Source organism: Podarcis bocagei (genome assembly GCF_964188305.1).
Source record: "Podarcis bocagei genome assembly, chromosome: 6".
NCBI lineage: Eukaryota > Metazoa > Chordata > Lepidosauria > Squamata > Lacertidae > Podarcis > Podarcis bocagei.
In genome coordinates, this window is record NC_138130.1 from 83,415,846 (window position 1) to 83,537,422 (window position 121,577).

Below are 121,577 nucleotides of genomic sequence, written 5' to 3' on the forward strand. Positions count from 1 at the left end.
GCATTAAATATTTAAAACTTCCCTAAACAGGGCTGCCTTAAAAATAAGATAGCTGCTTATTTCCTTGTCATCTGATGGGAGGGCGCTCCACAGGGCGGGCGCCACTACCGAGAAGGCCCTCTGTCTGGTTCCCTGTAACCTCACTTCTCGCAATGTATACCCATATACATTATTAAGAATATTATTATTTTATTTTATTTTATTTCCATTAGTGGTCATATTAATAATTACAATGTATTGTTGTTATTGTTGTTTGTTCATCACGATACAGAGAAAAGTCTTTAGGTAATTTATGTGGGGGGGGGGGAGATATAACGCAAATACAAAAGAGAGTAAAAGCACAACAAAACATAAACACACTAAAAGCAATCCTACCCTTTTAAAGTGATTTTTTTTTTTAAAAAAAGAAGACACCAAAGCAGTAGCTGACACTCTCTGTTCATATTTTCAGTTTTAAATGAGTCCTTTTCAATGAAGGCTGCCTCTCTCTCATCTGCTGATTGATGGCTAAAGGCTGGTGAAACAAGGATAACAGGTTACACCTGCAGCTAATCCAAGAAAGAACCCAACTTCCTTTGGAGTTAGCTGCAGTTCTTAAGTGTGGCATGACGCACTTCCAATTGTGGAATTACTCACTTAAAAGGGTGGGAGCCAAGTTGGGCATTCTGGGGGCCTTGAGGGGGGGATGACCTTCCCATAAAGGTTTTATAATAGAGTTATGCCACATTTTGATCTCAAAGACTACACAAGTAAAGGGATTCTTCCTACTCTTCAGCAAGCTGTCCTGGAGGGGTGGAGAGGAGATCTTCTTGGACCTTTTCACCTGAACCCTGAAGTGTTTATCACTCCAGCAAGGGAAGAAAGAGAAGGCATTACTGCGCAAAAGCCACCACTAGCACCTGTCCTCCCACTCTCAATGCTCCTGAACAGGAGCAGTGGCGTAGCGTGGGTTGTCAGCACCCAGGGCAAGGCAAGTAATTTGCGCCCCCTAACCTGTGGATTTGCGCCCCCTAACCCTAACCCCCAGATGTTGCGCCTAGTGCAGCCGGCCCCCCCTGCACCCCCCACGCTACGCCACTGAACAGGAGTGAGCAAGCAAGTGATCTATGCCACTTGCTCCTTCGCCATTAATTTTGGTGGGAAAGGTATGCAGTGCAGTCGCTGCCCTTCTGCAATATGAGTGATCGGCATCCCTTGCCCAGGGGTGGCTGGGCACAAAGTCAACCAACATGCAATGTGTGTTACTGCATGTTGGGTAATTTTATGCTTCAACGTTGGAGACCAATTGCTCCTATTCAATGGCAGTGGTGGCTGCAGCAGCACAACAACATATGCCTTCCTGTGCATATATCTAGTCTGGGAGAAGGGCAGCGAGTAAGTAGCGAGGCAGGAAAATGCTGCTGCCCCAAATTTGGCACCATGGGCAACTTCTGTATTTGTGCTTCCATAAATATGTACAGTGGTACCTCGGGTTAAGAACTTAATTCGTTCCGGAGGTCTGTTCTTAACCTGAAACTGTTCTTAACCTGAAGCAGCACTTTAGCTAATGGGGCCTCCTGCCGCTGCCGCCGCACAATTTCTGTTCTCATCCTGAAGCTAAGTTCTTAACCCGAGGTACTATTTCTGGGTTAGCGGAGTCTGTAACCTGAAGTGTCTGTAACCCGAGGTACCACTGTATCTGTGTGCACTCATTGCAGAGGGTCTCTGTATGCCTGCAGAGAGCTTGGCAGGGGCAAACCTGCCCCTTGCGATATTTCCACAAGCAGTAAGTCCCAAAACAAGGCGTTCTAGCGCAGGTTGCCGGATGGTCATGCATCTGCTGGAGCCAAAGCTTCTGTCATTCACACAAGAAGCCCATCAACTATATTAAGGCTGGAGCTTACATAGCTAATTTGTGCCCATTGGTTTCAACAGGAGTGGATTTCAGAATGCAACGATCTGCTCCTGGGAAACAAGCCAGCGGGGATTTGGAGTGGCGGATCATCCATCACTTCACTCCCTCCTCACTTTATTATGGGTTCGCCCTATAGATAGTGCAACGAAAAGTGAAAAACGGATACTTAAACGTGCAAAGGGCAATATATCTCTCTCTCCTATGGGGAGATGTTGGGCTCCAGAGGCATGTGGAACATATGCAACTCTTGCAGAGCAGAATAATACTGTGGCCTGCCACCCCAATCGCTGAGCGGCTGAAGGAGCCAGGCAAGTTTCTTGGTGAGTAAATGGCCCTAAGTATGTTAGACTTTTGCAAAGAGGCAGGAGTCATGACTCTTTGCAAAGGCTTTACATTCTTCATTTGCCTTTTGGGGGCAAGGGAGAATTATTTAACATCCCCCAAGGGTGCCAACTTGAATAAAATATTGGAGGCTGGCAGGTAAGCCCTTCCCTGCATAATGGATCACAAGATGCCATCACTCACGGACGCTATTTGAGTGGCAATGCCCATGAACTTTGGGGACTTCCAGCCCCCTCAAATAATCTATGGGGCCTTGGCCCCTAGGAGGTGGCTCCTATGAAATCCACTCACATAATTGGGGTGTATGGGGCGTTAGGGGAGGGGTAGTGCCTCTGGTAGGGGATGTCATGTTCCTTCTAGGGTAGTTTTCCCACCATTGGCCACCACCCTGCACTGAGCTCTCACTGGTGGCTCCTAGAAGCTGTTAGCATGTGACTTCGACCACATTCTGGGAAACGGCTTTGACTGGCTGGCTGAACCAGGTGAGGGGAGCTGATGGGTCTCAAGCCATTAGTGAGTTAGGGACTTCTCCTATATGCAAAGACAGGCTCTAGCGGATTGAGTGGATGAGACCGCTAGTGGGTCCAACGGTCAAGAAGGTGGCTTCTGCACATGTTGTAGAGGGAAGTGAGAGGCAGATGGGGCTCGTCAACCTGGGAAGGTAGCCCATCCAGGACAAGGAAAACTCTGATCCTTAATCTTCGCTGCCTTGCGGGATATCTTTGGGAGAAGAAAAGGCTAAGGAATAAACCCTACACAAATCCAGAGTGGAGTCCCTAAGATGGTTGGATGGTGCCTTATACAACTTCTGGCGACTTCTTCACCAAGCTGGTGCCAAAGGTATTGCTCTGCTTTCCTTTGGACCACATCAGTGATGTGTCAACCAGCAGAACAAGGTGAACATGCTGCTGAGACATCCAGGTCTTTTGCTGCTTCTGGGCCCTGGGAATAACCTATGAAGGGGCCCTTTGTGTGGAAAGCACAAACTATTGGTAATATGCTTTGTCACTTTGAAAACTCCCAACTGTTTAGCCTGGCAAAGAGCCCCTCTTCCTACGCCAGTAATGGTGCATTAGCTTCTAAGAAAAGGGCCAAATGAGCAGCCAATTAAAGCTCTTAGCGCCAACAAAGGTTAAATCAACAACAGAGAGCAACACAGTTTGACTGAAGTGTTATGAAAGGCATAATGAAAGCTAGAAGGAGACTCCGAGCCCAGCTCTCTCCATTTCTAATATTCACCATCCAAAAGGGACATACGATCAAAACGGAATCTATTTTAATAGCATGAATAAACATTCTGTAACTGGCACAGGAACAGACAGGAAGTGGCATCAGACCCTATTTTCCAGGGACAATCTTGGATTTACAGAAGCCATCCTGGTTTCTGGTTTGATCCCGTAATGTCCCGCTTTTCCTTAGAATGTCCCTATTTTCATCAGAGAAATGTTGAAGGGTATTAATTCTGAGTCGGAGCATTGCTCCCTCAATATTGCTCAAACTGATTGGCAGCAGCTCCTACATTTGTGGTTTTTGCTTACTAGCAACGGAGGGGAGTGTGGGGACTTGCATTCTCCGCCCAGGGAAGCAAGAAGTTCGGTGACACATTACAGTGAGGGAAAAACAGCTAGGGAGCTTGCAAGGTGGGAGTGTGGTGTGGCAAAAGCCCCTAGGGCAGCGGTTCTCAACCTATGGGTCCCCAGATGTTGTTGGACTACAACTCCCATTATCCCTGACCACTGGTCATGCTGGCTAGGAATGTTGGGAGTTGTAGTCCAACCCACAGGTTGAGAAACACTGCCCTAGGGCAAGACAGAAGGGTTTGGAGAGCCAGCATTGGCCTCAATTCCATTACCCATGATACCTTCACTACCACCAATATTAAAAGTTTTATTTATTTATTATTTATTGCATTTATATACCACCTTTTTCTTCCAAGGAGCTCAAGGTGGTGGACATGGTTCCCTCCCCTCCCCATTTAATCCTCGTAACAACCCTGTGAGGTTAGGTTAGGCTAAAGGATGGTGACTGGCCCAAGGTCACCCAATGAAATTCATGGCTGAGTGGGGATTCAAACCCTAGTTTCCCATGTCCTGGTCCAACACTCTAACCATTACACCACACTGGCTTAATGCAACCAGCTGTGACAATAAGCAGCAAGAGGTCTCTTAAAAACCTGCCCAGGTCAGCCTGTAGCATTCTTGGCACACCAAGCTGAGCAGAAAATGTGCAGCAACTTTACAGAAAACGATAGAATAATCCGTATTGTAGCTTGCCCCAACAGGTAACACAGAGAAGGTGTTTATTAGAATACGGTACTGGTTTTCACACTGTGTTCCCGGTTCCTTCATCAGTGGAAAGATCAGTAATGGTAGAACGGCTTTACTGAAAGGCAGCTTGCCCAGCGACAACAAACTCCCTCAGAAATGCACAAGGCTGGGTGCCTTCTAAGGACACACTCAGTTCATGTTAAGGTGACAGCAAAAATCCAAGGACAGGAGGAGTGGGCAGATGTCAAGCTTGCAGCACCCCCATCTTGTCTTTTTACTTGACCCCCAAAATCTTCCAGCCAGAGTAAGGTGCAAAATACAGAAAGAGGAGGACATGCAATACGAAATTAACAAAAAGGGTGCCTTTTTGTATTCAATACCAGAACTAGGGCTAAAGGAGAAATTCAATTCAGTTGACATTTAAAGTTGAAGCTAGCAAACCTGCACGTTCCAAAAGCAACACATGAACATAGCCATCTTTCAAAATTTGTGCTTCTTTAAATTTTGCAATGCAGTTCCCCAGCCAAGCAGCGTGTAGGAAAAGTGTGTACACCGGGGTAAAGTATGCATTAAAAAATCACAGAGAACATGCAAAAAATGCATTATATTAGGGAAAATAATATTTGCTTATAGTTTGGTAATATTAGCATTAAGATGCTAATGGATTTTCATGTGGAATTTTAAAAAATATTGCAAAGTGATGTGGAAATGTGGAAAACTAAACATAAGATGGCAAAATGAGAGAAATCCAAATTCACCCACCCCTAAGCAGAACTGACTTCACAGCTTCTCATTTCTTCGTTTTAACAATCTAGTTTAGGATTAGATGGGAGCCTTACTATCATTTCTTTTGTTGTTGCTGTTTTTTCCTCACACAATCATGAATCAGAAACCCTTGCTGACTGCCCAGAATCTACCACTAGATCTCACCCTACCTCCTTTCCATCCTGTCTCAGAGCTCTTTGCAATATTCAAAGTTTCCTCAGCAGATTTCCACGGGGTTTCTTGGTACCAAAGTCATGGTAGTAAAAGGCTCTCTAGAGCTAGAAAAAGATGAAAGCCATGGAGTCAGTCTGCTACCTCAGTAATCTGCTGCTAGTAGCCAATGCAGAGCCCAAGAGAAGTTCACAATAAGGGCAAGCCAGTTATATTCACCAGCAGTTCCCAGCAGTTGCTAGTTAGAAGCAGATGTCTCCCATAAAGGATGCTGAACACATGGCTATCAGAGTCCAGTTCACAGATGGAAATGTACCCTATTTCAGATGTTTCCCTACCTTATTGTAACTGTGTGGAGAAGAACGACAGAGCCCCACCAGCCCCACAGCGCGCTCTCTCTCTCTCTCTCTCTCTCTCTCTCTCTCTCTCTCTCTCTCTCTCTCTCTCTCTCTCTCCACTCCCCACCTGCACCCACAATTTAGGGAAATGCTGGTAAAGGGAAGGCTGCAGTATATGTAGGTTTAGAACAACCTCATTTGTGCTTGACATGTTTTGAGCAGTGCTGTTCCCCAGGGGCAATAGTAAGTTTTTGGTTTTCAATCAAGGGAAAGTCCACCATCCTCAAGTCAACATTATCAAGAACTATTTTTCAACACACTGGAGATTTATCTTTTTTGTTTTGTTTTGTTAAACAGTGGTGCTTCTCTGCCTCTCCCCTGGTTAAGGAAAAAAAAAATTACTCCAGAACATTCTACAGTATTCTAGAAGGCAGGCCACAAAAGCAGTAAACTGAACCAACAGAACGAAACATCGAATCACATCTGTATGATATACTTAAGATGTATTATTTACCTTGGCAGCAGGCAGCTGAGACTTCTTTTCTCCAACTTTCCCCCTGTTGCCTCAAAATCCTCTACGCTCCTTCTTTATCAGGACCAGCCCTACTATTAGACAGCGTGAGGTAAGGGGGGGGGGTGGGCAGGGGAAACTGCATGTCCCGAGCCCCCTGACTCATATTCATCTGCTGGAGGACAGAGCTGTATGTGGCCTGTTGCCCTCAGGCACAATGGAGCACATTGCCAGTACTGAAGTAGGTTTTACTGCTGTTCCAAACGGCTTCTGTATGTGGAACAGTGGTGGCTGCCATCTTGTCCTTCACCTCAGGCAGCAAACTGCCTTGAGACAGCCCTAGTCTTTATTCAGGAATTATATGCACCCAAGAGGTTTGTGCAACAGCACTTTGGCCCCTCCTTTGCCTGTAACACCAGCCCAGGTCTCTGTGGAAGCTGTTGATCAGTTCCACCTGGACCTGAGGTGGAATGTACCAAGTGGTGGTTCAGCAAGGGGGGGGGGAGAGAGAAACTCATCCATGAGTCATTCTTCATCCATGACACAAATATATAGATGAGAATTGCACTCTAATACTGTCAAATGTCACGTCCCCCACTACACATTTAAAGCACATTTGTATCACTTTAACAGCCATTTCCCTGATTAATTTTTTAGGTCCATAGGGCCATTGTTTTTTATTTCCCTGATTAATTCTTTGGGTCCATAGGACCATTGTTGGCAACCCTTTCACGAGTGCAATCCTACATAGGTTACTCAGAAGTAAGTCCCACAAAATCAGTTGAGACTTGTCAGTACAGAATTGCATCCTAATTGCAGCTGCGGTCATATACTCTGGTACTTGGGAGTGATCCTGTATCTGGTTACTTAGAAGTAAACTTACTTCTGTGTGTGTGTGTGTGTGTATGAATGACAGTGCTGGCAAGGTGCAAATGCATGAGTCCTAATTGGCTTCCTTGGCTTAGCTAAAAGCAGTAACTTTTGGTTTTAGCTATTTCTTTTAGATTTCACGTACTGTATTACTGTATACAGCATTTACAGAGGCTGCCTAATAACAACAGTCCTTGGGTGGTAGTATGTTTCAGTCACTACAGTAGGAGCCTGGAGTCAGTTTCCAGGATCACAGGTACACGATGCACAAAAGTATATCAAAGCTGTTATTTCCAGGGAGAAATTAAATTGGGTGTTTCTGCAAAGAGCAAGTTCTTGTGTGCTTCAGCATTTTTCAGGATTTCCAGGCCTCAGGGGACAATTATATATAATTTTTCTGAAGCTGAGTAATCTGCGCTGTGCGCTTATGTCTATGCAGAAGGGAAAGGTAACATGTTGTAACTCATAGCTTGTGAGGAAAAAAACAACAACACTGCGTGTAATTTGGGTACTGATTGACCTGTTCATCCAATGTTTCTTTTTGAACCGGCACCTACTGTAAGGGAACGCGCTAGGCAGTGACGGCATGGCTGACAATAAGAAAAGGGGTGGAGAAGACACAGGGTGGTTAATGAAGACAATTGCCTATAAATAGAACAAGCTTTGTTCAACATACTTTGGAAACATCATCTGGCAGACAGATTTATTGTTGTTGATGGATTTCTTCTTTTCTGACTTATTTGGAATGGAGAGAAGTCTAACATTGCTCTACTTTCTCATCAATTTGCTGGCTTCTGGGCTTTCCCAGTGAGAAAATATGAGCATTTTAGTCTTCCTTTATCTGTTTTGCAATGTGGGGAAAAGGATGTAAGTTACTCCAGGCAGGTAGACCTGGAAGGCCTACGAGGACAGGCATGGTTTGCCCAGCATTCCCAGAGGGGAAATGGATGAGCAACGCCCTCAAGCTTCAGTTACAGGGAAGAGTCATAGCTCAGTGGTAGAGGCTTGGCTTTTCATGCAGAAGCTTCAGTCCCTGGCATCTCAAGTTAGGGCTGTGAGAGGCCCCTGCCTGAAATCCTGGAGAGCTGCTGCCAGTCAGTGTAGACAATATTCAGCTAAATGAACCAACGGTCTGACTCAATATCATGCAGCTTTCTATATACTGGTGTTTCTAAAGCTGCAATGCCTGTTTTAGGCTGTTTGGATCAGTCCTGCTGAATCAGATTAAAGGTCAACCTCCTGTTCTCACAATGACCAACCAGATGTCTAGGTGTTTTCACTGTTAACTTGATCATCAGGAAAAGGTCTTAGTATGTGGTCATGGGTAGGCTGCATTTGAGGACAGCTGCTTAGTATTTTTTTGGGGGGGGAACAAAGATATAAATTCTTATTCTTTATGCTGATCTGTAGATGCAGGTGGAAATGTGTATTCTCCTACTATTTGTCGCCACATCATTTGCATCATTTGCCCATCCACACCAACCCATGCACAGGTCTATTAAAGCATTGCATCTGCTGCATTCAGATACTTTGGGATCAGGGCCGTTATGAGATTAGCAAGAAGACTTTCCTGGAAGCGGGACCTAGTCCTTCTATGGAGCACCATTCGCTAAAAGGTTTCGTTGCTTTTCGTTTACTGAGTTTGCAAACTTTTCGTATTTTGTCTTTATTTTTTCGTGCACCGCTTTGGTAACTTTTGGTTGTGAAGCCCTTTTGAAAAACTGCAAATGAGTAGATAAATTTTGAAGAAGTGAAATGAAGTCAGTGAAGCAACAGCTTTTAGCGGGAGATTATTCTGAACCCTGTCTTATTCTGTTTGCCAGCAGGACTTTTTAAGGTTCAAAGGACAGCAAGGGCCTGTAATCCCCTTTTTATCTGCCGGATGGAAGCTGCGAGGATTCTTTCTTTGGCTTTTCAAAACCTCCCTTCAAAGTTTTATCGCAGGCCCTGGACAAATGATGCCTTTGAACTTTTGGGGGGAATGCCTTGACACTAATCAGCTCAGTCAAATTGAACGCTATCTCTGTTCTCATCCCTTTGAATTTGGTATGATTGTAATGAAGTGTTCTTGAAATGAGAGAGAATTTGTCTCAGAGCCTTCACATTCTGTTCACACATTCGCCAGGCGAGAAGGCTGCTCAGTTTTAAATGTGACTCTGTTTAACTGTTGCTCAGCTGCAGTCAGGAAAGGAGGGGTGATGCTTTTAAAAAGGCAATAGCCCAATATTGAGAAGGGTAAAAAAATGTTTCTGAACTTGTCATTAAGTCAAGTAATTGCATTCTGCACAGTCAAACCCCACCGCCCTCTGTTTCACATACTCATGGAAGTCTGCACTTTGTGGTGCAGCATAAGATGATGCAGCAGGATAGCTCAGTCAGTAGAGCATGAGACTCTTAATCTCAGGGTTGTGGGTTCGAGCCCCACATTGGGCAAAGAGATCCCTGAATGGCAGGGGGTTGGACGAGATGACCCTCATGGTCCCTCCCAACTCTACAATTCCATGTTTCTAAGATCAACCCTGCTGGATCAAGCCAAGGGCCCAACTCATCCAACATGCTGTTCTTCTGGGATTGTGCCCTTGAAGTCACTCAATTGGTTTTTAAAACAATTTTTAAACTTAGTTTATTTTTTAAAAAATCAAATTACAATTTTAAAAATTACAATTAAAAAACCCACAACCAGAAAAATAGAGTGGGGATTGTAAATATACATCTCAGGTGTGAAAGGCCAGGCTAAAGAGGAGCGTCTTCAACATTTGCCCAGAACTGTATATTGAAGTTGCCTGTGTGAAGTGAGTGCTACAACTTAGGGGCTGCCACAGAGAATGCCCTCTCCCAGGACGACTACCCAGCTTCTGAGGGCAGTGGAACCACCAAGAGCTGAAAAGGCCTGAGGAGAGGTAGTTTTTCCAGATAGTTGTGACCTGAGTCATTTAGGGCCCTAAAACAAGCACCTTGAACTGGGCCCAGCAGTGCACATTCCCTTTTGTTAGAATAACTTCCCTTCCCATCAACCCGCCCACCTTGTGTTATCAAAACCAAATTACAGGGAAATCTTAACATTACTCCTGCTGGAGAAATGATGTCACTTACCCTGATCCTTAGTATGCCCTCAATCAGCTCTCCCTGTCAGTACACTATTATGGAACATTTCCTCTAATCCCATCATTTACTGCTGATGTGAATCACAGCAGGACTGCTGGCAAATCCACCTGCAGCCCTTTTCATTCTATAGATGGGGCTGCCTTGCAGGACACAATCAAAGGAGCTCCTGTGTGCTGCAAGGGCCAAGGACGGTGTGCCAGCAACACTCATGCCTAAAGCAAGTATGGATTAAATTGCACCCTGCTAACACAGTGTGCACATTGTGCTCCTTTGTTATGCAAGTTATACCAGTCGCATTCTCTTGCAGAGGGCATGCACTAGCTCAAATAAGGGGTCTTTGTTTTTCTCCCCCCTTAAAAAACAAAAAAACCCTCAAACAGTGACTGAATTGGAATGTGCTTCAGGTTGTAATCTAAACCTCTAGTCATAAGGCTCAGAGAGGAGGCGAGAGGATTAATTTAATCTACATGAGATATTGCTTGTAAAGACTTTGGTGCATGCAAAGTTAAAGCCCTCAAAAGGTTCCACAACAAAGGAGAAATGTTAACTGTGCTTAACCCATCTCAGACACTGAAATATCCTTCTTCACACAGCTCATATAAAATTTGCCCCTACAAAAGGCACTGATGGCCATCGACTTGGATGCTTTAAAAGAGGAGACCAATTCATGGTGGATAAGCCCATGGATGGCTACTGGCCACAATAGTTGTGTTGTCCCTCCTTTTTCAAAGGCAGTATACTTTTGAATACAAGTTGCTTGGGAATTGTTTCAGACATGCAAGGCACCATTTGATGTTACTGTTATGTACAGGCAAGCATGAATTCATTATGGGATTGTACTTGTTTGCTCAGAGTTTCATAAGAGCCCCATAACTGTGTGCATCTATGAATGACATGCAAGCAGATCTGCTGCAATAGTCCTCAAATTATTGGCATCTTACAACCCTACTATTCTATTATTCTACATGCTACTGTAGAAAGGGTCTTCAGACACTTTGGGACTCCTATGTAGATCTTCTCACGGGATATACTTGTTTAAACAAAGGCGCCTGGGGCAAGACTTGTGAAGACTGCTGTCACGAGTTCCACAGAGATGGCTGAGTTGGTCACAGTGGGGAGGGAGGAATGGGCCAAGAGTTCAGAAATGGTACCTAGAAAGGGGCCTAGGAGCCACTGATCTATATGCTGGGGAGCAGGTGGTCAGAGGCGAGGCCCACCTCAGTGACAAGAAATACCCAGTTTCAGTTAGTACAACTAAAAGTTGTTAGGTGAGTGCACCTGCTCCCTGGCAGAGCCTTCCATTTAAAGTGATGTAATGTGTGCTCAAGGAGACCAGGCTGTGCATTACAGCAGTTCTGTTACTATTTAGTACAAAATTTTCTCATTAACTGCATTGCTTTCGTATGACAATGATTTATGCGCAGACACGGGTCCTCTTCTGTTTCTAGTTGAGAAAAGCAGTTAAAGGCCACAAGCTGAAGAAATGGGAACACAGGATTGTTTCAAATGTTCACCCAAAGTGGCAACACAGGAAACTAAGTGACTTACTTATCTATCGTCACTTCCAGTTTGTGGGTGCGCATATGCACAGATAGGTTGTTATATTTGAGGGAGAGTGTGCATCTTGACGCAGAAGATACAAGCATCTCCCTCTCCCCTCCTTGCTTAGCTCCAAATTTGGAAGCAGCAACAAAGGAAGCATGGATCAGTCTTATAGCCTAAAGAAATAAAAACGGACTAAAAGAAGGTAGAATCATACTGAGATGGTTTGACATGTTTCTAAAATATAACAATTATTTAGGTGAAGATCTATGTTTGAAACACACATATATACAAATAGTATTTAAATGACTATTTATTAACAAATAGAAAAATATATAAACATATACACAAAGTTGTAATTTACAGTCGTCGTCCACCCCTTTGAATTCCTGCATGTAAAAGAATATTGGGAAAGCATTTTTGTTTGAAAGCAAATAGTATAAAAAATTCAGTGTATGTTTTCTATTGGCATATACAAAATTGCTTGCCATAGGCAACATAATCAAGACCAATTTGGTTGAATCAAACATTTTGTAAACTGCATTTACACAATATGCACATTTTAAAATCCTGTTCTTGCTTCAAATTTTTGATCTTCATTACAATGGGGCACATACCACAGGCCTTTTGAAAGCAGTTTTTAGAGGTAAACAGTAGTCTCCACGCATAGTCTTAACCATTTTGCAGAATACTGAAATGCACATCGGATTATTTTATTTACAAAGTTTACACACATAAATGGTTCTTCATGCAAAAAGTATACGTATTATTTGCAGGTTTTCACTATCGTATTAAAAAACGTGAATTTTGTAACATTAGTTTTCTAACATTGTATAATTCCATTGGATGTTTGCTTGAAACTTGAAACAACACGTATTTTTTAAGCAGAGATTGAATGGCCTTCTGTCATGGATGCTTAGTTGGAAGGGATTTAACTAGACAATCCTCAAGGTCCCTTCCAACTCTGATTCTATGATTCAATGAGGCTTGCTTCCCACATTGGTGTGTATACAGAAATACAGCCTTTTTTTTTCAATGATACTAAAGGATTCTCCACTAAATATAACACAAAAGTCTCGGTTCTTTGTTTCAAAGTTTAAAAAATATACAGGATATAGTTTAGCCAAAAGCAAACACTTCAAGTCCTCCTGGTATTATTGTGAGAGTCAGCACTACTCAAAAGCATTCCAAATGAAATCAATAGGACTTAAAAGTATTTAGCTTTCCTGCCAAAGTACCCACAGTTTTAGCACACCATCATAGAAATGCAAAAAAATTATGGGAGAAATATCTGGCTGGGAGTTAACATCTTTTGGCAAGCAAAGTTGCTGCCACATTAGAACTGCACATGTATCTGGGATTAGTCATCACTGAATACAGTGGGACTTAGAATTCTAAGTAAACATGCATAGGACTGCACTGTAAATAGCTGTGAAAAAAAGCACTTTAGTATAGTCTTGCAGTTTTCACAGCATGTTTTCTCCACACAAGTATTTATGCATTCTGTACTGTAACAGGCAGATCCCAAAGTTCCCAAGTTCCCAAGGAAGTTTCATTTTATTATTTTTAGATTCTTTTTACTGTTGTATATTTGGCCTATTATGTATTGACTCAGTACAGCTTGATGAAAATCCTGTTAAATGCTTCCTTTTGCCAACAGAAAAATGGACAAACAAACACCTGCTATTAGTAGCCACACACACACACACACACACACACACACACACACACACAATTCTATTGCTCTTTATATTTACATAATCTGCTTAGCAGTAAGATCAGTCCACCAAACTTTCCTTGTGTCAATGAGACACAGAAGCTTGCTGTTCAGAAAAGAGACAGAGTAGCATGGATCAGCCTTTGGTCTTTTACCAAGCTGCTCCTTGAAGTTTTCTCATACAGCTGCTGTATTTCAAATGCAACTGCCTGAGAGAGCTTTGAAATGCTGCCAATTTAGTTCAGCGGTTTCTGAAACCTTGTAACATCGAGATCCAGGCCACATTCCATCCACAAGCATTCGAAGAGAAGCACGTTGGGAAGCATTCGGTTTAAAGGCTGCCAAAAAAGGTCGTTTAGATTCCTAAAAGAGAGCAAGATAGCAGGGGTTAGCCATATGCACAGAACCTAAAACTGGCCACATTCTAGTTGTCACTGTCGTAAGAAGATGCCTTTGTCATTTTTATTATTTACTGCTGAACACAAGCTTTTGTATACTAATTATATTCTAATTAATAGGAAAAGTACCGTATTTTTCGCTCTATAACACGCAGATTTTTGCTCCTAAAAAGGAAGGGGAAATGTCTGTGCGTGTTATGGAGCGAATGTGTGTCCCTGGAGCCGAAAAATGAGGCAAAAATCAAACCGCGCTTCAGGGAGAAGGGAAGCTGCTTTCCTTCATTCTGCCTCAGGGTCTTACTGCCCACCCTGCTCTGTTTCGTTGCTGTGTTTGCTCAAACGGAACAAAGAGCAGGGAAAGCCCCTCCCCTCCAGGCAAGTAGAGAGGAGAGCAGAGCGTCCAAACAAAGAGCAGGGAAAGCCCCTCCCCTCCAGGCAAGTAGAGAGGAGAGCAGAGCGTCGCTCTATCCTCTCCCTGCTCCGGAGGGAACAATGTTTGTGAAGGGAAGAGAGATTACAGGTTCGGCTTAAAATTCTGATTTGACTTCCTGCTTTTTGTTTTTGGAGACACACAGCATTCAAATATGCTTTCTTCCATTTAAAAGGATGAAATCCTTAAACAGTGTTTTGCCTGTAAATTCATGCGATCTGGAAGATTACAGTGTCTGTACCTCTTAAGGGATGGCAAAGCTTAGGTTTCGCTGCTAAATAGTTCTTAATGCAGTTAAAATGCTTTCTTCTGTCATGCTGGTGGGAGGGAGAGAGAGAGAGAGAGCGCACGCTGGCTGGCTTGGGTGGGTGGATGGGGGGAAACTTTTGCCTTCCTTTCCTCACGTTATAGCCCTCTCCTGCATTCTTAGCCTTCTGTGTTTTTCCTTCCCTCCCCACTTAAAATGTGGTTACAAAGCATGGATCCTCAGGATCTTTGCATTGGGTCACCCCAAATTCACCATCAGAGCACACAGCATGTCCATGGCTACAGCCTGCCCCCCCAAAATCACACACCCATTGTTGCCTGGGGCTGCAATGGTGCAAAAACGTGGTTACAAAGCATGGATCCACATGGATCCTCAGGATCTTTGCATTGGGTCAGCCAAAATTCACCATCAGAGCACATAGCATGTCCATGGCTACAGCCTGTCCCCCCCCCCAAAAAAAAATCACGCACCCACTGTTGCCTGGGGCTGCAATGGTGCAAAAACGTGGTTACAAAGCATGGATCCACAGGGATTCTCAGGATTTTTGCATTGGGTCACCCCAAATTCACCATCAGATCACATGTCTGTGGCCACAGCATGAAGCACAAAAATGATACGTCCACTGTTTCATTCAGAATATTTTTTCCCTTGTTTTCCTCCTCTAAAAACGATGTGCGTGTTATGGTCAGGTGCGTGTTATAGAGCGAAAAATACGGTACTTTCAGTCGGTCAATTCCAATCAGAAACATTGGGAAGAAAAATATTTTCAGCCCACAGAGCAAGTCTATACTACTTCCCCAGCTCCCTCTGGGGACATTCAAAGTGTCTTATGACAACCGCACCCCGTCTCTGTCCTGCTGTCCCCTGCTGGTGGGATTGTCCAGGAATCAGCCTAATCCCTGCAGCAGCCCTCCTAAGTCCGCCATCTTGTCACTATCTTATTTAAATTCAGGTCCTATACATTATAAGCCTGCAAATGTATTATACAGTCACATTCTTTTTAAAGTTATAATAAATATAATATTGATATAAAGGGCTTAAGTATTATTCAAAAATAATACAATATAACAATTCAAAACAGGAATATGGACCAGTGTTCATCCAGATGAGATGCGTTCAATTTCAGATGCACAGAAATGATCCATGCCTTCCTCGGGAGCTCTTAGTTGTGAACATGTGATTGGAGCTGGGGTCATAGACTTTAATAGGAATGGCTACGCAAATCTGAGTAAGATTTTAAAAGCGTTAGGAATTTGCATAAATCTGCTTTTATAAAGCATGCAAATTATATACAAGAGGAGGCAGAATTATTAGTGAAGGATCATTGAGACACCAATTTCAACCAGACAATTTACAAACTATCCTAGATAGTATTAGTAAAAGTTTAATTGATACTACATAGTACTTCACCTGGTAGACAACTAATGTTTTGTTCTTACCTGGCCATCAGTTTATAGAATCACTAACTGTTTTGTCAAGCTCTGTTGTTGACAGTGGTTCAGCAGTTAAGAACTGGTTTAATGAAGCAGTGATACTGGAAGGACTCTTACTGGAAAGTTCAGTTGATTCTGTCAAGCTTCCAAAATGAGATGTTGTAGACATGAATACCCTTAAATCCTGTTCGTTATCTGAATCCACAATGGCTGTTTTTTCGGTCTCTAGGCTGAAAGAATTTTCATCTTCTCCCGTTAGCTCAGGGTATGACTCACAGAAAGAAATACTATCACAGCAAGCTGGATTTTGGATAAGAGGCCAGGCATCTGAAAGATCTCCACAGGTTGAATGTGAAAGAGAACCGAGGAATGCTGGAATCATTTCCCCAACAGAATTAGAATTCCTGCAAGAAGTCATAGGAAATAAAGGACGACTTTAATAAGGTTCAAAAAGTAACACTGCAAATGAAGAACTAGAGTAAGAACTAGTGTTCTTATGTTACTCGTGATTCACAGGTGTCAACTCTATGGGATCTTGATCTCTTCAGCTCCCCCAAATTAGGGTGGGCAGCCCCCTCCAATATTTTATGCAAGTTAGCACCTCCCTCTCTCCCTTGGGCAGCCACCAAGTGTCACCCTCTTTTCCCAGCTTTCCTCCTGACTTTTGGCGCCATTTCCAAGTGCGTCTGAACCAGGGCAGCTGGGGAGAGACAGGTAGGCAAGACAGTAAGAGAGGCAAGCCTGGAGGAGAGGCAAGCAGGTGAGTAGGGGTATGGGGCAGGTGAGGCAGGCAGAAATGTATTGCGAACAGGTGGAGGGGAAGGGGAGGCCTGCACCCAGTTGCATGTAATGGAAGAAGGTGTGCTGCTCCACAGAAGTGTGGGTAGGGGGAAGAAGGGCAGGTGGGGCCCAGCAATATTTTGTTCAAAAATGGCAGAATCTGTGATATGCAACCATGTTTCATGCAGCACTCTCGGCTGCAAATGTCTGCAAACCAAGGTGAGCAAGAGATTTGTATTTTCTCACATGACAAAATCATGTAGCTTTAGTGGTGCAAATATGTAATAGACTTGCAACAGAAGTGCTACACTGAGCTAAGATGTCTGCAACAGTCAGCAAGCAATTCTGAAAATTATTGTTTGGAAACACTCTTAGAACTTCAGTTACCGGCAAAAACATTTTTTCAAGCAAGGTGCCTGTTAGAATGAGTATGCATAGTACTTTATAGATCAAGTACTAAGAAATCACCTCAGGGTCTTCAAAGGGGTCTATGGATACCAACCCAGAAACAGATAATTAACTTATTTTAACTTGCTAGCATTAACACCACAACCAGTTTTTATTTAGTGAGCAAAAGTAATATTGATATTGCCATGAATATGAATTTTCCATGAAGCTGGCAGCAAACGTGTCAATTCAAAGTTTTTCACTTCACTCTTTTAGTTCATTTAATATTTATTACAGGATATAAGAACAGAATAGTTAGCAGCAGACACAAAGAAAGGTCCTGAATTACCTTTCATGAAGTGTATTCCGAGAGTGAAAAGGGCAGCTATGGCAGCTGTGTTCCAGGCTACATGTCTCATCACAGCACAGGGATGGAATCAAATGCACTGGTCCTAAAAATAAATAAAACTTTTATCTTAACAGTTATAAGATCTTTTGGGAACATGTGTTGGAACACAATGTGCAACAATATTCATATGCACAAGCAGAGCCACTGCTTATAACAACTCTACACTTTTTGTGGGGGAGCAGGATACTGTTAGCATGAGTTACATAAAATTGGTCACCTATGACAAGCCAAAGCTCACAACTGCCCCTGACAATGTGTAGGTCTTTGATGCCAGTTACAGCCCTATGTGTGCTTAAAAGTAGTACCTTAACATTTTAAAATTTCATATTGGATTTTCTGTTTAAAAGGTCATTCAGTGTTATTCTATCTACAACCATGAAGGATGACACCTAGCCATTTCTAGATGAAAGACCACATGAGCCATGTACACAACTATTTAAAGGTTCTCTTTAGCCACACTTAGGGAATATGATTGTAAAGCATAACCATAGCCAGGTCATAGCTAAAGTGGCAGCACTCACCAGATACCCCTGAACAAAATGATGTAGTATATCCTATAAGTTTACAGAAGTACAAAAACTCCCTTGCCCTGCCACTGGCAAAGCAATAACAACAGTCCAATGAAGGCTAAGCATGTTTGATGGGCATGGAATGTTGGTGTGGGAGGACTGAAAATCAGGGGACAGGAGGAAATAATGGAGTAACTGGAAACCTGTGCAGGAGAACCACACGCTACAATATTTTGCTGCAGGTTCCACTTGTAGCATATAACGTAACAGCTGTCTCAACATGGCAAACTTTCAGTTTCATTTTAATCAGACACCAGAGACCCAATTTCTTCTTTAATTAAGAGAAGCTGAATTCCAATCCTTAACTGCTAGAAGAAAATCTAATGCACAGTCTCTTAAAGTGCTTGCCAGTAACTTACGTAGTACTATTATATGCTACAATTTTATTATGATTTCTGTGCCAGATACAGTTTGAAATTACAGCATTCTCCACTACCCTCAGAAGAAATGTGTTAATATTTTTCTTTTTTCCATTCCCTATATTCATATAGAATGTAACTGCTAGGAAAGTTTAAGATGTAAGGCAGGTAAAAATATGCTCCTGAGGATCTACACAGCGAACTGTACTCAGAAGTATAATGCCAATTGTTTTTGTTATGTTAGAATATTGAGATCCATGTAGCAATGTTTGGTTACAGAGATTCAAACTCCTATGAAGAGTATAATTTCAGAATTTGATCATTTAAGTTTTCTCTTTATCTCTTATGTCCCTGCTGCTTGCACTAGTCCTTTCCCCATAAACCTCACCCAAAATGAATGTACTTACGACATATCTGTGATGGGTCCCGCTGACATTGGCAGCATGTTCTGTGAGCATACACATTAAGTTGTGGTCTGTCAAAACATGAAAGCTCAGAGCCTTCATAGTGAATATCCTGTGATCGCACAGACCCTTAAGAATAGAAAAGACATTTGAAATGGTTAAACTGTCTCGGTTTTGTTTACAGTTTTTTCTAATCATAACCAGCATAATTTCACACTCATGTACAAAATTTATTCAGTGACGAAGCACTTCATTATGAATCATTTAGATCTCTCTGCTTTTCGAAAGCATTGTGAAGTAACTATCTAGGTTGAGTATGCACTATACCTTTAAAGCACATTCAAAGTGCATTTTGCTCCTCAAAGAATTCTGAGTATTGTACATTACCCCTCACAGAGTTACAATTCACAGCAACTCTTAACAGTCTTAAACCAGAATTCTTTAAATGTGCTTTAAGGTATAGCGTGTACCCAGCCCTAGTCTGGCAGAAGTGTAATAGAAACCATTTGCAGAGGAAGAAAGCTGAAGTTCTTTCCAACCAGAAGTACAGGGTAGACCCCAATTCTAGTGTAGAGCTGAAAGCAATCAAAAGTTGCTGAATAAGAAGTGTTCTTTGTCTGCTTTTTCCCCTATAAGAAAAATCCAGGCATGGATTACTTTTGGTTGTCTGATAGGAAATTATGGTCCACCTGCTGCTATTTGAAATTGCTAATTTAAAGAACATCTTTCACACATGATTTTGGTTTGGGTAATTTTTTGATGCATGTTTAGTCTTGTGAATGGGTTCACCATGTGCCAGGCAAGACTAACAAGCATCTAGACATGCGGTGGTTGGGCGTATGTTCATCAGATTCACACAACAACCTTTCAATCAATTATTGTCTATGATGTAATCACTCAAGGTGAAGGAAATGCTTTGAGAATCAGCTCCAAAGTGTAATAAGATGCTCATTATGAAAATTCAGGTGAAAAAGTTATTGGTTTTAAAGGCAAAGAAAACAAAGGCAACGTTATTAAACATATATTATGGAAAACTTACAGCTTGGCTTCTTTTCCATGAATTGCCTCTTACAATAGATAACACAAAGGATGAGGAGAGCTAACAGTACAGTTGCCAGTGCGCTGCATATCACAGCAGCTAAAGCAGTGTCTCGTGGACTGGAAGCAGTTGATGGGATTTTCACCAGATTCACTTTTGTAGTGCCTAAATAAAGATAAGTTCATATACTTTTTAGCTATATGAAATCAGATGCAAGGAACATCCAAGAAGCACTTGGTTGCTTAGAAGAACAACATCCTCAACAATAAATATAATATGAGCATATTTAATACAGCTTATTCATAAATGTAATGCCAGACATAAGTTGTTTTGACATAACTGTTTTCCATACAGCTTGGGGGTGCTCCTGGATTTAACCTTGTTACTTCAGAAATTCAAGTGGTCCAAAATATAGTGGTCCAATTACTGATTTGAGTTGTATTTAGAACTCATATGACCCCTGTTTTATAACAGCTGCACTGGCTGCCAGTTCAAAGCCCTAAATTGCTTAGGTCCCCAAATACCTGAAAGCCTACCTCTTTCCCTAAAGACCCTCTTAAGATTCACCAGAGTAGGACCCTCTTGGTAGTTCCACTGTTCTCAGAGGTCTGGGGTGTGGGGACCCAGGGGAAGGAATTTTTCTGGCAGATCCTAAGTTGTGGAATTCCCTTCTTAAAGAGGTGTACTTTCATTGTAGTTTTCGTCACATGCTTTAGACACACCTCTTTACTCTGGCCTTTGATACTTATTAGGACTCAAACTAGATGTGACTGTAATTTATTTTAAACTGTTTTTAATGCTGTATTTTATATATTGCTGTAACTCTTCCCTGGGACTTTCTGGTGAAGGATGGGTAATAATAATAAGAGACGGGTAATAACAACAACGTTATGAGAAATACAGTTCTATAGTGGTATACGAAATGCATGTTCTATTGTGGAATCAACTTATATGAAAATTCATGTCATAGAATCTATCCACTGATTAAGTAATATAAATGAAGAATCAGCCAAGCCACAAAGCAACTACTTAAATATCAAATACAATGGAAACAAACCTTTGAGCACAAATTCTATTGAGTGAGCAGAACTGAAAATATATATTTGCTTTCTTCTCTACTTTTCTGATGTAATAAGAATTTTTAAACATGTTTTCACAGCAACACTGTAGCAGACAAAGCCTCCTAGCAGCTTTGCCCAATTTACACCATCATAGAACTAAAGAGTATTTAGTGATGATTCAGATGTATCAAGTATGAACCCTGCTCTCCTTCCTCTCATGTGCTTAGCTTAAAAAAAAGGTAACTTCTTGGGTTGATCAAACCATAGCCTGCTGCTACATCCAAGACAACAAGCCTTATTGTTTGCACAGATTTTCCAGGATCAGGTTACTGATTGCATCACTGGTTTGGATTAAGTAATTAATGGTTATACATGAAAAATAAAATATTTCAGCAATTAGAACAGTATATCTGCTAAAGTTTTCTACATCTGGCATATTAAGTAGAGTCTGCCACAGTATGTTTCCACAGGTTTTCTTTATCACAAATCACCATTTATTAAAACTTAAAAGTTTCATTTTTAAAATGTTCAGATATTTTGCCACAAAGTTAACCCTGAAGAAGAAACAGCATAGAAAAGTTCAGAAAAAGAATCTAAGACAGAAAATGTATTTGCTTTGAAAGCCTGTATGCACAGATACTTAACAACTAGAAGGATTCATAAGCCACACAGCTGATGAGTGTAACATACATATTTTCCATGCTAAGGAAACTTATTAAAATACTTGGGATGTTCCAAGAGTCATTTTGTCTTAAGCTGCAAATAGAGATCAATGTCCTCAGAAGGAATTCATCCAAGGACCTTTTGCCAACTTTGAATACTAATGATCTGGGCCATTCAGGGAGTGGCCAGAAATAAAGGGGGTTATTATTTTCAACGTGCCACAAACAACAGGGGCTGAAAATGTTTAAAGCTGGGAACAGAGCTTAGATCTGAAGTTGTTCCTCAATTCATGTAAGGGAGGGGCAATAATCTGCCTGCATCCCATACCATTCCCAAAGACCTTTCAAGCCCCAGCATCAGATTTTCAGAGCATGCAAGGGTCTGCAAAGGGAAGGAGCTGGAAAGCTCCATTCTGCAAACGTGAACTCTTCTTGTTGTTGTCAATTAAAATGTTACAGTATTAAAACACAAAATAGTGTTTTTTAAGAGATCAGTGAAAGTACCGTATTTTTTGCACCATAACACTCACTTTGTTCCTCCTAGAAAGTAAGGGGAAATGTCTGTGCGTGTTATGGAGGGAATGCCTACAGGTGGCATACCTACGGATTTTCCTCCTCTAAAAACTATGTGCGTGTTATGGTCGGGTGCGTGTTATAGAGCGAAAAATACGGTAGTTTGAAAAGCATTCTCTCTCATAATAGATAAACTAGTATACTGGAGAGCTGCAGGCAATGAATCAGACCGAAAGATGGCTTGAATATAAATAGCAAAGGACTTGCTGCAAAGATGACTGAATGTGTGCTAGAGCACGCACACACACGCACACATACACAATCATTGCATGCTACTGCAGACTGAAAAGGTCTACTTTTTAGTTTCCTTTGCTTTGTTAAGTAGTCCAACAGAGCTTTTCCAGGTGTAAAGCAATGAACATTGATTTGGTACGTGAGGGTTTACAGACCTCAGAGGCATGAGTGACAAATCCGCAGAGGCACTTTCAAAGGCAAAATTGTTTGTCTCTGTAATGACTTCAATGCCACAGTTGTGACAGGCCATTGAGAGGTGTCCAATGCCCCATTTGCTCAGACACTGTAGAATTATTTTCATTGATTGAGGCTTGAGGCTGTGGATAAGGTGCTTGTATCTGTTCAGCCAACTTGATGTCTTGATCCTTCATTGCTTATTTGTACTTGCTGGGGGGTATTATCCAGGTAGGTCCAGGGAGTTATGAAGGTGTCATTTAATGAGGAAGCAGCCATCTTGAAAAGGTAGTGCAATGACGCCTGCTTAAAAACTCCAACTTTGGACCACTTGTGAGAGTGGTGACAGCTCAGCTCCAGGCACAGGCTTAGGCCTGCTTTTGGGACTGAATTGGCCTTGGTCACTTAGATGAGCTTTACCAGGAGAGGGACAGAGGGAGTTCAACCCCATAAACTCTTGCTGGCTGTCTCATCAGCTTTTGATATCATTGACCAAGGTATACTCCTTGACTGGTTGTGTGGCATGGGAGTTGGGCACACTGTTGTTACAGAGGTTTGACTCTTATCCACTAGACTGGTATCAAAGAACATTAAGTGACTGCAACTCAGTCCCCTGCCACTTGTATTATGGGGTGCCACAGGGGACTATACTGTCCCCCATGCTACTTAATGTTCATATGTAGTTGCTGGTAATGATCCCTATGGAAGTTTGAAGCATTATGCTGATGATACCCAGCTTTATTTGTCTGTTATACACTGTGTACTGGCTTTCAGTAATGGGTTGAGTGAGGGTCAATAAGTTGAAAATGAATCCTGGCTAGACTGAGTTCCTGTGGGTGGGTGGTTTCCAGGTTTGGGGGTTGGGTAATGTGCATGTTTTAGATTACACAGGTACACAGCTTGAGAGTTTTCAGTTCTTATTTGTTCCTGGAAGCCAAAGTGGCTTTAGTGGCTGGTATACCAACTATGTGAAGGAGCGTCTCCACCCCCAACGTTCCGCCCGGACACTGAGGTCCAGCGCTGAGGGACTTCTGGTGGTTCCCTCACTGCGAGAAGCCAAGTTACAGGGAACCAGGCAGAGGGTCTTCTCGGAAGTGGCACCAGCCCTGTGGAACGCCCTCCCACCAGATGTCAAAGAGAAAAACAACTACCAGACTTTTAGAAGGCATCTGAAGGCAGCCCTGTTTAGGGAAGCTTTTAGTGTTTGACGCACTACTGTATTTTAATATTTTGCTGGAAGCCGCCCAGAGTGGCTGGGGAAACCCAGCCAGATGGGCAGGGTATAAATATTATTATTATTATTATTATTATTATTATTATTATTATTATTATTATTAATTCTCAACCTTTAATAATCTTTAATAATCTAGCCATTGTGTCTGATGCGTTCGTAATCTCTAGAAAGGGCTACCTTAAAGTGCTCTATATGGGGCTTCCTCAGAGCTGGGTCCATAAACTGAAGTTGGTGCAGAATGCTGTAGCAAGGTTACTTGGAGGTGTTCTATCAAAAACACATTGAACTGCACCTAAAGGACCTGTACTGGTTGCCAATAAGTTACCAGATCAAGTTCACATTTTGGTTTAAACCTATAAAGTCTTGAACAACTTGGAACCAAATGGCCAGGGAAACCAAGCCAGATGGGTGGGATATAAATAATAATAATAATAATAATTATTATTATTATTATTATTATTAACCAGGATGCCTGCAGGAGTGCCTTGCTTCCTACTGTCCTGTCAGAGCATTGTGCGCTGCTGAAGAGACCCTCTTACTGGGCTAATCTTGATTGGCAGCAATTGGGGTGGGGGGCCTTCTCTCTGGTGGCCTCCTTTCTACTGAATCACTTGACTTTGGAGTGCTGAAATGTGCAAGGGAGGATATTTTGGCACTTGTTAAAAATGTACCTCTGAACGCAAGCCTTTCTGGCATTTCATATCAATAATTAATTAATTAAGCCTTTGGCTTAGGGCTGCAATTTATTATTATTGGGATATTAATGTATTGTTCATTTTCTGTTCATTTATGCATTCATTGTTATTTGTACAGTGTCTTGCTGGTATAAGGTGGTATATAAATACTTTGGGTAGATGTAGATCCACTGAAATTAACAAATGTGACTAGGTTAGGTCCATTAACTTCAGCTGCGTCTCCTCTGAGAACTTAGTTGGATACAACATTTTTGCGAATAGATAAAAATCATTTTTCTTTTGTTCATTAGCCTTCATCAGATATTTAACAGATTCTATAATGTGTGTAGAGGTGCAGTGTCTTGTCCAACCTACACATGTTTATATTTAGACGTACAGACCACTTCTTCACATGTACAGTTGGTCTCTATACATGTTATAATGAACATTGGTCAAGGGCAGATCCTATTGCCATAATGCCACCCTGTGAATGATGGATGATTGAAGTAGGCTAGCTATTATTACCGCTGTTCACAGAGGTTTCTATAAAAATATGCAAAACCTGTTCACCAGTGGCAAACTAGGATGACTGTGCACACAACAACCATTGGTTCCTCTTTCAGACTGCCTTCAGTTCTCTGGAAGCAAGCTATAATCTGTCTCCAGCCCAAATGGGTTCACTCATTGCAGTAAAAGACATGAGGAGGCTTATTTCTTGCAACTGAGATGAATTGCAGTGCTTACAGAAGCCCACATCAGTACAGCAACTTCACAGGCAAAAAACAACAAAGATTTCATGAGACAAAAGATCAGAAGAAAGCAACCCAAACGTATTAGCTTCTGAAAACATGTAAAATCTGCCTGTTCCCACAAGCATGCCTGGACAAGACTGAAAGTCTATAATTTCCTGAAAAATGATCTTTGTAGTCATAATGGCTAGTTAGAAGACCAAGCACTGCCAAAATATGGTAAAATAACTATAAAACTCTTACATGTAAAAAACAAGCTGCTATGCCAAGCCTACAAAATGTACTGAATTGAAGCGAGGAGTCATTTTCATGTGATGACCTCTATTATGAGCTCCTACATTCCCTGTGCAACCTGGCAGCAAGAGAAGAATAAAAATATATGTTTGGGGAAAATAAGGGTGAAGGAATGACCGGGGTACATGGAAAGGGCAGGCAAGAAAAGGAAGTAACCAGACAACTGCGGGATGTGAAAGGCGGCTCAGGTTAATAACAGAGCATGCCTGGTTCCATCCACACTTATATTGTACGGATATGTTAAAAGGGATGATTCATGAGTCCTCATTCATCTTGCTCTGTTCATACTTTTAAAATGTTTTAACACATACTTCCCAATTCCTTATTTCTTCATAAACTTCTAGCTGTAACTACAAAGTTTACAGCCTCCACAAATCAGCGGACCAGAACTCAAGATAATTTCGTTGCCTGAAACTAATGGAATGATCTCATTAGTGTTAATAGACTGGAGTGAGCTTTATCAATGCAAAAAAATTAAAACAAAAAAGTGCTGGACTGGATCGAACAGACAGCTGGATCAACTAGGTGCTCCTTCCACTCAGGGAAAGAAATATTCCGTGAGTGGAAGTGCAACTGTGGATCCAAGTCAATGCTACTCCAGCACAAAAGGGATGATAAAATACACTGACAGGGACAAGTAGTTCAGACTGGGGTATAATTGGGAAGACAGTTATGATTATTTTAGTTTATTACAAATGCATGTTTAGTAAATGTATCATTAAAAAAGGAAAGAAAGCACAGTTTTAGTGAAGGGGACTCATGGAGGAGCCTTTAGAGCATGGTATTCCCATAGCCTGAGTACATACCATACTTTTCTGTGTATAAGACTATGTTATTTTCCTTAAAAATCAAGCTAAAAAATTGGGGTCATCTTATACATGGGTAGTGAATAGGGTGGACGTTTGATTGGTTGCCGCTGCGGCTGTTAGCGGCTATTGTGCATGTTATTGGTTGCTGTGTCAATGGGTGGTGTTGATTGGCTGACGCTGCGGCAACTGGTTGTGCGATTGGCAGCTTTTGCCAGCAAGGGGACAGATGTGAGGCGGATTTTGTGACGTGTGCAGGTGAGCGATTTTCAGCAATCCCCCCCCCCCACAAAGAAAAGCTCTACAACACTGGGTAATCAGCTCAACAACTCTGTGCCATCTCCACATTTTCTGAAATTTGAGTCCCCCAAAATAGGGGGCATCTTATATATTGAAAAGTACGGTATGTTCATGCAAGATGTATACTCTTCTTTGCCCTTTTATTCCCAATGATGATAACTTTGCAGATTATCTCTTTTGTATTGTGGTCCATGCCTGGTTCTGGAACTTTAAGATATAATTTGTTATGAATAGTTTATCAATTTGAGTCAATAATAAAAGTGGTATGATTCAATATTACTTTTTTATTTAGGTTCATAAAGGGAACAGAAAAAAATATGACCAATGGAACACTGGAAAGCTTTTCTCTTTAAGCAAATATATGAGTTATTTCATTATAAAAATGAAACTAAGTGAAATTGTGGCTGTAGTGAAATAGATTTATTATTGATGGGAAACATTTTATTTTTCTTTGTATATGCATAATATTAGTAATAAATATTTTTCAGACTGTTTCTTGGATTATTTCAAATAAAAATTCTTTATTCTGCAAGTCAATAACGTTTTTGCAATCTCGATGTAAACTCAAATGCAGGGTGTTCTTTAAACAAAAAAACCTGAGCAATATTTGTGGTTATACTAAGTAATCCCAGCTGCATAATATAAGCAGTTGCCAATATACAGAACTGTTGACATTTCCCCAGCTATTTTTTTAAAAAATACAGTATTCATATATTGGATTAGAAATAAAACACACACAAATCCTTAATTTATCTTATTTTCTCTTTCTTTCCCCTCCACTCCTTTGTGACCATGTACTTTCCAGTATACATAACTTTACACACAAAGCCATTCAAGGAACACAGCCAACTGCTTATTACATCAGGCTATGCTTTCCACTGTCTACTATGTTCGCTTAGAAGTCTTATTTCTAAATTAATTTTACAAATGTTTTTCATTAATAAAGGGAATTGTAATAATGTTCATAAGAAAATAAAAATGTATTGTGTTTTTGCAAACCCTAAAACACCCACACACCCACACACCCACACACACACACCGTACTTTTCCATGTATAAGACTATTTTTTTTACTCTAAAATAATGTTCAAAATCTGGGCTCGTCTTGTACACAGATAGTATCTCGCCCCCCCCCTCATTTTCTTAAATCGGAGTCCCTAAAAATAGGGGGCAAAAAGCACTGAACATATTATATGATTAAATAGAATGAACACAGATGAATATTGAATAACTTAACACAAAAATATTAGAGCCCTGGGTGTAATCCTGCTGGCTCCTCAGACACAATATCCTATAGAAGTTAGTACAACTGCTACTTCCCTGCTGTGTTGCCTCTCTGCTTACAGCATACTGTTAGATGTTTCTCACTGTCTGCTAGTCTCCACACACCAAGTTGAGGCCTTCTGCACCTGCCTTAAAGCACCTAGAAAACTTGTTCTTCTTCAAGGATCTGCGTGTTTGTTCCAGGACTAGCCAACGCACTGGGCTCCTGAGGCAGAACAAGCTGCTGCATGCTCCCAAGTGAAGTACTGAAAGTTTACTTTGGATTCTACTGACTTGCTGCACACCTGGCAGCATATTAGCAGCTAAAGATGAATACAACACATTGCTAAACTAGCTCCTAAGGGTTGATGCCACATTTGTTCAATGCACATGAAGCCAGTAAGGTTTTACCTTGTCCTACAACTTCTGGAAGGAAAGACTTGAGAAACTAAACAATTTGAAATGTACAGCCTGAGCAAAATAGTATTTCTGGTTTTCAAGCATATTAGCTTCTCATGCAAACAAAAATGAAATGCCACTGAAAAATTATGCTCCTTTACTGAGATGGACAATACAGTAAATTCAGAGAATAAACCCAACAGAATGGATGTAGATAAGATCTATTCAATCTAGTTGTTCAATGAGCTGCATCTAGCAGATTAGTCACTACTTAGCCTTCAATACTGCTTTCTAAATTCAAAGCATGAATACTGTAAGTCGCCTTAAGGGTCAGCCTACTGATAAATATACAAGGCCGACCGCAAAGAGCATCCACACAGTATAGGTCAATCATTATCCCATTTTCTCTGAGGAATTTCAAGTTCACTTAAATCTGATAACTGAGCAGCTAGCTAGCTCTTTGTTAATAAAAAGTAATGATTAAGTTAAATATCTTGCAGACATATTATACCTAAAACAAACACTCACTCAGCCTCTGGCAAAGAATGATGCTAATTATAGGATTGACTCAAGAGATGAAAGGTTGCTTCTAGTACTAACTTGTGCAGAAGGCTGGTTAAGAGAAATACTGACATTCTCAATCCCTGTAGTTCAAATTAACACCTTCTTCACCCTTTCCACATCATAAAGTTAAAACATTACAGACTATTGGTATAATCCTTTTAGTTCATAAAACTCATGTTTCTACCCTTGCTATATGCACCAAGATGTGCCTGTTAGGGGAAATGGAAGGACTGTGTACGCATCCCGTATCTCCTTTCAGTTTGACCATGAAATAGTGTGGCTCTACGGTCTTACAGCAGAATGGAGAAAGTTGAGCTGGGATATCAGAGACATGCACAGACCTCCTTTTAGACAGAATTAGGCTCCCTCAGAGGTCTAAAGAGGCCCAGGCTTCTTCCCCCTTTGAAGTCCATATCCATAATAAAAATAAAAATGACAAGTCAACACATAAAAACAAAACAAGGTACCCCCACAGAACAACCAGAACAAGAAATAAAAATGATATGTATGACAGCAAGTCTGAGAACAAAACTCACAGGTAGGATGGGAAAAATTTGGACAACTGAAACTCCTTGGATTCTCACAACTTTAGGCTGCAAAACTAACATACATACCTGCGAGGAAGCCCCACTGAATTCAAAAGAACTTACTTCTGAGTAAACATGGTTAGGATTTCACTAATCATACTGTGAGGGAAGAGGTTAAATCATACCCCACACCCCGTGATAGGCCACAATAGCCGTAAGTGCTTTATGAGAGAGGAGCAATAAGACAGGTATTTGTTGTGGCCTATATGTATCCTCTGGGCTCCATATATGTATCTAAGTAATTAATATGGATAAACAGGAATTCTAACATAACTGAATTTATATGTCAATGGATAGCTATTCAAACACAAGAGGAGTTCAGTTTTCAGTTTAAATATTCCTAAAGAAACTGGAAATTAGCCAGCTTAATGTACGTTGTAAGATATTTGAATACCACACAAAATACCTAGTTCTTAGGGGGTGAAATAAAGAAAAAAATTATTCCCCCCCCCCCAGCCCCAAAGAGCAAAGAAGCCAAGAGAGCCAGCGGGATGGATCCCGCTGGCTGTCTTGGCTTCCTCTTTAGCCACACACAACCTCTCCAGCCGGGAGAGGCTGTGAGCGGCTTCGTTTTTAGCCGTGGGGCTGGGGAAGCACGAGCTTCCCCCGACCCCAGCCCCCAGAACAGGTCCGGGAGCGGAGGCAAGGTTGCGCAGCCTTGCTGCCGCTCCCAGAGCTTGCGGGCTGGGGGAGCGCTCCTAAGGTTTGTGGATAGCTTCCTGAAGCCTGGAGGGCTCTCAGCGAAAGCCTGCATTCGCTCCATAGGACGCACACACATTTCCCCTTCATTTTTGGAGGGGGAAAAGTGCGTCCTATAGAGCGAAAAATACGGTACCCATCAGAAAAAGGCACATTTTTTACAGATTGAGCAGGAATAATATATTCTATCTTTAAAGCTTTGATATACAAACGACCTTTCTTTTTTCTCCATCAAGTAGTGTGAATAACCATGTACAGAGCTGACTTGCAAAACACTGAGTATGCAACCTGCTTGATAAACACAATAGGACATCCCTGGGGTGCACTGTTTTCAGTCATCTGGAGTCTCCTCAGGAGGGTGAGGCCTAGTCAGAGAATAAAATACTGAGACAACACTTTTAAAGGTAATTTTAAGAAATCTGGAGGGAAAGAAGTCAAGCCAGTAAGCCAAAAGCATGAGTGGCAAAAATATGTTAGCTGATTGTCTTAGAGGTGCTTCAGAGGACTTCTGAGCTCCAGGGAAGGAGCAGTCTAGACACAAAATTTGGGGGTGGGGAGGCAACTCAGTGTGATGCATGATAAATAAAGACCTCAGTTGTCAAAAGAAAAGCACTGACTTGTGTTTTTCAGCCTCCATACGTGGCTACTTATTAACAAGGGAGTTTGGTGGAAATAATGGGGACAAAAAGACTTGGGCAGCACATTTATTTCAAAGTGTGTCCAGCTGAAATCAACGTGGATGTATTTTTAAAAAATAAAATAGAATTAAGAAACTAGTAGGAATGGGTAATGTTCAGCTTAGTTCGACTCAGAGCATACCCAGTGAAATTAATGAACCTAATTTAGGCATGCTTATTAATTTCAATGGGTCTGTGAGTAAAACATCATCCAATGTTTTGAACATGTTTCTGTTATACAGACACAAACATTTTATTTCTGCCTAATGCTCTCTCACACCTCTTTCTGCCTGATAGCTCTGAGAGGCCAGGCAGATGAACTAGCTATAATCTAGGCATTACAAGCTTCTGAAGTGTGTACCAACTGATATGGAGAAAGCAACTAGCTAAAAACTGCTTATAACAAAACACAGGGAAGAAAAGCAAATGGAAAATTCTCTTCCTCCTGTTATTAATTGTGCACAATTAAGTACAACAACAACAATTTATTATTTGTACCCTGCCCATCTGACTACTTATTTCTCTATTTCTTTAATGCATTGAGCTACTCATTTTCCTCCCTTCCTTTACTGGTAATATTAGTTTTGCTTTTTTTCTTTCTCGACTCTTGATACAAAAGGATTAATGCTAATGCAGAAGTCTCTAAGAATACCTTTAACCTTTTTAAGCCCTGAGACAATAGGCCACGTCTTTGGCTTTTGTAGACCTTTTGAGGAAAACACTAGCAGGAAGGGAGGTTTGTACAGTGAACAAACTAGCCATTCATTGTGCCTTATTTCCTTGAGAAAAATATAAAGCCACCAGTGACTTGCAGGTCACAGGAGAAAGTAAAAAGGAATACTAATGTCACCTAAAAGATAACATCTCAATCTCTACTACCTGCAATTAGTAAAATGAATTCTAATCAAATACAAACCTGCTTCCTAACCCCCATAGTACAATCAGATGGATCCAAAAGGAAGATGGAGAAAAAATGCAACATAAATGAGCATCATCCATGAACAGGCAGCATGGAAAGTCTACAGCTCTGTGACAAAGGACATGCTATGTAAGCAGAAGGACCCATGGCGCAGTTCACAGCATTGCTAGTTCAATTTATTTATTCAGTTTCACATTTTAAAAAACCCTCTAAAAATAAACATTTAAAAGCCCATTCCACAAGCTTTTAAGAGCCCTTGAAAGAAATACACTTTTCACTTTGCACCACATACCATCCCACTATCACCTTGCAATCTGGCTAATAGCATGAGGAAGCCATGATGGAGCATGATCCTCTAGTGCACTGCATTTTGACACTTAGATGACAAGTCATTGAGGGAAATGAGAAGAGAGACTTGAAAAAATGCCACCTTTTTCTCCTTTGCTGCTACTACACTCAGCCAATTCATCAGGTAAGGAGATGGAAGGGGGAATATTTGAGGCACATGGCTCAGCCATGGGCCCGGTGGAGGTAAGCAAACCTGCTCCAAGGCAATCAAATTTTATTTTGGGAAACCTGGAAAATCCTGAGCCAAACCAAGGGGAGACTTGGAAGATTTGTCCTTCACACACCCACACACACAGTGTGTTGCTTACATTTCATGACACCTAAGCTTTCTTTTCATTTCTGACTTGCAGTCACTGTGAACAAAAATTACAGAATGAAACAAAACTATAAACTTGTGAAGCTCTTTCCATAAACCTCGATTCCAGAATATGCCTTTGTCAAATGACACTATTTACATCATCTTGTTTTGCCACCCACCCAAGGTTTCTCCCCAGTAAGTGGCAAAGTTGTGGAAAAACTAGTTGAAGTCAGCTAGGTGCACGCTGTGCTTTTGGCTAGCATAGGATAGGCCTTAGGGAAGGAGCGTACAGAAATTTTGGCAACACTGCAATGAATAGCGAAACTGTACCATGTATATCAGTGTTGCAAGTGTTGGGTCAAGCAGAGGGCCTCTGAACAGGGGCTACAGAATTCAGTTCTAGTTTTGCCACTCTTTTTAAAGCATAATAAGAGGCATATTGATTGATTTTATAAGCTGGGATTAAAAGGTCTATGGCCCTTTATATGACTCTTCCAAAATTCAGTGCAGCCCGAATATAAGACTACTGCTACTCCATTCCAGGCATCTTACTAAATACAGACCTATGCAATCCTACCTGAATGTGATAGAACAGCAGAGTAACCGACATAAAATGCTGTGAAAACTCTCTTCTAATCAGACTGATATAAAGCAATATTTATTTTCCACCTTTCCTCCAAGGTGCCCATTTTATCCTCACAACATTTCTGTGAGGTAGGTTAGACTGAAATATGGTGAAATGGGAATTAGAAACTTGATCTCCCAGGTTCTTGTCCTAGTCCTAGAACTCTAGGGTTACTGCAGTCGGAAGCAGTGTCCAGGCAGAAATGGGAAAATCTGGATGAATGGCAACAGATATGTTGTCAACTTTGCCAAAAAGAGCTCAAAGCTCAACAACTTTTGTGTCCATATTTTTGGAATATGGCAACCCTAGCTACTACATCACACAAAGGGCAAATATGATTACAATATCTGAGGTGACATTTATTCCTCGTATAACTAAACACTAATGATGTATAATTAAACTATTAGTGATGACAAGGCATGCTTTTAAAATTCAATTTAGTTGCAACTGATTGTATTTATGATACTTTTGCAAATGACCTTCATTTATAAAAGATATAATCACTGTAAGGTAACAAAGAAGGATGTGATAAAATCAGAGAAAACCTGTAGTTAAATTCATTTATAGGATGTTTGTATTAAACTAAGTTATCAAACTGATTTCACTTGTTTAACATTCTTATTTCATAATTTAATAAGCAAAAGATCTGAAGCTAACACCACACTATTAAACTGCTTAATATTGTTATTTCAACTTTCTAAAAACTCTCTTGCATGCCAAGCTTACCTTCACTAAGACCGCTATATACTGTATACTTAATATCTGGCAAAACATTTGTTTACAAGATGATACATATCAACCTCAGAATTCAAAATGCTGGGAAAAATAAACATCACTGCTTCATATAAAAATAGTATTATGAAACTGTATGTCCTGCAAACACATTATGTGAAGATAAAAGGCTTTCTCACCAGCAGTCAAAAGCAATGGAATAGAGAAACACACAATGTCTTGATGTCGTGAAAACAGGGAAACTGTACTAGAAGTTACAGGGAGCCAGGAAACTAGACATGTAGCTGCTGTTTTTGGCAAGAGCCATGTGTTAGGAAAACATCTTCTGGCCTAAAGTTCAAAACATTGCTATAGTTTAGTCAGAAAATCTTGCAGAAAATCAATGCTTTTTTATTTCAGACACTGAAACATCAAGCAATCCAGAATGATGGCTCCCCGCATTAACTGGGGGGTGGCTTTTGCGTGGTCACACGCAGCTTCCCCCCCCCCCGGAGACTACTAGACCCCCGGCAGGGTGGCTGGCTTCACCGCCCCCCCCCCAAGGTGGATACCTGGAGGTTCCCGCCTAGCCTCATCAATCAGCCAATCCCGGCTGGGGGGGGGATGTTGCCAAGGGAATTGGCCAGGTAGAGTTAGGACTACCCACACTCACAATAGAGGGTGTAACTTATCTGTTGGTCCTCAGTCAGCTCCTGAACTTCCCCCACCCTGCCCTCCCTCAGTTTATACCTTCTTTCGCAGTTTAACCTTCTTCCTTACAGCTATGCAGGTGCTGCTGCGGTCCTAGATGGTCGTCATTGAGGGATCGGGAAGGAATTTCCCTGCATTGGCAGGTTCCGCCTTCCCCGTAGCAAACTGTCACAACTTTGGCGGTTTGTAGGCCTTGGGCGGAATCCTTTTGTCTATCTTCTCTCAATGGGGGGGGGCATGAAGCAGTGACCCACCCACCCCCTGCGGCGGCAATCCCAGGGTTCCCCGTTAAAGGGGTTATTTTGAGGGGAGGCACTGGCCAAACACCAATGGGTTGTTAGTACTCTCCCCTACGATGCGGCAAAATGGGGGGCGGGCTTTCTGCTTGAACAGATGTTCTCCAGAGTCAGCCCAATCCCCACACACTTTGGATAACCCTGATGTTCCCTAGATCCCTGGCTGGGGACTGGGAGGGAAAAACGCCCAATGCCTAAGCCAAGGTCTTCCTACATCTGAGAATTTAATAAAGTTGTGGCCAATTTTAATCCTGTAACACATTGTCAGGTGTCATTATTCCTCCCGAGGGTCGCCTGGGGCTTGGGGGGTCTCCACCTGTCCACGCAAATGTGGAAGAGCAAACGTTTTATACAGCTTTGGACAATCGGTGGTAAAAATAAGATTAGCCCACATCTTGACTAAAAGAAGCTATGTAAAATAGGTACTGCCAGTGAAATTGTTCAGCTCTCATTCTCAATGAGCTTAATCTTTGCTATTTTTTAAACATTCTGCAACCAGTCTTGGAGAGCCAAGACTTAACAAGGGCTTGATTATTATTTGTTGTAATGAATTCCATCTGATTTTTAAAAGTTTTAAATAAATAATAAAACCCATCAGAAGATAACTGAGTAAAATTTAATGTAAGGTTTTTTTTGTACACTTTCCTACCTTTATTAAAAGTTTTTTTCTTCTCCTCAATACAGAAATAATTGAATATACTGTACATTAATTTAGTATTGTTTTAATTTCTGCTTAAAATCTTGCACTGCCATTGTACAATCAAATTTCTCTGTAAGTAAATGCAAATATTTGGACTTGCTATTTTAAATGAATTTATGCATAGGCTTCAGTTGCTATTATCATATGACACAGAATTTTTTGTTTACCCTATAAAGTTTACCCAAGAACGATAACAATTCTCTTGGCCTTTTACACCCCTTACTTGATCATTACAAAATCCTTTCAACTTTCTGATGGTCTTTTAACAACTCACAAGCAGCTTTTCCATGAGTAAATATTTAAACCATGTTTTAAAGAGGTCTACAGAGAGAGTGAAGATGAAAGCTAGCCCTGAAATTTATAGCCAGCTGGGTAATAATCAACTGCTTCCAGCATTCTGTAGTCCTCATTAATGCCCCACCATATGATGGGACTTTAACTCTGGAAGTGTAGCCTCAACTTGTATTCAAGAGCAAACAAAAATTTGCCAAAGCATACACATTGTGATTAATTTATATAGCCACATAACCTTAATATTTGCAACTTTTATCTATTGAGATAAAGAATTAGCAGTGTACAAATGTATGCTTAATACTTGAATGAATTTGAAGCATTATGCAAAACATTATATGTTCTTACTAAAAATGCATTATTTTATTCACACATTACTATTTTATTTATTATTTATATTGCACCTATGTATACTGTTCTTCGCACAAATAAAAACAAATTAGAAAACTGCACCATGAATGGCATCAAAATACTAGAAAGATAGTTTGATACCAGAACTCATTATTAAACAGAACTACAGGCACTGTCGATTCATGTCAATATTAAAACATAACACGTGACCCATAGCAAAATGTTAGTGTGGGACACAGCCATTCACAGTTCCAGTTGGTTAGCCATGCCCTTCTGCACAGTGCTTCATTTCATTCCCCCTCTTGCCATAAAGAGAAGGCTTCCATTAAAACCACAAGGAAGCAAGGGCATACAAACAACTCCAGGATTATCCCCACAGCCAGGCTCAGCTTCAAATCTGGGATTGTTCTGCTCAGAAGTGAAGAGGAGCCAAGGTCAACAAGAACAAGGGCTGGGAAACCACTCAGAGAAACAATTACTGGTTAACATGCTTGTACACTATTCATCCATTTGTGGCTGAAGCTTGCGCCTCATTCTGCAAGGGACAAGGCTCTCGAGTACCAGGTCTGCCTGGAGAAGGGCTGCCTAGTGTTTGTCCCATGTTAGAACCTGGGACAGTGCACTGGGAAATCAGCAGGGCCTAGGCTAGACAGCCTCTTTTAAAAGGCTAGGATTATCAAGCAGTTTTATTTTAGTGATATGCCATTTGCTTTTCCAGGCGAGGTATTTGTGGCAACATATCAGTTTCAATTATCAAATTCAATTCAGCTGTACATGTTCAAAAAACCCCCCAAACAAACCTGAATTCAATATCATACTATTTTACTGTCAGGAGCACTTACAGTGAGGTTCATAAGGAGGTGGAGGGTCACCACAAGGAACACATTCCATATCCTGAAAGCCCCCAAGCTTGGTTTTTCTATAGAATCTGAAAGACAGAGGAACAGATCACACATTCCTCATGTTGTCTACAAAATTTTAATAGCAGGACATACAGACATCTTTCATAGATATGGAAGAGTGTACCTAGAGAACAGCTCTGGGAAAAGGTGAGATCATGCAGTAAATCAGTGACTAAGTTAGAGGATAAAATCCAATGTCTATTAATACCAAGGACAGATATTAAAGTTCTTAATGGGAGGGGGAAGGGAGCAATGAAACCAGCTTTCCTTTTAGCTATTTCCCCACCATCACTTGTTTCACAGTAGTAACAGTCAATTTCCAAGACCACATCACCAAAGAGCAGCATTCTGAGAAAGGTTCTGATGAGTGTGGGGACCTGTACAACATTCCAAACAGCTTATGTATGGAATTTCTGCCCATTCCCCCCCACCCGACAACAGTCTGTACATAATGATAAACAATGGTTTGCTGTGTTGTGTGGATGAGCCTCTATAAGACCATGTGAAGCACTAGGCTAGCATACTCTCCCATCTGTCCTCCCATGCAGCTGGGAGGAGCACTTCTACCAAGTTTCGATTCAAAGAATCTTGGCTAACTGTTATGTATAAGCTGGGAACCGTGATTCATGGCAAATAGTTAGTTAAATAACCATATTAATAAATTCATGGTTTGAAGTTTGCTTGTTTAGCAACTAACCATTACAGTCGTACCTTGGTTTACAACCAAACGGAGGTCCGTTTGTAAACCCAAACAGGTTGTAACCCAAGGCATGTTTTCGCTAATGTGGCCTCCAAATTTTTTTTGTGTGTAATAAAAAAAGGGTTGTAATCCAAAAAAAGGTTGCAAACGGACATACACTTCCGGGTTTGACGTGTTTGTAATCCAAAACATATGCAAACCAAGACGTATGCAAACCAAGGTACCACTGTATATGATTTAATGTTTTTAAAGTAATGCTAAACTGAGATTCTTTGAAACCAAACCTGGGAAAAGTCCTTCTAGCCATGGAACAGGAGTGGAAAGGAATAAATAACAGAGTTTGAAACTTTGTTTAAGGGCTCATGGAGGCTCATCCACATAGTGTTAAACCATGGTTTTGTGTATATGCAAATATAAGACCAAGTCTTATATTTAACCATATATGAGAATATTTTAAGCTCTTGTTCCACAACTGTGGTCACTGAAATAAAAGAGATCTCTACCTTTTTAGAGGTAGTGCCATCTTTCTGATAAAATTCTATGTGTTGTGCTGTGAAATAAACCAACTCTTCAGCACTAGCTTAAGCACGGTAGCATGAAAATTAGAATTTTTCATGTCAGAGTGATATTATGTTTACAACTTTTTTAAAATGACCAGAAAAGCATGTGGAATACAGTAAGCCTACAATTTACATTGGGTTATGTTCTGGGGATCGTGCCTAAAGCCAAAATAGTGTCTAGTCAAAACACATTGGGTTCAATGGCAGGTGGGATTGCCAAAGTCTTTTTTTCCTGGATGCCCACCCTCTATTTATTTGTTAAGTGTAAAGCTGAATGTGCACAAGCTAAATATACGTAATTTGAGGGGTTATTGTACATGTGGTCAATGGATTTCATAGTGCTGGAATAACGTAATGTTTCTCATTGAAGCACTGAAGTATTCATCAAGGACATGAAATCAGTCCTGAAGATATAATCAGCAAAACAAAAAGGTAGAGTCATCAGTCTATGATGGGAAAGCCAGCCAAGTCTCAGATTGTAGGGCTTTCTAAATCTGAAGTGTGTTGTACTAACCCTGCAGACAAGTTATTTCTAGTTTCCTTATGATTCCTTAACTCACCCTGGCAAGCAGTCTCCACAAACAGCATTGCTGGTAGCAGAACAATTGGCTTTCTGAAATCGATTTATTAGAGCGCAGTCCAAACATGGTTTGCACTTCTGAAAGCCCCTGTCCTCCTTAAATCTGTTTGGTCTGCATGTCATGCACTGGGCATCCTCCCCATATCCAAAGCCGCATTCCTGTAGGGATTAACAAGCAAGAACACACTATTCAGAAATTTAGAAGCGTGAATAAAGGGAGATTGCAAGGATGAAGCAAAGACTCAGTGTAATTATTTCCGAGAATAAGACTTTCTAGAGACAAAAGCAATCCTTTCAGCAAGTTCAAATGTGTCTTCCACTACTAATAATCTCCCTTACTTCTATAAGCAATACTTATTCATCTACTTTATTTGAGAAATGGCTAAGCATTTGAATGATAAAGGACTCCATGGTCTCCCACAGCTACATTATTACAGGCTTATGGGAATTATTGAGCTGTCCATTATTAATTAAGCTAGGTTTGTGAAAATGCAGAAGCTCTAAGTTCTTAGACACTTACACCAAAACAGGAAAAATAAAAGCATATCAAATGATAGTAGCTAAACTAAGAAAGTAAATAACCATTTGCAACTGTTTGAAATATGCATCTTTCATCTTTATAAGAAAGTACAAAACTCTGCTTTTCACTAAAAAACAAGGCATCATGGATCCAATTTTTTAAAACCCAAATATTAACTACCAATATTAACACGTTTTCAATGTTTATTAGCAACACTGAGAACATAGTGAGGAGCTGGTGCTATGTATTTAAAATAGCTAGAATATGATAGTAATTTATTTAGCAAAATTGGAGTGCAAATTACTTTATTTAAGGAATGTGTGCACCTTCCTTCAATATTTCCAAGGTGGTTCACACAAATGATATAATACAATAAAACAGCATCAATGATATTAATAAAATAGTAAAGCAAAACTGAATAAAAACAGCAACATAAAATATACCATTAAGTTAAAATTCTTGAGAAAATAAAAAGGGTATTTGACTGATGTGGAGGATACATTACCTATAGCGCTCTGAGAAGTGAATTATTTAATCAAGGTGCCACAATGAAGGCCTTCTCCCCAGTCACCACCACCTGACTCATTTTAGATGGCTGGGGAGGGCTTCTGAAAATAACCTCCGTGCATAGGCAGGTTTATGTGGGAGTCCACCATGTTGCTATTTTAGAGTGCTCATGATAAAGCCTTACCTTACCCTCTTCCTTGCATATTTTTGTGGCAGTTTGCAGCTACTGTTTCAGTGCAAATTTAAAATGAATTGGTTTCTTCACTGTGTGGTACCAAATGTTTAGGAGTCATACAGTAAGCATGATGACATCAAGTGCTATGTAGTCAACCAGATATGGTCCTGCGATGTCACTGAGTTCTCCAGTTGTCCTCACTCTAAAAAGGGAGTGCAGGTGTATCCCACACTTTCCTATTTCTTTGGGAAACCCTTTCCCTCCTTGTAATTTTCTATTGCCAAAACCAGTCAAGTGGTGTCTTTCTTGCAAAAGCTAACTCTACAAAAGCCCTCTGCTAGACAAAATGATTAGCTTTGCCTTTAGGAAGCAGCTGAAAGACTCTCTCATTTGGCTTTAGGGAGGTTAAAGTTATGCCTGTTGTTGAAAAAAAAATCACTAAGATCAAATTCTTATTCAGAGTCATAAGAGTGGGTTACAATGTTCATAGTAGTCCCTTTTTGATAATAATAAGCACCAGTATGGCATTACTGCAAATATATTCCATAAACAAACTGCAAGGGATATCAGCATTTATATTGTTCTGGCAAATGGTAGTGTATAGGGGTGATATCAGGAACAAGAGTTTTAGAAACACACTTCTCCCACACCCTTCCCTTAAATACTAGATAAACTAAAAACACAGCATTTTTATATGAAGTAATTTGTTTCTTTTTAAAAAGCATATTCTGAAATGTGCATACTGTAGTTAGAGTTGCAAAGCATATTGTTTGAAAGAGCTAATTTTGAAGGACAAAATGTTATCCAGTAACTGCTTCAAAATAGTTCCTTTGAAAGACTTGCCAAAGATATGGAAGATATGTTTTAAATAGCACATTCAATAGACCAGTTTCCTGATTACTATGTTAAAAGCAAGCAAGATGATCCAACGTGTATCTAATTTAATGGACAGAGAATTGGACAAAGTAAAATAATTTATTTAGAAATTATCTATAAGCCTTCAGACTGATGCAAGCAATGAGCTTTAAATAGGGTTAAACCCAAATGGCCCCTCAAATTTCACAGGCATATTTGACAAGGCATTAAAGACAATGTATTTTGAGTGGGCATTATTTTTTGGGTTTAAGAAAACACTCACTGGCGCTCTTGAAGTTCTGTCAGGCTGGTGGCTGCCATTCCTCCCCCAACCTCCATATCACTAAGAAAGAGGCACTGTATTAAGGGAGGGAAACAAAAACAGTGGCTGCCACCTTGATGGCTCTTCAAGAGCTCACATTTCATCAACCACTCCCAAAATGAAGCCTGCTAAAAACAGTGGGAGGGACATGAATCTGACCTTTAGACAGTTTGTAAGTAAACCAATTCTTAACTTACCAAGCCTCTGGTCTTTTCCTATGCTGGGGGTAGAGAGATGTTTTGGAACTCACAAGGGCATATTTTAAAGGTCTAACAGTCCTTATTTCCACGCTTTAGTTTGTTGCATATTTTGTGATTTTAAATCTCTGCTAAGGGTTCTCTCATCAAAGAGTACTTGCCCCAAACTTAAGATCTTGGCAGCCAGGAATTTTTACCTGTATTTTCTTGAACCAACAGATACAAGTTGTGTATTGTTAACAGTGTACTGCTAACAGTGACTCCATCGAACAAGGGGAAGTATAGTGAATTCCATAGCCATGAGTTAATAGTACAAACACACGTGAAGTTTATTTCCTCTTCTTCCCTCACCCCCCATCTCCCAAACAGCCCTGTCTCTCTTCTCCCTACCCCACTTTACTGGCTTCTCTATCAGGGCTTGGTCTAGTCATTTCATTGCTGGGACAAGGGTCCACCCTGGAATATGCCATCTACCAACTGGAGACAGCAGTAGAGGAAGCCACGCAGGGGTGGGGCGAGCCACCCCATTCCTTTCTCTCTGCAACCACATTCTGCCCCTTCTCAGTGCTTCATGTGACAAAGTAAAAGAAAACATAAAACCCTGTGTATTCCTAAGCATTTGAGTATTTTACTTGGGGCTATCATGCCCCCCCAAGACTTTTCAGATATATTAATCCAACAGAGTGACAGAACTGGAGTAGAGGCATAACCTTTAAGTCAGTCGGCCTCACTGACTCAATCTTCTGCTGCTCTCTTACCAAAATATCCCAGGCCACAGAGGGCTGGCAGAAGGGAGGGATATGATAAGAATATGAAGGCCCAAATGTGATCTTCCCAGAAGAAGCTCCAGCAAGGAAGCTGGGCAGAGAATGAGAAGTCTTTTCTTGTGAGAACCAAGACAACAGCCCCCTCCTCAGTCTGCCTCCCCAAATCTCTGTTCTCTAGTGAGCTTCCACCTGAGCCCATAGGAGAGGAGAGGAGAGGAGCAGCAAATCAGCTGAGAAAGGAGAAAGCTGCAGCCTGAATGAAACTCCTGTTCTGCCCCAGCAGGAAAGGGAAGGTATGTTACAAGAACAGCCAATGTTTTGATTTATACTTGCATGTGAACATGTATCTTACATGTGTATTCACTGTAAGATACATGTTCACATGCAAGTATAAATAAAATGTGGTTTTGGAGATCTTTAATATGGAGGCAGTTGTGTACCACAGGAGTCTGGATAATGCAATGGTAGAGAGATTTGGAAATTAGACAAGGTAGAAATTGGAAGGGCAGGTAAAACAGCAATAGTTATCTATTCTGAAGAAGTAGGGAGAGCAGAAAGACACCATTCCATGAGTTCCACCATAGCCTGCAGGTGTGAAGTAATGACTTTATATTTGGGTGGTCCTGTTTTGCTTCCAAACTTACAGGCACTTGGCCACCCAAGCAAATGGGAGGAGAAGACTCTGCCCCTGGAAATCTAAGTATCATAAGTTGTCGGACAAAAATCAGGTAAGATTTTAATGAGCAACGTTGCTCTAAGGTGTCAGAAACTGAAGAGCTAATATTTACCATCTATCTAAAGATAAAAGATGAAAAGAAGCAGTTAACCAAGGGAGAGGCTTTCACAAAAGATGGTTAGACAACCCTAAATAAATCTAATCTGAGTCACCACCAGAATATCTCAACTCTCCTGAACTCTCAGTGTACACTGCTTTCTATGGGAAACTTCTTGTCTAAAGGACTATTACCAGAATTCATCCACATTTGGATTTGTTATTGTTGAGCTCAAATTAGGCAAACCAACCATGGTTAAGAAAAATCCACTGGGTTTGACCACAACCCTAAACTTTAGTTTTAAAAAGACACAATTTGTAAGCTAACAACAAACCATGGATTCACTTCTTGGTTTGTTGTTAACAGCAAGCTGCCTGGAGTGGGTTCAGATGTTCAAGCAAGTCACAACAAATAATAATTTAGCTTTACATGCAAATACAACCACTCCATAGCATGAAAATACTTTCTGCTCCTCCAAGTGGCAAAAAGCACATAGTAGCAGTATTAAATGTTATTTATGACACTCATAAGATGCACAGCTTTTCATTTAACTAAAAGCAGTGAAAAAAAGGGTGTAATGTTCTTTAAGAATAAAATCTCCTACTAAATTTTAAGCTTGTGGATGCTCTGAGAAAATCAGTTCAAAGAAAGCAGAAACCACAAAGATTCTGTTTTAACATTTTTACTCCAGAACCAAATATGGCTAAGAATCTAATCACGTTTTTGTATATAAAGGAATGGCCTAAAAGTTATGAATAGCCTCATAACTATGACTCTGCCAAAGTGTATCACAGAATATTGGTTGCTGTGAATACCAACTGCTGTGGAACACAAATGTGAGGGTGCTATTGTGCACATGTCATCTTTGTGGGCTTCCCATAGACATCTGGTAGGCCTCTATGGGAAAGCAATGCTGGATTAGATGGGCCTTTGGGTCTAACCTAGCAGAACTGTTCTTAAGTTCTTAATACTGGGAATCTAAATATTTTTAACAAAACACTTGCTTGTCATTTCTAAGTGCCATTTCACAACCCTCAGTGACTCAATACATAAAACTCAAGTTAATCTCAATAACTGGGAAACATAGGATCAAAAGAAAAAATGGTTTAGAGAATGTGAATATACATGCATACCTTAGACAGTTCCATGCCAGGTCCACATTGTTTGCATAGCATACAGTTTCCATCATGATCCCTGAACTCTTGCTCTCTACAGTCTCCAGTTTCACAAATTACAGTGTTTGTCTAAAAATGAAAATATAAAATTAATTAATAGTGCTTCAGTTAATCTGTTTCTATTGGTGTAATCCTACATGTTTTGCTCCTCCTTCCTGGTGCTTTCAAGGTATTGAGATTGCACTCCCTGGCTGCAGTCCTGTATGAGGATCAGGTAAATGCCATTGAACATTTGGCATGTGGCCCTTCTTAGGATCCAGAGCCTCTGGCACCCCACCCTGAAACACTCCATTTCAGGCCTTTTTGCAGGCTATAGTCAGTGAGAGGACCATTGGCAGTAGCTTCCAATCTTGCTGGTTGAAACAGTAGCCTTACAGTATTGGAGCTCTCTTTACTGGTGGATAAACCTATGCTTTATCCTAATCACCTCCAGTAGGTAAAATCTTTGAAAGCAAATTTCTGATGCAACATATGTGCTTAGATTCATTTTATCATTAAGACATGTAACTGAAATAGTTGTAACTTTTATCTATCTAATTAAATTGGTTTAGAAGCAAAGTCAAATTGGTGATATGCATCTGTGGTACCTTAAAATATAGTTAACATTTGTATTTTTGAAGTGTTTTCCTGGAAGTAGAAGCTATTAACAGAAATGCACCACTCCTCACTGAAGCAAGTTGGATCTATTAGGCATAGCTAGGGAATCCTTAAACTAATTTTTTTAAGTATACAAATATCAAAATTCTATCGACAAACTACGTAAACTAAAATTACAAAAATCTTTAAAAATCACTAAAACAAAAATAATATGCTACAACTTAGTATTTGAAATTGTGCAAAATAGGTATTTAGTCAGAAATAAGTCTCACTGTATTCACTAAGGCTTACTCACTGTATTCACTAAGGCTTGCTCACAGAGAAATCTATTTAGAATTACAGCCTTACACACAAAACTGCCATTTAAAATCAGTGGTACTTAAATTAACTATGTGTTTAAGTTCTACACACATTTGTGAGACAAATACACATAATTTTCAATATTACTTCATTATTATTCAAGAGCGTGGGTGGTGACTTCTAAGTATTGTTATTCTGCCAGTATGAGCTAGAGGTTTGCTAACCTTAACTAAGCTTGTAACAACACCACATTCATGAACTGCTTTGGGCTAATTCACAATATCTTAATCAGCTGAATTTTATCAATAATCTTATAGAGCCTTCCCAACCTGTTGACCTTCAGATGTTTTATACAACAGCCCCAACCAGCATGGCCAACGATTAGGGATGCTTGTTCTGGCCAGTTATTCTGCAATTGCCACTGATTACTAAGAAAAAATATCTCCAATATCTTCCAAGAGGACATGAACACTTCCTCTCAAGCTTCCCAGTATTTCCACACTGTTGATCAGTTCCTCCCTGTTGGTGAGGACCATGTTCAAGATAGATGATCCTCATGTTGCTTCTTCCATTTTCTGGGAAATAAACTTGTCAGAAAGCAATGGAGGAATTTGTTGGAATTTGTTGGATCGTACATTCTTGGTGGAGTTTTGAGTTCCAACAAATATCAGAGAAGTGTAAGTCTCCCATGACTACTGTGTATCTCTTTGTTGAATGTTTGGTAATCTACTCTAGGAAGGCATCCAAGTCTTTAGTCTTCAGTCTTGCTTGGCTGTCTATAGCAGACACTAAGGTAACTGTTGCTTGCCTCTACAACAATTATTACCCATATAATTTCTATCTGCCCTCCATCTTCCAGATCATGGATCTCTTCACAAGTGCATACATCCTTTACATACAATGCTACTCCTCCTCCTTTCTTGTTTGGTTTATTCCTTTTGAACAGGCTATATGCTTCAGTTTCTACATTCCAGTCATCAGTCTCTTCCCACCAGATTTCAATAATGCCTATTAGGTCATATTTGCCATCCTGTTTTAAGAGCTCAAATTTGTCTTGTTTGTTTCCCATATAGTGAGCATTAGTATAGGAATAACTGAAATCATGAGTCAATCCCTCCAGCTGCTTCCATCTTGTAGTTTCTTGTCTTTTAAGCAGTTTCTGGACCACCACCTCAGTTACCTATGCATCAATGAAGCTATTATACCCAATACCAGGTGTTCCCCTGCTATTTGTAAAATTGTCTCCCACCCCATAAGGATTTAGTTTAAAGTTCTCCTGATCAGGTTTGCAAGACTCTTAAGCAAATATATTCTTGCCAACCGCTGTGAGGTGCAACCCATATCTTGCCAGATGTCCTTCCTCAAAACAGAGGAGATCATAGTCCAAGAAGCCAAACTTTTCCTGACAACGCCACTTGCGCAGCCAGTGGTTTACTTTGAGTATTTTCCTCTCTCTTCCTAGGCCACAAATGTCATCAGGAAAGTGTTCAAAAAGCCACCTTTGCCCCAAGGCTCTTCAACTTCCTGCCCAGAGTTTCATACCCCATGCTATATGTCAAAGGCTGTGTCTGGCAGTATTGTTCGTACCCACACAAATCAGAAGGGTTGTGGTCAGTGGGGTTTATAAAATTTGACAACTCCGTCACACTGTAAATCTATGCACCTGGAAGACAGCAAACCTCCCAGGACATCTTGTTACTTCTGAACACTGTTGTCTCTGATTCCCTCAGTAGGGAGTCATCTACTACCACCACTTGTGCAACCCACTGGAGCATAAATTCACAGCACACATCAAGAAATTGTCTACTTACAAAACATATTAGAAGTATCAGCAACTTCAGCATGCTAGAATGCCACTGTGACCTTTTTGTATCCATTTCTGAAGTCTTTCCTTTGATGAAGAACTAAATCTGAAAAAAGAAAATAATTTTAAAATTTCAGGGTGGATGAACTAGCAGTGTTGCATCTAGGTTTGAGGCCTGCACAATGGTGAGTAATCACATATGGGAAAACTGGTAACTCCTGAAAATCTGACCTAGTCCTTACAGAACTGTTTGGGCTGTGCTGCTTTAGTCTTCCACGTGCTCCATAAAGAAATACATTCCTCCACATATATACTAAATGACAGAATGAAGGGTTTTTAGCCTAGCATTCTCCCTGCCCTCCAATATAGTTTTCTACATGCAGTAAATGTTTTCGTACAAAGGAACATTCAGTCATTTGTTCACTCTCACCTGGGATCCAAAGTGGTACATCCTAATCAGCATTACTATTTAAGTTACTGCAACTCTGAACTGTAGCAAAGTCTCCAATAATCCAGTCACAGCCACTGGCTCATCAAAAGTAAATCTCTACTGGCAATGAACAAGAGAGTTTGTTTGGAGCTAAGAATCAAGCCAAACATAAACTTGAACCAAACTCAGCACAGAACCTTTCTCTTTCCTGATTTAGAACCCCAATTCTAATCTGAAAACCTACGGTATGTTGGACATAAACTTAGATAGAAAATCTGCCTGATGCACAAGGAACATAGCTAAAGGCCCACACATGCACTTGGTTTGGGAAGCAACTCATTGAGCCAGCATTTGGCTAGACTGGCACGCAAATCTCTCTAATATATAAAATCTTAAGGATGTTGTCACATTGCAGTTTGGCTACACAGACAAGTGGCACTGCAAATGACAGTGTGCTGAGCTACTGAGCTGGTGGATGGGAGGATCCAAAGGACAGAGATAAAGACCCAGGAAATGTGAGCAGGAGGGTGATCTAGGCAAGGTGAGGAGGAGGGATCTGGAGGATGGAGATATGGATGGGCAAGCAGCCAAGACAAAATTAGAAGGATGAGGAAAGAAGAGAAAGGGAGCTATGTGCAAGCAAGTGGCTAAGGCAAGCAATGGCAAGAGCTAAGGTGTTTTTTTTTTTGTGGTTTTTTTTGCCAAGGTGTAAAGAGGAAGGACAGATCCTGAAGCTGAGACTCCAATACTTTGGCCACCTCATGAGAAGAGAAGACTCCCTGGAAAAGATCCTGATGTTGGGAAAGATGGAGGGCACAAGGAGAAGGGGACGACAGAGGACGAGATGGTTGGATAGTGTTCTCGAAGCTACCAGCATGAGTTTGACTAAACTGCGGGAGGCAGTGGAGGACAGAAGTGCCTGGCGTGCTCTGGTCCATGGGGTCACGAAGAGTCGGACACGACTCAACGACTAAACAACAACAAAAGAGGAATAGGTGAGGTTGGTGAGCAAAAAGGAGCGGGTCTTGTCATCTGGGCAGCCCTGGCCCTCCATACACACTGTCTTAGCTTGCGCCCTGGGTAGGTCATTTTGGTGCTGCAAAAACTATGTGGGAAGAAGCAAAGGAGGGGACAACAAATTTGATACAGCTTTTCTTATATATAATGGGTCATACACTTTAAAAGCTGGGTATGCCAGCTTTTTATTATGATCCAGATATATTACTTTTATATATCTATATCTAAGGCTGAAAAAGAGCAGCCATATAAATAATGTCTGAATACTAGGTACCCATTCCATTCTTCAGTCACTTATCTCTTCCTCACTCTCAGACTTAGGGCTCTTGGGTTCAAGGTGAGCTGCAGCAGTCACTTCCAATGACTCAACCACAAGTGCATATAACTTCAGGTGTGCAAAATAGCCCCCACAAGGCCTTCTAAAAAAAATCTTCATCTCATTTGTGCCTGAAGAGCTATGTGCACAGCTCACATGATTATGTGCTTGATTTCTGGGTCTGCTGATCCCAAGGGCTAGATGACAATTAATGTTACTGTTGGTAACAAGGCAACTGGCAGACTGTAATGCAAAATAAAACAAATCACTATTATAATGTCCAAGTGCACTCCTTTTTTTCTAGGTTTCCAGTTTCAAGAGGCCTTTCATAAAATCCTCAAAGCACAGCACGCTGGTGATGCATGCTTACAACTTATATGCTTAATTATGGTATTTGAAATTTCAAAAGCTGGTAATGATAAACTAAACTAAATAGGAACAATTGTGATATATGGCAATACTATGATAATAAAACTGTACAACAGAACAAGAGGTAACCAACTTTTTGGTGCCCATTTGCAGTTATAACTGTCAGTTATTATCTGATCCCATCCAAAGGCTTGGACTAACAAATAATATATTAAAAGAATCAGAAATTAAACTAGTATAGAAAAAACATCATAGCAAGTATTCTATCAGGTACTTTCTGGAGAGCAGAAAGGATAGGGTATAAATTTAAGAAACAATAATCATGCTAAGATAATGGAATGAGTCTTACTGTATTTACCTGAAAAAGACTCATTCCATTGCTGATCCACAGTGCCCCTCCCAATTGGCTAGTCACTTCTCAGGTAGTGGGACAGACAGAAAGGCTCCTTCCACTGGCCTGCTTTGACACATTTGTACTTTTTGTTCTATCTGCTCTAAGTTTTTCCAATCAATAACTAAGGGAAGGATCTAAATATAATAAAATTAAAATTTGCCTCTGTACCCAATTATCTCTGGTTAACAAATGCCAGCAAAATAATACAAAAAAATATGTGTACATATTATTTTATATTATTTTATGAAGCTTTCTACAGAGATATTCTTTCCTTATGCAATTCTTTGAGTATTTTTATATTGAATAGCAAATATAACATTTTCCTATGAACATTGCCAAACCCAATACCAGTGTCAGGAATTTCACATGCAGAAACTAAGTCGTACACTTCAAAAGCCAAACATTTCACATCGCATAATTCTACTACTAGCCTAGTACATCTGCTCATCTTGCTGTGAACTCTAAGCCGGTTGCCTCATCTATATATTGAAGAATTACTCAGCCTCCAAAATAGAGCAATTAATCAAAAGGCTCTGAGTTGAAGTTTACAACTGCTGGAACTTCCAAAAAGAAGTCTGAGAACATCTGGATATTAAATTTCAGAGAACTCATTTAGCCTCAAAAGTTGCAAATTCTCTTCAGTACTTTACAGCAGATATGTCTGAACTTTCTAATCACACAAGTTTTATAGGCACTTTTCAATTCACAGAAACATCTCAGGAGACGGCTCAGCTAATATACGTAGGAAGAGTATTCAATGTAGCATGCAGTATGATCCCTGAATTGGAATATGCAGCAATAACATAGTGCTTTTCACAAAGAAAATTAGATTAAAAAATAAAAGGACTGGAACATACAAATAACTGACTGACTTGCCTGGAAGCAAGTCTTGAAAGGAATGAAACTGTGCCAACTGCGTGTTTCCTGTTTCTGTCTCCAGTTCAAACATTTCTGGTTTAAAAACAGACATTACTGCACTTAATAATAGGCTGCTATTGGGCAAATTTGTTCTCTACTGCTATCAAGTGGCACTGTACTGATGTCAGTTGGACACAAGCCATTCAGTCTATCCTTTTCCTGTGTATACAGAGAGCAAAATATGTCCAGAAATGTTGTATCCCAAATCCAACTAATATAGACATTTTGTTTCTACTTATTAATATTAATAATGAGTTTTAATTAACAATATAAAAACTTTTTCTCCTACCAAGGGATAGCCACATCAACATAAAACATTCATTAGAAAATACTGTTTTGCAAAGGAAATGAATGTTTCTGCTAAATTGTCCAAATCCTAACTTAAGCTGTGATCTGTCCCCATCCACATCTGATAGCAGCCAGCAATATAAGCACATGGATGCCTAAAGAGAAGTATCTCCCAAGTTTGTTTTAAGTATAACAAGAGAATAATTTTAATGTGAATGTAGCTATATATCTGGGATACATAATCCTTCATAACTTTTAAACCAAGTTCCAAAACATACATCAGTCTGCATGTTGTGGTGGGCAGCATTATATTTTGTTTTTCCATATGTAAACATGCAACAGTTTAAAACTACAACACCTATTGTTTCATCCAGTCAGACTCCATGAAGTTGGACCTCTATTTCTCATTTTCATTCTGTATGGTTTAGAATAACTAAAAACTGTTATTCCATTACATTGCTTTAGAAAAAATGGTCACTAAGTATTTTGAAAACTTTGTACAGCCCATATTACTAACAGTATGAACACAGGATGTGAACTGCCCCGAGACCTCCGGTATAGGGCGGGATATAAATTCAATAAATAATAATAACATGACAAAGAAAAAAGATCAGCTTAAGTTAGAGATAAAATATCTTATAAAGCTTGAAATATTCAAAAACCTCAGACTTCTTATGCTATATTCTGTTTGTAGTGCATGCAGAAAATTAATAGGCAAACAAATAGGCTGTAAGGTTTTTATAATTATTTTCATAGCGCTGTCAACATGCATAGTACTTTTCAAAGTTGAAGGAAAGACAGGTCTCTTCCTCAAGGAACTAACAGTGCAGTCCTATGCAATACATTCACAAGCCCCACAAGTTCAATGGAACTTTGTCCCAGGTATGTCACATATAGTTTGCTGTCTTACAAACTAAGTTTCTTTTTGGTAACTGGGTAGGGAAGACAAAGAGAGAGAGCAGTGTAGAGGGTGGTAGTATTAAGTTGACATGTTCAATCCCCCTGCCTCTATTCATCTCCCCCTGGTCTTATTGGTCTAAGACCAGGGAGACCAGGATTCAAAACCCCACTCAACCATGAAGCTCACTGAGTGACCTTGGAACAGTCACTGCCTGTCAGGCTAACCTACTTCACAGGGTTGTTGGCATCCATCTATCTCAATAGACAATGGAGTATGCCTCCAGGGATGAAGTCAAACTGTGTTAGCAGCACTGAAGTGACCTTCCCAGAGCACAAGCCTGGGCAGTATGTATGGAAGTCCTGGATTGGCGACAAGACACCTCCTCCCCTGCCTCGCTGATGTGGTCCAAAGGAAAGCAGAGCAATACATTTGGCACCAGCTTGGCTGCAGGAGTTGCTGGAAGGAGGCACCATCCAACCATCTTAGGGACTCCACTCCAGATTTGTGTAGGGTTTACTTCTTAGCCTTTTGTTCTTCTGAAGTTATCCTGCAAGGTTTAGGATCATTGTTTTCCTTCTCCTAGATGGGCTACCTTCCCAGGGTGACAAACCCCATCTGCCCCTCACTTCCCTCTACAGAAAGTGCAGAAACCACCTTATTGACCATTGGACCCACTATTGGGCTTGTCTGCTCAATCTGCCAGAGACTGTCTTCATAAACAGGAGAAGTCCCTAACTCACCAAGGGTTTGAGATCCATCAGCTACCCTCACCTGGTTTGATGGGATTAAAGAATGGGCAGAACTATGTACTCTACCTTGAGCTCCTTGGATAAAAGGTGGGGTATAAATGCAATAAATAAGTAAAAATAATACGACTAACTATTCAAGCTAACTACTCTTTGTTGCTTTACTATTACTGCATTTCTATTTGTAAGTGGTGCAGTGCTTAGACTATTGGACAGGACAGGGGAAATCAGGGCTCAAACCCCTAAGCCGTGAAACTGACTTGGGCCAGTCACAGTCTCTCAGCCTTACCTACCTCACCAAGTTGGTGTGATAGATATATAAGAACATTCAGGGGTAAGTAGTTTCAAAAGCAGCAACTAAGCTTAAAATATAGCTTTCATATAAGTTGTGTGTATGCCAACCCTAATTTCTTAAAATCAAAAGCATCTGTAGGAGTCTGAAATCTTATTTGGAGAATCAGATTTGGGAGAAGAGAAGAGTCTGTTTTTCCACTTAGCATTGTCCTCAGGCTACCCAGGAGTTCTAAATGAACAGATGGGGATGCAAAACCCCCACTCCACCCCAAGTTTAAGCAGTGCATAATAGCTAGGATAAAAAGGAAAAGGTAAAGGACCTTTAAGGACCTGACAGTTAAGTTCAGTCGTGAATGACTCTGGGGTTGCGGCATGCATCTCGCTTTACTGGCCAAGGGAGCCGACATTTGTCTGCAGACAGTTTTTCCAGGTCATGTGGCCAGCATGAGTAAGCTGCTTCTGGCGAAACCAGAGCAGTGCACAGAAATGCCATTTACCTTCCCACCAGAGTGGTACATATTTACTTGCACTTTGACATGCTTTCGAACTGCTAGGTTGACAGGAGCTGGGACCGAGCAATGGGAACTCACCCCGTCGCGGGGATTCGAACTGCTGACCTTCCGATTGGCAAGCCCTAGGCTCAGTGGTTTAGATCTCAAGAAAGAGCTATTTTAGGGATGCCCAAACTCTTTGGCATCCTCAGTGGGATTGCAATTTATTATTATTATTGATTAGACCCTTATACCATATCACAAAATAATTTTTTTAAAGTCCCCCTAGTTCTGAAAACCCTGGGCTAAATAACAGGGAATAGGTTTCACTGTTGAGGAAACAGTAAATATGAGCAACTTCAAATGTATTGGAAGTTTGTTATGGCTGTACTGTTTCTTGATTAGTGTTCTGGATAGGCTTAGCTACACTGAAATCATAAATTGAAATGGTTGAAATTACTGTACTGTCACTCTAAAATGTTCCTGCTGTCATCTAATTTCAGGTATTCATGTGTGGTAGTTTGGTATAATTTCACTGTATGCATTTCCTGATCTTACTTTACAGCAAATATATTTTGTATTTATGTCAATTACATACAGTTAACACAAGGAAAACACTATGGATCTAATAAGCCAGACAACACAACACAACACAACACAAACAGCTCAGGTGGATAACATAATACGTATTTATGTAGCTACAAGAAAATATAAACAGATGTCATGGAGATTAGCTTCTGCAATTAGCAAAATACAACGTGTAATAAATCAATAAAGCATTAATCTATCCCACTCAGCACCTCCTATCTGCTTCCCCCAGCCTGCTCAACTTATAAACCTAGTTGCACAAACTTGACATCAATAAAGGCTTCTACATTCATATCACCAATGTATTTTCTTTAGATTTCACATGCAAAGAGAAGAGGAACAATGTATAATAAAAAGATACTTGACTATTGAGTCCTGGCCTCCTTGACACATAAGCTTTTGATAAACCTCTCACACTTTCCCCAGGCAATCCTTATGTTTGAGAAAAGATTAGAACCTCCACTTATCCATACTATTTGAGCACCACGGGGGGGGGGGGAGAAGAATACCATAAGACGGCTAAACAACAACAACAATGCAAGTGCAGAAGATGGCCAGTGTCAATAATATAGAATTGCATGAATCTACACTCTTTATAAACAACAGACTTCAAAATTTTCCCATTTTGCCAATTCTAAATCCCATTTTTAAAAAAACATTCCCAGCACATCTGGAAGAACATGTCTACCCTACCACATGTTTCCTGCACTTTGGGATGGTAGATCTCAAGTAGCCTGAGCTCTGATATGGGGTCACATGAAAAATATATTAATGGGTTATATTGATAGATTGGCAAAAGACTTCTGCTCCTCTTTTTGTTATGCTAAAAAGTATAAAGGTCTTTTGAACAAATAAAGTTTTTTAGGTAGTTAATGAATTACTCCCCCATATTTCCAAATTCCAATAAACTAGGTTAAATATGAGAACCCATTCCAGAAATGAAAGGTAAATTAATGGGTGACTTGGCAAATATGAGGTCTGTCTTTTCTCCCTAACCACACCAACACATCCAAAGGCAAAGAGTCAACTGCAGATTGTTGAATCAACTTCTAATAAATCTGCAATTAAGAGTAATGCCAAGCAGCATATTAAGCAAAAAAAGGAACATCAAGATCCCACACACCCACAGACCTTTTGAACTTACTTCTATGTAGTCTGATTTATTTTTTTTACCAGCACAGACAAAATAGCTAACCAAGCACTACTACTTTGTTAAGGCTTTTCCTGACAACTTAAGGGCAAGGGAAAAAACTCAGCAGCCTTGGCAACACGTGTACTTACTATTAGGTACAATCCATGCCAGCAGATTTTTTTTTTCAAAGGCCAGTGCTTCAAATCCCTTTCTGACATAGTGTATAATGGGCTACAGTTCAACTGGTAAAGTTCTTGCCAGTTAACATACACTCCCAGCTGTTATCATGATTTATTATACCACGAAATAAGGTATAAACCTAGCGCATTGGCCTGATCCAGCAAGCTCTTCTTTTGTTATTATATTCAAACAATTCTTTCTTACTTTTGAAGTAGTAACATTTATTACTGCTGATTTACTAAAGGCTACTTTATAATTAGAGATACTTTTGAATTTGTCAAATTCTACATTCAAAGTAAGGGAGGTTGCACATGTATATCAGCAACATCTATGTGCATATTTGAGCTTATTTTAAATGTCAACTATTTTGAACCCTTCAATTTAAGGCACAGGGCAGAGGAACAGAAGGCACCCATGTCTGTTATCTTTGTTAAGCTCAAACCATGGGTTTGTTGTTGCCATCGCCATAGCTCTGGGTATACCATACCTATGGAAGTTTTGGTAAAATTTATTCTGTACAGGCATATATTCCTGGTCTCTCTATTCCACTAAGTTAAAGGTCTTCTCCGCATCCACCAACACCATTCCCAGTGGACATCTGGCATGGGAGAGACTGCCCGATTTGAAGCCACCTGTTTGGGAGGCTTTATGTGCTACAAAATCTCCAACTGGATCGGTTGTTGTTACCCCTCGACACAATTTTGCTAATTTGCACTATTTGAGGGCTAGCTGCTATCTGGTTGCAACATTGTCCCATTTGGAAAGCCAAATAATGCTTCATGTATCTGAACCTGCCTGAAGTAATTTTGCCACTTCTGGTCTCCATCCAGGCATTTGGGTTTAAATTAAAGTTCTGAAGTTATCTGTTCTTAAGCATCTATCTTGTTTGATAGCATAGTTATACCCATACTCCAATATTCTGTATTTAAGACCTGCCTTTTCATCTGTGAATTGACAGCCTTTGTTTGAGTGGGTATAATTCTGTAAGTACAATTTATATTTTCCTCTTTAGGCTTGTTTGTTACGGGCAGAAGAGACACATAGCATAGTAAAAAGAAGAAAGGACAATTCCACTCAGAGTCTCTTGACTGGAAAGAGAGCAACTTTAAGTGAGAATTCAGCAGGCAGCACCAGCAAACTCCATTGACACACCAGGGTTTCAACTATTTAAGAGCTACACACTGAAATCCTTATCCGGAAGCAAGCCCCACTGGGCACATTGATACTTAATACCAAGAAAACACACACAGGATTGTACCCACATATAACTGAAAGGTGGGGGCATAAGAACCCACAGAGCATCTTACAATTACAGATTGCTGAGGGGGGTTGGGGTTAAACATTAACACATCCCCAAAAACAAAACCACGCAGCAGAACAATAGTAAGGCCATAGCACTACAATAGCAAAGCCATATAAAAACATTGTCGGAAATTAAAAGTTCATAATAAGAGGAGGAAGTCAAGTATAACTAAGGAAACATCCCTAGGGAGGGGACTTCTCAAGTCAGGGCGCCATCACAAACAAGGCTTTTACTAGGTGACCTTAACAGATTTGAAACAACCCTGGGTACTGAAACCATCCCTCCCCTGGCTGGCATAACACAATCAGAAAGCATGGTCTGACGACGACCACCCACCACCTTCTAGGGGGCTAAGCGGGACGAGGTACCGCCAGCGCCCGGGCGGGAGAACTGGACACCGCGTGTATTCCGCCTTGGGTTGCGCAGCGGGAGAAAGGCGGCATACAAAAGTTGGGAAATAAATCCCAATATCGAGCAGCTAGCCACGTTCTCGGCGCTGACTGCTCCCTCAGCCTCCCAGCCAAGGCAAACCCTTCCTATAAAACCCTCCCTCCCGCCTCCGTCTTCCCCTCAGCCCCGCTGCAGCCGACGCCTTTCTGGCCACCTCGCGAAAGCAAAAGGGCTCATCCCTCTCCCTCAGCTCCAGGGCGGCGGGTGCCTCACCGTCATCGTGGCTCGGCGAACTTGGCTCGGCGAACGCAGCAAAACACACCAGGGGAAAAAAAAAAGCTTAGAGGCGGCGGGGTGTCCGTGACCGTTAAAAGTTACGCCAGCCGCCCGCCACCGGCTGCTGCTGCTGCCGCCGCCGCTGCGCGAGGCTCCCATCCAGCCCCACAGCGGCTCCTCCGCCTCCGCCAGCCAACCAGCCCACCCGCCGCCTCTCTTTCTGCCCCGCAGCTCCCTCTCGTAGCCTAGGCAACCACCCGCCGCTCCACCTCCTTCTCCGCGCTGGGAAGCACGGGCCAATCGCAGGCCGTCGCGCCACGTGACCCTCCCGGGAGGCGGCAACGCTTAAAACTCGAGGCGGACGCGGTGACGGTTGAGGGGGAAAAGTCGTTGGGGCCTGCCCCCCACGCGCCGCTTGGCAAGAGGAGGGAGTTTTAATAGCCGGGTATGTGGTGGGCTATGATTTCTACTGAGTGCGGCTGATAAGGGTCCCCTGCTCTCTTCCCCCCGCCACGAAATTAAAAGCCAAAGGGGAGCGGGGAGCCGTTTCTGTGCTGTGGGCTGCATGAAGCATCGGTCGTTTGTGCGTCGCCACCCTTCACCCCTTGCCTACCACTTTTATATTCGGTATTTCTGATCTTGCAACGCAGCCTTGCGAATTTCATTTCGAAAAGGTCATCTTCCTGGGGCAGGTGATAATTAAAAGCAATATAAAGATATAATTCTTGCCGCAATGATAATCCTATGTAAGTGCACCTGAGAGTACGCCCTATTGTATACAGAGTCAGATTTACTTCTGAGTAGTGCGGGAGGAAGGGATGGGATATAGGAGGGGATGTCTGTCTATCTTCTCTCACTGCTACCTCCCCCCCCCCCACCTCCAGTTTTATCTATCTATGCTAGTTGAAAGAAAGCTGGTGCAAATCATGCCAGTGTAAATGGACAAAAAGGGGCATGTGGATGGTGGGAAGTGGGGTTATTATTATTATTATTAATTGAATTTATATACAACCCTATACCCCGACGTCTTGGGGCACTTAACGGAATAAAATCAAAATATAAAACCACAAAATACATTATCAAAATAAAAACAACAACCCTAATAACCCCCCACTACCCAAAACCATATTTTAAAAAGGCATAGGATCATCACAACATTTAAAGTAAGACAATTAACAAAGCTACTGGTTGGAAAGACCATGATCTCAAAAATGTCTTCAGGAATATTTATTGGCAACCAAATTGGCTGGGTGCTTTTCTGATAAAGTTAAGCTGCATCGTAATTGTTTACTGGTTCTTCCTGTGGTGCTTGGGATAACCTAACTACCAAAAATGCAGGTGTAACTGGAATTCACCATATAGGAGACAATGGAAAGGAACAAAATGAAAGTCCACATTGCACCCGCTCTACAAACTCTGAATAGTTAGGATGCAAGTGAATTTACACAGGTGATACTGGCATATCTGCCTGGTTGGCATTGCTGTATAAGACTTGCATAGAATTGTGCAGTAATATATTTAAACTGAAAATGCATCTGGGACCATCAGTACGACTGCTGTGCTTTGAACAAGAGTATTGCTCACTGCTGCATGTATCGCTAAAGCTAGTGAACTAGCCATAATGCATAAATACAGGGCCATCTACAAAGTTTTTGTGCTAGTGCAAATTTGCATTTGGATTTCTAGGACAGAAATGCCATCACTGACTCTCTTTGGTAATATTAGATCTTTCATTGTGGAGTAGCAAAGAGAAATTGACTCCGATTGCCGTGTTGTTTTCTATCAGTCTTTGGGATTAAAGTGTCAGTCACTTGCTACTACTGAAATACCTTGCATATGCTCGACTCTTCATGTGATGCAGTGGTTTTCAGATATTCTGCCTTCAGGAAATCCTTTTCATTTCAACTTGTTTCTTAGGGAAAGCTATGTGCTTGCTATGTAACCCCTGCAGAAGACAATGTATCCTTGAACATGACTCTTGCCTTCACCCTCCCAATCCCTTTTGGACTTTCTATTTACCCTATGTGAATGAAGAATGTACCCTACATAGAACATACATAATATTCCATAGGCTTCATTTCAAAGGTTGCTCAGGGTTCTCTGAGTGTTTTGCATATTCAGATCCATTTAGGGCACCCACTCTTACTTCAGACCAGACCTGATGTGATTACTTCAAGGCTTCTCTGTCAATTTTTGTACTCTGAACACTTGAGTTACATGTTACATATGGCATTTGCACAGGTGAGGCCTGAATCAACTATAATTGCACTGAATATGTGTTTCATCTCCCACATTAACAGGCTGGTCCTCTGCAGATTTTCCATTGCACTACTCAAAGAGACAAGGTGTGCTAGAGGTGTACCTTTTTAGAGGGAGATAACTTGAAGAACTATCAGAAGCAGTGACAACCATTGCTTGCCTAATCCCTGCAGCCATCCTATGGAAGCAGCAGCTGTTTCTACCAGGAAACATTGGATGTTCCCTTCTGTTGGTGTAGTGCGTTCTTGCCTACATGAGTAAGGGCTAGCCACCCATGAGCTTAGGAAAAAGGGAATGATTCCTTGAGATTCTAAAAAGTATATTGATAGACCAGTGGATTGTGGATTGATAGACCAGTGGATTGATAGTCCTGTATGAGTTGTAGAAAACAAACTAGCTCTTTGTTATATCTGGTGAAGAGTTCAGTGTAACAGCAAAGCTTACTCGCCTGTTATTGTTCCACTTTATTGCCTAATTTTGATCACTTGTGGTAAAGCAAGAATGATCTATTTGAGATGTTAACTGAACTGACCCTTACGAGAAAGCAGAAATATATGGAATATTATCTGTGTAGCTCAATGGCAGAGACAGCTCTAAACGTTAGAGTCTAAAGACAGATCTGTACTTGTTATGACAGCTGTTGGAAACTGATGTCAATATTATATTACAGAGTGTTTTAGTAATCTTTACTTCTACTAGTCCTAAAATATGTTTATGGTGTTATTTGAGACAGTTTGATTGTAGGAAGGAATCAATAATTGCTCCCATCTGTTGAGTAAATAAATAGTATATGTACATGTGGCTTTTGAAGTCAGTTTTGTTGAAAACATTGTGCAAAGGATTAAAGAATGTTTGTGTAGTGCTTTGGAAGTCTAAAGTATTATAAGTGCCAGGTATTATTATTAAATCCTGTATGAATCAGGCCCATGAAAGACTAAACCACCAGCGGGTTTTTTAAAGTGGCAGAATGCTGCACTGTGTTTCTTTATGTTATGCTTTTGCTTTTTACATTGCTTCTGGTTATTCTGCCTACATATCTAGTTATTTATACCTTTCACATTTGTATCCTGCACTTTGAGGAGTTCTAAGTATGCAGTGACTTTATTTAAACCATTTGTAGTCCGCCTTTCATTATCAAATGCTCAAGGCAGCTGACAACAAAATCAAACCACAATTAAAAATATCAGTTAGAAGCAACACAAAAAACCCTCCAATAATACCAACAGCAATGGTAAAAGTTATTCCATAGCAGTAGGTTAAAACCAATAAAAAGGAATCACCATATAAAAACCAAAATTCTTCTTTAAACTGAAGTTTTGTTGTGGTTCATGTTGCTAGTTTCTATAAGGCCAGTGGCAGGTGGGGATAGGGTGAGACATATTTTCCACAGGAGGGAATTCCAGATTTTCAGGGGTAGCCATGAAAAAGGTCCTCTTCCTCTCCCAACCAAGCATTTTAGGGGATGCTGGGACCACAGAAGGGCTTTGAATATGATCTCAACAGACTGGCAGAATTTATCCCATTTTGTTTTCTTCTTACAACTCATGTGATTTCACAGCCAGTTACCCATCCAAGCACTGAACAGACCCAGGCCTGCTTAGCTTCAGCAAGATGGTGGGCTCATGTTCTTTCAGATCTGGAGCAACTTTTGTCTCCAGACCCAACTCAAAGTGCTTGACATAAGGCATTTTCTGGCTTGGGATCAGGGTACCTGAAGGATTACCTGACCAGCACATTGGCATAACTGAACCTTAAGATATTGTTTTGGGGTTCTTTGGGATGCCCTGTAGGGTGAAGTGTGACAGAGGCCTTCTATGGCCTTCTCAGAAGTGACAACATCCCCAGTTATCAGCTTTCCTAGCTTGCTATCAAGTTGGGCATAGGCTTATTTTCCCAGGCTTTAAATCTGTTCTTAATTTTGATTTATTTTAACTGGTTTACATTTTTAAACTTGTTCTTATATGTTGACACCGCTTGGAGGTTTTTTCCTAATAATTAATTGTCACACAGGAGGTTTTTTGTTTTTTAAAAAACCAAACAAACCCAAGATTGTTGCTGGTGATGGAAGAATAATTCTAGAGTGGGTTCTAGAATTTTGCTGGAACTCTGTTTAGCTACCATTACAAATGTTTTTGGTGGCTGTGGTGAGATTATTACTTGGTGTGTGAAAGTTGTAGGTATCAATTCAATAGACAAGTTCACTTATGCCTATTAAAATCAATAGAAAGGGGTGTCTAACTTTGTATTAGATTGTGTCTGGTATGTTTCCAGAGTGACTGTGTTTCTAGAATGTGAAATATTGGAAGGGATATTAATTGCAGCAAAGACAGGGCATGCTTATTTCACACCTGGCTTCTTAGATTGTCCACCTGTTTCATATATCTTCAGAAATTCAAGTGTAATTTATAATAAAATGAGGGCATCCCACTGACATGACCTAATGACAATTTACTACTTTTTCACTTTAAAAATTCCATGCCAGCTGCATTTCAAAAAAGGAAAATATGGCATATAAAATTGTTTATGTCATTAATGGTCACTATATTAACATGTGGTTGCACTAACCTAGTTATCAATATTGCTGATGTGCCAAGAGTTAGATCCACCACTATCTTCTAAATATACTGAATAAATTAAAACTGATGACAGGAATTTTTGCTATTTTAAACAGTCCTTTTAAAGTGAAAAGTTGTTGAAGGAAGAAAAGACGGAGCAAGAGACCTCTATTAGATAAAATTAGAAGTATTTGAAAAATTTATATAATAACCTACAGACCCAAAAGAAGAGGTTGTGAGAAAAAGTTGCTAGACGTATACTCTTAGACAAATCTTATAACAGTCAATTAGGGCAGATTATTGATTATTGATGTAAAATTAAACCCTGGAAAAGCTCAATACTGTATGTATTGCCCTGATAATAGCCAAAAGCAGCCTTGTGGAAAAATAGATTTCATGAATGGATTGTGGGTGGGTGTATTGAAAATGAGTTTGTAATAGCAAGTGACTCCAATAGGTTAGTAAATAAGAAAGAAGATCCCAGAGGCACTGAATTTACCACAGCACATCTTCTGTAACTGATTATACTGTTGCTTCAATATATAATTTAGTAAAATTAAGAGAGCAATATTTATGTTGATCACAATGTGCCTGTGACAATAAAATTAGTGTAGGAAGAAAAAAAATGATTTTTTTTTGAATTTTTGGAGATTGAATACTAATCTGTTATAAAATAAGGATATAAAAGAAATTGAAATGGGGAAATACTGTAAACTTGTTCTAAAAAAAATAAATTGGGTAACTGTACAGAATCTGTTTAAAGCCTCATGGGAGTCATGTCTTTAAGTTGTAGCTCTAAAAGCAGGAAGAAAAGACATTTAAAATATTGACAGACTTTACATTAGGGTTCTTAAACAACTATCTGGAGACCTAAATTGATCCCAGTTTACTGTATGGGATGAGTTCTTTAAAATTCTCATCTATCCGGTTTTCAGGCATGCAGAGCACCAGCAATTGAGGACCATATTTTCAGAAAGTCTTCCATTTAAGTTAATAAAACAACTAATATTCTTCAAAGTATATAAATGTTTAGCCAGAGGTCATGGTATAGATTATCAGTCCTAAAAAATATGGTCATGATCTCATGTTGAGAGGCTGGGTTTTCAAACATAACATCCAAAACCCTTTAACAGATGTTCAAGACTAAAATATGTTAAGAGCAGTTAATCCTCAGTTAGCATGTTTTAGGTATTAGCTGCTTTTCTTTTTAAGCAGGAGTTAGTGATCTGCTTTATATTTCATTTCTTTTACTCTCATGTTGAAAAATACTGGGATTTGTTAATTCTCTTTATTTAAAAAAATCCACACCCTGAAATTGTTTGAAGTATGCAGTGTCTGATTAAGATACAGAGATATGAACAAGCATATAATATAGCCTACATTGTTTTTCCTGTTTAAAATTCAAAAAAAGAATAGAGTGGATTTTTAAGAGTGATCATCAGATGAAAGGCAATAGGTAAAATAAATGAAGTGTGTGTTAATCTTATTTACAAATAAAAGTAACATTTATGATATTCTTTTTATGATTAGTAGGCCCTTAGTCTGTAATCCTAAACATAGGGAGTAATGCCTATTGGATGCAGTGGGACTTACTGAGTAAACATGCTTAGGACTGTGCTGTTACTACTAAAACGTAAAACTTTTAATGAATATATAAACATGTCCATAAATTGCCATGATAATTATGCATTGCATCCCAGAGACATGCATGCGTTGTTTCTTGAATGGATAGGATTGCAACTGTGCACACTGATTTTGTGCCAATGCAAGGGTTAGCCCATTGAGTGCTTCCAGCATCTCCATCTGTATATGGAGCTGTCCTGACAATGTACTGTAGTCAGTTGGAGAACCTGACAGCTGGAGAACCTGGAGAACACACAGACACGTGGATTGAAGCCAGAATCTTCAATGCTACGACAAGATACAACATATAATAACTTCTTGGAAGTGTATCATTGAGTTCAACAGGACTTACTCCCAGGTAAATGCGTAAGCATGCTTATTAGCGAATAAGCTACACTGAATTATGTGGGACTTCATTCAGAGTAAACATGCAAAGTTAGAGTAGTTGTGCTCTTCATTTAACACATACAGTTTATAATTCAGTGTTTTCACTTCATGGACAACTCCATTTTTTAAACACATTTGTTTAGAGGTGAGCTCCCCGATTGCAATGGAACCCTAAGCATATATAGCGTGAGGGTAACTAGGCATGGAGTTACAAGTACAGATCATGATCCTCAAATAATTTCAATATACATTCCATTTATTTTCTGAAATTGTGAGAATGCATACGTGTAAAGATTTCAGCTGCTTAAGTACTCACTAAGCGAACCGGAACAACTCTTAAGATTTACATATGTAACTTTTTTATGTATTCCAACTGTGTATTGAAAAACACAGAGTGTACCAAGAACACTAATTACTATCAGTGCTTTGAATTTCTTTTCTGAACCATGTTTTGAGGTTTTGAGGTTTATTCTTATTAAAATATCGCACAATAAATTCCCCAAACAAGACTGTTGTTAAAATATTTCCTACATTCAACCATATGCCTTTCTCAAACTGTAATTATCTGCATGGATGTTTAATATCATTTATGCAACTTTCAAGCTAGCTTTTGTTTCATTAAAAAAATCAAAACCAACAGCCTGCCAATTCATTGTAAGATTAATATGAAATAAAAAATACAGTACCTGATGTATGCCGTTGTTTATCCAATAGCCACCCTTTCTGCAACTGAATTTCACTCTGCCAGAGCTTCTGCATTAAATGCCTTCATCTCCTTAAAAAAAAAAAAGTATGTCAGCACAAGCCCAGGCAAAATTCAAATCCAGGAAAATAAAATTAAGCACGCAGATCAAAGGGAGACGAGCAGTGCCTGTAATCTGATCAGTGATCTGTTGCCATACATCAAAGGCAGTGCTTGGGAGACTGGAGAGAAGGAACTTTCTTTATAGCAGGTAGTTGTGCTCCATTCTCTGCCTTTCTCTTGTCTCAAATATGGTTAATAAAAAGTCATCGCTATAAGCCCACCTACCCTCCTTTTTTGTTGTGAGGAGGGGAAAAACATGATTCTTGGAGCTGAATGGCTGGATCTGTAGTCCTCTCTCTCTCTCTCTCTCTCTCTCTCTCTCTCTTTTCTTTTTGTTCCCAAGCTGTGCTCGTTGTGGATTGTGTGTTGGAAGCTTTCCCCAGTGCCAGCGGGTTCCGCTTTATGCCTTTCATCTTGCTGAGCTGATCCCATGACATCATTCAATGCTGTGGGACTGGTTGGAGAGCTATAATACAGCCTGTGGGGAAACACAGCTGAACTGCAACAAGAGTCTGTGCAGTTTTTAATTGAGTTAGCTGTCGTAAACAGTGCAAGAATGTCCTTCAAAAGTTTCTGTTATTTGGAATTTTCATATGAAGTCACGAAAGAGGCAGTGCATTTTACATGTCCTTGTGTAATAAAGTTATCGGATAATCTTCAAGTAAGGGTATCTTCCAGCATTGTGACTGACCAAAATCAAAATTTCCCACACGGGCTTAAATGATAAACTTGTAGGATGATTTGTAACAGCTGCCAATAAATTACCATTGAAACCACCAAAAGAAAGAACAGATTCCCACACTCAATTCCAGTACCAAAGAGGCTTTAGAGAAAAATGTCCTAATAAGTCTACAAATTTTTAAGCAACTTGAATTCAGTTGGACACCAGTGTGTTCTGAATAATAATAATAATAATAATAATAATTTTTTATTTATACCCCGCCCTCCCCAGCCAAGGCCGGGCTCAGAGCGGCTTACAAGCAATAATAAAAACAAGATGAGTGATTACAACTTAAAAACAAAATAAAATACAACATTAAAATAATGGAACATTAAAATATTAAAATGGAGCCTCATTGCAGGAGAAGGAAAAGAAAAAAGAAAAAGGGGGCGGAGGGAATCAAATTGGCTCCAATCCAAAGGCCAGGCGGAACAACTCTGTCTTACAGGCCCTGCGGAAAGAGATCAGATCCTGCAGGGCCCTGGTCTCATGAGACAGAGCGTTCCACCAAGTTGGGGCCAGTGCTGAAAAGGCCCTGGCTCTGGTTGAAGCCAATCTAACTTCCTTAGGGCCTGGGACCACTAGGGTGTTGTTATTTATGGACCTTGAGGCTCTCCGTGGGGCATACCAGGCGAGGCGGTCCCGTAGGTACGAGGGTCCTAGGCCGTGAAGGGCTTTAAAGGTCAAAAGCAGCACCTTAAATCTGACCCTGTACTCCACCGGGAGCCAGTGCAGCTTGAAAAGCACTGGATGAATATGCTCCCATGGCAGAGACCCTGTGAGGAGCCTCGCTGCAGCATTCTGTACCCGCTGGAGTTTCTGGGACAGCTTCAAGGGCAGCCCCGCGTAGAGCGAGTTACAGTAGTCAAGCCTGGAGATGACTGTCGCATGGATCACTGTGGCCAGGTCGGGGCGGGAAAGGTAAGGGACCAACTGCTTGATGCGGCGAAGGTGGAAAAATGTCGCCTTGGCTGTTGCTGTGACTTGCGCCTCCATGGAAAGGGAGGCGTCAAGGATTACACCCAAACTCTTAACGGAAGGTAATGGCACTAATTGGGCCCCCGCAAGAGAAGGGAGTTGGTCCCTCATCCCCATGCTATCCCGACCTAGCCATAGGACCTCTGTCTTTGAAGGATTTAGTTTCAATCGGCTCCCACGAAACCATCCAGCCACAGCTTCCAAGCATCTGGTCAGTGTGTAAGGGGCTGAGTTGGTGTGGCCATCCATCAGTAGATAGAGCTGAGTGTCATCAGCATATTGATGACAGCCCAGCCCAAAGCTCCGGATAATCTGAGCAAGGGGGCGCATAAAGATGTTAAAAAGCATTGGGGAGAGAATTGCGCCCTGCGGCACTCCACACACCAAGGAGTGGCGTGACGACATTTCCCTCCCTAGTGCCACCCTCTGTCCCCGACCAGAGATAAAAGAGCACAACCAGTTACGGGCTATGCCCTGTATCCCCACGTCTGCAAGGCGATGGTCCAGAAGATCATGATCGACCATGTCAAAAGCTGCTGACAAATCTAAAAGGATCAGCAGTCCTGACCCGCCTCGATCCAGTTGTCTACGGATATCATCTGTTAGGGCAACCAGAGCCGTCTCCGTCCCAAAACCAGGACGGAAACCGGACTGAAATGGATCTAATGCCGATGTTTCCTCCAGAAACCTACCAAGCTGTTCAGCAACCGCTCTCTCAATTACCTTACCCAGGTATGGAAGATTTGAAACTGGGCGGTAATTGGATAGGTCTAAGGGATCTAATGAAGTTTTCTTTAAGAGTGGACGCACCACTGCTTCCTTCAGTTCCCCTGGGAATGTCCCCGTGTCAAGGGACAAATTGATAATTTCAACCAGGGGGGTCCGCGCAACATCTGGACACTCCCTAATCAGCCAAGACGGGCACGGATCAAGGAGGCAGGTGGTGGGCCTACCAACTTGGAGGAATCTATCCACATCAGTAGGGAGTATCCGATCGAAATGGTCCAATGAATGGGGGGAGGAAAAACATAGTCCAAGCCTGTGCACGTTTACTCAGAAGTTAGTTCCGCTGATTTAAATGGGACTTCCTGATAAGTAAATCTGCATACTCTCACAGGATTAATGTGAACTGGATGAACTATGACAGTAAGAGGGAGCCTTTGGAGACAATTGCATTGCTTTGCTCATCATGGCTACTGGTACCTTGTGCAACACTGTTAAGTACGGTACTTCTGTATCCCTTAATCTGTTCTTCTTTCTTCTGGTCTTGCTGGATGCTGATTTCTTTCCTCTGTTGTCTGGAGTAGAAATTTCACACCTCTTCTGGCTTGGAGAGCTGCAAAGTCTTCCTTTGCATCAGGAGTGGTGCATTGATGGGAAAATACTAGTATGCTTATGAGAAAGCACAGGGACAGGAAGCACATGTCGTCACCAAAGTTACTCAAAGCTCCACCTTCTCAACCACCAACACCACCACACACCTGTGCCCATTTTTCATTACTGGGGGAAATAAATTATGTGAGCAATGCATCTCTACTCACACAGTGAACATGTGAGGGTCTAGATTTACCTTGTGCAACCTAATCCACCCCCAGATGTGTTGGACTACAACTCCCATCAACCAAGCCAGTACAACTGGACTAGCTGTGGTGAATGGGAGTCGTAGACCAAAACACCCAGAAGGAACCAAGTTGGAGAAGGCTGATCCAGCTAAACAAAGCATTGTCATTAGCAAGGCACAGGTCCTGGTACAAATCTATGGTCCTGTTGACTAGGTGATTTGAATGTGGGGCCCTCTTCACTGAACTGCAGTCCGTGTCATCTTGTAAGTAGGAGAACAAAAGGTCAAGAGCTAGTCTTGGTCTGGAGCTGGAAGCTGGAAAGAGACAGAGGCTAAACTTTGCTCCCCCCCAAAAAAACAACAACAACAGTAGGGAGCAAGCAAGATTAGTTAGTTAGTTAGTTAGTTAGTTAGTTAATTTATTTATTTATTTATTTATTCGGTCAGTCCTTCCATCTTATTCTCACATTATATATGTGTGTAAATAAAGCCATATATCCTAAAGATGCCCCAGTCTCCAGTGACCTTTATTCCAAGGAAATCAAACCCTGAGTAAGTGCTGGCAACCCTGGAATCTCTCACAGCTCAGGGATTGGGGTGCATGCAACAATACTATATCTTGGAACCACTCAATGAAAGTGACTGGCAATAGATTCAGGACAGACATGAGAAAGTACTTCTTTACTCAACACGTAATGACTTTATGGAATTTGCTGCCACAAAATGTGATGATGGCCACTGGCTTAGATGGCTTTAAAGGGCAACTAGACACATTCTTGAGGGATTTGACTACCACTGGCTATGAGTCATGTCAATATGTAGCCTCTAAGTTCAGCAGTATGCCACCACAAATTAGCTTCTGGGGAGCAGCCATGGGAGCACTGTGAGCTTCCTAGTTGGCCATTTGGACTAGGATCTTTGGTTTGGTTCAGTGGAATTCTTATTGTGTCCTGATCTACTTGCAGGGAGGGTCGGATAGATAAGAGCCAGTGTGGTGTAGTGGTTAAGAGCGGTGGACTTGTAATCTGGTGAACCGGGTTTGAGTCTCTGCTCCTCCACATGCAGCTGCTGAGTGACCTTGGGCTAGTCACACTTCTCTGAAGTCTCTCAGCCCCACTCACCTCACAGAGTGATTGTTGTGGGGGAGGAAAAAAGAGCCAGTGTGGTGTAGTGGTTAAGAGCGGTAGTCACGTAATCTGGGGAACCGGTTTCGCGTCTCTGCTCCTCCACATGCAGCTGCTGGGTGACCTTGGGCCAGTCACACTTCTTAGAAGTCTCTCAGCCCCACTCACCTCACAGAGTGTTTGTTGTGGGGGAAGAAGGGAAAGGAGACTGTTAGCCGCTTTGAGACTCCTTGAAGGGAGTGAAAGGCGGGATATCAAATCCAAACTCCTCTTCTTCATATTCAGAACTTTTATATTTTGCACTAATAATGCACAAATAAAACATACAAACATATATAGTGCAAAACATGCTTTATCTGACCTTGATATCTGAGTGGTTATATAATTGGGATTTTGATTTTGAAAAGGATATGATCGTAGGAAGAAATAACTTTGTAAGTATGAGATGGGGAACTTGTGGTTTTTCAGATATTGATGAGCTCCAAGTCCCATCAGCCCCAACCAACACTTCAAATGATCAGGAATGGTGTGAGTTGTAATCCAATACCGCTACAGTGGGAAGGTAAATGACATTTCTGTGTGCTCTGGCTTCCATCACGGTGCACCGTTGTGCCAGAAGTGGTTTAGTCATGCTGGCCACATGCCCCAGAAAGCTGTCTGTGGACAAACGCCAGCTCCCTCAGCCTGAAGTGAGATGAGCGCCGCACCCCATAGTCACCTTTGGCTAGACTTAACCGTCCAGGGTCCTTTACCTTTACCTTAATCCAATAACATCTGGAGAGCCAAAGGCTCCCCAATAATTGTAAGCAAAAACCATATGTATAAGTAGGTGTGGTTATGAGCCTAGTAAGGACAGTAATTTCACCCCGTTGATAATGTTGCATTTCGCAGCTTTATTTTATTTTATTTATTAAATTTTTCAGTCACTTTATCTTGCCAAGGTTAATCCAAAGCGACTTACAACCATCCAAACAGACCACAAACCCCACATAATAATAATAATAATATAATAATAATAATAATTTATTATTTGTACCCCGCCCATCTGGCTGGGTTTCCCCAGCCACTCTGGGCGGCTTCCACAGAAACCAAAAAACACTAAAATATCATACATTAAAAGCTTCCCTGAATAGGGCCGCCTTAAGATGTCTTCTGAATGTCAGGTAGTTGTCCATCACCTTGACATCCGATGGGAGGGCATTCCACAGGGCGGGCGCCACCACCGAAAAGGCCCTCTGTCTGCCTGTAGCTTCGCTTCTCGCAATGAGGGAACTGCCAGAAGGCCCTCGGCGCTGGACCTCAGTGTCCGGGCAGAATGATGGGGGTGGAGACGCTCCTTCAGGTATACATAAATACATTAAAACCAAGAGGAAAGAGAAATACATTAAAAACACCCACTTCTAAAAGGCCACATATAGTTAAAGGCCAGAGGCCTGGTTATAAATGAAGGGCTTTGCCTGTGTGAATCTGTTCTGGGTTTTTTTTTTGAATTGGCTGTGGATAAGTATTTGTTCTTGAGAACTGGGATATGCTAATAAAACACCACCATGATGTGGATGAGCTGCCATGTGGGTGAAGAGGGAATGGGAAAACCTGGGCACTAATTCTTGAAGTTCAAAGTTCTTATAACAACCAGCTTGAATGGAAAGGGAGAGCAAGAGTACAGTGGTACCTCGGGTTACAGACGCTTCAGGTTACAGACGCTTTAGGTTACAGACTCCGCTAACCCAGCTATAGTACCTTGGGTTAAGAACTTTGCTTCAGGATGAGAACAGAAATCGCACAGCGGCGGCAGCGGGTGGCCCCATTAGCTAAAGTGGTACCTCAGGTTAAGGACAGTTTCAGGTTAAGAACGGACCTCTGGAACGAATTAAGTTCTTAACCTGAGGTACCACTGTAAAATGGAGCTGGTCTTTCAGCTGAGATAATACTGTTGCTGCTACTGCTGCTACTGCTACTGCTGCTGCTACTACTATTACTACTAATATCCCCCCACATCTGGCTGGGTTTCCCCAGCCACTCTGGGCAGCTTCCAGCACTTTCCCCTTATCCCATTCTCAAGGCCAACTGGTTGGAATGGCTGCATCTAGGTGTCAGCTGAGGGAGAAATGAGCCCAATGGAGCTGGTTGCCCAGCTGAGCCAATGCAGCGGTCCTCCTCCTGCTCCCCATTTCTCTGTCTAGTGCAGCCTGACTGAGATCTTCTGGAGTCAAAAGACCATAAACGACGTTGATTGTTTCCAGCCTCCTGGTGGCCTAGCCTTGACTCCTGTGTTGTGTGAACTTTTATATGACCTCAAAAGTCTCCCCCACCCCCCGCTATGAATTCTTTATACAGAGGAGTGGCTTTAATATAACTCTTGATAGAGGCTCATAAAATTTTTATATGCTTTATTTTTTCCATGTGTGTATCAATGGAAACACTATATATTTTAGAATTAATATGGTCTCTATTAAACTTAGATTGTAAACAGGCTTATTTTTAAATAGCTTGAACTAAAATGTAATCAGTATCTCATTTATTTTCTTTTTAAAAACTGGGGCACGATCCTGCCAGAGATAAGCACTGTTAAGATACAACGACTTTAGCGGATGTGCTAAGAATCTTCTTAGATCTCTCCCACTGAAATAATAGACTTCAACGTGGTATATTTTTGTCAGTTTTTTGTTTTGTTTTTATACACTTTGCACTTGACTTGCTCATATCTATTTTAGTCTAAATGTGCTTGTACCTTATAATAATTCCACACAGTACAGCTATGAGAAACCTGCAATTGACTACATGAAGTATAATAATACAACTGAGAAAATTACAATTTGCCAGAGGTAATAATCTTGGAATTAAGTAAAAATCAAAGACCAGAACATTTCAAGTATTTTAATCTAAAACTTTAAGAGGGAAGGTGAAAATTACAATTTGAAAATTGTTAGTATTCCTAATAATACTGCACGCTTACAGAATGGTTTAAAAAGTATACATCTGGAGCCTGGCAGTCTAGCCAGCCCAGTTCCTTATTATCCTGTTTCTGTCCACTTGGCTTAAAGGTTATTAAATAATAAAAGGTTACTTTGCAGCTATATTTTTTGTCCAAACATCTATGAATACTTTCCAAAATGGGTCATGGCTATTTGTAACACATAGAGAAAGCTGTAACACACACAGAGAGAAATCTGAGATTACATGGTTTCCTGTAGATCTACATGCAGTTTGTAACATAGACTGAAACAAAATTGCAGGCGTTCGGAATCTTTCCCAGGATCTTTCTACCCAGTCATTCAAATCATATGCTGAGTGCATTTTAGCCTTTGCACAATTCTCCTGCAAAAGACAGTAAAGCGATAGTAGCACATTGTCCTCTCCTATCTAACTATCAAAGCCATTTATGGTCCTTTGATACTGTAACACAACATTTTGTATTTCTTCAGGCACATTAGTAAGATTACTGAGGTGGTCTTACTGAGTACTCCAATTATGCCAGCCCCTGGGAGGGAAGGGGCAGTGAAAGAAGATATGCTGGTGCATCAGCTGCCATATTCAGTACTCATCCAGTTTAGAAGGGGGAAACACAGCACGTGGAAAAGTCCCAAACAGTGCCCCATTCTGCTGGTTTGTCTTTGCCAGTGGAACAACTGCACTGGTAGGGTGTTCCACTGGCACATCTAGGATGTTCACCAGCATATCTGTCATGGTAGAAGCTTAACTGGCATTCTGCAGATGTTGTGGGACTTCTACCATATACCATTAACATTCAATTGGATTATCCTGATCATTTGGCTGCTGTGTTATCTATTCGTTTTTATACAGTAATAGCATAGGATCACAGCAAAGTGCCTTATACCAATTCAGACCATTGGTCTGTTTAGGTCAGTGTTGTCTACACTGCCTGGAATGCAGCTCTCCTGGGTTTAATACTGGGTACATTCTCAGTCCTTCCTGGAGATGCTGGGGATTGAAGCCTGGGACCTTCAGAATGCAAAGCAGATGCTCTACTATTGAGCTTATGGCCTTTTTGCTATTCTCTGCAAAGCAGAGAATTTAGAAAATCAAAGAAAAATCAGTGTAACCATTAAAAGTAAAGAACAAACAACAGAAGAGCAGACAATGGAATCCCCTTCCACAAGAGGCATTGATGGCCACCAACTTGGATAAGCTTTAAAAGAGGATTAGATAAATTCATGGATGATAGAGCTATCAATGGCTACTTTTAATTTTTGGCCCTACTCTTTCTAGGCAGAAGTCCATGCTATTACACTCCATGTCTGAGCGTTGAGGTTTGGTTTTCCCCAAGCTTTCTCTATGAAAGCCCATTCTTTAAAGCTGAATCAGAGCAGGTTTTCCATGGATTGACGTTTCCTCTGATTGAGATTTAAGAGCAGGTTTTCATGGGGAAAACCCCGGAGCAAAAGCAAAGGTGCTTGGACATGGAGTTTTAAATTGTCGGCCATGCCTGGAAAGAGCAGAGGAAATGAAAGTTTGGGTAAGCCCTACCCCTGATGGCTATGTTCTATATTCTATGTAACTGTCGGAGGCAGTATTCTTCTGAATACTAGTTGATAGAAACCACAGGAGGGAAGAACACTGTTGTACTTTAATTCTGCTAGAGGGCTTCGCATAAGCATCTGGTTGGCCACTCTGAGAACAGGATGCTGGACTAGATGGACCATGGGCCTGATCCAGCAGCCTCTTCTTATGTTCTTAAATTCCCAGATTTCCTTCATGGGAAGCCCAACATATTGTTCAGATTTAGCATTGTGAAACAACCTGAAAGGAACTGAAACAAAAACTTTGCTTTGGCCTGGTTTGACCTCTTGATGAATGAGTGTAGCTGATGAAGTTGGTAAAAGGCATTGTTGGCCACCACTGCTACCTGTATATTCATAAACAGAGATGAATCCCTGAAAAAAACCCAAGTGAAAATCTGATGTTTCAATAGGAGGACAACTTATCCATAACAAGCTCAATACCTCAAAGGAGGTCATCTAATGCAACTCCCTATTCAATGGAGGATCAAAAATGCAGGCTGCAATTGCAGTAGCCCTGACAGATGGCTATCCATCTTTTGGTTAGATGCCTTCAGCACAGCCATCTCCCTCTCAAGGCAATCTGTTCCATTGTCAAATGGCTCTGATCACTTAACCTTCCCTCCCACCCAAGGGCTGTAGATGTTGTTGGCCAATGGTTAGTGATGGGAGTTTTATTTCAACAATATCTAGAAGGCCACAGGTTCCACACCTCTGGTTTACAGCATGCAGTAGAAATAGAATTTTGTTATGCTCATGGTCATCCTCAGTTACATCTAAAATGAAGCTAAGATGGGAAAACACAAGGAAACTCTCTTACAACTTCATATCTGATAGTGTTTCAAGAGGCTCTGTACTAGCATGCAAAACTTCAATAATGTAACATTCTTTCTGGAGACTTTGGTGCAATTGAGTTCATAAACTGACGTCCTCAGGCTATTGGCGTTAGATCAACAGTGTCTATTAATATAACAAACAGAGAACGAGCTAGGTTTAAGTTTTTGAAGATGACTTATTGAGTAGCAGCAGACTGCTGAATTTTTAGTGCAAGACACTGCTCTTGTCACCATTTCAGAGCATCAGCATTTGGTACAGAGTTATGTTATTCTTTTTGTTCAAAGGTAGAATATGCCAGTGAAGAAAATGGAAAGGAACTTGGAACTTGGAATGCTTTTCTAATGTCTTTCTTCTTATAGACAAGTTTCACTGTTCGCCTTTGAACAGTTCATGGTAGGGAACAAAACTCATGAGCAGAAGGCTGTTGTCCTCATGTCCTGCTTACAGGCTTCCCATAGGCACTTGGTTGGGCAATCCACTAAGCAGGGTGCTGGACTCTGGGCTTTTGATCTGATCAAGCAGGGCTCTTCTGATGTTCTGATGTTCTTCATGCTTATAATAACATTCCTTAACAAATTAATGCCTTTACTTACACAAATATGCTTTACCATGATAGAATTGACTATTTTTCATTGATTGAGCTTGGCTGGATGCAGCCAATGTGCTATATAATTTCTCTTTTACGTTGTGGTAGAAGTTTCAACCCTGTAGTGTTCATGGGAATGTTCATATAACCTCTAAAAATGCCAAGTAAGAAGACAATAAGCAGCCATGCTTGTGCTGGCACTTACTATCTGTTTTCTTTCCCCCCAGACACCTGGTACTCTTCTGGCTTTGGTCTAAAGAACTACAAAGAGGTACTTGCTGTACACATTAAATTTATCTTGTTATCTATTTTGTCTGATATGTGTCCTAATTTTTGCTGAAGGTTTACTGCTCTCTTTTAAAAAGTGAATAAGCTCCCATCTCCTCAGCTTAGTCCCCCAGAGAGGTGGAATGGCCAAGATCCTTGGTAGTGCTAACTCTACATTAGGGGTGGGGAGCCTTAGGCTTGGGGGCCAAATGCCTCCAGGTCTCTCACTGATCCTCAGGACTCTTCCAGGCTACACCTCCTCTCACAGACCCTGCTTTGCACCCCAAGTATTCTAGTCTAACTCAGTGTTTCCCAAACTTCAGTCTTCAGCCATTTTTGAACTACAGTTCCCATCATACCTGACCACTGGTCCTGCTAGCTAGAGATGATGGACTCCATTTCCTCAGGGTCTTGCAAAGAACAATGTCAAACAAAAATTGATCATCTTCTTCTACCAGGCCACAATAGAAAGTGTCCTTTCATACTGTATAACAGTGTGGTACACTGGTTTGACAGCCACAGACAGGAAGTCCCTACAGAGGGTGGCGAATACAGCACATGACATCATGGGCTGTCCTCGGAGTTCATTAGATGACATTGTGGGAGACCGCTACCTCAGGAGACTGAGGAAAATACTTAGGGACGACTCACACCCTGGCCAGCACTTCTTTAATCTCCTACCTTTGGGCAGTATAGTCAACCACACCAACAGGTTAAAGAACAGTTTTTATCCGTGTGCTGTTGGGCTGCTGAATGGAAAAAAATAGTGGTGTAATTGACTTCTGACAAGCACACAGAGCGCGAACAAGATTGAGTGTATGGGGGGGGCGTTTAATTTCACTGCACACAGGTGGTGAGGTGACAATAAAGGTTTCTTCTTCTTCTTCTTCTTCTTCTTCTTCTTTGTAGTCCAACAACAGCTGGAGACCCAAGTTTAGCTGGAATGTGTCCTTGAACTCTGATAATGCCTCTTCCTTGTCCAGATCAAGGACAGAGAGAGTTGTGTTGAGTAGAAACTAGACAACATTACAAAAGGGAGACTTTTGCTGCTCTGTCCACTTTTGATTCAGGCCCTGCCCATCACTGGCATGTGGCCCTCGGAAGTTTGCCCAGGAGGAAATGTGGCCCTTGCATTGAAAAAGGTTCCCAGGCAGGGTGCTGTGACTGTAAATAAGCAACTGGGATTCGCTACAATGGCCTTTTGACATTGCATTGGCAGAAACGGGACTGTGATGCAACACTTCCAAGAACAAATAAGCTAACAGTAAAAGTAGAGGCGGCATGAAAGGCAGCTTACACAGCTGAGAGCTGAGTACACAGGAAGGCACGATTTGGGGACAGGGACCGGATGGAACATTTTGGCCTCCGTGCTGCCATCTATGTTTACAGAAATGTCTCCACAGGAAAGGAGACTGTTTTTTCTTCTTCTTCCTCTTCAACCCAAGCAAGCAAGCTGGGATTCTCTGATGGCATTATCTGAGTTTGCAATTTGCAGGATAGATCATGGCAGTACACATCTCAGATCCCCTGTCTCCATTCTGTCAAGTTATTTTCTTAACCACAACCTTTCACAGAAACTAAGTATTAAAATATACATGTTATTTACTTCCCTTTAATTCAAGATGACTTATAATTAAAGTTAATGATGCTGTTCTTTGATACCTTGTGGGAAGATATTTAAGATTCCATGACAGAGGTGCACAGGCAGAACCTTTTCTGCGTGTTTGAATGGCAGCCAAGGAATTTGTTAACTATCTATCTGAAGTGTTTTAACTGACCAAAAGAAAATATCGGTAGCTGATACTGCTTGCAGCTTGGAGTTCATTGATATTCATCCTCCTCTCTGAAAAGATGCTTATGCAGTCAACTGTAGAAAATGATAGCATCTAGCAGTCATTAAGGATGAACGGCTACAACTGGAGTGAACATATTCAAAGCAATATTCCAGTTTTAGAGGAATTGTGTTTCTTCTAATGAACGGCTTATTGTAGAAGTCACTCATAGAGTTAAGTTGATCATTTTGGATGCCAGGTCTATAATATCCCTTTTGAGGTGAGACCATCAGACCTGTATTCCAAGAGTGATTCGCCTTGCAAAGCAGGGGGATGTGAAATACAACAAAAGATTTTGCAAAATGAATGAGCTGGGGACTTCCGGCGAGGCAGCATGGTGGCTGCAACAGCAGAAAAGAGCTCCTGAAGCCAGCCAGAGTAAAAGGCTCTGTCTGGCCACCCCCGGGCTCCCAGGACTGCAGCCGCCAGCACCGCCAGCGGAGAGGAATCGGGGGTGCCCAGGCATCTATCAAAGGAGCCAAAACACCCCCCCACGACTGAGATTGAGCCGGAAAGGCACCCAACCACCCCCCCAACAGCAGAGAGGAGCTCTAAAACTAGGAGCAAAGAGGGAGAAAGAAGGGGGGAGAGAGGAAGAAAAAGAAAGAAAAAGGAGCCCCAAACTTACCGCTGCCGCCCCCATCTCTGCCGAGGAGAAAGCAGAGGAGAGAGGGGCCACTCTTTACCGCTGATATTACTGTACTATCTCTCTTCTCTCTTTTAACTCTCTTTTTGTCTCTCCCTCTCCCTTCTCTTTTACTCCAATCTCCCTCCCCCCGCCTCCCCCCTTCTTCTTTCTTTCTTTCTTCTTCTTCTTCTTCCCTTTCTTCTCCCTCCACCCTTTACATATAGCCTATTTGTCTGTCTCTGTTTCTGAGCGCACCCCCAACCCCAACTTCCACCTTAACTGGACCCCAATACCCCTTTGGGGCATATACAACCCCCTCCTAACACATATTTCCCCTGGCCCCACCCCTCTAATCTCTTGCATCTCTACCTGCTAACCCCTTTCCTTTATATGAACTGTCTGTCCGTTAGTCTACCCATCTCTGCTTACCTGCCCCCCCCCGCCTCGGCGGCACCGCTGAGGCATCTACAGAAGCCCTAGAGAAGTTCTTAAAACACAGGCTAGAAGTGACACAAATGACCACCTAATCCAAACGCTCTGTAGAAGCCACCAACCAACAAAGCCTGATCAGCTCAGCAACCCAACAATACCCAGGAATCACCACTGCCACAACTCCTAACCACCACACGCCCTACCCCAAGAGGACGCCAAGCCAACCTCAAACCAAAACCACCAGGGAGACCGAGATGACACCAACCAGGGAGATGGCAAACAATGTTAAGACGGTAACTCCCCCTCAAGACGATGACCACCCAATAACGAAACGAGATCTGAGGGAAATGGAAGCACGATTAGAAGAAACACTGAAGGCCACAATGGCTCCCATGCAGGTACTAATCAACAATCTAACCTCCAAAGTGGAAGCTCTAGAGAACAAGAACCAAATGCAAGAAAGAATAATAGAGCAATACCGGGAGGAGAACACACGTGTGAACGAGAAACTGGACGAACTGGTAAACCAAATGGAAGCAGAACACAGAGAGATGAAAATTAAGCAAGCCGACCTTGAAGACCGCAATAGACGTTGTAACATCCACTTCCGCAACTTTCCTGAAAAAACAGAGGAGAAAAGCCCAGCAGACCTAATTATACGCTGGCTGAAAAACACAATCCCAAGCCTGAAACTTGAGGCAGATGACTTGGAGAGGGCTCACAGAGCCCTAAAACCTATGCCAAAATCCAGCGCCCCCCCCCAAGAGACATCATTGTATGCTTCACACGCTACAAAAAGAAGGAAGAGGTATGGCACCACCTCAAAAACTCAACCAACCTTCGATATGGAGAAACCCCTATTCTGGCCTTACAGGACCTATCTCAGGATACCCTAAACCGGAGGAAAAGCCTGCACCCATGCACCCAGCGTCTCCAACAAGCAGGGATCAAATACCGATGGGGCTTCCCCTTCCGCCTCATTGTAACAACCAATACAACGCAACACATGGCTACCAACATACCTGAGGCCCTGCAACTACTAAAGAACCTTGAACTCGACCTCCCACCGGAATGGCAACCGACAAACCCACCAAGTGACAGCCCCAACCACAAGGAAACAACAGCAAACAACTGGACAACAGTACAGAAGAAAAAGAAACAACAGAAGCGGCACAACAACGAAAACCAATACAGGCAAGCACCATGCTCAGAACCGTCCCGCCGGCCATACGACACAAGAAACCAGACCAAGATTAACCAAACCAATTCATCGCAGATGGACAACCCTACAACAACAACAACAACCCCAGCTGAATGAAGCAACCAGGAAAAACCACAAACTGAAGGACTGGTGATTTCCCCCCCTTTTTCCCCCTCTCCCCCCAAAAAAACATAGATTTAGTTAACACCATCAACATCCCCCCCAGCCCCGCACCCCCACAGGAATCCCCACCCCAACACCAGTCCAGACGACCTCAACCACATTCCCCATCACCCACACCTTCAACACCCCCATACTCCATACTAGGGAAAAACAACTCCTCCAACCTTAATAACACAACCCACAATCAGGCTAAAATCTGATACCCAACCAGCACTATGGTGGCACCAGAGCGTACCAACACCCACATCCCCACCCCAACACACCAACAATGTTGCTCATAACGTTGGCAACATTGCTTATGAACCTTATACCTGACAGCGACATTACAAAGTCACTTCACACTGTCTCACTGATCACCCCCTATCGCAAACAACAGGGGGGATGGCCTGTCCTTAAACACGGCCTTCCACACCAGTTGAGACTTAGGACCAACTGGCTAAATGCCAGATGGCCTAAAACACCCCAAAGAAACACCTATATGACTACATATAGGGAACTTACCCCCTACTCTTTAACCCAAATCTTACTCTAATCCCATTAGCCCCCCACCCACCACACCCTAGGTCAGCGCAACCCCACTGGTTCTTTAAACCAGTGTTTCCCAACCACTGTTCCGCGGCACACTAGTGTGCCGCGAGATGTTGCCTGGTGTGCCGCGAGATGTTGCCTGGAGGGAGGCGGGCGAGTCGGGCGGCGAGAGGCGGGGCGGCGGCGGCGAGGAGAGGCCGCCCAGCGCGGGGCTCTCGCCGTCTGCCTGCCTGGCTGCCTGCGAGCTCGGCGGGCAGCGCCCCCGTCCGCAGCGCCCGCCTCACGGCTCTCATTCCCTGCCCCTGCCAAAGCTCACCCAGCCAAGCCGCGCTCTCCTTCCTGCCTCGCTTTGCTGCCTCCTCCCCCCCCACCCCCAAAGCTTGGAGGTTCCCCAGCAAGGGGGAGGGAAAAAAATTGAAACTTACACTTTCGTGCGTCCCTCCCGGCGTGACGCTGCGCGCTGACGTCACGGGGCTGTAATGGTGGTGTGCCGCAAGATTTTTTTCATCAAACAAGTGTGCCTTTGCCCAAAAAAGGTTGGGAAACACTGCTTTAAACAACACGAAGAGAGAGACACAAGACAACCCGAACGGGTTGGCAGGGAATCGCCCCACATAATAGATAAGCAAGATGGCTAACCTAAAAGCAATTACATTAAACGTGAGGGGGCTGGGAAACCCCATCAAAAGGAAACGCATCACCTCATACATAAACACCATGAAACCACACATCACCTTCCTACAAGAAATACACAACCCACCCAAAGGCAGCAAACTCCTGAGCGACCCCCGCTTCAGTCAACAGTGGGTCGCACGAGGCTCAGGGAAAGCTCGTGGGGTAGCCATAATACTCAGTAGAGACCTGAACTTCACTGCCACAACAGTCCTCAAGGACAAAAAAGGCAGATTCATTTTCGCTAAAGGGACACTAGATGGCAAAATCAAACTGACAATCGGCTCCATATATGCCCCAAACACGAAACAATTGGAATTCTTCCAGAAGACACTAAACAAATTCCTCTCCTTCTCTGAAGGGGAAGCAATCCTAGGAGGGGACCTCAATCTGAATATGAAAGTTATATCCCTGAAAGACATCCACCCCACAACCCCATGGGCAACCTTCCTCCGAAGGAAACCCCCAACAACCAGGAACTCTTACAAGTTACTAAAAATGCTAAAAAAACAGGGGTCTCTACGACATTTGGGGTGAGCAAAACCCGGGAGACATCAGCCATACATTCCAATCGGGACGCCATGATACAGTGTCCAGACTGGACAGCATTCTACTCACACAGGGTCTGATCCCCTCAGTAGAATCAACAAACATAGGTAACATCAAAATCACAGACCACGCCCCAGTAGAAGTCATTGTTAAAATAGGAGAGGGAACACAAACCACCCCATCATGGTCCTTCAGTCCCATCCTAACTACAAACAAACAAATTAGAGAGTCTCACAAAAACCCTTCAAAACTACTTCAAAGAAAATGATGTAAACAATATAACAACCCCCCTCCTATGGGACGCAATGAAAGCGGTCACCAGAGGAGCTTGCATAAAAGAGAAAACATTCCTTAAAAAACAAACCTCCTCAAAAATTAGCAAAACAGAACAAGACATCATAGCCCTCTCATCACGCTACAAACAAACAGGATCTAAAAAACTCCTCAAACTTATAGAACAAAAAAGGAGAGAACTAGACTCCCTAGAAATTAACAAAACAATGATCAACATTTTATACTCTAAACAACGTTTCTACGAATATGGAGGGAAAAACTCCAGATTACTAGCAAATAGATGTAGGAAAAAAGCACTCAAAACAAGAATACACTGCATCACCAAAAAAGACGGCAACATAACATTCTCCCCCGAAGAAATAACCTCAGAATTTGCAGAATTCTACTCCAACCTATACACCTCCCATAACCCACCAGAGAAGGAAATCAGAACATTTCTAGCAGGACTGAACATGCCTACCCTAACTGATGAGGAACAGGAATTCATGGACAGCCCTATCACCCCAGAGGAAATAGATGCGGTCCTCAAAAACCTGAAACCACACAAAGCCCCAGGCCCAGACGGCTTCACAGCAGAATTCTATAAGAAATTCAAAGAACCCTTGATGCCCTACATGACCCGCCTATTCAACGACATCATAAAAGGGGGCCCCATCCCCAAAATCTGGACCCACTCCAGAATAGTCTGCATCCCAAAACCACTAAAAGACAGCCTCAAAGTAGAATCATACCGCCCAATCTCATTAATTAACCAAGACTACAAGATATTCACATCAATCTTGGCCAACCGCCTAAAAATCTTCCTACACAAGTTAATAGCCCCAGACCAGACTGGCTTTGTCCCTGGCCGCAATATAACAGACCCCATCAGGAAACTACTGAACCTGATCAAACACAGCAAGGCAACCAAACTCCCATTGACAATTATGTCCCTAGACATCCTCAAAGCTTTTGATTGCTTGGAGTGGAAATACATACTAGCAGTACTAACTAACATGAAATTTGGCCCCAACTTCCTACAAACCCTCAAACAAATATACTCCCAAGCCTCAGCAAAATGCAGAACTAACAGTATAGATTCTAACACTATACCTACCCAAAGAGGCACAAAACAAGGATGCCCACTGTCTCCCTTCTTATTTATCCTGGCTCTGGAACCCCTAGCAATCCGCATCCGAGCAGCCACAGACATCAAGGGAGTGGAAATAAAAGGCAGAACCTATAAATTAGGGCTCTTTGCAGATGACCTAATGGTCACAACACCAGACCCCATAAGCACAGCAACCTCCCTAATCAGAGAACTCAACACATTTGCAATGGTGTCGGGCCTACAGGTAAATTTTACAAAGTCAGAAGCTATGTGCTTCAACACCCCTCCTCACACCCAAAAAGAACTCACGAAGGTCACCAAAATAAAACTTTGCCACACCAAGTTCAGATACCTAGGGGTACAAATAACCAGAAACCTCAATAAATTGTACCTCCACAACTACAAGCCCCTGTGGCGACAAATTAACAAAGACCTAAAGAGATGGAATAACATGAACTTCACTCTCTCAGACAAAATAGCCATGATCAAAATGATCACACTCCCAAAACTAACCTACCTATTCCAAACCCTCCCAATCTGGATCCCCTCAACCCAACTTCGCAGTTGGCAGAGAAAACTACACTCTTTCATCTTCTCACATAAAAAACCAAGAATAAGCCCCAAATATCTGCACCTCCCCACCTCAGAAGGAGGATGGGGAATCCCCAACATAGAAGCATATTACAATGCCAACCAAATACGCCATATAATCCCTTATATACTAGAAGATGAGACAAAACAATGGGTACACCTAGAGAGGGACACAATTGAAAACACCTGCACCACAACATACCCACTCCTCCCAAACAAACTAAAGAAAATTCCCACAACACTTAACAGGTACACACAGACCATGCTCAAAGCATGGAAAACACAAATAGGCAAACTATCCCCAACCCCATCTCCACTAATCCCCCTGGTGTACCACCCATTATTCCACCATGCAGCACAAAACCTCAAGATAAAAACCTGGCGAACCAAAGGCTTATATCGCCTAATAGACTTTTATAAAAATAACAAACCCTTGTCAACACAAGAAATACAAGACAAACTAGAAGACACCCAAATGCCCTGGTTAACACAACACCAACCTCATGCCCTCTTAAACAACCCAACAGTAAAATCAGCAGCAACTAGGCCCCTGACAACCTTCGAAAACCTCCTAACAACAAAGGGAAACGGTAAAGGGACGGTATCCACAATATACAAAATACTGCTCCAAAATCCCGGAAATCCCCTAGACGCAATCAAAAAACAATGGGAGAATGACATAGACTATGAGATTAACCCCACTCAATGGACCAGAATGTGGTCTAAACCCCCCTTTAAATCCATATCAACGAAAAGAAAAGAACTCACACTGAAACTCACCTACAGGTGGTACCTAACACCAAGGAAACTAGCGCTAATACACCCAGGAACCTCACCAAAATGCTGGAGAGGGTGCACCTCCACAGGCACATACCTCCACATGTGGTGGGAGTGTCCCAAAATCCAACTATTCTGGACAACAGCCATACAAGAAATATGTAAAATAACTATGCAAGTAATAGACATCACCCCAGAATTGGCCCTACTAAACATCTTCCAAGACAACAATGCCCATTTACACCACAAAGAACTCATAACCCACCTGCTCTCAGCAGCCAGAAACACCATAACCAGACACTGGAGAGACCTGTCAGGAGTAAGCATGGACCAATGGTACCAAATAGTATGGGAAACAGCCCTACTAGAAAAATTAACTAATAAACTGAAACTGACACGGGGACAAACAGAAGAAGACGCCTTCACCCCGGTATGGCTCCCCTTTATTACATACACAGCCCAACAGGACAGTGACAATAATCCACCAACAGCATACAAATCAATATGGCTAACCTGATCCAAAACACCCACCCACCTCACTCACACACGAAAACAAAGATCACCACAGCCAATCACAAGCAAACAATCACACCCTAGGCCAACCCCAACCTCTCTCACCACCAAAGGAACACAAGTGAACAACACAAGCAACGCTGACACCAAACTCTACATACATTAAACATAATAGAAACACCACCACCCGACCCCACCCCTATCCATCCTCCCTCTCTCCACCCCCCTCTTTTTTCTTTTTTCTTTTCCTCTCCCCCTAATGCCTCAATAAATGAAACGGATTTGTAAAAATATTACATGGAAAAAAAAATACGAGGCACTACACTTCTGTAAAACAAGAAAATCCTGAATAAAATATATATTTAAAGGGAAAAAAAAGATTTTGCAAAATCACAAAATTAATAATAGCTTATGGAAAATGTATCACAATCCTTACATGAAAGTTCGTCTGTTAGGACAATAATAATGTGGTTTTTTAAATCCTTTGAATTTAATGAATTTTTCCATGTGGCTGGGAAAGAGGTCATTGATGTTTCCATGTCAGGAACAGATTTTAATGGCTACTGTCAGCACTTTTTAAAACAGTGAGCATGTCTGCTCTCTCTTGGAAACTGTTCAGCATTCTTGCAACAGTCCACAGAATATAGAGATGTATGGATCAGTCTATTTTAAGTTCATGTCAATTTTGCAAGTAAGTCCATTCCATCTCATTTCCACACAAATCTGTGATTATTTGTTTAAAATCCATGTGAAAACATATATTTAAATACACATTTTACTCCATTTTCATTGTTGGGGACAGCTGATTTCCCCCCCTGTTTTTTCTGACACCCTTGGGAATCTTTTTTTGTTTTGGCTGTGAACTGCTTGACTACAGTGTATTTGTGGAACATGTGGTATAAAAATAAACTGACTCTGGCTATAAGTTTCCTAAAAGCAGACAATAATACACAAAACATTAAGCAAAAAAAGCAGTACTTTAAAAATAGAAAATTAGAATTAAAGCCACTGAAATACTTTAGAAGCAGGGATCAAGAAACAACCACCACCCCAGACTAAAGGGCAGATGAAACAAAAATGTTATTACAACTTGCTGAAAGGCAAGAAAGGAAGGGGCTGGTCAGGCTTCCCAAGGGAGGGGGTTCCACAATCTGGGCACTGCATTACAGTGCTTAATATTTGTTTGCTGTGTTATATCAGGACCTTTAATCTACCATTTCATCCAGCTGTAATAATAAGGGATGACTAGGATTTGACATGTATTGTTAAAACAAACACCATGTGAAGACCTCTGTGATCTATAATAAAGGGGGTAACAATTTTTAAAGAGTGGCAAAGAACGATTTCAAGGTATATCTGGCAGGGCAAAAAGCCAAGAATTAAATTTAAGTTACTAACTGTGAAGGAAAGAGGAGGCTTTGCCCTGCCAGACCTGAAGTTATATTACGAAGCAGCATGTCTTTGCTGGTTGAAAGAATGGATAAAATTAGAAAATAAAGAGTTACTGGACTTAGAAGGTTATGATAACAGATTTGGATGGCACGCGTATTTATGGTGTGGGAAGAAGAAAATTCACAAAGGCTTTGGGAACCACATCTTGCGGAGTGCGTTAACAGAAATATGGGATAGGTATAAAAACTTATTAGAACCAAGAGTTCCACACTGGCTATCTCTGTTAGAAGTAATGAGTGTAAAGAAAATTAATATGAGAGGTAAATGGATTACATATGGTGAATTGATAATTAAAGAAGGAGGAAAATGGAAATTAAAACCATATGAACAAGTTAAAGAACATGTTTATGATTGGTTGCATTATTTTCAGGTGAATGAAATGTTTAAAAAAGATTTTAAAGAAAGTGGTTATGCAGAAAAAGATTCTAAGTTTCAAATCAATATAATAAATGATTGTAAAATTCTGTCAAAAATGTATAAGATATTGTTAGAATGGCATACAAAAGATGAAGAAGTTAAATCGGTAATGATACAATGGGCCAGAGATTTTGGTTATAATATATAGTTTGATGATTGGGAAAAACTATGGAAAGAAAACTTAAAATTTACTGCATGCACGGCGTTAAAGGAAAATGTGATGAAAATGTTTTATAGATGGTATATAACACCAGTAAAATTGGCAAAAATGTTTAAGACGTGTAATAAGTGTCGGAAATGTAAAGAAAAGGAGGGAACGTTTTATCATATGTGGTGGGAGTGCAAGAAAGTGAAAAGTTTCTGGGAGATGATATATAATGAGTTGAAAAAGATGTTAAAATACACATTTGTAAAGAAACCAGAGGCTTTTCTCTTAGGGATTATAGGAAACGAGATAAGAAGAAAAGACTGTAAACTTTTCCAATATGCAGTTACAGCTGCAAGGATTTTATTGGCCCAGAAATGGAAACAAGAGGAAATGCCGACGATTGAAGATTGGAGATTGAAGTTGACAGACTATGCAGAATTGGACAAGTTAACTGGGAAAATTAGATATCTCAAGGACCAAAAGTTCATTGAAGACTGGGGGAAATTTGTAGAATATCTGAAAAATACATGTGAGGTGCAAACGACGTTAGTGGCATTTCAAGAAGCACTGTGAAATTTGAGATGTATTGTTATAAAAAACAATAGAAGTGGGAGGGAAGACTAATGACAATACCAAGGAGAAGGAATGCGTAATTAAGAGGCAAAGATGGATGATTATCAGAGAAGCTGAAGGAAGTCCAAAAAGAGAGAATTTATTTGTTAAAAATTGGATAAAATTGTATATCTGTGTTGTAAATCAATAAAAATTATTATATAAAAAAAGACCTCTGTGATCTATCAGTGTTTTCCAGTATATGTAGAACTGCAAATTTCCTAACTAATAATGCAACCTCACCAATTAATCCACAAAAGTTACCAAGTGCACACAAAATTTACTAGCTCAACGGGCCACACATATCTGTGTTACCTGCCATTTGTGGTACATCAACATCCTGAAAGTAAAGTAATAATAATAACTCCTTTCCAGCCAATTATAAAAGCTTCCGTAACTGGAAGCAAATTCTCAGTCACCACAATTGATGAGCCAAGTGGCTATTTACAATTATGTGGCAAAGAGTAATGAGAATAAGCACATTTACTTAGGGGCATTGGTATGCCATGGGGATATTTAGATTAGGAGCTCAAGATGGCATTTATAAGTGGTCCATGTTTCACAAGCTTATAGTAATTTTACACATCACTTGGGAAGACAGGCAAACTAATATCAGTGTACTGGAAGAAGCAAAGATCAGTGTTGAAGCAATGATTCTTCAACATCAACTTCGTTGGACTGGTCATGTTGTGCGGATGCCTGATGACCATCTTCCAAAGCAACTACTCTATTCTGAACTTAAAAATGGAAAGCGTAATGCTGGTGGTCAACAAAAGAGGTTTAAAGACTGTCTCAAGGCAAATCTAAAAAATGTAGTATAAACACTGGCAACTGGGAAATGCTGGCCTGCGAGCGCTCTAGTTGGAGAACAGCCTTTACCAAAGGTGTCAAGGGATTTGAAGACACTCGAACTCAGGACACAAGGAAGAAACTTGCTAAGAGGAAGGCACGCTTGGCAAATCCACACCGTGATCAACTCCCACCCGGAAACCAATGTCCTCACTGTGTGGATCCAGAAATGTCCTCCATATTGTTCCTGGTGGTAAAAATGAAAATGGATGGCAAAAAACTACAATCGGAGTGATTGGGTTATAGATCCCTGGGATTTCTGCCTATATGTTTGGTGCATGTGGGATAACATTTCTTAAAATTTACACTAGGCATGGCTACGATCACCATTCTAGGAAGGCCTGTCTAAATAAAAATGTATCCAGTACGTGTCAAAACCCTAATCGGGTTGACGCTTATCTAATAGCAACCAGAAGGGAGCTCCATAGTGTGGGTGCTGCCTTTTAATGAGGCTGTCTACTTACACTTCATTTCTCTACTTTATGGGATTTTATGGTTCTCCCGCTCTCCTTTATTGCCTTCCCAAAGCCTTTAGGATGGGACAAGCTATATACGTAAACAATTTATAAGGTGGTCATAATTTAAGCCCTAGTTGAAAGGAGAGCTAATAGTTACCGGTGTTGCCATTATACTATGTAATGGCAGAGTCACAAAACTTTCTCTCCAAGGTTATTTCCCCTCCCCCTAGCCAACTTGGCATGAATTCCATGGGGAGCTTAACTATGGAAATCATCCAACAGTTGTTTAGATTTCAGGCCAAAACAACTTCAGGAACATTTAAACAATCAGGTGTGCCAGATTCATGCTGGCACATGATCTGAGGATGCGTTGCCTTCCGTTCCAGTCCTGCATGGATCTTACATGAGGAGAATTGGGGGAGGGGGAGTCATGCGAGCCCACCACAATACCATTTGTTTTATCAAAGAACATGTCACATCAATATTTCTCTTTGCTCTTGGTGACTTGACGCTTAAAATCGCTTATTTTGTGGAAGAATTTTCTAGTTTACCACATGACTACTTAATCACTTCTTTTCACAGATTCCATCAAACTAGTGTTTCTCTAAAGTAGCAGTGGGAAACCTCAGCTTCTAGGGGCCAATAGTGGCCCTCCATCTCTCACTCTGGCCCTCAAAACTCTTCCCAGGCTACAAACCTATATGGAATGTGTCCTTGAACATTGATAATGACCCCTTGTCTGGATGGAGGATTGTAAGGAGTTTGTGAGCGAGTGTAGAAAATGGCCTACCGTATAAAGGTAACATTTACATTGGTTGTTTTGCTCAATTTTGCCTCTGGCCTCGCCCACCTCTAGCATGAGTCTGTCAGAATGGAATTGTCAGGAACAAGCCAGCAATAAATCACACTGAGAAAGTGAAGTTAATTCTTTATTAGAAGGTCTGCCCAGGGGAGCCAGACCTAATGAGCACAGCAACTCTTCTCGGTATGTCTTGCCTCTATGAGGCAGTTGTGCAGACTGAAGGTCCTTACCTTCTTATGGCTGCCTAAGTCTCCTCTCTGTCTTCCTTTGGGGGGGGGGTTCTTCTGCTGGTGCCTCCCACCATTCCTCTGTGTCCACTCATAGAATCATAGAGTGGGAAGGGATCAAGGGTCATTCAGTCCAACCCCTTGCAATGTAGGAATCTCAACAAAAGCATCCAAGGCAGATGGCCACCTAACCTCTGCCCAAAAACCTCCAGTGGAGGAGAGCCCACAACCTCCTGAGGGAATCCATTCCACTGTCAAACAGCTCTTACTGTCAGAAAGTTCTTCCTGATGTTTAGTTGGAATCTCCTTTCTTGTAACTTGAAGCCATTGATTCAAGTCCTACCCTCCAGCGCTGTAGAAAACAAGCTTGCTCCATCTTCCATGTGACAGCCTTGAGATATTTGGCTATCATCATCTCCTCTCAGCCTCCTCTTCTCCAGACTAAACAGACCCAGCTCCTCCAAGCCTCATAAGGCTTGGTTTCCAGGCCCTTGGTCATCTTGGTTGCCCTCCTCTGCACATGTTCCAGCTTGTCAACATCCTTCTTAAATTGTGGTGTCCAGAATTGGACACAGTATTCCAAGTGTGGTCTGACCAAGGGAGAATAGAGCACTACTATTACTTCCCTTGATCTGGACACTAAACTTCTGTTGACGCAGCCTAGAATAGCATTAGCTAGTCAGTCCATGACAGAAATGTGGCCCTCAGAATGAAAAAGTTTTACTTGCTTGAAGGCAGTGTGTTGCCTTACCAAGCTATTAATTTGTAGCAACTTGTTTTGTATTGGAATTCTGCATTTTTAATCCTTGTTGTTGAACCAATAATGCTCGCGGAGGTATAACTCCAGGATCAAGTCTCCATGTCACTGCCTTGGAAGGGCTTCAAGAGCTGGCACAGCACGGGGGAAATCCAGTCTAATTTATTTATGAAGCTTCTTAAATCAAAATGCCAAGAAGTCAGCACTTCAAGTGACATGGGAAGATCAAACATGTTGTATTGTGAAATAACTCTTAACAGTGTACATGAGAGGAACGTTAAAAAACAACTCATGTATTTGAATGTGGTGTTCATGAAAAGCAGAGATTAAGAACATGTGAAGCTGCCTTATGGACTGTGCCAGCCCGCTGGTCCATCTAGCAGGGCTCTTCTTCGATGAGAGGCACATAAGAACATACACAACAGTGTTGGGATCAGATATAAAGAAAGATGCACTTTTCTGCTTGAGTTCGTCAAGCTCAACTTTAGGAGAGACTAAACAAGAACATATGTGAGCAAGAAACAGAGTTCCAGAAATAACTCCACTGAAAATGATATTTAGAGTGGGTGGGCCAATAAATAAATAAATAAACAATGCCTCAAAAGTTATTGTGTATAATCTGCTGTATGATTTTTCCACACTTTCCCAGGGTTGTGAGCTCTGGTTCAGTGACAGTATCTTCACGTATTATGGCTACAATACTAACTTGTAGACCGTGAGGTCCCAATATTTCTAAATTACCCATGAGAACTTGTGTTTCTGTATGTGTGTGTTCCTTTCTTGACAAAACTATGAGTCTGGATGTCTTTGCAGAAACAAAACAACAGTAAACATATTTGGGACAATCGGGGTGCCAAGTCAGGAGCATCCCACACCCTGAGATTTTAGGCCCCAAACCTGAGATTTAGGGGTGGCCCCTGGTGATGGTCAGGGGTGTGTGTGGCTAACATCATGCCATTGTCAATGTCATCTGAACCTTCTGTGGCTTACCTCCTTTGTTTCTGTAGCTTGTAAGTGGCACATCCCTCCCTCTTTTCACCTCGTATGACAATCATATTCCTCTCATCATCTATGAAAAAATTGAGACTATGAATTAGGAACCACTAGCACTAACACTGTTTTCTTTCCCTGTTGGATTGAAGAGTTTTGCTGGCATGTAATTGGCTATAGGTCCATCACAGGTTCAATCCCCAACACTGGGCTAACAGAAGCTCCTTTAGTGAATTGATATAACTCTGTCCTCAATCCAGATTTTAGCTTGTAAAACTCATTTTTTCTTAAGCACACTTCCTGCCCCACGTTCACCACTTTCTTTTCTACATACTAAGCTATTTCCTAAGGTTCCCAACTGGACTATTTCTTTTGGAGGGGGGCAGGTGTGAGAGAGTTGCCGTGGAGGTGGAAGGGGGGAAAAGCTGGAATGGAATTAGGAACTTCCCAAACTACAATTTTGTTTCCTTCTGTCTCCAGGGCAGCCCCTACCCCATCTGCTCACCCAAATGATCCATCTAGTGTCCACCCCATTTCAAATGAAAATATATAATAAATGCCTCTTCCAGTCTAGGCTCTCCAGTCTCCCCTCCTGTCTCTCAATGTTCCAGACTCCCTTGGCCATTTTTTGTTCTTGCCTCCTTGGACTTGCTCAAGACAAACCAAAGGCCAGAGTTGCCACAGGGGTGCAGAGGCAGCAAGGCTCAGCTCCTGCTGTTGTTTTTTCACACATATCGCTTGCTTCTGCAGCCCTACACTTTGTGCCATGTCATAAACCCAACCTCTTGACCCCAACCCAGTACTTTTTACTCCCCTGAGCTCCCTCCCACCACTGAGCCAAGGAGAGGGAGGTGGGCAGACGCCATGGAGTGTCTATGCAATAATTTGCAGAAAAGGTGGTTAATTGGGAGAGATGAGAAGGGAGGTGAGGAAAGTACTTGTGAAAGACTATGCAATAATTTGCAGCCAGCTCTTGCAAGCTGCATGCACAATTTTGTGTTGTTGTTTTTAAACACCCTCTTGCCCTCCTGGAGAGACAATCCCTTCACTGGGCACCTGGAGAGGGGCAGGCAAGCTTGGAGACTCCAGGTGAGCCCTGGAGGTCTGGCAAATGTAAGGACAATGTTACTAAAACTAGGAAGTATATTGCTCTCCAATGCCTCTCCTCTAAGCACATTCATAGCTAATGAGCTCTTCTAGACGTCCAGAATTTGCCAAGAGTTATTTTGCTTAAAGTTTTTTTTTATATCCAACACTAAGATAATATTTTTTCCTATGGATGCAGTCTTCTTCCTTTGAAAGTCAATAGCAAAATCCCAACTGATGTACAGGATTGCTACCTAAGATGCCTTGAGATGAAGAAGGGATCTTCTATTGGACTGTACGACCAACATTTTTCCACTACCTTCCCAGGGCAACTGCTAAGAGAGCATATATTTGGTAATACATAGCAGTCTGTACAGAAGACTATGGAACAGCAGCCTCTTCTCATTCTAGTTCACACTTCTTTGAATTGTTGTAACTAGCTCTGGGATATCATGGTGAAGGGTGGGTAAGGAACAACAATCACAACAAAAATTCTATGGGCCTTAGGATGAATTTTACATGCCTTACAAAGAAATAAGAATTTTGAATCTGCTCTGGGCACATCACAGCTGTCCAGAGTTTCTGTGTTTGGTGTCACCAGTATGCTGATAACACTCAACTCTATTTCTCCTTTCCACCTAAATCCAAGGAAGTTGGTTTGGTTTTAAACTGGTCTCTGTTATCATTCATGGAAAGGATAAGGATGAACAAATAGAAACTCAATCCAGAGGTGCTCTTGGTCTGTTGGAAGGCAGAACAGGGAAAAGTGATTCATCTTGTCCTGGATGGGGTAACACTCCCCCTTAATACACAGGCTCACAGATTGGGTGTGCTCTAGGACTCCAATTCTATCCCAGCAAGGCAGCCCAGAAGGATACCTTGGTCAATGGTATCAAAAGCTGCTGAGAGGTCCAGCAGAACCAACATGAACACACTCTGCTTTACCAGTTCCTAGCATATGTCAACCAGCAAGGAGACCAAAGCTGTCTCTGTCCCATAGCCAGGCTTGAAACCAGATTTAAATGGATCTAGGTTCCCATGAGAGCCTCCAGAGTCTGGCAGACAAGGGTCTCTCCTGTCTCATCCCTCCCTCCCTCCCTCCCTCCCTCCCTCAGATGTATCGTATTTTTTGCACCATAACACTCACTTTTTTCCTTCTAGAAAGTAAGGGGAAATGTCTGTGCGTGTTATGGAGCGAATGCCTACTGATGGCAGGGGGATCTGCTGCAGTCGTGAGCAGAGGATCCATGGTTCCCCTTCCTTCCCTCCTCCGTCGCTCGCTTTGAAACAGCAAAGCGGGAGAAGAGCCGCTGAGTGGCGAGGAGAGAGGGACAGAGAGCCTGCTTGCTTTAAAGGAGCAAAGCGGGAGAGGAGAGGAGCCTTCTCCTCTTATACCCCTCTTCAGCATTATTAACGGCATCCTTCTCCACCCACCCCACGCGTGTTCCTTGTCCCTTGAGTGCTTTTCCTTCCCTCCCCACTTAAAATGTGGTTACAAAGCACGGATCCACATGGATCCTCAGGATTTTTGCATTGGGCTACCCCAAACTTACCGTCAGATCACATGTCGGTGGCCACAGCATGAACCACAAAAATCATACATCCACTGTTTCGTTTAGATTTTTTTTCTTTCTTGTTTTCCTCCTCTAAAAACTATGTGCGTGTTATGGTCGGGTGCGTGTTATAGAGCGAAAAATACAGTAGATAGAGGGATCACTTGGTGATCCATGTAAAGCTGAAATCATATAAATAAAGCCAATGTAAGTTATTAACACCAGGTATTTAATCACAAGGGAAATTCACTTTACACTTAATCAGAGAAACTGTTCTTCATATGTTCCAGATATTCCAGACCCCTGATTCAAATTGAGTCCTTCTCAATGTAAGTTCTACAACTCTATACTATTTATAAGGATGAAAAATTCCCCTCCATCCTGAGAGCTATAGTTGACCCATCACAGAAGGACAGTTCTTAGCACATTTAAGAAAGTACAGTTTCCAGGATACTTTGAGGGGCCAATCTGCTTTAAATGTGCTTTAAATGTGAGGTGTGTGTGCAACCTCAGTGCTATTGAAAACAACGATGGAATAAATTTCATTTCACATTTTAGAATAGCAACAGGTCAAGTTTGTTAATCTTCTTACTAGTGGTGACCTACTTTTTTACCTATTGTTTATAGAAAATATCTGAAGTTGTGCATATATTATTTAGTAAATTTATTATAGCTAGATACTGTGTGTGTGTGTGTGTGTGTGTGTGTGTGTGTGTGTTTGCCTTTAGGATGATCTGAACCTAATCCAATTTTGTAAATTAAAAACAGGTGTCCAGATGTTGGGAAATTACCAAATGAAATAGATCAGTGTACATTCTCTTTTTCCTTCAGCATTAACTTGCCTTGCCATAAAAAGGTTCATAACATGAAAGATTTAGTGTCAAAAATTCGCCCCACCTCAAATTACATTGCAATTAAGACTAGGTTTGTCATTGCATATATTTCATTGGTTAAAATTAAAACAGACTTCTAGCTATTAATAAATCACCTACTTTGGAGGTTTCCTGATATAATAATAATAGTGCATTTATTGGAGGAACTGCTTGTTCTGAAGTAGCATTTGAATAACACATAGTATTATAAATAAAAAAGGATCTTATGCCACCTTAAAGACTAACTGATAATGGTCTGTATCCAACATTCTATGTCTGCCAGAGCAAAAGCCCTTTTGCTAGTGGATGCCATTGTTTAAAGGTTGTGCAGCAGAGAAATTGAATGCAATTGTTGCACTAGCAGACAGGGACGGAGGAAGGGGGGCGGTGGGGGGCGGGCTGCTGCGGGTGTCACCACTGAGGGGGGTGACAAAATGCCATGCGGCACTCACTGCGGAGCCTGCAGTGCACCCGAGCCAGGCGTCTCTCCTGGGATTGAAGCGGTGGCTTGGGTGCCCACAAGCTTCACGCTGCCCCAAATAGTCTGCCCGCTGCCTCCCCCTCAGCTGTAGGGCAGCTGAGTGGGAGAAGGCAGGCAGATTCCTCAGAGGCCCTGCGGAGTGTCCTGCCCTGGCTGGGGAGGCCCAGCCAGATGGGCGGGGAATAAATTATAATTTCTATTGTATTCTGGCCCCACCCCTGGGCACAGGGCACATGCGCAGCCCCAGGCGCCCGATCAGCTTGTTCCACCGCTGCTAGCAAAAGCTTGTTGTGAAACTGTTGGTTTTGTTGTGCAATCCATTGCACAACAATCTTCTGTAACAGACAACAACCAACCAACACAATAAGTACACTGGTTTTAACCCATAGCTGTCAACATTTTCCCTTTTTTAAGGGAAATTCCCTTATTCTGAATAGGACTCCTCGCAAGAAAAGGGAAAAGTTGACAGCTGTGTTTTAACCTAGTGCTACATTGGATATAACCTTTGGTACACCATCGTTTACTACAGCGGCACCAACTGAGGGTCTATAGGATTCAACTCACTGCAAACATTGCCAGATATACCGCTGGGTAGAGATCTTTAAAAATGTAGACTACTCTGGACAAAAGGCTGTGAAATGGAGTGAAGACAATTCTGAATTAATTTAGCCTTCTGAGGCAAGAGCTGAGCACTCTTAATTCCTCGCTGCCGAAGTTCAAAGTTATACAAGATAAGTAAAGTAACCACTCACAATAGCAGCAATAACACAGTCTTCTAAGCTTTGCTGCAGTACTATTCTAAACATAGCTGAAGGCTCAGTGTGAGATTTCGAGTGACATTACTCCCTTATCTTTCAAAACGTTGAAGAGGAAGTCTGAAATGTGTTTGAAAATGTTCTTAAGCCATTTATGGGACAGGCTCTCTGCTATGCCTTGGAATGGGTAAGGTTACCGCATTGCAGTCAATGGAAATTTGGATCTCTGCCAAGGTAATAAAATTCAAACAGCCCACCCCACTGAGCATATGCTGTCGCTTGTTCGCTCAACCTCTTCAATATTCACTTTTAGGCCAGAGAGGGTGTTGTTGCCATCAAGGTTACTCCAACTTAAAACAGTCATGTTCTTTTCCAGAAGAAAGAGAAAGGGTGGGATTTAGAGTAGAGGCTCCTATGTATTTTCCTCTGAACAGTAACCCTAAGTACTGAATCAACAAGGAGGTTGCCTGGTTCAGCCGTGCTTGTTGATATACCGTATTTACATGAATCTAATGTGCCATTGAATCTAATGTGCACCTCAAGTTTCAAAGCCTTGAAACCAAAAAAGTATTTGCTGGTGAATGTAAATGCGCTATTGAATTTAATCCGCACCCTAATTTTTGCCACGTAATTTGGCCAAAAAAGTTGTTCGTTACATTCGAGTAAATACGGTAACTGTACTAGTAACAACTACCATTGCCCAGTATGGCACAGCAGTTGCTCTGTACATGGCATTGTAAGGATTGCCTTGTTGAATCTGGCCAACCAAAGTTGCATTTAAGCTAGCACTCTATTTCAAACAGGCCACAGAGCCCAATGCTCCTAGGAAACTTACAAGAAAGAGTCATCCTCAATAGGTTGCTCCTGGCACCTGGTAATGAAAGATGAGGCACCTCTGAATATTGTAATACCTAAGAATATAGGTAGGGGTGATCTGGAAAATGTAAGTATACTAGAACTTAAAGTCCCTCACCAATCCCATTCCAGCTGAGTTTGTCTTGTTTCCTCCTTTCCCTGCTAGTCAATCAGATGTGTCCTTTGTGATACATCTCCTTTCCTAGTTCTTACCATCAAAACTGTGGGTGGATCTACACAAAGGAAAAAAATGCTATGAATAAGTCAGAAACTAGAAGAAAACCCTATGGAAAATATGTATAAATGTTTCCTGCTCTCTGGCGCCATCTGGTGTTTCTTGTTTATAATGCATTCAAATCACTTTTTCTACTAATGTAGCTGAGTCCATAGAGAGCTAATCTACATGATATATTTGCCATTGGAATCATGGTGAGTCCAGGCACGCACGCACACACACACACACACACACACACACAGCCATATTTTTCTTAAAACTTACCATGTGAACTGGCCTTATCACTTGCTGTGCTTTCCTGCCCATGATTCACATCTCTGATCAGCTATGTAAGCTGGGGAAAAGTGCTTGTGACTTATGAAGAGGGATCTAGTTCTGGGATTCCCAAACTATGAAATCACTAGTGGTTTGCAAACTTTATTCAGGTGGTCTGCATTATGTTCATATTAAATATTCATATTGCTATTTAAATGTATTTTCACTGCTTCCTTTATTTCTTATATTGTACTCCAATTTGAATTCTATGGAATGCAAATTGTAATACAATGCAAGGAATTGCCTTTATTACAGTGCAAGAAATTTACTCACACAGGACTTAAGTTTTGATTCTTTGCATCATTATTAATTTATTGTTGTGGTTATTGAAACATATTTCTAAATTGTAGGTTATATGTGATTGCCTATAATTTAAATCAACGGCTATTTCTAGATTCAGTAGCGAAGTAATTTTAATCTTCTTTACACACCATAAAAGTGTTTCCATTTGCTCCCTCTTAGCAGCTCAGCCTTTTGTGCTTGCGCTATTTTTATTACCAGTTTTAAAAATAATTGGTTTTTAATTATCATTTAAAAAAATTTCTCCATTCTGTGCTTTTATGAATATCAGATGGCTAATTTTACACAAAGGGTTTCCTGGGGATCAGCGTTACCCAAAAATATTATATTGCAGTGGCCAAGCCTTCAAACACAGCCATGTGCTAGCATTCAAAGACATTTATAGCTGAAACAACAGATTGCGCTCTCCATTCTGAGCCACATGGTCTCCTCCTGAGTTCTCCCTTCCTGCTCAGCAACTAATAGCTCCATAGTGATGGCTACAAGCCTGTCATTAACATGCTTTGTTTTTGTTTTGATTCTTGGTCTTTTAAAATATATTTCTTCCACTCCCTAATGCAGGATTTCTGCTGCTGACACTGGATCACACAGGACATTTTGTGGAGAGGTCTCCTATTGTTTATACCTTGCTGATCCAGTGAAGAAGGTAGTACTGCATTTGTTTGCATGGTTGGCAGGCACATTCACAGAGTACATATATAATTTACGCCATAATGAAAATCACATCTGTTGCTCCACCCACTTTTCTCTCTCGCCCCACCAACCACCGGCACGTGCTGCCTGAAGGATGCTCATGAGGGAATATGACCTTGAGCTGAAAGAAGTTCTGCATCTCTAATCTGTATTATTGTGATTACTATACTATTAATCTAACTCTGTCTTAAACTTACATGCCTTCTGATCCTTGAAATATGTGTATGTCTGCTTCAGCATAGTACTTCAGTATTTTTTCCTATTAGCTTTCAATTCTTAGCTGCCACCAGCCTTTGAGATGAAGATGCATTTTTTTTATTTATGTGGCGAAATGTTTTTGCTTCAGCCATCCTAGGGAAGAGGAATTGACTATTCAACTACTCTGATAATCCTAACTCCGTGAGGAGGATAGTGGTCTCCTAAACAACTTTCAGCACCCTTAACAAACTTTATTTTCTGGGATTCTTTGGGGCAAGCTTTGGCTGGTTAATAATAATAATAATAATAATAATAATAATAATAATAATAATAATAATAATAAATATTTTTATTATTTATATCCCACCCATCTGGCTTGGTTGCCCCAGCCACTCCAACACAGGTTCCAACACAACAAAGCATCAAACATTAAAGACTTCCCGATGCAGGGAAGTGGTAGAATACTACTTTAAACAATACTAAACTAGGGTGTAAGCCCTATTTGGCACTATTGAACTTACTTCGGAGAAAAAATGCATAGATCCTCATCCAAAAAATGCTAAATTACAGCAAAAATAAAAGTCTTATCTTTTCCAGAAGATATTCATAGTTAGGGCCAAACAGATGAGCGCGCAACCCCAGAGTCGTCCGAGACTAGACCTAACGGTCAGGGGTACCTTTACCTTTTTACACAAGGCGGTATACAAACCAAAAACACAATCTTTCAGTAAAAACAATTACAAATGTCAAAAGCATCGGTTCCATAAAGTTACATGGTCTAGGTTAGCCACCGGCTCTACTTTACAGAGGACATTCCTCTATTTGAAGGGTTGTCTGGTCCAAGTCTGGATTACAGTTCCTTTAAACATAAGGAGGAAGAAAAGGAGAGAACAACCATTAGCACCTGATAGTAGTGTAAGCAGGCACACAGGTCCCCTAGTCATAGTCTGGTCTTTCTATATAAATATCAGTCGTGATTTCTAAATTTTGTAGCTATACATATGAAGACGGAAAATTTATTCAAATCTATACCCTCTTTTATTCTCTATCTGGTCTACGTGTATGTTCTTTAATGTTGGCACTTATTTCTCTTCACCTCTCTCCCTTTATCATATTTGAATTGTTGCAAACATGGCACCCTGCCTCAGAGGCATTTGGGGACAAGCCAAAATGCTATCAAATGTATGACTTAACTTTTAAACACTGGCAGTCACTGCATAAAAATCTCACATGTCGATTTGCCTGTGATAACTCTGCAAGGCAGCTTCTGTGGACTTCTTTTTTTAAAAAGGGAAAAATTAGTACAGTTTTTGTTTGTTCCTGTGGGTTCAAATGACTTCGTTCAGTGAATAAAGATTAATAGCCATCATTACACAACTTAGCTTTTGACAGCAGAATATCTGCGCACCGAAAAGGCTGTTTCGTTTATCAGTTTTATGTAAAGACTTGATTGTTTTCATCTAAGACACTAATGGTACTGTAAGGCTGTTTATTAGACTCCATCCCAGCAAACTCAGCTTAATTTTCTGCAATCCTACACAGACCTCTAGTGGACAAAAGCCAGGCAGCAGCATTTGGAGATTTCGTTCTCACAGGGTTAGCACTGCAAGGACATTAGTAGAATTTGCAAGAGAAAAATAATGTTGTGAGTTGGTTTCCCCCCATTGTGTTGCAGATTTTGGAATAAAAATACAAATACATTATTTTTGAGGGGTCAGGAGCTTTCCCTGCTAAAGACTGCAAAACATTTCCCCTTTCTTAAGTAGCTAGGCAGGAGAACTAAAGTAAATACATAATTTCAATCTCTAAAATAACCATGAGTGCTTTTCTATAGTTGGGAGAAAATCATGTCTATATTTCAAATTACAGCTTTGCAGTTTAATACTGAGTGTGTGTGCACCACTGTTGCTATCATTCTTATCCTGTAACCTTATGGTCCCTGAGAGGGTAATGCAGGGGCCACAGGAAACCCGAGATCTCCCTCCCCGAGAGGAATATCTGCTTCCTCCCCACTGTCATGGAAACCTCTGCAGCAGAGACCTCTCACGTTGGTAGGGCAGAAAGCTGGGCATGCAGTGGAGCAGAAAGGTCAGCTCAAGGCAATGGACTTGAAGGACCCATAGCCTTCCCAGTCCTTCTACAGCCCACCAAACATGGAAGGAATTTATGCCTGGAGTGAATTTCTGACCCATTCTTTCCAGCGGGAGAGAAATTGCTAACTAAAAAAAGCAGGGGGAGGGATATGAAAGGACTGAGCACCTCCTCACCCTTATTTTCAGCCTGTTGGCATAAACCTGATTGTGGTGATTCATCCACCTTTGGGTCTTTCTTCCTCCCTTCTCTCTTTAGGATTGCAGTGTTAGTGTAGAATTCAGAGGTAGAATTTGCAAGTTGATTGAGGGGACTCAACGCAACTTCCTGACACCGTGAAGAGCCAGGGAGTGCTGCTGAATGCCCTCTGAACATTGGGTGGGGCTGGCCCCCTTAAAAAAAAACAATTGGGGGGGCCCCTAAACTGCCTTGGCCCCTAGGAGTTGGCATGTATGGTAGAATTGATATCATCCCCAACAATACACTGTAGCAAACAGTTGCGGGCAAGATTGGACATTTTTAATTGGTTATGCAATTCCCTTCCATTATGATGATGATGATGAATAATAATAATAATAATAATAATAATAATAATAATAATAATAATAATAATAATATGTCGCCCTATACCTGGAGGTATCAGGGTCATTCACAGAATAACATCAAAATATAAAACCACAAAATATATAATCAAAATAAAAATAACAGCCCAATAACCCCCCCAAAGAATCCATATTTTAAAAGGGCATAGGTTGTCAATCAAATCAACCAAAGACCTGGTTAAAAAGGAACGTTTTTGCCTGGCCCCTAAAGGTACATGATGAAGGCCCCAGGCGAACTTCCCTGGGGAGAGCATTCCACAGATGGGGAGCCACTGCAGAGAAGGCCCGTTCTTATGTTGCCACCCTCTGGACCGCTCGAGGAGGACGCACACAAAGAAGGGCCTCAGAAGATGATCTCAGGGTCTGAGTAGGTTCATATGGAAAGAGGCGGTCCTTGAGGTATTGTGGTCCTGATTCTTTTAAGGCTTTATAGGTCAAAACCAGCACTTTGAATTGGGCCCAGAAACTAATTGGTAGCCAGTGCAGTTGGACCAGGATCGGTGTAATATGCTCAAACCGTCTTCCTCTGGTGAGCAACCTGGCCACTGAATTCTGCACCAGCTGAATTTTCCAAACCGTCTTCAGAGGCAGCCCTTCATATAATGCATTGCAGTAATTGAACCTTGAGGTTACCAGAGCATAGACAACAGTAGTTAGGCTATCCCTGTCCGGATAGGGGCGTAGCTGGGCCACCAGCCGAAGCTGATGGAAGGCACTTCAGGGCACTGCCACCTGAGCCTCAAGTGACAGCAAAGAACCCCGAAGTACCCCAAAGCAATGAACCTGCTCCTTCATAAGAAGTGTAACCCCATCAGTAGCCAGCAATCTCCCACCCATCTGGTCCAGGGAACCACCCACTAACAGTGCCTTAGCCTTATCTGGATTGATTATCAATTTCTTGACTGGATTGATTATCAATTTCTTGACTTTAAGAAAGCCGACTTCATAAAACTTAGGGAAGTGCTGGGTGAGATCCCTTGGACAGTAATACTAAAAGGAAAGGGAGTTCATGATGGCTGGGAGTTTGTTAAGAGGGAGATAGTAAAAGCACAACGTCAGGCAATACCAATGAGACGGAAACATGGAAGGTGCTTAAAGAAGCCAGGGTGGCTATCTAAAGAACTTTTAACTGAGTTAAGATTTAAAAAAGTATGTGTACAAAAAATGGAAAAGGGGGGAAACCACCAAAGAGGAATTCAAACAAATAGCCAGCACGTGTAGACACAAAGTCAGAAAAGCTAAAGCACAGAATGAACTCAGGCTTGCTAGAGAGGTTAAAAGCAACAAAAAAGGCTTTTATGGGTATGTTCGTAGCAAAAGGAAAAACAAAGAAACTGTGGGGTCACTCAGAGGAGAAGATGGTGAAATGCAAACAGGAGACACAGAAAGGGCTGAACTCCTCAATGCCTTCTTTGCCTCAGTCTTCTCTGATAAAGAAAACAATGCCCGACCTGAAGAATTTGGAGCAAATGATTCAGCAAAGGAAACACAGCCCAGAATAACTAAGGAGATAGTACAAGAATACTTGGCTAGTTTAGATGTATTCAAGTCTCCAGGGCCAGATGAACTGCATCCAAGAGTATTAAAAGAACTGGCAGATGTGATCTCAGAACCACTGGCAGTCATCTTTGAGAATTCCTGGAGAACAGGCGAAGTCCCGGCAGACTGGAGGAGGGCAAATGTTGTCCCTATTTTCAAAAAGGGGAAAAGAGAGGACCCAAATAATTACCGCCCAGTCAGTCTGACATCAATACCAGGGAAGATTCTGGAGCAGATCATTAAGCAAACAGTCTGTGAGCACCTAGAAAGGAATGCTGTGATCACCAATAGTCAGCATGGATTTCTGAAAAATAAGTCATGTCAGACTAACCTGATCTCGTTTTTTGACAGAATTACAAGCCTGGTAGATGAAGGGAACGCAGTGGATGTAGCCTACCTTGATTTCAGCAAGGCATTCGACAAGGTGCCCCATGATATTCTTGTAAAGAAGCTGGTAAAATGCGGTCTTGACTATGCTACCACTCAGTGGATTTGTAACTGGCTGACTGACCGAACCCAAAGGGTGCTCATCAATGGTTCCTCTTCATCCTGGAGAAGAGTGACTAGTGGGGTGCCACAGGGTTCTGTCTTGGGCCCGGTCTTATTTAACATCTTTATCAACGACTTGGATGATGGACTCAAGGGCATCCTGATCAAATTTGCAGATGACACCAAACTGGGAGGGGTGGCTAACACCCCAGAGGACAGGATCACACTTCATAACGACCTTGACAGATTAGAGAACTGGGCAAAAACAAACAAGATGAATTTTAACAGGGAGAAATGTAAAGTATTGCACTTGGGCAAAAAAAATGAGAGGCACAAATACAAGATGGGTGACACCTGGCTTGAGAGCAGTACATGTGAAAAGGATCTAGGAGTCTTGGTTGACCACAAACTTGACATGAGCCAACAGTGTGACGCGGCAGCTAAAAAAGCCAATGCAATTCTGGGCTGCATCAATAGGAGTATAGCATCTAGATCAAGAGAAGTAATAGTGCCACTGTATTCTGCTCTGGTCAGACCACACCTGGAGTACTGTGTCCAGTTCTGGGCACCACAGTTCAAGAAGGACACTGACAAACTGGAACGTGTCCAGAGGAGGGCAACCAAAATGGTCAAAGGCCTGGAAACGATGCCTTATGAGGAACGGCTAAGGGAGCTGGGCATGTTTAGCCTGGAGAAGAGGAGGTTAAGGGGTGATATGATAGCCATGTTCAAATATATAAAAGGATGTCACATAGAGGAGGGAGAAAGGTTGTTTTCTGCTGCTCCAGAGAAGCGGACACGGAGCAATGGATCCAAACTACAAGAAAGAAGATTCCACCTAAACATTAGGAAGAACTTCCTGACAGTAAGAGCTGTTCGACAGTGGAATTTGCTGCCAAGGAGTGTGGTGGAGTCTCCTACTTTGGAGGTCTTTAAGCAGAGGCTTGACAACCATATGTCAGGAGTGCTCTGATGGTGTTTCCTGCTTGGCAGGGGGTTGGACTCAATGGCCCTTGTGGTCTCTTCCAACTCTATGATTCTATGATTCAATGATTCTATGAGTTTCAGTCTTACATAGGAGGAAAGAACTGAGGATGCAAAACATGAGATCATCACTAGAGAGAACTAAAGGTCCATCTAGGCATGTATTGTGCTCCAGCAGTAGACCCTCCTAGGATATATTTTCCTAGGCTGGTGCTGCCCAGATATTGTTGGACAACAGCTGCCACCAGCCCCAACCAGCATGGTTATGCCAAGATAGATCCCAAGATGTAGACCGGGCCACCTCCTTGTGTAATTATTACTGACAGCAGATTTTAGTGGGGAAATTATGAAATTTACATGCCACCCAGTCTCTGGACAGCTTGCAATAGAATGTTCACACAGTATCTAAGCAGTAAGACTTTCACTATTTGATTTTTGACAGCTGTACTGGTAACTATGCATTGTCAACGTAGGAAGCTTCCTTACATGAGCCAATGGTCTCAATATATTGAACCAATGATTCAATATATCTCAGTATTGTCTATATTGAATGGCAGCAGCAGCTTCTTGAAGGCAGTGGAGTTGTCACACAATAATCAAAATATGCTTCTTGTGAGGGCCTTGGACAGCAAATGAGCATTCTAGATTGGCTGAAGTTTCCAGACTGCCTAAAGGGCAACCTCACACAGGCTATGTTTGGATCATCATATCGTAACCTAATTTGCTGAGATATGCGCCTTGTGCCCACACCTGCAGCCCCTTCCATGTTCCTGGTGTGCCACAATTAACCCTAAGAAGATTTCTATTAGCCATAGTTTTCCATCACTTCCCAACTGGGAAACTATGGTTACAAGATTTGCAATAAGCCAAGAGGCAGAGATGAATCAGGCTGGTGACGAGTCATGAGTATCTTCCCCACTTGCTGTGACAAGCTCGCCTCCCCGCTGGTCTCCCAGAATCTGAAAACACATAAAGGGGTGGAGGAGAGTTTGGCTGCACACAGGCACAGTCTCTGATTGCTTGGGAAAACCCCTGGAGAGAAGGGAACTTAGACGGGCTTAGAGGCTGGGACTTACAGTCTCGGCAACTGATTTTCATGGAGGAATGAGTTGCTCTGTTCATTACGCCTGACATTTAACCAAGTCTGTAGAGATCGTGATTTTGCTAACTCTACAGTATCTTTAACTTTTTTTAAAAAAATAATTTTTTTTAACTGGCCAATCACATCAAATTAAATCATATCACATAAATTCCGAATTACAAAGCCGAATTTTAAATTTTGTTGGGGGGACCCATATTTCAAGATCCGAAGGGGGATTCTGATCATCTTCTTGCTGCTGCGTTAATGTCCCAATCAGTCCAAATCAGTCCAAACAAAGTTCATAGTTCTATCCCATCTTATCTTGCTGTTTCCACATCACATCTTGTTCATATATTTTCTCTTTTTTCTTTATGATCTCTTCTGATAGTCTCCTTAAGCCGATAAACACCAATAGTAATAATAGTCCTGTGTGAATTTTCCGTTCTTCCAATCCTCAAATCGAGATGGTTTCCATATATCGTCTCCTTCATAGATAACATCACTCTTTCCATCATAGTCTCGTAAAACTGTCGCTCTTAAGTTCCACTGAGGAGTTTAACCCACAATATATAAACAGCTCTATTTCTCTCTTTCTCCTCCCAGACTCAAGACCTCCGACAGTATCTTTAACTGTCTGATTTCTGACCAGCACGTTCCAGTGACAAAACCCTTGTTTTGAGCTATACCTTCTCCTTCTTCCTTGGAGGTTTCTAAGCAGAGGTTGGATGGCCATCTGTCCTGGATGCTTCAGCTGAGATTCCTACATTGCAGGGGGTTGGACTAGATGACCCTCAGGGTCCCTTCCATGATTCTAGAGTGGGGCTGGAGAACCTTCAGCCTGGGGGTCAAAAACAGCTTCTCAAGCCTCTGAGTACAGCCCTTGAGACTATTCACAAGCTAAGATGTTGTCCCAGGCCACACCCCTCACCTGCCCTGCTCCGTGTTTTCCTTCAGAAGGTTGCCTATAAAGGAACATGCCCCTCAGGCTGAAGGAAGTTCCTAACTCCTCTGTTTGAATTCCAAAGCAAGACAGTGGTACCTCTGGTTGCGAACAGGATCCATTTTGGAGGCCCGTTCGCAATATGAAAAGCCTGCAACCTGAAGTGCCGTATCTGCGCAGGTGTGTGGTGCGATTTGGCGCTTGTGAGCATGCGTGAGCGGTGAAACCCGGAAGTCACCCATTCCAGTACTTCCGGGTCACCGCGGGACGCAACCTGAAAAAACGTAACATGAAGCAAACGTAACATGAGATATGGTACTGTAATGCTGGAACAGAGCTAAACTGTTGTTAATGTATATAAAAACGATTATGCTGGAAAAAGAGAAAGACACAAACAAAAAGCACAGTTGGTGCAAAATAATTTCCATATGTCATTTTTTAAATACAGAAAGGAGAAGAAGCCTTTCTTTTACTGTATAATAATCTAGCGACTAAATTTAAACCTTTATCGTTCTGGTGACATCTTGCCCTTGCAACTTAAAGTAACAGATACTCTGGTTGACTGTGATCTGTATAGAGGTGCAAGATTAGTGATACTATAGCCCTTTAAAAAAAACCCCAGGAGGTGGGGGGAGAGAGGAAGGAAGGGGGAGCCAGAGCCTTTGCTGCATTGATCTACTTTAGATAGGCTAAAGCAGCAGCCGCCTTCACGCATGGCTCTGGGAAAACAGCTGATTTCACAAACGGCATCCTTTCTTCTCAAGTTGCAGTTGCAGTCAAACGCAAACCGTCCGTGGAAGAAATGATATAACCCTCTGGTCGGTATGTGGATGGCCTTTATAGAGAAACAGTAAAACATTGTAGCCGGCTAGTGCTGATGCTGCCTGTTCCACTGCTGATGTAAGTACTGACTTGGTAGAAAACTGCTCAGTCACTGCAGTTGCTTGGGTGAGATTTTATAGGATGCACCACCAGGCTGCTTGCATTGTCCTTAATGCAAAGGGAACTGCTTATTACTTCAAGCAAGGGCTCCACTGTTTTGTCTGTAAATCCAGGAAGGTTTCTCGCTCTCTTTCTTTTCATGACTTGTAAGGTGCAGGGTGCTCAAGTGTGGGTGGAATATGGGGATTTATTGACTTGCTTTTGTCTTTATTGAACTCCGAATCAGGAAAATGTTAAGATTGTCATAGACTTGTAAATAGATTTTTGTGAAAATATGAGGCAGACACAGCCCATCAGGCAATACTTCAGTGCAACCTCTATTAACTTTAGTGGGGCTTATAGAGGACACATAGCAGTAGTGTTTCATGGATTGGGGCCATGGGCAGCAGCTCAGAGGCTGATGGTTCATCATGCAGCCTTTGTTTGAAATGACAGTGGGTACCTTCCTAGAGTCTTGATATACTCCTTACACAACTGACTGTAACAATGAACATTTCTCTCTCTCCTCCTCTCCCTGGTTTTAATAAGAAGTCATTTTTCTTAGCAGTGACATTGTGAATCTTGGCAGATTTTCTTCATAAATCTTTTCAAAACAGATGTCAAGCATGACTGATGTGACTAGAGTTCCTGAGTTTTTTGTTTCAATTTTTTAAATTGTTTTGAAAAAGCTAGCAATTGTATTTTGGAGATTAACCTTTCCTCGTATGGAAACCTTGCAGTATGCCATGTGTTTTGGCAGCTGTCTTTCAGCTATGGATTTTCTTTTGTCTACAGGCATGAAATTATGTATTCTTAGTAACAGGTGAAAAAAGGATAGGCTTTCTGCTGCATATGGAGACAATTGTTCTGTAATGAGTATTCTAATTGCAGCTGACCATTCCTTCCCCATAGTATGTCGAATGGATTCCCGTTGGCCCAGCTGTATCCTTAGTTACTTAGTAAGGAAGGAAACAAAGGATGGTATCCTATTTTTCCTGTCTTTCTTTCCTCTATAAGATTTTTAAAGGCTTACTAGGAACCCTACCCAAATCCCACTGAAAATTGTTATTAATTTGAGACAGAGTAGGATGAGGCTGTTCCCTCCAGCATTGTCCTAAATAGGTCTAATAGGTCTTTATGCAGATTCCTGGGGGATCAGGTGTCTCAGAGGGTGATGGAAGGTGGCCCTATTCCAATGCATTCATCCTGTTCCACAACACATAGCCCCAAACAATTTCCCTTAACATACTGCATGTCATAGACTGGCTGGATGCGGAGGAGTGGTAGAAGACACCAGCTGGGGAACCCCCAGAGGAGGAAGGCTCAGAGCCAGGGCGGTGGGATGACGATGAGTGGTCAGAACGAGAAGAGAGAGCAGAGGGGGAGGAGGAGGTGTCGGAAGCTGAAGAGGTAACAGAGTTTAGTGAGCAGGAAGAGGCTGGGCAGAGAGCAGTTCAGAATCAGAGGCAGAAGCAGAGAGGGGTGAAAAGGCAGAATGGAGGCAGGCTGCTGCAGAGGCATAGTGTGGGGGTGTTTGTGGCCCCGGGCACAATTTTGTGAGGGGGCGCAAACAGGTGCCCCCACAACAGGCTCCTTTATCAGAGCCTGGCTGCAAGTGAGAAGGAGCTAAGCCTTGACTGGGTGCTTGTACCTGGCTGCAGCTCTGCCCCTGGGTCATGTCTGACCTAGGGAAGGAGAGCAGGACAATGGGCGGCAATGCTGCCACCCACCCAACTTGGCCGTGGCGTGCCTTGCGCCGAGCCGCAGCAACTCCGCCACCAGGCCAGGTCCGACCCGGTGGTGGAGAGCAGGAGGAGAGTGGGCAGCAGCTTCCCTGCCCCTCTCCTCCCCTGGACTGTGGCACCCAGAAAGGCACCCCCGCCTCTCTTGTGGGAGCCCTCCGCACACCTGCCCCAGGTAGCATGGGCATATGCTCTGCCGGTGGGCTGCTGAAGAAGCCAAGGAATCTCCCCTCCCCCCTGGTATCCCATAACACGGAGAAGAATGAAGAAGGCGGAGCAAAGAGAGAAGATAAAGGAGCCTTAGGCTGCTAGAGAAGGACCTGGGGAGAAGCCTTAGAGAGCAGGGGGAAGGTCGGGACCTCCGGTCCTCACAGCTGGCTCATTGGGACAAGACCCACTAGGAAGAGTTGCGGTGATCATTAAGCCTGCACTGTTTTGATTTCTTTGAATAAAGAGTTAACTTCACTGACACCAGGTGTTTATTGCTGACTTGCACCCGCCTCCAGTTATAGCTCTAGGGAACTCAGCAGAACATCAGTCTTCAGCTATTTTATTTATTTATCATAAGGATATTGGGCACTATTCTACAATGACATCGAGCGAACAATAATCACAGGGGAAACCTGTGATTCTAGTATGATGATGAGGCCGGCAAAATTAATTAATTAATTAATTAATTAATTAATTAATTAGTAGCCCACCCAACTGGCTTGTCTCAGCCACTCTGGGCAGCCTCCAACAAATATAAAACCACAGCAAAACACCACACATTAAAATCTTCCCTATACAGGGAAGTGTTCACCTACTGGCAATGCACATTTTTCAAGCTTTCTGATGCGTGTAGATTCTGCTACTAGCAGTTGCCTAACCTGAGCCTCATCCCAGGCAGCCTCTAAGGAAAGCTAATAGCCCATCCCTGATGTGAGAGATCCAGTATGCCATTATAGTGCAGGGGTTGCTCATGTGGTGCCCTCTGGGTGTTGCTGGACTTCTGCTCCCATCAGCATAACCATTGGTGAGAGATGATGGGAGTGGTGTTTCAAAATCTGGAAAGCACTATGATGAATACTAGCAGCAAGGTTGGCCATCGGTCAGGGAGTTCCTAGTTCAAATTTGCCCAGCCGCAAAATTTGCCAGCTGAACTTAGGCCTGTCACTAACCCACCTCACAGCATTTCTGTGAGGATTAATTTTTGATTTATTCTCTTGTTTTTTGATCCTAGGATTTACAGCAGGCATAGGCAAACTCCGGCCCTCCAGATGTTTGGGACTACAATTCCCATCATCCCTGACCACTGATCCTGTTAGCTAGGAATAATGGGAATTGTAGTCCCAAACGTATGGAGGGCTGGAATTTGCCTATGCCTGATTTACAGAGTGTTGTACAGATTGAAAACGTAAATACCTTTAAACGTTATGTTGCTTGCCACCCCAACCTCTGAGTGGTGTGAGATTCCATGGATATACAACCTGAACCTATGATGGAGGGGTTCGCAGCATTAACACCCTAAGAGGGTCTTCTTTCTTTCATAGCCACAACCTTGGATTCAAACAGAAACCAAACATTGTGCTCTCTCTGCCTTTTCCATCCCACAACCAATTTTCCCCAAGGTCACATCACAGCCAAATCTCAACTCCAAACTCAGGGATTTGTCCTCTGTCTAGGAACTCAAGGTGGGGTCCCACCCATTTGCCGTCTGGCATAGAACCCCCTCTCCTTAGCTTTCTTAATGGATGATCACATTTCCTTTGTTTCTTTAATGGCTCTTCACCTCGTGTGATTACCTCATCAGGAAACTACCCTGGTTTCTATTTTAACACTTCCTGAATCCAGGGGTTCAGTGTCTGTCACCCAGTTTAACACTCCAGGCCTTGAGTAAAATTCTAACACTTACTAGATCTAGGAATTATGGGTGCCTGGCAACCCCAAACTCATAACAATAATGTAAGTAGCAGCAGCACAGTTTAAGGGCATAAAACATATAGATCTCCAACATTAGACAGAACCAGAAACAGTCAGTAAAAGTTTGGGTGAATAGTGTGGTTGTTGTTTACGCTTCTCTGAAAAATGACTGAAAAGTCCCTTGGGGGGCAGGGGAGGATGCAACTTCTGTAGAAGTATGACAGGTATGTTTTAAATTGGAAACCTCTAGCCCTCCGGACGTTACTGGGCCCCAGTTCCCATCAACCCCAGCTAGCATGACCAATGCTCAGGATTGATAGGAGCTGCACCCATTGGGGCAAATGGGGCACTGCTCCACCATCTTCAGTCTGCCCTCAGCTAGCCTCCACCTGCCTGCATTCTCACAGCTGTCAGCATCCTCTTCCTTAGTCTCTGTCACCCTTGCAGAATTGAGGACGGAGGAGGATGGGGACAGAACTAGACCATGGTGGCTCTGCCTGACATTGGCTCTGGCTCCCCCTACTGTTGGTCTCCCAACCTTCTGTCCTACTTAGTCTCAATGGACACCAGAACTACATGACCTGAAGAGCCAGATGATCCTCTGCACAGTGCACTGGAGTATTTTCTACCCACGGACTGCAGTTTCCTCATTCTAGGATTCTGCATAAACACCCCATACCAGGCCTGTTGGCTGGGAAGTGCACAGGAAAGTCCTGTTCCCACCACCCTGCTAAATAAAATATGGTCCTGGTCAGCTTCTCCATTTCCTAATTTGATCTTTCCGTGGCTATTTCCAATATATGTCTATATCAAAAACCTTAACCGCGCTTCTCTCCCCCCCACCCCCACCCCGGATATATGATTCTTGTAGACCTTCTTTTAGAGTACGTTTTCAAAAACCAGAGTTATCTACTGCTCCTGTCGTGCTACTCATTCTTCCTCTATTCCCTCCTTTGGAAGAGCTGAGGTCTTTGCTGTGGTTTTGCCCTGAGCTATTTAGCTCCCACTGCAGATTATAAGTGAAAACTGTCCTGTGTGATATTGTACTAGGTCAGGACATTGATTGGGGACTATGCCACAGCAAATCTGTTACATCTTTAAAATTTCATGGGAGCCTTCTTTGTGTTTGCTGTGGCAGACTAATGTGGCAACGCATATGGAACCATTCCAGTGTTTAGCAGAAAGTAAGCCCAGACAAGTTATGCAGTGCCAGAGAGTTGTGCAAGGCATGGCAAAGAAGACGTTTTATTTTTAATGAGTGGAAGTGTCGGGAAATAATGTCTATCTGTGTGTTTCACTGGGCTGGGACACTGAATGTCCCAGGAACCATTCAACAAGGGGAGCATCCCCTCATCTCAGACTCTCTGAATCCCCATTCATCACTCTTAGTACTTAAACTTTGCATACATAAATTTTAAATGTAAATTTGTAGTTTTATATGTAAATTTTAAGGTGAACTTAGCTATTTCACAGTTTCTGAATTTTGCAATGTAGTTCTTCGGGCAAGGAATGTGTACAAAAATACCTATACTAGGATAAAGCGTGCATAGATTAGTGAAAATTACATGTAAAAATGCATTGTACAGTCATACCTCGGGTTGCGAATGTGATCCGTGTGGGAGGTACGTTCGTACGCCGCAGCGTTCGCAACCCACAGCACCGCTTCTGCGCATGTGCGTGACACGATTCGGCGCTTCTGCACATGCATGTGAGGTCATTTTGTGGTTCTGCGCATGCGTGAGCACCGAAACCCGGAAGTAACCCGTTCTGGTACTTCTGGGTTCAGCGCAGTCCGCAACCCGAAAACGCGCAACCCGCAGCGTTTGTAACCCGAGGTATGACTGTATTGAGGAATGTTGCTTTGCAAAAATGCATACACTTGGGAAAATTGCATTGAAAACATGTATATTAGGTAGTTAATATTAGGCACCTCCTGGTAGGGCTGGGAATGTCCCCTTTATGAAAACCTGGAGAGATGCTGCCAGCCAGTGTCAACAATACTGAGCTGGATGGTGCATTTTTGAAAAATGATGACCCTCTGTTTTTGCACCTGTATATTGAGGAGTGATTTCAATTCAGCCTATGTGCAAAGCCTATGTGCAAAGTTCTGAATTTGTTTTCCTCACTCTCTCCTATGACAAAAGCAAACACTTGGTACATCTAGCATGTGACACCCAAAGCCACTTGGAGTGTTTCTGTCTCAAGAGAATGTGAAATGCCTGCCTGCCAAGGGCTCCGGATTGCTGCCAATCTGTTTAAGAATCAAATTAATAGACGCAGAACTGCCCTCTTTGTGATTGCATATTTAGGTTACTGGCTTAGCTGCACACACTCTTTCTCTGTACACACACCCCCACACAAAAAGAAAGAGAGAGAGATTTCAGAGAGAAAAATGATTCCCCAAATATAGAAATAAGGCTCAAATTCTTAACTCTTTGAAAGCAGACCTTTTTAGATAACAAGTTTACAGAACTTGATGGACACACAAGCAATTATCAATCAATTGTTTATTCAGTTGCTGAGAAACACAAGGAGATATGCACTGTAATTTGTTGAATGGTCTTTCTTTGCTGGAGATTTGTCTTCAAATTGTTCCCAGGAGTTTATTTTTAATGCTCTAATAATGCTGCTGCCCAACAGACGTTCCCAAAGGGAGGTGAATGGAGTTCGGTTCGGTTCGGCCAGTGTGGTGTAGTAGTTAAGAGGGGTAGACTCATAATCTGGTGAACCAGGTTCGCATCCCCGCTCCTCCACATGCAGCTGCTGGGTGACCTTGGGCCAGTCACACTTCTCTGAAGTCTCTCAGCCCCACTCACCTCACAGAGTGTTTGTTGTGAGGGAGGAAGGGAAAGGAGAATGTTAGCCGCTTTGAGACTCTTTTTCTCTGGAACTGTCACTAATGTCTTGTGGAGAATAAATCTAATGGTGCTCTTCCATACTTTTAAATACTTGGCTTGTGGTGATTTTTTGTTTCTTGAAATGAAAGCTGCAGCCTCTATGATATGAGCAGAAAAAGTATTTTGGGACTCTGGTGCTTTTAATAAAACTTTATTGGTTTTTCAGTTTCTGTTAAAAGTGTTTTTTATCGCTTACTGTTGGCTTATTAGAGAATGGCCAGACTCTTAACTGCCCCCCTATCCACTGTCAGTTTCTGTTCCTCCAGATTATTGGCTGTAGTGAAAGCTTTAACAGCTTATTTCCTCATGTCCCCCCCCCATTTTTCTTTTAAAATGAAATAAAACTACTTCACTATAAAACTGCAAAGCAAAAACTGCAAAGAAACCAATAATTTCAGTCTTACCCTCCATCTCCACCAATGGGAACAGAAACTGACAATGAAGTCATTTTACAGAGAAGGGGCAGAATTTAATGGTATTCACCAGTAATCTCCCCGCCATGATTCATAGGAAGCACTAGAATGTGCAGAACCCGGAAACAGGATTTTTTTAGTTAATATTGAAAAGGATCTTTGCTAAATGAAATATACTTTATGAGTAAACATTATAGAAGGAAGCTGGCTGTAGGAAGGACTGAATAATATAGCTTGATATTCATGGTTTTTTGGGGGTGGATCTACACACAGGAGAAAACCGCTATAAAAAGTCATAAATTAAATTGTTTTAACAAAAGGGGAAAAAACCCCCATGTAAAATCACATAGAAAAGTTTTCTGCTCTACAACGCCATCTGGTGTTGCATGTTTATAACACATTTAAAACTATTTTTTTTGAATAATGTAGCTGAGTCCTGGGACCATTGTTTCAATTCAACTTCTAGCTAATTACAGAAAAGCAGTGGCTCAGTAATGCTGCATGGCTCTACTGGGGAAGCAACCTAGAAAGCTGGGATCTCTTCTTTATAGCCAGCCATAGCCTGTATATCATTTTAGTTGCTGCCACCAAAACCCAGATTCTTCCACACTGAACTGCAGGCAAAATGAATGAACTTGTCTGATGTTTCTAACTTTATCTTCTCATGTTAAATGTATGCTTGCACATTCAGTTATGGATGCATAGAGTGGCTCAAAATGAACCGCAAATACACACAAAAAAACAAATACCGTATTTTTTGCACCATAACACTCACTTTTTTCCTCCTAGAAAGTAAGGGGAAATGTCTGTGCGTGTTATGGAGGAAATGCCTACGGGTGGCATGCCTACGGATTTTCCTCCTCTAAAAACTATGTGCGTGTTATGGTCGGGTGCATGTTATAGAGCGAAAAATACGGTATATTCCTTCATGTGTTCCGAAAGCTATTGGGTGATTTCCCAAGTAGTTAATAATGACAAGTTAGCCCTTTTCTAATTATTTTGTCGGTTGCAGCTTTCACCATCCCAAAACATCTATTGTGTCCAAAAAAACAACAACAGACAAACTTGTTTCAATGTCCTAATTGAGTTGGAAAGGTAAGCTTGAGTTGCCCATGGATGAGTAGTAGCAGCTCATTGGAACTGATGGTTCGGAGTTCACTGAAAGGTGAGCAAGAGAGCTATGAACTGGTAACCTTAGGAGGGAGCAGCTGGCTAGTGCATCTGTGAGAATGAGGAGGAGGCCCCCAGTGGGGCACAAGACACAACAGGCCCACATAATGTTGTCTGTTGCTGGTTCTGGTATTTCTAGGATCTGGAGCTGGTGCAGGAAGAAGAGCCAGATTGTATCCAGTTTGTCTTAAATGACTAGGCTGTAAGGGGGACCATGGGTTCATTATTTGCATAGTTTTAGGATGAGATGAGGATATTCCAGAGTGGTAGAAGCTCCCATTTTGGATTTAAATTGCCCATTTCTTGCTTGCATCAGTGTGTACACACCATAACGTCCAATATCACAGTATCCTGAGGCAACATTTTAAAATACAATTCTATTGGTATTGTTGTTGGTGCTGAACCAATTTGATTTTGTATACTATGCTACTTGGACTAGGATTCCCAAACTGGTTATTTTTTAAAAAGGCAAATGGATGGTTGGTTTATTTTTTATTTTTCTTTGGTGGGGGGTTGAGGGAGTTGTCTTGTTTTATATGTTTTGGGGTGTGTAGGGTCTCCCTGTTTTGGGGGGTGGGGGGAGGTCTGAGCAGTTTTTCCTCTGGAAAGTGGGTATGCTGTAGTGCCCACAATAGTATCTTAGATTTCTTTAAAAAAATAAATACCCTCAAGCCTAAAAATGTTGGGGACCCCTGTTGTAACCTGTATTCACAAATGCATAAATTCTGGATGGTGTCAAAAACACTGGGTATCTCACCCTTGGCCAAAGCTGAAACAGAATAACGATATGAGGGATGTTTGCTGCACCAAGTTATTAGCTGTGTTCATTGGTCATTTAAATCTATAAGTAAATGCAACAAAGAAATTGTAGATGGTGGTGATGTAATTACGAACAGTACTTAGTGCTAGAAAGTATAATCTAGTTGAATTCTGCATTTCTGCTGTGTCCAAACCATAAAATGCAAGAAAATACTCTGTATATCTGAAATACTGCTGTGCTGTATATTTCCCCCTTCCTTCCTAACCCATGAAAAAATATAAATGTAGAAGATATTCCTTTCTAGCACAAACTAATGGTACATGGGTGGCGCTGTGGCCTAAACCACCGAACCTCTTGGGCTTGCCAATTCTAAGTTTGGCAGTTTGAATCCCTGTGATGGGGTGAGCTCCCATTGCTCTGTCCCAGCTCCTGCCAACCTAGCAGTTCGAAAGCATACCAGCGTGAATAGATAAATAGGTATCACTGTGGTGGGAAGGTAAACGGCATTTCCGTGTGCTCTGGCACTCGTCACAATGTTTCATGTGCCAGAAGCGGTTTCGTCATGCTGGCCACATGACCCAGAAAAGCTGTCTGGGGACAAATGCCCCAGTTCTGCACCCCATAGTTGAATTTGACTGGACTTAATCGTCCAGGGGTCCTTTACCTTTTTTACCTTTTCTAATTAAAACACTGTCTAGACTGTCCCCCCAGCTCTACATTTGCCCTGTGTCTGCCTACTGTTTTAATTCAACACCCATAACAGTTACATGTACACACCCCTTGGCCTGAAGGCTAAAGTGTGTCCAGATGTTTGCTTTTATTATTATTTCCACATTTAAAAGGTCTAATGAAACGGTTATACAAAGCTATCTATAGGCCTGTTCAGAGGTTATGATCCCTTATTACAAATTATTCTAAATTGTTGATTAAAAGGTTGGAACTAGTCCTGGAACACTTTGTCTGAAGATGTGCAGCTTTCCTGAATGGGGTGGATAGCTGCAGTAAAAATGAGGATCTTACTGAAAACTGTAGTTGTGTTTTGGATTCTGTTAATTTCTATCTTTCTATCTCTTGACAGTGTCAAAGCTGAACTAGATTCAATAGCATATTGAGGAGTTGATTTGGAATACTGAAATTCCTAGGGTTAAAATTCTGCAGTGCAAGAAAATACTTTTGAAAAAAGAATAAAGGATCCATACTTAATCAAATATTAGCACAAGATTTAACTTCAGGATCGCAATGGATGGAACCTAGCATAGTTTTGCAGTATTCTGTGTATGAAATATCAAGTCACCGCCCATGAAAAAATGTTGTTGTATATTTAAAGAAAATTCTGAGAAGTGGCCTTTTTAGGGTAACAGAGAAAAATCAAAGACAATTTATTATTAAAAATGTCTTCTGAGAGATTTCAGCTCTGCTCAAATATCAACAGCACACAATGCAGAACTAAAAATATTTTTCTGGGGAAAAGAAAACCTTCAAAAATATGGCCCAATTGTACACCCAGAGTTCCTTTTAAGACTTTTCTTTAAAAATCCCACAAAGATTCAGTTGCTGTCATTAATATCGGCTTTCAGCACATGCGACCTGCCATTCTTGGAATGGTGTTTAATCGCACAAGACAAGCAATTGAACATTCTAATCTTTGAGGGGTGGTCGTGTCTCTTTTAAAAATGCATCTGTGGCATGCAGCAAAGTTGTGGCCCTAATCTCCAATATTGCTAGAGACACATTTTCAGCATAGTACAAGTTTCAGATGCCATGTGGAATTCATACATCAAAAGGCGAGAGTCACTCAGCTAAATTTCCTGGCTAAATATGTACACCATGTAGCTACATGTGGTCGTGTTTTTGGGGGAGTGGGCTTTCATGCCATTCTTCTTATGTCAGCAAATGGTATACAGCTGGGAATTTTCTGGACCCCGTTTGGCTGAAAAGACCTGTGGTTTATTAATAATGAATTCTTTCCTGAGTTCTACTTAGTTTTTTGATTACAAGCCTATGGTAATGCTTACAAAATATTTGCAGCTTGCAACCGGGCATCTTTGAATATTTTAGGACCACATAATGCAATATATTTCATCTGGCAACTGAGCAAGCCCCCCAAAGTGGAAATAGTGTAGGTGCACACATGCAATTTCCCATGTGACCCACTACAGAAAATTACAATATAAAAGTAATGAATCTTCTCATTTCTAGTTTCTGACAGTTAAGAAAAGCGAGCCTCACTAATGATCTTTCTACAACTGGTCTAGACGGATGACTCATGTGGTCCACCATCCTGGCTATTGTCTCATTTCTCCTTCACAGTATAATAGTATAGTTAGGTAATTTTACACTCTGGACTTAATAGCATTTTAGGTGATCCCCTCTTCAGATGATAATCTGCATTACTTTTCCTTTACATACTTTGAAATATGGCAGACCAGCACTGCTATGCTTGAGGGCTGCTCTGTTCATTCTGCTGAGTGAGGCTCTGGACTTCTGCTCCAAAGCCCTGCCCTGATGACACCATTACCAGCAAAGCCTTTTAAAAAATAGTTTTAATAGTGAAAATGTGCCATTACATTCATGAACCACCAACTCCGCCTGCTACTTTGTTTTCGCAGAAATGAAAGCCAGCTGTTTCATGTTCTGAGGACTTGGCTGCAATACCTTCTCAGAGTTCCCTTTTGTTCTACCATGCTGAAACAAAACAATGGAGGTGTGCATAAATGCAAACGTATATTTGGATGTATGCTATCAAGCTCATTGTGCTTTTGTAGGAGGGAGGAACTCACCAACAGAGTGAGTGCTGACGGACAGGATCCTGCCATCAGGAGGAAAGGCAATTTTTGCCAATTCTTCCTGCCCCCTAAGTCCCTAGCCGCATTTGTCATGCTGATCCTCACAGTAATTCACAGCAGATTATCAGAGGGTAAAAGGGACTGAGTGGGGAATTCAGTGAAAGTTACCTCCCCTTTCTGCTGCCCTATAAGTGGAACTCAGTTCAGAGGATGCTCAGAAGCTTACTTGGATTCAAGCCTAATACAGACCTAATACCAAACTCAAACACGAAGAACAGATTCTATATTTTTGTCTTCTATGGATGGGAAGGCAATTTGATTCCATGGCAAAACCTCTCATGTTTTATTGGTTCCTCCTGTCATCTGAACAATTCTTCCTTGATCATTTTTCTTTGTTTTAAACAGATTCATCTAGAGAAAAATTGCTGTAAGCAATTATGTTTCATATTCTATATTTCATTTCATTATAACCTCTTTCCTTCCTTCTTTTCTTTTTTTGGCTTCTCATTATTGGGCCAGCTGTCTTGGATGCAAGAATAGGGTTTCAGTGGGGCTAAAGGCTGGTTGGCTGGCAGCCAGATCATTATGAGGGAGAGACAGTAAGATGCGATTCCCCGGCCCATGAATGAATGGAATACTCATTACGGTTGGCAGCTCCGTGTGTCTGAAGTTTCTTTGGTCTGACCCAGGGATGCTGGCACATGTTTTAATGAGCAATGTAGTTTCATCCAAAGTTTCTGAAAATGAGTGATTTCTGCTTAGAATAATAGCAGTCAAGGCAATTATCTTTAAATAAAGAGCATTGATGTTTCGGCAGCACCATTTCCCCCTTTTCAGACCAATCCAGTGGGGTTTTTCTTTATCCCAAGAGTCTTTTGAAGGTAGTGTGTATATATCAAACCTTTGGGCAAAATTGTCTCCAGGCAACAAGTCCCTTAAATAGGCCTGGTCTGCTCATGCTGGGGAAAGCGCATGTTAGAACATTGCCAGCCCCATCAGTTTGCTATACCATCCCCTCTTTTAATCCAGCATATATGTTTTTAATTCCACCATTCCTCCAAGGAACTGAGGTAGCACACATGGTCTCCTTTCTCACTGCCCATTTCATTCTCCAGTGATAAACTCCCTTTCTGATAAGACCACTGGGAGCATACTTTTTATCTCTGCAATCCCTGAGGGAGCTACATGTCTCCCAGCCTCAACCTTGGCTTACATCATGATCATGACCATTTATTAGTTATATGCTGCCCATTTGACTGGGTTGCCCCAGCCACTATGGACCTGATTAGATTATTGGGCTTACATGTTCCCTCTTCTCCTCCCAGCCCCTTCAGATGGAACAATCCTCCTCAGTTTAAAGCCAATCATAGTTTGCTCTTTCATCTGAACCAGCAAACAATGTTTATCACTAAAAACCAGGATCAGAAACTAGGGGAAGTGTGGTTTGCTTCAAAAGGGTACGGTAAGGAAGCAGTGCAATGCTGTACGCAAGGGCTTATTTGGAAGGAAGGGTGGGATATAAATTTAATAAATAAAATAAATAAGGGTAAGAGGGAAGGAAGTGTCCAAGCCTGGTGGTCTAGCCTTATATCCATACCAACTCTGGGTGAACTGGCTGCATTGAGTGTATTGAACTACTTGCAACTGATGGCACTGAATAATGGAACTGAGATGCTTTGATTGTGGAAGAGAGATCACTCAACAGTGGGCTGAATAGTATATAGTCTGATTACACTGCTTAGTAAATATCACACTTGCTTCATGTCATTTCTGACACTTGTTATCTAATCCTCTTATCTAATTCTTGCTGACTCTAATAAGATTGCTACTGCTGAATTTGAGTCAACCCTGCATTTCTCTGGCACTGGGTTATTTTGTGCAAAAGTTTGTGTGTGCATGAAAACAAAAATAAACATAGGGTGAACAATAAAATGTGTGTGTGCATGTGGGATATTGAGGAGAATTACACAGATTTTTTTTTTTTTTATCAGGTATGGTTGTCCAAAAATTAGCTTAAGAAAAATGTCCTGAATTAATGTTTGGCTAATGCTTGTAATGTGAAATCTTTATATTTGAATGGAAAGGTTTTGAACATATTGCACTTTCCCAAGTAAAGCTATATTCTTAAACATGCTGACGTTAATGTAATTCCCACTTAAATCAATTGGACCGAACAACGTATGAATGGCCCTCTTGGATGAGACTAAAGGCATCCCTGCCCCTATAACTAAATACCTATAAGAAGCTCACTTAGCCCCCCTTAAAGCTCCCATTTGAGTGCTTCACAATCCCTTTTTGTTTTTAGCACCCTGAATAGATAGAGTGAGCAACTTGGCCTTCCTGTTGCTCACTCCTAAGTGAATAAGTTACAAAGCACCAATCGGAAGACCCCATTTTTTACATTCTTCTGTGATCAGATCAGACCATATACCCACAAGCAGTTTTTCTCCCTGTAAGTAAAAAATATTCCTTCTTTCCCCCATGCAACAGAATGTTAGCAAGGGTTAAATAGTATATCACCTGGGACAAGAAGAAAGTAGATCTCTAGCTTTTAACTAATACATAATGTCTTCTACAGAAAGTGGATACTTGCATTTTTCCTGCGATTGCACCGTAAAAGGTAAAGAAAAGTCCTTAACTTTTTTCTTGCTCTCCCTCTGCTTACAAGCACAATACTGCGCGGAGGAATTTATAATTAGAAGCATGACTCATAATAGCCAGAAACTGC

The 121,577-nt window shown here is 41.7% G+C and overlaps 1 protein-coding gene and 1 long non-coding RNA gene across 8 annotated transcripts; both read right to left on the reverse strand.

The window, feature by feature from the left end:
- Positions 1 to 327: 327 nt before the first annotated feature.
- On the reverse strand, positions 328 to 6,705 carry LOC308589173. The gene is made up of 3 exons (XR_014009127.1): positions 6,292 to 6,705; positions 5,439 to 5,546; positions 328 to 514 (listed from the first exon to the last, which is right to left on the reverse strand). It is a non-coding gene; the product is annotated as an uncharacterized lncRNA (long non-coding RNA).
- A 5,395-nt stretch (positions 6,706 to 12,100) lies between these two features.
- Positions 12,101 to 64,970, reverse strand: TNFRSF19 (TNF receptor superfamily member 19). 7 transcript variants are annotated; one of them, XM_081197991.1, is made up of 12 exons: positions 64,819 to 64,970; positions 64,475 to 64,563; positions 58,794 to 58,898; positions 46,939 to 47,037; positions 44,189 to 44,299; positions 38,920 to 39,098; positions 37,040 to 37,125; positions 19,999 to 20,163; positions 18,963 to 19,088; positions 17,568 to 17,670; positions 16,058 to 16,455; positions 12,101 to 13,885 (listed from the first exon to the last, which is right to left on the reverse strand). In XM_081197991.1, the coding sequence occupies exons 4-11, from the start codon at positions 47,002 to 47,004 to the stop codon at positions 16,065 to 16,067; spliced, it is 1,227 nt and encodes a 408-aa protein (XP_081054117.1). In that variant the 5' UTR covers positions 47,005 to 47,037; positions 58,794 to 58,898; positions 64,475 to 64,563; positions 64,819 to 64,970; the 3' UTR covers positions 12,101 to 13,885; positions 16,058 to 16,064. The 7 variants fall into 7 exon arrangements, with proteins under 7 accessions (XP_081054117.1, XP_081054114.1, XP_081054116.1 ...); XM_081197988.1 differs by lacking the exon at positions 58,794 to 58,898; XM_081197990.1 differs by lacking the exon at positions 64,819 to 64,970 and having other exon boundaries at positions 64,475 to 64,772.
- Between the last annotated feature and the right edge of the window lie 56,607 nt (positions 64,971 to 121,577).

Excerpts from the sequence above, each read along its gene's own strand:
- TNFRSF19 (XM_081197988.1), bottom strand. The coding sequence starts at position 47,004 with ATGGATACAAAAAGGTCACAGTGGCATTCTAGCATGCTGAAGTTGCTG. Across the intron at positions 20,164-37,039 it reads ACCTCCTTATGAACCTCACT|GCACTACAAAAGTGAATCTG; the intron begins GTAAGTGCTCCT and ends ATCTTTATTTAG. Across the intron at positions 19,089-19,998 it reads CATGGAAAAGAAGCCAAGCT|GGTCTGTGCGATCACAGGAT; the intron begins GTAAGTTTTCCA and ends TCTATTCTTAAG.